The sequence below is a fragment of the Camarhynchus parvulus genome, chromosome 2, assembly GCF_901933205.1.
Source record: "Camarhynchus parvulus chromosome 2, STF_HiC, whole genome shotgun sequence".
Taxonomy (NCBI): domain Eukaryota; kingdom Metazoa; phylum Chordata; class Aves; order Passeriformes; family Thraupidae; genus Camarhynchus; species Camarhynchus parvulus.
This window is the reverse complement of record NC_044572.1, coordinates 18,281,731-18,425,909: the sequence shown is the minus strand read 5'-3', so window position 1 is coordinate 18,425,909 and position 144,179 is coordinate 18,281,731. Positions and strand designations below refer to the sequence as shown.

Below are 144,179 nucleotides of genomic sequence, written 5' to 3'. Positions count from 1 at the left end.
CTCCCTAAACAAAACCCTTCAAAAGGTCTTACATTTCTGCTTTCATTTTTTTCTTTCAATTTATGTCTTGCATATACAACTAAGAGAATAATGCCACCTTGCCTCACAGTGATGTAGTGCAAATACATTAGTATTTCTAACAAAATGAGCTGGCAAGGTGGGAAGGCCTGAGAAAGAAAGTCCCACAGAGAAACTGGTGGTAAAGTGAGAGGTTGGAGAGTCCCCACTGGAACACAGCTACAGCAGCTCCCATCTTAAGTTCTCCACATGGGAGTGAAGAACTTGTGCTTTACTCTCTGTTGTTGTCTTGAGCAGCTAAATTGCTTAAAAACAAAAAGGTCCTTTGAAAGTCACCAGACATGTTAGCTGCTCTGTAAATCTGAAAATAATGTTGCACTATATTTTTCAGTCTGTGGCCTGTTGCTTGCCTCCTCCAAAAATTTTTACTTTACAGCAGCAGAGGCGACCCTGTTCTGGCCCTGTTGAAGTCAATGGGAATTTCCCTGTGACTCATGAGTGTGAGTATTTCCCATGGGGTAAAAAAATTTGCATTCCTTTGCCTCCTTAAATTCAGCCCAAATTAGTGCAGATCTGGTGAGTCCTAAGAGTTACAGAAAGCTCTTTCCTTGAGCCTGCAGATACTGGCCCTGTTTGAGGTAAACTGAGTTGTGTTTTAAGTTCCAATTTTAGAAACAAACACAGATGTGATAATTACCACCTATGAGCAGGAAACCAAGATGGTGTAAATGGGTCAACATGCTGCCTGGGTTTGAGCCAGAGAAGTGTTTTATTTATATAACAGAAACCATAGTGTGTTTAGAAGGGAAGTTTTAGATTCAGTCATAGGCCTTTAGAAACAGTGACAGTCAGTGAAGCTTGTGTTATTGTTAGTTCTCAGGATTTCTGCAGAGTTAACATCTGCTGTATATTTTATTTGTTTTGTCTATTATTTGCAATAGTATTAATAACATTGTTTGTAATATCAATAATGCAGGATTTCTGTGAACTTGTGCTGAACCGTGTGCAGAAAATGGGGCCAGTAACATACCACCTGTGAATTTGCAGTTATTAATTAGCAGCTTTGGTGGGAAGGGCCACCATGCAGGAATTGCTGCCCGTGCCCTCTGCCTGAGCCTTGCCCTGGGGGCAGCATCCCAGCCCGAGGGGCGCCTGCAGGAGGGAGTGCTGCTGGCTCTGCCTGCCTGAAGTCGGTGTGACAGCATGGAAATGGCACTCAGAGTCTCTGGCCTGCTTGGTAACAGACGAGGATGTGAGGGTGAGCTTCTAGAGGAAAGAGGACGCTTTTCTGGAGAATGTATTTTTGCGCAGATGAAGAATTGCCGCCGAGTGCCTCCGCAGCAAAGAAAGGCGGGTAATGAGATGAGAGCTCCTCCTTGCCCACCTCTCACGGCGCGCTCCTTGCCGGGATCCAGCCCTTGCTGACAAAATCTCAACCCAGATTTTCTTTGTGCCGGAAAAGAAGCGATTTTGGGAAGCGAGCCTTGTGGCCCGCAGCTCAGGAGAGGGAGGCAGGAGAGGCACCGTATCCCATGGAAACTGCAGGGGGCACAGTGTCATTACTAGAGGGCCGGGATAATTAGATGCTGTGAACTCGCCTTCCCTAACGACGAGCTCAGAGGGGCTGGGGGTGGCAGGAGATGCAGCCCCGGCTCCGATCACCCACGGCAGTGCAGGTGCGATGCTAAGCCAGCTCAGGGCTGGGGCTGCTGCGGATCCGGGCAGCTCCTTGGCAAGAAGCCCCCGGTCACCCCGGCATGCCGCCCGTGTCTCCCTGGAGAAAAGCGCTCGCTCCTGCCCGCGGCAGCAGGGACCCGGCTCGGGAGGATGCGCTAAACGCCCTGGAAATTTAGGGGAATAGGTTTGCCTCACCTTTTCAAAAATGTTAAAAAGCACTGAATATAAAAGAATTCTCGTTAACAGCGTGCTTTCAGGTAATGCATAAATTGTTTAATCTTCAAAATATTTTCGTTTGGAAGCCGAATACATTCACTGTTACTTTTTCCCTCTCACCTGTTCTGGGTCAGCAGAATGAGGCATTTGCTTTCAATGTGAGACATAGATAGGGCCATTCAAACGGTATCTTGTGGCTTTTTATTCCCCCTACAGAAATGCTTTGTATAGTTGACATCACTGGTTCAGCAATCTACAGTGCTGAATAATCATAAACATGTTTGTCCTAGTTATTCCCCTGGAGGATTTTTCCACCTAAGATATTTAAAGGAATATATTCTTGCTGTGACACAGATCTATTTTAGAAATACTGTCAGATTGTAGTACTGTTAAAGTTCAGAGATTTAGTAATTGTTTTCCCACAATTAAAACCCAAAAGGTTTTGCCTATAGATACAGAGCTCTTTACCAGCTGAAAACATCATAGCTGTCGAAAAAAACCCATTTATTCTGTTTATATAAAACATCCTCTCATATTAAATATGTATGTGTGAAGTGACTGTTTTGTGGTCTTAGAACAAATAAAGTAGCTTTGGAAACATTTTTTTCACTGTGTGTCCTCTGTTAAATATACCTGGGTACATAAGGAGTTTGATACTGCTTGAGCACTTGCTCTTTCTATACACTTCAGATAGTGTTAGATTTTGTAAACTTCGCCCCTCTAATATTTGTCTGAAGGGATTAGACCAAAAAAATAAAGCCTTTTTTTTTTTTCAAATTATGTGTAGGAAAAAGACAGTTAAACAAGAAAAAAAACTACTAACAAATTTAAAAAACAATCCAAGGATTGCTTACTCTTATGTAAACTTAATCTTGGTGAAAACAGAGGGAAAGAAAAAATTATTGAGGAAATGGTGCTTCCTGAGCTTCCAGGAAGCACTGTTAACAGTTTATTAGAATTTGTTGTAGTAGTTAATAGAATTTCAATGAAAGTATTAATAATATTTATAGTATTCAATAATAATTATAGACAAATTAGTAATTATTGAGTTTAGTTGTTTCCTGGTTTTGTTTTTATCTGATGCCAGTGTTATTTGCAGATTACCAGTCAAGTATAGCATTAGGATTTATTCAGATACTTTATTACAGTTAAGCTGTAATCAATTAAGGAAGTTTATTAAACATTATCCAAAATACACTGTTTATAAGAGTACAATGGGTTGGACCATATATTCTCCTAGTAAAAAAAATCATCTAGTACTTCTGCATATATTTAACAGCAGAAGGATTCATTTAAGTTGGTGGAGGTTTCACCTATATTTAGGTGACTGCATTTTTAGCTAGTAAAGGAATCAAGGAGAGAAGAAGAGAAGAGAAGCAGAGAAGACCTGCCAACTACTTTCACAGGTGGAATTAGAAAAGGAGTCCAATGGAGAGGAATCTTCTGAGTACTTTTCATACACTGAGTTACTTATAATCCATTTTTCAGCTCAGCAGGTTCCCGTGATGAAAGGGAACTGATCAGAGGAGATAGGGACAGGGGATTCCTGCAGGTGAAGTGTGGCTCTGCTGCAGGGATGATGAACTTTCCCCACAGTTTTTCCCCTCTGATGTGGCAGCACCACCTTGCCCAGACCTGGCCAGCTGTGCCCTGGCTGTCCTAGAGCAGTTGTGCCAGGCACATCTCCCAGGGGCAGCTTTCTTCCCCTCCCTTGACTTCTGATCTGTCAGCACCTCCCAGCATCTGGGGCTGAGCTCTGCTATTTCTGAGGGGAACCAGAGCAAATAATTCTGCCCATCTGCCTCCACCCCTTCCAGCGCTTCCTACAGACTTGTGTTTTGTGATTGATCCTGAGTTCCTAATGGAACTTTGCTGTGAGTAAATATTCCATGGTGTCTCAGTTAGTGGCTGTTACCTTGGGGGACTGTACTTCCACTTTTCCTTGTGCAGGGTGCTTAGTCCCCCTTTTCCACCTGACCTTCTGTTCCTCTGAAGATGTATAGGAACTGGGGAGCTCAAAGCCATCTGCACCTCCCCGTTAAATTTGGTTAAAGCTGGCCAGAGGATCTGCATGAGAACAGGATCAGACACATACAGAGACACATGGTGCCTTTGCGTCTCGGTTTCCTTAGGAAACGAAGTTAAAAAGACATCCGTATTTTTCCTAAGATCAGGAGCCAAATTAATGCATCTGTGTCCATGGGGAAATCCTTCCTCTGTGACTCCTGTACTTAATAGCAAAAAGCTTAAATGCAATACTTGAAGAAAATAATAGCTGGCTTCATGGGAGGCTACAAAACATACAGGTCTGGCCAGTGTCCATAAAAGAGCTGGGTGGAAAACTAGTTCCAGGGTCAGGAAGAACAACAGCTATCCAGCCCAACCTAGGCATGCAGTTGTTCCTTGGCTCACACTTTTATGACTTGTTTTCCAAATTTTTATCACTTTTGTAGAGCTGTCTATAATGAAGCTGAGAGATTTAAAAAAGTGGGCATCAGGATTGCACATAGTAGTGGTCTTGGGAGTGAATTGTACTGCAGCAAAATCAATTCCTTTCACTCAATATTTCCATTTGCACCTTATGCCACAGGCTTGTGCTCTGGATGGCCTTTTCAGCTTCCCTCTGAGAAACTGATTTTCAAAGTAGTCTTCTGTCCTTCCAGCATCCCTTTCATTTCTGATTTCCATTAGACTTTCCTGAAATTTCCTGTGGGGCTGTGTCCATTTGTCAGAGCACATAAGAATAATGTGTTCACTTCTTTCTGCAGACCTTGGTTTTAGTGCCATGCACCAGCTCTACTGACCAAGCTCTTGAGATTGAGTAGACCATCGATGAATAGGTGAAAAGACTGAGAACTACATCAGGAGGTTCTCCCAGGAGAGGCCCTTTCAGATATTTTCTCATTAAATAACACCTTACATTTTGATATTCTTCATTAAGACAGTTTTTAATCTATATGTGCCTTTTTATCATCATATAAAGTATCGCCTGTTGTGTGGTTCCAAGTCAGACACCTGGGAGAGACCCAGCTGTGCTGGCACAGCCTCCTTCTGCTTTCTACTCACTGATGTTGGGCAAACTGGTCCTTGACTTCTGAGGCATTTTTCCATGTTTTAAAATAAGGAGGCACAATTTGGCATTTTCTGTACTTTTGAGGGAACCAGGGCTGTCCAGGCAGTGTTTGAGCTGAGGAGCTTGGTGTGGGTTCAAGGGCTGTGAGTGAAATTCAGAGTGGAGGATGGGGCAGAAAGGGATCAATCCCAAAGAGAAAGACTGGAAGACTGTGTTGATTAAAGCAAGGATGGGATCTATGCTAAAATTTCTAAATCTTGCCTTTCTTCTGCAATCACAAAATAGCTGAGACCTTTTCTGGTGAGTTGTGCCTTTTGTGCCCTTCCAGTGCTGGTCCATGCAGATGTAACCACCTGCTCCTGCTGCCAGCTGCTTCCTCACCTCAAGTGGCAGATGTGTTTGTGGTGAACCCAAGTGCTGAGCCATGTGGTTCATCATCCATCCATCCATCCATCCATCCATCCATCCATCCATCCATCCATCCATCCATCCATCCATCCATCCATCCATCCATCCATCCATCCATCCAATTGCTGCTGCCTGGGGGGGTTTGCCTTCAGTAAAATTTCATTTGCCATAGAGGTGATATCACCATTGTTTAATGATTAAGGCAGCCAAATGATGGTCTGGAGAACAGCAGCCCATCCTTACCCCTGCAGGGCTCTACATTTTTCTCATCAGATTACTATTTAAGCCAAATATTTTCCAGGCAATCACTGTTTTCATGTTTCTGAAACAAGACCTGTGGGAATACAAGACACTCAGAGATAGAGTTAGCATGATGAGACCTGTGCTTGAATCTATGAAGTCCTATATAATGTCCAGTGCTTTGAAAATAGTTTACAGGCATCACAAAATTAAATTCTTTCCCCGCCTAATCTGTCTCCAGCTCCTGCTCTGTAAAATGGGATTAATAATGGTGTCTCACATCCAGTGTAGGAGAAAAATAATACAAAATTAGAGAAATAATACATTTGATCCAGTGATTAATGTCCATAAGGAAATGAGTAATTCCTTTAGGATAGTAGAGTTTCAATGGCATGTACAAATAAAGTCTTGGATTACACCTTGGATAACAGGAAGAAAACAGAATGCTGGTTTTGTGTTTGTTAAATTAACACTGTCTTCTCTGCATGAATAACATAAAGACCTTGTGGCTGAACAGTGTGCATGTAATCAAAGATCATATATTAAAATCTGATAAACAGATATGCATTTGGAGGCAAATCAAAGTCGCACAGACCTTTAGTTCTATATTTTCCCAAATCCAGTGTCAGAAATCCACTAAAGTGTTAAATATTTTATTTCAATAGACTGCCTGAAAGATTATTTATCAGAAAACCACGATAAAGAGCATCAGGAGTGGTTTTGTGTCCGTCTCCCCACACTCCCTCCCTGCCTGTTGCCTCATCCATGTCGTAAATCCTCCACATTGTTGCTCTCTAAGGAACTGTGCAACTGGTTCATTGTTCGTTTGTCAGTTTGCATATGCAAATGGCACGGCGCCATACATTTCAGCAGCAGAAAAAGCTGTTTCTATAATCAGGAAAACTAGCAATTAATGAGGTGGGAGTAGGAGCAGATATTGCTATAGGCAGGAACAGCAGGCTTTTGTGCCGCTCCTCCGCCACTTCTCGTGTCCCTGCCTGGGTTTTTGAGCTGTTCCGTGGTGGAGACAGCCCCTGGTCATTGTCTTTCCAGTCACTTCTGCCTTCCAAGGGCTCAGCACTATGTAAACATGCAATTGAAAACTCATTTGCTCTGAGAATGAATTTGAAGGTGAGGAGACTGGATTTGAGGCAAGCAGCCTAACTGCATGGCTTTCAGAAATGTCATTTCCTCAGCACGTGTGCTGTCTCTGGGCTGCCTGAAGGTGGGAAAATAAGAAACTGCAACAACCGAGGCAGTGGCTAGAGATGTGTATGAGAGCTGGGACACCCTGCCTGAAGGGGCCATGGACAGGAGATGCTTCATTCTGGACATTTGCTCTGCCGTATTTTCTGTGTATACTTCCACACAACCCCTGTATTTATCTAGTAGCACTCTACTCTGGTATAAACTGACATATTTTACAAATGGTTTGGATTGTAGCATGGTATTTAAAAGGAAACACAGATGTTAGAGAGCAATTCAGAGAGGAAATGAAAAGAGGAAGAGCATCTGGAGACTTGAGTCTGGGCTGGAGCTCTGGTTGTTGGTTGATTTAGTAGTCTGGGCTCTTTGCAATCAGATCTGGCCTTTCTGCTTTTAAGTAGGTGCTCCAAAGTATTCCCCAGCACACCTGACTTTGTTCTGGGTATGCACTGTGCAAGTTTGAGGCTCTGGAGACAGGACAGACAGAGGAATTACTTTGATGCCAACTGCAGTTGCAATATTCACAGCCACAAGTTTTAGATCCCTTCCAGATCTTATCAACCTTCTAGTAACACTGGTGTCCTCAAACAGTTGTCTCTTTCACAAAAACATTGGCAAAGGACAGTCACCCAAAGGGAAGGGATTCTGGGGACTCTACCTAAGGGTTTTGTGTTTCAGCCACTGCTCTGAGTCCAGGTAAAGCTGGCAAACCTGCTCCTTTCACAGGTTTAATAGGGAGGTTTGTGAGCATCTGCACAGCAAACTGTTCCACCACCTGTGGCGATGATAAATATTTTATACTGTGCAGAATTTGTGACTTGGTTACAATTACCTGCATGTTTCTGTTGTGCTCATGTCTGTTTGCTGAGTTTGTGCAGATGGTATCTGTGCATCTGAACAGGCTTGACAGAAAATTCTTGTGTTATTCATCTTCTCTCAGGCTGAGGAATAGAGAGTTCAGGAGCAGTTTTATGTTGGAAATGTAGTGGTGCAATGTTATTTTCACTCCCTGGTATTTGTTGGGAGAGGTGTTTCTTTAACATCCCCACAGCCTGATACTTTCTCTCCCTCAACCTCTCTTTGTCCTCAGTGAAATGTGAAATTTAATGAATTCTAAGGCTTACAGATAGCCAGTCTCTTTTCCCAGCTAATTTTATTATTTAAACAAACATTTTTATATTCTGTACCCTTCCACTGCCTTTGTTAATGCATAGCCCTGCAAATACTGAGTGATTTATCTTTTACTATCTGGGATGCAGTTCATGTCTCCTAATAAGTAATATAGCCATTATCTGTGTTTAATGTAGAAATTTCTTTCTTTCCTTGAGGTTTGGTGCTGTATATTATATGCTATCTAAATCTAGTCAAACTTAAAAGCATCATAGAAGACATTTGATGGAAACCAACCTTAGTGTCGGTTCTTTGTTGTCTTTGGAAGTTTTTAGGAACAGTGTGAAGTAAAAAGTAGAATCAGTGAGATAAGGAGATGCAGTTTTTTTTTTTCCTGCAGACTTTTTTCCTATTTATATTTAAACTTATAAAAAAGTAAATTCTAAAGACAGAATCCCCTTTTTATTTTTTTTTTGAGGTAGTTCTTCCTTCCATTTTAATTTTTGTTGGAGGAGGAGGAGGAGGGATATTTTACTCTGCTTTGGGGTATTGACCACCTTAATCCTCTAAACACAATATTCAAGCCTCCTGGATGTTTCTGCCAGTGCAGCTAATTCAGGCTCCCAGGGCTGCAGTGAGAGAACAGCATGAGAATACAAGCAACACTTGTGGAGGCCAAGGGCATTAAAGGGAGGGGTGGGTCCACTGAGGGCTATTAAACATAATGGCCCAGATGCAACTGTGGTGTTAGTGGAGATGTGGACTCTAAATGCAAACTCATTGGTTAGATCAGAAGATTTTGTGGTATTATATATGTGGGTTTGGAGATATTTTTATTTAGTGTGTGTCTGTTTTCTAGATAACTAAATCATATATGAGCATTGCAAGTGTATCGGGGTTTTTATTTCTCAAAGATAGAAAAGAAAATGTACCCTCTATGTAGCTTCCTTTAAATAATATAACATGTAGGAGAGTATAATAGATTCAGCTCTAGGCAGGCTACACAATACTTGTTTTTGAGGGAATTGTTCTGTTCTTTTGGAAATCCAGTAGAATATTATCAACATGAATAGGATTGAACAGTAAACACTTAAAATTATCAAAGCTAAATACATGCAATTTAGCCACAAATTGCATACAGTAACAAAAATATCACTAGCAGAACTTGTAAAGGAGTCTACATATGGGTTATGGTGAGCTTCAGCATTTAGAGGAAAAATGATGAAAAGAAAGAAGAAAAGCAAGCTGCTTATGGAAATCATTTTCTGGCTATCCTGGGTCATAAATAATCTGTGCCAAAATGCACAAAAAGCACTAAAAATGTTTCTTCAATGCAAGTTTGACTGTTCTAGTATTGGACAAAGCAGCTAAGTTTGCTCAACTGCATAACTGCTGTGTGCATAAGCTAATTTTTTTGCCTTATTTTTTTTTAAATCGCTGTTATCCCTTCTGCTATAATGAAGTCTCTATAGCTAGGACATAGAAAAGTTTGCAGCTTTTAACATTTTACAGAGCTAAAAATAAAGTCCATACATTAAAAAAAATCTGAATTTCTTTATAAAACCAAATGACACCTCTGTTGACTCCATGTGAACAGGAACATGTAGGTTATTTTTACCCCACATTCATTGTCTTCTAAAGAAAATGCAAGTTTTGATGGTGCCTTTATGTGCCATGATTCTCTTCATATTGTGAAAAATGCTTTCATGTTTCTGATGGAGAAATGATAATTTGCAATCTTGAAGAGATTGTCACATAAAGGAGACTGCATGTACTGAGCTGCATATGCTGCACAGATGAGGTAATGTCTGTGGTGCACACTTGAGATTAACCTGTTTGAAGCACAGAATACCATTTTAATGATGAATTAAAAACCAAAGGGGTGTGTGTGTGTGAACATATTACTTTGGGCAAAAAGGTGAAATCCTTCTCTAAAAAGGTTAAACGTGAAAGAAAAACACTGTGCTGCAGAAATGAGCTGGAGAATTAATTCATTGTCAGAAGGAGTTTGGAGGAAAAAAGAATATCTTCCCAAGATGACATATGACTTACTGAGGGGCTGAAGAAATGTAGTGGAGGTGTAGAGGGGAAATAGATAAAAATAATTCCTGTTTCCTCCTACCATCAGACTTCCAGGTGTTACATGTTTTCTTTGCCTCCTGAGTCTAATAAAAGACTTGTGGGAGTCGATGAAAACATTTTTGCCTCTGTGTTCTATTTTCCCCCAATAACAGAAATTCTGAAGGGAAAAAAAAGAAACAACATGGCAGTCTGAAAGGCATTTCTTTACATGATGTAGATTGGAAATTATTTTCTTACAGGACTAGAAGTGCAGTCTTGGGTCATAGTTCAGCTTTTACACCAGTTTTGATCAATTTTCACAAAACCAAGGCTTTAAGAAAAGTAATTGCCAGGCAGCTTCAAAATCTACTTACCATTGCAAGTGATACATTGAAACATACCTTTTTGAAAATAATTGGGGCATCATCAGTCCATATACTGCTGAAATACACTGTTTTATATACAAAGAGGGGAAAGAGCATGTTTGATAAACTACTACACTGAAGCTTTAGAAATTGCATATCTAGATAGACTCAGTAATTGCTGTGACTTTGTAGCCTAATGATTGAGTCTTTTCATTTTCCAGATGTGAGGAATTTCAGCCCCTGTTATGCAAAGAAACTTCTTGTTTTACTTGTATTTCTTTTAAACTGAAATTGTAAGCTGCTTCACTAACATGCTCCATTTATCATGATACTCTTAAGAGTACACCTTCAAAATGGATTTTGTGTAACTGCAGAAGGGGAAAGCTGAGAGGTAGTTTTAGTAATTGAAGAAGGTTAATGGTGAACTTCTTGCATGGATAATAACAAATGTCACCAAAACTTCAATTGTTTGCTGATGTCCCATTGCCACTAGTTACAATAATAAAAGTTATATTAACAGGACAATTATATTAATATAGAAGTCCTTAGATAATTGTTTTTGTAATGGTAGTATGTAATTCTGGATAAACAAGTGCAAGAAACACCTATAATTAAACAACTGTACATAATATTGATGGTTTCATGCCAGCCAACAAGAATCTTTCCCCTGGAAAGGCAGCCAAAATACCAACAGAATCATGATGCAGGTCAGTGGGCTTTAACTCATGGATTAATGACATGAAGGTGTGTCAGGGGAAGTTTAGGCTGGATAGCAGGAAAAGCTTCTTCCACTGGAGAGTGGCTGAGCACTGGAATAGGGAAGTGGTCACAGCACCAAGCCTGACAGAGTTCAAGAAGCATTTGGACAATGCTCTCTGGAACAAGGGGTGACTCTTGGGATGGTTCTGTGCAGGGCCAGGAGCTGGACCCCATGATCCTGATGGGTCCCTTCCAGCCCAGCAGATTCTGTGATTCCTTGCTGCTTGAGGGCAAACTGCAGCTGCAAATGGTAAGTGATTTCAGTGGATGCACTTTCCTGTACAGCATCTAGAGGAGTGGAGGGAGGAGTTCTTCTTGGATTTGCTTCATATTACACTGTGGAACTGGGGGGTTGTTTTTCTATTAGTGTCCTTGTGTCTCTCAGGTCCGGCACCGTCGGTGATGCAGCGGCCGTGCCGCGTTCATTCAACACACGGAGTGAAGGCTGCTGTGCCACCCCAACCCCCTGTGTGCTGGGGTGTTCAGACAGAAACTGCTACTCTTCTACCCTGCTCAGCCTGTGCAGTGAGCCTGAACCTTCTGGGAAGTGTTGGATTCACTGTAAATGTGCAATAAATTTAGCACTCGGGAAGTATTTTGGGCTGACTGTGAATGTGTGAATCAGTTGTGCAGGCTGCTAATGGCAGATCTGGAGCTTCCAGGCAGTGTCAGACCTATGCTGTGTGGATGTGCAGCCAGAATCACAGCTGGCTTGGCTTGGGAGGGTCCTCTGAAGACCAGCCAGTCCAACCCTGCTGTCGTGGGCAGGGTCACCTTTCACCAGACCAGGCGGCTCAGAGTCCCCTCTGGCCTGGCTTTGAACATTTCCAGGGATGGGGCACCCTCAGCTTCTATAGATGGCATGTTCACCTCCCTCATTGTAAAAAAAATATTCTTTACTCCTAATCTAAATGTCCCCTCTTAAGATTAAAGCCATCACCCCTGGTTTTATCACAGTTGACCTGGACAAATATTCAGGAAATGCATTTCATTTCCAAATGACACGTAGCTGGAAAAGTGGCCTTGTTTGGAAAAGCCTGAGCTAAGGCAGTCCAGCACAAATTGCTGTAGAGCTGGTCAATGCCTTCTGACAATCAGAGAGACTCAGCATTGTCTTAGGTTTGCTGTTCCTTTAAGAGGGTTGTGTAAACCCAGAAAAAAAAAAGAAAGAAAAAAAAGTGGGGCTTCTTTCCTTATGGCTTTGCATTGTCTTCCCATAAGCTGCATATGAGGCAGTGATGGAGAGGAGAATGTGGAGTTCCTGGAAATGCAGCATTTCAAGTACAGGTATGCATCCAAGAAAGCAAAGTGTGCTTTGCCTCTTTCAATGAATCAGCTGAAGAATGATTTTTTTTTTTATCTCATTGAGAATAATTTTGCTGCCTAGTCCTGAAGATGGAGGCAATTTTTAATTTTAAGAGGATTTCTCTCTTGATGAGGTGATAACCTAAAATGGCACAGGAGGATCTAATGCAGCATGTTTTCATTCAGGGACTCTGTTTTACAGTCAAGCCTAGCAATATGAGAAGGAAGCTTGAAAAGAAATTGTTAACTTTATAGATCCAAAGTTGTTCACTTTTCTGCACACGTGTATTTATGGTTTTGAACATTACACCACAACTTACATGCCAAAGAAATACTTGGATCCCATGCAGTCTTCCAACTGCTTATGGATCTCCAGAATGTTGCTGTATATGAGGAAATACACATATTGCACAAAAAGCATCTTGGAGAAGTAGCTAGGGAAAGCTGCCCAGCACAGGACAGCAGGGGATTTGAGGATGGACTCCTAACACAAAAGTGAAAAAAAATCATCTAATCATAGAGTTGTTTAGGTTGGAAAAGACCTTTTATATCATTGAGTCCAAGCATTAACCCAGCACTCCCAAGTCCACCACTAAACCATCTCTACTAGGTGTTATTTAAATACCTGCAGGGATGGGGAGCTGTGAAAGACTGAGTTGTTAAGTGATAATGGCTCCAAACATTCCCCCATTTGCGGAGTGTGCAGGGGCCTTTGCTCAGACAGAGGTGAGCTTTTGGCGTGTAATGCCAAACCTCTGATCTGGTAAGAGAGAATGAAAGAATGAGGGGCTATGAGTGAGAGAGAAAGGAGAGGGTGCTGTGGAGATGGATTGTGCTTCTCATAACACTAAATTGTTCTCCCCAGCACAAACCGCTGGGTTGTGGGGCTACCCCTTCTCCCCACAGGGAAGCAGGGACACCGCTGTGCCCTGGGGCTGCTGGTCTCTGCTGAAGGGCCACAATCCTCTCAGCTGCTGCTGTGATGGGCAGCTGTGCTGACTTAGAAGGCATCAAGGGCTCCCAAGTGTCCCAGATCAACACTATTGCATCATCTCCCTGCCCCAGGGGAGGTCTCTGGTGTTCCTGAGTGGATATAAACCCAACAGATCATGTAGCCTAGAGACTTTCCCCCACCACTTCTTAATGGCCTCCTCCTTCACCTGATGGATCCAGTCTGTGACCAAGACTATGAGCAGCCAAATCTTGTTCCAGGGCCTGTGGGTGGTGAGATCTTCACTCTGGTCCCTTGTCTCTCTCTTTCTTTATTTTGTGCTTTGTGCTCTTGTCCTTTCTTTTCCCTTGTGCATGTCCTTGGATGATGTTGTTGTACTTTCATATTGCAATGCTTTTATGTTGTTCTGTTACTGCAGAAAATAATAACCAAAGTGGCTCCATGCCTGCTTTCCTTTGTAATCAAATTGTTCCACAATAAACCCTACATATGTGTGCTCACCAACACCGAGCCTTGCGTGTAGCTTCCCTCTAACCTGCCCCATGGGATCTAATAACAAGAACCTGGGCTGCCCTCACTTCTGCAGGGGAATGGAACAGGACTCCACCACTGGGCAGCCTGTTCCAGCGCTTGATAACCTTGGGGAAGATTCTCTTCCCATTAGCCAATACTTAAATCTCCCCAGCTGCAACTTCAGGACATTTCTTCTTGTCCTGTTACTTGGGAATAGACACCAATTCCCACATTTTAAGTAGAGGTACCCCAGGAGAACCATGGCTAGCAATTGCAGGACTTCTCCCAGCTGCTTAAGGAATTTTTCATCTGCCTCTTCATCCTGGCTGGGAGGCCTGTAACAGACTCCCATCATGGTATCTGCCAGGTTCTCAGCCATAAAGATTCAATCCCACTGGTACCCTCATTAAACTGCAGACAATCAAAGCTGCCCCAATGTACAGGGCTTCCCACCTTCTCTCCTTCCTTGCATATCCATCCTGAAGAGTTTATACCCATCCACTGCAGCTCTTCAGTTGTGTGAGCCATCCCACCAGGCTTCTGCCACAGCAAACATGTCTCAGTTTTCCTGCTGCACAACAGCTTCCAGCTGCTCCTGTGTGTTGCATTGGTGCAGACAGATTTGCACTGGTCACAAGGTTAAAGCCCAAACAAAAGGCAGAGGGCAGAAGGAATGTCACCACGTTGGGAAATATGCACTCACAGCTAATACTGTTGCTGCAGATGGATTTTCTGGGCACAATAGCTGGGAGCTCTCCCAGAACAAGCACAATTGGTGCTTCCACCCTACAAACAGCTGATTGTGGGTGGTGAAATTGCTGCCTTACAATCAAGTCAGGCCATGAACATCCTTTTTCTTTGCCCTTATTGCTTCTCTCTAGAGTGACTTCCAGGGCATCTTTAATAACCTTTCATTGGCACAAACACCAAACGACCAAAGGTATCTATTTTTTTCAGTTTTTTTACCAGAACAGCTGCATATTTCTTCCTGTTTGCAGCCTCCTCCCTTACCCTGTGGACATGATAGTAGGCTATGAACTCCTGGAGTCAAGGATCAGTCCCTTAACTGCCATAAAAAGTAAAAAAAAAAAAAAGAAAAAACAAAAAACAATCCCAATGAACCTTGGCATATTTTTCTAATTGATGTGAATGAGATGAAAGGGATAGCTGACTCCCATGACCTCTGCTGGGTAATTGTGTATCATGTGTTGCATGAATAAAGGGGTGTGCCATAGCTGCAAAAATGGGAATTGACACCATTCTGCTCTTTAACAACATCCACTGGTGTGTGACATCCAAGTACATTAGCAGCTGTCACCCTTCATTTCTCTTCTGCTCCCCTCCCACCTTCTTTGTTCATTTGCACGATGAAACTTGGTGAGCAAAACAGTTTGACGCTTACAAGTGTTGAGACTCTTGTTCCAAAATATTTTCATAAATGTAACTGTAATTATTAGTCTGGTGGTACTCTTTCCATCTTTTCCAGAGCAAGACAGAAGGAAAGTCAGCAGAACATCTGGGCAGGTTCTTCCATACTTGCAGTGTTGGAACTTGGAGGAGGAGTTCTTTAACAAAGGTCTACATTACAGATAAGACCTTTGATTCCTTTAATTACAGATAATTCCTTTGATTCCTTATCAAAGGAATAGGTTCTTCAGTGGTGCAAACTGACATGCATTGTTAGGACTTAAATTGCTCTCCAATGTTTTTTTCCAGTAAAACTACTTTGAGTTGATTTTGTGGTATTTCTTTCTCAATTGAGAATGAGTAGTATTGAAAAGGTTTTGAGAAAAATCAGTTAATATTATATATTTGTGAAAGAAATATTGCTTCCATGTTTTTATTTCATTAAAGCTTTTTTGTCTGGCTGTAAACCAAACTTCTGTCACATCTTACTCCTCCATGGAAGGTTCTGTAGCAAGAAAAGCTGAAGAGCATCATCTTACTACACCATTTCAGTCAACTTAGAGTTGAAATGGTCATGCTTGTGTTTTAAATTATGTATTTAAGTATCTTTTGGAATTGAGAGGTCTAACACAGTGCGAGCTTGCTTTCCCTTCCCTTGGTTAGGGCAGAGAGTTCTCCTGTTGCATAGAGAAGCTGCATGGTACTAATTACACTGCAGGAAAACTAGCACATACTCTGTGTGTGTGCTGGAGCTGGATTTGTTCTGCTCTCATCTGGTCTGTGGGAATTTATTTGACAGTTGAAAGGATGTTTGAGCTGGCTGTTAAGTACTACAAGAGCATTAGGCAAACGGGTCTGAAGATTCTGTTCAGAAGGTCTGCTCGAACATCTGTCTTGCTAAGTCATTGTACTTAATATAGTTATACTCAGTGAACCTTTTGGTGAGAAGTTTGACTCTCCTTTTAAAGCTGCAGTTATGCTGTAGAGCTTTTAGTACAAGAACCATCATAGATCTTATGCTGGTACAAAGCAGAATAACTCCAACAAGCATCATAAGGAAATACGGGGATATGGGCTAACAACAGAAGTACTTTTACCAAGATGTGTGTAGATCCATGGTAAGAAAGACTGGAAATACAAGTTTATGCTGGCACAGTTAAAATAGCAACACCTTTTAGTTTCACAGGGACTAATTTGTGTGAGTCATGGATGATGAAAAGGTTATGCTTGAAGAACCTGGTTCAATAACTATTGAATTTAGATGGAGTCTTTCCTGGGCTTTGGATCAAGTTATAATTTCCAACTCAAGTTATTTGTGAGTTAGAAAATATTTCAAATGCCTCTGGATTTCTTTTGATGTGTTGAACATGTTCCAAAGTGAATAATTTGAAGGAATAACATGTGCTTGACAGAGTGAACTTCAGAAATAGTACCACTTGCTTTTTACAGTGGTAAATCTTTGCTATAGGAAACTCATAGCTAAAGCCAGACCTGATTGTGACTGCACAGGGGGCAGTGCAAAGGAAGTTGATGAGACCATTTTCTATTATTCTGATTAAAAACCAGAGCAGAGCACTCCAGGCTGTGAATTAGTCTGGAAGGCAACATTTTGGTTTGTGGAATAAACAAGAAGGGGCTAAAGAAGTTTTTGTGAGCAGCTTGCTTAAAACCACATTAAGCCACATAGGAGGTCTGTTTAAAATTACTTTGTTTAGCAAAAAGCAACAATTAGAATTAGAAACAGTTTGGTTGTTAACATCTAAAACTAATTTCCTAATTGAGACTTCATGGCAATATCCGTATTATATGAAAGACCTAAACCCAAACATTGGTCAAAAAATCCTGAAAAGGTCCGGAAATATGTTAGTTCAAAGAAACCAGGCAAGGATCGCATACTATCTGAACTTTCCCACCTTTTATCTTCAGGAGAAACTGAAATGTAGCCCTCTGGTGATGCTTGGCTGTGACATTATGTTTCTAGGAGCTGGCAAGTCCCTTCACTCTCATATGCAACCTCCCTTCTTTAGCTGCCCTATGTAATGACAAAATGTGTGCTTGGAAACGTCGCAAGCTTGAGCACAGGGACTTTCTTTCCAAGCGCTCCTTTCTCCCAGACACAGCCTCTGCATTTGTGTGGGCTGGGGCTGCCTTGCAAAAGCTACACCTGCTCTGGTGCCCACGAGCTCCAGCAAGCACAATTCTCTCTGAGCAGGGCCCCAGCAGGGTTTCTGTTCTACTCACAGCTTGTGCCACTCATTTACTCCCTGACTTCGGTTCCTCTGATCCTATTATGTCCCAGCTGCATTTTTCACACTGTCTGCCTATAAAGCATGGATTAATTCAAGCTGATAATTTTGATCTATAAAGCATTTAACAGCATAAAGCTTGGCTGTTTGAAGATCATCTTCAGCCTTCACCTTCTGGGTATCTGTGGTCAGCCACGGTTCACTGTGTAATGTTTCCCAGCCTCCTGCTCTAAATTACAGATGTATGCTTGTCCTTACTAGGGTGCAACCTGCTTTGCTTCTTTGTTTGAAAAAGCTTATTTTTTTTGTTTGAGCATGTAATGGAATTTGATTAGTTCTGTAAATTCTTTCTCTTCTGTGAAGCCATGTTTGTCAAGAATCCAGCATATGCTGTTTCAGTAATTTTCTTGGTAGTGAATGTACAGCTGCTCAGTGGTCCACTGTGCCTTTGGAGAGGGTCTGGATAATGAGCCCTGTTCACCAGCACAAGAAAATATATGACAGCAGCTCTTCTCTGGATGTTTTGAAGCACAGAACCCCATTTCAGGAGAGCATTTTTTATTTAAAGCATTTGTATTCTAATTCTTCAGAATAACCATCCATCTAAAGCACGAGCCTTCAATTGCTATGTATATATCAGACCAGGTGACTTCTAGGGTATGAGCTGTGATCTGCTCTTCCACTGCAGCATCATCCAATGAATTGATGGGACACCTGATGCACCTTCCCCAAGCAGGCAAGTCAGAGCCCTGTTTGCTACCTTAAAGGCTGAACTGAAGGTTCAAAGCTAACTCCCAATACTTGAGAAGGAAGAGCTGCTTCCCAGTGGCCCTTGAGAGAATGACAGCCTTTTCAAACCCACCTTCTCATCTGAGGACACTGTCCCTCTCCTCTATCAGCTCTCCCTTGCCCAAACGTGCCCATGAAAACAATTGTGTCAGGCCAGACAAGTAGTACTCTGCAGGAAGCCACAAAGTGTTTGTGGGGCTGTGTCTGATGAAGAGGCTGAGTTAAAACGGGGGGAGTTACAGCTACACAGGGCATGAGGAAATTATTCTGTCCAAAGAACATCCCCTCCAAACAAAGCATTTCCACAGACTGGTCTGGGTCACAGAAAGAGCTTATTTTGATGATGGAAATGTTCCATGTAGCCATCTTCCTGCTCAGTCCTTTCTTTATCAGCATACTGTCATATGACCCAAGTCCAGCAGTTTAATTATGTTTTACAGGGGTATCTCCTTGAACCTTTTACTGCATTGCTTTTAAATAAGCTGTGGGTCTAAGGTTTTTTTTTAGGGTTGCTATCATTTGCTCTCTAGGCTGATCAGCTCTCTCTGATTCGCTCTACTGCTCTACTTCCAACCTTACACCATAGCACTGTTCCCATTACTTCGGGTGAGAAGGTAATTATTGTAAAATGCTTTTATGGTGTTGTCAACATAGTAATTTATGCCTTTCCTTTTGCATCATAATCTTTATGGTCTGAGATTTTTCTCTGCTCCCATAAGGGACTGTCCTCCCTGACCCCAGAGCAGAAGCAGATAATGCCAAACCCAGTGCTGCTTCTTTGTATTTTGTTTCTCATTCTCAGCTTTGTTTCTTTACTAGGGTCAGTACTGTCTCTTCCTTGCCACTTCAGAAAAGGTTTTTTGGTTTGTGCTCTCCTCTTACCCTAAACCCTTGTTACTGCAATCTGTGGAACCCCCCTAGTGACAGGTCACCAGTCTGATGTCACTCCATGCTCTGTAACCCTTTGTGCCTGAGCCATGAGCCAGCTGCTCACCCATCACAGGATGTGTTCATCCAGCTGAGAGCTGGACATCTTGTGCAGAAGGACTCTGTGACACAGAGACAGCATTGAAAGCTTTACTGAAATCCAAAAATCTCATTACATCAACTAGCTCCCCTTGATCAGCCCCATGGGTTACCTTGTCACAAAAGGAAATCAGGTTTGATGAGCAGCACTTTCATGCAGCTGTGCTGGCTGTGACCAGTGAGTGTGTTATACAGAAAATACGTTTTCCTCCCACCAGAACAAGACCTCCAAAAGCATCATTGTCCTGCTGGGTCCAGTTGCAAGGCCACAAACACACTCAGCTTTCTCTCAACTGACTCAGTGCCACCCCACTCTCCTGCATCCTGGGGTGAAAGAGCAGCCCAGCACAGAGATGCTGCAGCCTGTGGCATGTGAAACATGACTTGCAAACTTCTGCTGCAGAGCCCTTCACAGTGTAATCAGAGCAAACACTGCAATTCCTGCCACACAGATCCTGGCTGACTGAAGCTGCAGAGCAGTACTAAGCAGGTGAGCATGCCTATCACTGCTTCACTAAAAGCAGATTCTTTCCAGTCTACCCTATGAAGAGATGATCATCATTGCACAGTATAATTTGATATTTTAACATCTTAAAAACAAAGTCTTTGGTGCAGCTGATGTACAATTAAATTTCTACCTAAGACTTACTTGGTTTTGTTATGCAATTCCCAGTGTGAAAGAAAAGAGGGACCTGACCAAGAGTGTAAAGTTCAATTTAGGATAACATGCCTGGTTGAAATAGGCACTAATTAATCAGATCTATGTGGCAGAAAGGATTATTTTTGTATCACTTGAATCCAAGGTGTTGAGATAAACAGTCACATCTCAGGAACAGAGGACTTTCTCTTAAACAGAATCAAACGTGACCCTGTTATCCTCAGGCGATAGAAGACAAACCAGAATTGTCAGCCCAGCCACTAGAGCTTGCCCTTCCCTCTGCCTTGGTAGGACACATGCACTCTAAACATTAGTGACTGAGATATTCTTGTAACAAAATAGCTTTATGCATCCACTTAAAAATACATAAAACGGAAAAGAAAGTGCCTTGGCCTTGGGCAAGGTGAAATACCAGAAATGTAATGAGTTAAATTACCTTCCAGGCTTGTGTGGAAGTGCTAAACCTCTTCAAAACACAAGGTTCTTACACAAAGACCACTTATTCCAATAGGACACACATTGCTAAATAAAATGAGTCACTATGAATGAATCAGATTGAGTTGAAACAAAGTAGAAGCTTTTTATGAACTCAAAGCATATTGGGCAGTAACTAAAATGCCTAAAAATATTCAGAGTACTGGGTAAGAATGAATTTATGCCACCTAGCAAGAAGTATTTTTTGTACCATAATACTTATGGCCAAATAATTATTTGATTTGATTATCACTAATAGAGATGAGACAGGAAGCTGTGAAAAGGGAATGTGATGAGAAGAAGCTAAGATTGTGATATTGTTTAGTTTGGGAAAAGGGAAAAACAGTATTTTATTGCAGTTATAGCAACAACTACAGCCAAGGATTAGCTGTGCTCATTTTGAAACTGCACTTTGTGCACACAGCAATTATGACAATTTTTTTTTTTAGTAGACAGTAAACGAATAGCTACGAAATTCTCAAAACAGAAATTCAAGAAGCACCATTTTAACTTTTTTTTTTAATTGGTCATTATAGAAAATGGAATAGGCCATTCTGCCTTTCTCAAACCATTCTGATAATTTTGTTAAATAAGAGAGGGAATATTCAATTTAAAATGTGCAAAAGCTAATATTTACATTGTTCAGTACACAGAGGCAGGATCACATTAAGAGAAACTGGAAGAGGAAGAGAATAAACTGTTCTTAGAGTCCACTGTAGATAGAACAAATATTAATGAGCTTAAAGCATAGTAATGTAGTCAGGTAAGATTTTAGAAAAAAAAAAATCTTTGCAATGATAGAGCTAGTGAGGCATGGGAAGAGATAGCACAGGGAAGTCATGAAGTAGCTCCCTGGAAAAGATCAACCCTATTTTCACCAATGTTTATTTACAGCTGAACTGCTCTGGGACAGACTATAACTACCTCTTCAAGTCCTCTCCACACCTGTTTTTTAACAGTTTTAATAAAGCAACTGTTAATGATTTCACCTCACACACAAGGCCATTGTCACTTGGCATTGTAAGGGATATGCTGACTGCCAGAAACAGTTCCTGCCATAGAGAAATCAGGACAGATAGAGATGAAACAGATTTCTCCTGTAAGTTAACTGCTCTCTGTTTTTGTATTTTTTCCCCCATTAAATATATGAATTTGAGAGAAACCAAAAGGACAGCACATATAGAGAGCAGACACTGGATAAAGCCAGGCTTTGCATCAGAATGCAATGGTCCCACTTGATGCAGGGACTTGCTAACTGGTATTATTTTGGAAAAGAAGTATGCACAAGGGAGGGAGTGGGAAATTCAGATTATATGTTTAGGTTATATGGTTGACATAGAAAATTATTTTAAGGATTTAAAATTTAATTATTTATTTTGTTGCAGTCCTTGCATTGACAAGCTCGATCTCCTATGTGGAACATCATCACTGTCTTCAGGAAAGATAACATTTTCTTACACATTGCCATGTACACACTTCTGCTAAAGATGGGGTCCTGCAGCTGCTTGCTGCCCACCGTGGCTAATGGTCCACGTAATCTGAGCAGCATTCCTTGAGCACCATGCTCACTCCAAACTCCCAGCAGCTGCAGCAGCTGTGTGAAGTGCAACCTCAGATTACCAGAGACATCATTAAGTGAGTAATTAAGAAGCTGAATCTCTCCAGCCTCTATCATTTCACCTACTTTTAATAGAATAGCTCCTCAGCCACCTTGTCTTTGGGGTATATCTACTTTGTCATTAATTCAGTAATGTATTTTACACATAATATTGCTGAAAATATTGTTTTGCTACATCTGTGCAATAAATTGAAAAAACCAGAAACTGACAAATGTATTAAAAGAATTAAAAGTTAAGTCAGAACAAAGATAAAAAGACACTTTTCTGCCATTTGCCCACAATGTGTAGCACAGGCTGTATCATGCACTGAAAGTCCCGACAATCAAAGTCTTGAAATTGTAGAATAGAAATCCCTCCCTCCTTCCCATGAAAGTTTGGACTTATTCCCAAATATTTTTAAAATTATTGGTTTAGTATAAGATCACAGCTAAAAAAGTTCTGCCAATCCTTCTACCAATTAACTGTCGTGGATGATCTTGCTGTTTTGTTATTAATACTAGGATTTAGACCACAGATTTGCCAATTACAAACCTCAGTATTTGCTCTCAGAGCCAGTCTCAGCCCAAAACCCCAGAGACTAAATGTTTCAAGCCCCTTAAAGCAAGTGCAGAAGAAGCATGTTAAAATCTAGTGAAAAATCTCAAGTTTAAATTTTGTCTTATTTTTGTCCTTTGTGATACAGGCATTTAAGATCCAAAATTCATCTGTAAGCAATCAAAACCACAGGTGAAACACAAGAACAAAGGATTTACCTAGTGAGTCATCAAAGTGCTTTATTTTATAAAGCCTTGCTCATGTTTGGAGTGTAATCTAAGCACTAACATACACAATAATGAATCTTCCTTGCCCTGTCCAAATAAACAGTTTATCAACAAGAGTGAGTGACAAAAATGCTACACAGACAAAAAGAATGCTTTGCTGTAAATGTCTAAAATGGTCTAAAATGTACACTCGTTGGCCGCAATTAAATATGTACTCTGAGTACCTTGTTTTTACTCCAGGGTCTCCCTGTGGCCTCATACCTTCAGAAGCTTCAGAAAACGAAACTTGGGTGAGAACATAGGCAACCAGGGTGTTTAGGGAGAGGAGAAAAAAAATAAAATCAAGCCACAGTACCAACTTATTTAAATACATACAATACAAAAGTATACACATACATTACAGTGCTGCAGACATCACTAAGCCAAACGTAACAAAAATCCCTGTGGGAAAGGTTGGGGAAAGGAAGAAAAATTAGTACACAGCAACAGGGATAGTATTGCCTTTGGCCGCTGGAAGTGTAATTAAGGGGCTGCTGTTGCAGGGGCTCCTCTGAAGTGAACCACAACACAGGTTATGCAGAGTTGCAGGCTGAGCAGCACTGACACTGGTTATGGAGAAGGCATGCTGGCACTCCTGATCCCAGTTAGAAACCATGAGAGGGAGGTTTGACTTCTCTTATGTTGCCTACAAAATCTAACAATTTCAATAAAGAAATTTTAAAGGCACAGCTTTAGCACAGTGTATAAGTAGATAAACTTTTAAGCATATGTAAATTTGTCTCTTTCAAGCATGGAGTCTTTCAGGGAAAAATACAAGAGGAGAAGGAATACAATGTTGTTTAAAAATTTTAAACAAGTTAAACATGATCAGCACAGTTTCAGGCAATGTACTATACAATCAAAACTGAGTAAATGGTAGGACAGGTCATTTTGATGCTGAAAGACAACCTTGGGAAAAATCCCTCCAAAATATCCTTTCGCATTTTATTGTAAAAGAGTCTATCATGGAGGTGAGCGAGACATTCACTTCAGTACACTACTGCATATTACCTCTTGGAAGATGACAAACATTACTTCATTTGTACTGCAAAATAACTTTACATGTAAACTCAAAAGTCTTATATTGTACACGGCTCTGAAATTCAGAAATATCCCTGCTTTCCTAATAATGTAAACAGTAAAATTCAGGGTTCATTTTTCAAGGGATAATCTATAATAAAATACTGCTATTTCAACAGTACAACATAAGCATTTAAACTTCAAATTCCCAGTAAATTACAAGGGAATGGAATTTCTATCAGTGTGCACATCTTTCAGGATGGGTAGAAGATGGAGCTACTATTGCCCAAAACTATGCACTTCTTCAGATAAGCTACTTTTACACTTGTAACATTATTAGTTCCTATATTGCAAGAATATAAAACAAATGAAAACTTCAGGTAACAAAGAGAAATAAGCAAAGTTTTCCCTTAATGTAAGTTTACTATAGCAAAAATGTACACATAGCATGAATTATGTTAGCTCTTTGTAAGGTAAGAGATGCCAGCTCTCAGATGTCTGAGAAGCTGAACTTCCTGATGCAATGTGCTGAAAAAGAAGACAAAAAAGAGAGGGAGGAAAGAAAAGGACAAAACCCAACTGCTAGGAACCAAATGGGAAAAGCCTCTGGCACCAAGGGCTGTTGCAGCTGTGTTTTTAAGGAGTGCCAGTGTGCAGGGTGTAAGTGTAACATTCGCAGTAAGGTCTTCATTATTATCACCATCATCATCATGAAGAATACTGTCATGTATATTTTTTCAAAATATAAACTGATCCACAGTTTACAGTTTGATATCAATATTGTAGATTTAACATGCATTTACTCTTCCCCACCCCCACCCCACACCTCTTTGCTCATTTATTCCATTTCAGCTGGTAGCATCAGAGTATTACTGTCACAGTGCACTCTGAGTAAGCTGTTCTATTTATTTAAATTATTTTAAATTTTTTTTTGCACACACAAAAGAGTCAGAAATAGCTAGAACTATGCTGGGAATATCAGGCAGCTGTTAAAGCGAGTACTCCACCCCACTTCAGTCATCTTTGCCAGCAGATGTAAACAAAGGGGTTGCTTTCTGTAAGATGAGTGCTTCTCTGAGTTCCTTTTTTTCCCTACACTTGTAGCCACTGCTGCTGTCCCCAGGTCTCGTGTCTGTCCTATGTAACATGATAGGTTACGTCAAGATGTTGGCAATAAAGTCCAAGAAGCGCTTTGAATACTGTTCTGGATTAACAGTTGAAATTTCTGCACCAGCCTATACAGAGAATTGGGACAAGAGAACAAAGAAGGAAGAACCAGTGTTTTAGTTGATGCTTTTGTCATTGAAAATGTTAATAAATTTCATGTGCAGTTTTCAGAACCAGAGACTAGAAACACAAACTGTAAATTGTGGCCCTCAAGCAGAATCTTACTGGTGCCTTTTCAGACTTCACAGGAGGGCACTGATAATCAGTACTCCTCCCTGTGACAGCTATCTTCCATTTCTGAAAAATTTTCTTTTTACTTTCCATGCTTCTCTTTACTTTCATTGTACTTCAGTCTTCTATGTGAATTTTTACAGCACATTAGCCATGCTACCCACTGATTCACCAGCAGATTCTGGTCACTAGAGCAGCAGTGCCTTCATACAGAGAAGAGTGAATTGCCATACTTACAACTGGCATGTCAACAGTTGTGTAACATGTATTGTTACCTGAATGCTACACAGCCTGGTTTGAAATACATGGTAAGAGTAACACTTTTTCAATGTTTATGCATTTCAATCTGGACTCACTGAATAAGCCATACAATTGTTATTTCAGTGAAGTAATGATTTCATTAATATTTTTATTTGAGTTTTTCAGAGCCTTACCCATGTTTTTATTTATATTTTTCCTGTTTTAGAAAAGAGGCAAGTTGCATGCATGCAATTAATGAACTTCAGTGTCATGTGGCTCAGGATGGAGACAGAGAAATAAACAAAATGAATGTATGAAAGTAATGTTCTGCAATAAGTTCTAATCACAATCAACTTCAATAATCATAGCTGTTATTCACAATATATTTCTATCTGTTATTTAAGCCAGAAGTGTGAGTTTTTAAAGTCTACTACTTTCAAAGTTCAGTAATAATTGCCAGATAATGGCAGCATATGGTCTGCATCAACTTTCAGCTGCCCAGAAAGCAGAGAGACAAAAAAGTACCTCCTACAGGCCTTTGCAGGTCATATCATTCTCTACTGTAACAAAAAAGCCCAGAGCCCTTTGCCTAAAATTTCTCACAATGCCCTGACCCTTTAGACACGTAGACACAGGAGGGATTTAAGCCTCATGAATGAATATGCTCTTTTTAAGAAGTTTATGAAATTTGAATGTCAGATCACCACAGAAGTGGTAATAGCAGACATAAATCATAAATCTGGAAGACTGGGCTGTTTCACCACAGTTCTTTGGTGTGTGCTGCTAAGCAGCAATTTCAGTCAAAATTAAATAATGGCAGTCAAGCAGAAGCCTTCACTGAACAGTCTCTGAGTATTTAATATGTAAACGAAATTTTTATGCCTGACTTTGTAAATTGTACTTTTTTTTCTGAAGAAGTCTTCTAGAGTGAGACAGATTATATGTTGAAGAAGTAACTTCCAGCAGGCTGTACCAAACAATGAAACCATCATTAGGGCCCTGCATCTGAAATTAGATTCATGACAGCTTTCATAGAGTGGTGAACAGCTTTGTTTGCAAGAATAAGGTGCATCTCACAAATTTAGGACAAAGTCTTAAAAAGGATCTCACTAGAGTTCTTTGTGGGTGAGAAAGCCGTGCACACAGCTGAAAAAGGAGTTCCACTCTCAGTATGTAATGTAGGATTTATTTCCCTTTTCCCTAGCTTTACTGAACTGTTCCCTATCAGGGCACTAAACAAAAACACAGGAATATAAACGAGGAAGAGGAAGAAACCAACCCAGATACTTACCCCGTGCTTTACTGTCTTTGCAGCATGGGCAGCTTTCTTTTTTGCATCATAATGAGTAAGAATGTCAATAATGGCCATGAAGTACACCTCCTTCCTGGGAGCATCTGCCAACAGCAAACAGGGCAGTAAGAAGGAGTTCTGAAACATCTTAACAACGAGTTCTCCTTCTAACAAAGGAAACTTGGTACGACTCAATCAGCAGCTAAGACAGGTCAAAGTCAGTCACAATCAAGATGTGTAAAAAGCACAAGCCCAAGCTGTCCTTAATTCAGAGTTTAACTGCACTCATATACAATGCAAAATCCCCTAAATGAGTGTAAAATAAAAACTAGCATAAAGAAATAGAAATTATTGCTCAGTTAAGGTAATGTGTATTTAATCTTTGCGGAAAAACTATGAAGTTTTATATGAAAGGTAATGCTTCTGTGTCAACAAAGAGAATTACAGAATAAACTAGGCTGGAAAAGACCTTTGAGATCACCAAGTCCAACCTATGACCTAACACAAGGCAATGAGTGCCATGTCCAGTCTTTTTTTAAACACGTCCAGGGATGGTGATTCCACCATGTCACTGGGCAGACAATTCCAGTGCCCAATCACACTTTTCAGTGAAGAATTTTTTCCTGACATCTAACCTAAACTTCTCCTGGTGCAGCTAAAGATCATATTCTGAAAATCCTATTTTCTTTATGAATAAAACCATGCATTTATCCATGTCAATGCTTATAAACAAAAAGAAAAGGTAACTTTCCTGTATTGAACAGCCACAAGCACCCAGTTACACTTAACACACTAACATTAAACTCAGTTTCAAGCTTCTTATATACTCCTGATGAAGACTTTCTTAGTTGCAACACAGAAATTGGGTATGACTGCACTAATTTTCAAAAAGCAACCAAAAAAAATAAATATAACTCAGAACACTGCTTTTCTCATTCTTTTTAGACTCTGTTTAACAGTGTTATCTGCCAGAAAAGACCAATTATAGTTACTAGACTTTCTGAAAGGGATGAAAACCCCATGAATTAAATGCTGAAGAACTGGTGAACCAGAATAGCTAAGCATTATGGAAATCTTCTTTCTGCTGCTACCAAAGAGCAGATTTCCTTTTCCACACAGTCAACTTGTTTTTCAGTTTACATTTGCCTTTACATGGTTGTGAGGACTTTAGAATTCTGATGCAAGGATCAAACCACCTTAACATAGAAATATTTCTTACTGCTTACTTTCATGGGATTTTATTCCATAAACATCAATAGCTGGATCAAATTCCCCTGGAGCCAAAGGCAGTGAGCTGTTCAGTGTATTTCCTGGACTGTCTGGAGGGGTTCCAATAGGGTGGGTCCCATCACTTTCACCTTCCTCTTCTCCATCATTCTCTTCACACTCTATTTCTTCCTGTTCAGCTCTTTCAACATCATGAATTCCAACCAGCAAGCTGTAGTCCATGAGTTTTAACTGAGCAAGGAACTAGAAAGTGATAATAGGCAGTCTATCAATATTGCTGAAAAACACAAGCTCCACTTACAAAAAGGTATCACCAATTCAGGAGAACTTCTAAGGCACTTCTGAGAGAGCAAAAGGGAAGATTAAGTGATAAAGCTGGCAAATAGATACCTTATTTTACTAAAATGTATTAGCAGCACAGAAATTACTTGAAACTTATTCTGTAGCTCACTCTTCCAAAAGCCTCAGGGGAAAAAAATCTGTGAGTAGTGAAGACCAGTGTGCCTGCAAACCAACAACTTTTACTCCTGACTCATGTTTCAGTTAAATTAGATTCACTGAATAGCCTGGGTTGGAAGTGACCCCCAAGGACCATCAAGTGCAACTCTTGGCCCTGCTGTACAGAAACATCCCCAGGGGTCACACCACGTGCCTGAGAATATTGACCAAATACTTCTTGAACTCTGTCAGGCTTGGTGCTGTGGCACCATCCCCTCTGGCCTCCTTGGACAGCTTCCTTATGTTGTGGTGCCCAAAACCACACACAGCACTTGAGGTGGGGACTGATCTGTCACTGCTCAGTGTCCAGAGCAGCCTTTGTGCTATCAGGTGTAGAGCATGCTATGATCTGGTGCTGAACCCACTCTCTCAATCCCTTTAAGTCTTATTAAAGAATCATAAAAAACATTCAAATATCCTTGCAGTGGAAAGCTGTGAAGTTTCACACCGTGAAGACATGAAATGATGCTGTATTCTCTTCACAGTGACAGGCTCATCATTTACACCATGAAAGCAAAACATGTATGTGAATGAAAGCGTGGTTTTGAATAAAGAATTAGGATGGGAGATTTTAGGAAATTGAAAGATAAACACACTCTACGTACAAACAAAGAGTTGTTTTAGTTGAGGAGAACAGCACAAGGCAGAAAGAGGAGGATGGAAATAAGGAAGGTATAAAAGCAGGAAAATGGGGTAAACAGCTCAAGGGGGCAAAAGATAGGCAGGACAGAGCTGTGCTGCATCTTGAAAGCAGCAATGTGATTTCAAACTTGTGAAGCCCATGCTTGTGGTATGCAGAGAAAGTGGCTGAAAATAAAAATTGCTTCAGTTTTTATAAACTCCTAGTGGTTATAAAAAGGAAGTTAGAGCAGACCAGGGAAGAAGGTATTTGAGCTAGACTTTGGCACAGAGAGAGTGATGGGGATGAAAAAGATAAAATACTGGGTAATGAGAAACTCCAGTTTGTCAAAATCTGATTCTGAGAAAAGAGAAGAGCTGGAGATAACTGCAAATTCAAGTGCTAGAAGAAATACTGTGAGATTGAGAGGAGGTTTTAAGAAGAAGAAACTGTTTTTTAAAGATTTCAGTATCACTTATTTCAATATAATAAGACAATAGATTCTCACAAGACTGGAAGAGATGTAAGTTTGAAGAGATGATGCACAACAATATACAATACAAACAAATGAGACTGGCCAAAGGCAATGGGGTGGAAGAACTCCAGGCATATTATTCACTACTTGGTAAATGCAGGGAAAAAAAATCTACCAATAATAACACAGAACAGTATGAATGAGAATGGACTCTTGGGAAAAAACTACTGAGCTACAAATTAGAAGAGAATGGCTCTTGGAAAAAAATGTGCTGCTGCTAACAACAAAAAGACTTAGGGAGATCAGCACAAGGAAAAATAAATCTGATTTTAAATGGAAAAAGATATAGCTTTTTGCAGGACATCTGCAATAGAATAAAGATATGGGAAAACTGACAAGGGGATATCAAAACATCAGTAAGAACTTGTGTTTGAACACAGGAAGGGGACACAGGACTTGATTAGGAAATAAATATTGAAACAAAGCTTAATGAAAAACAAGAACAGATATAAAGCTACATAGCTGACAATAATACCCCATGACATGTTTAACTATAAATACAGTCTGATAAGATAAGCATAGAATAAGTGTTGTGCACTTCTTTTCATTGTAGTGAAATCTGAGCTTTTACACTCTGGTTACAAAGTGTGTCTATCAGTTATCTAATAAGGGCAAAAAGAACCAACAGAAGAAAAGCAAGGTTAAAGAATAGCTTGCCATTGTCAAAATCAGGAGCCAGATCACTTCACACTAGTGGTTTACAGGGATATTAAACATTTCTGTGTATAAACTTCAAACCCATAAAACCAACCCCTCAAGTCATAATCTGGAATCTGCCATTATATTCCCAGTCTGGTAAATGATATATATCATACACAATCTACTTTTTGGGGTAAGAAAGTATTTTCCACATTCATTCCACACACTTAAGATATTATCTGCAACCTACTTGCTGTAAAAGCAGTAGTCAGCAACAGCAGTACATGTTAAAAGAGCACAAAATTTTAACCCAAATAAACTTATCTCTAGAGCTGTGACATCAGTAGAGCACAATATTTTAAATATGAAATAAACACACACTGATATTTCACAAAGTATTTATGTTTTCATCATCCTCACCACCATAAATTTCCCATCGTTACTATGACAGGAAATTATATTTCCTCAGAAGCAAATTATTGGGTAAATTCTAAAGTAACAGTATTTTGTTTTGTGCAACTAATGAGATAAATTCTGAAGAATTTGGAAAGTCAATTCACAGAGCTCTTTTGATATAAATAGCTGAAAGTCTTATTAAGTCACAGACACATTTTGCTACCAAGTCTCTTCCAAATCTGCCTTTTTACTTGAAAACAGATTTTGGTTTTTGAGTATAAAGCAGTAAAATACTGTGTTTAGGAAAAATATTTTAAATTATGCAAACTAAAGGCAAGTGGTGTGAACAAGTTAGTCTGATATTTATTATATGAACAAAATCAGTAAAAATATTTCATTAAATTCATACATTAACACTTTTCTTTCAAGTATTTACTACATTCAGCTAAGTAAAATACAAATTTATATGAAAGACTACATTAAGATAATGAGAATCCAATTGCTGTATTTAGATTACTGAAGCACTCTACTGTTGTGATACTTAGAATGATTTAAAACTGGATTACTAACATGAAACAAAGAGGGCATGCACAGCTGTGAGCAGGGCAGATGCCCCTCCTCTGTTATGGACTACAGTCCATGTCTGGCCTTAGCTCTGGTGGATCTCCACCTGTAAAATACAACTAACAATACTCACCTCTCTCTCGGGGCACTGGGAAGCACTAGGCTTGTAAAGCATTTAAGTACTAAGCAGTACCAGCATTTTAACATCACATCATCAAGGCAGGAGCAATGTATGGCAACCAGCTATGGCAGCAAGCCATTTATCACATCAGCAAAGCAGTGATCAACTCCTGAAAGTTTAAATTGTGTTTCATTTAAAACAGTCAGTGTTTACAGTTTTATAAACAAGAGCTTTTATTAATGAATTACAGGTATGATTTCCTGGAATATCCATAATTTGCCACACATTTTAATCACATGTAACTGAACAGGCACATTCTTACCTCAACATCCTTTTTGAGTTTCTCAAGGAACATCTTTTTGTTATTCTCATCAATATGAATCTTTTGGCCATCATTAATAAAATCATTGTCTTTGAACGTCGGCAGCTCTTTGGCCTAAAACAAACCAAAATTCCTGTAAGAGCAGGATTGTAAAGAGGAGTGTGGTGAAGCTGGTGGCCCTGTGCCTGAGAAGGCACCCCCAAGGTGCCTCTCCTCCATGGCACACAGCTCTCCGTAACTGCACCCACAGAGCTCTTTGCTCACCGTACCCCTCCTGGAATGGCCTGCAAGGAATGTGTTACCTGGGCAGCAAATGCAGCCAGGACAAAAGCTCCAGTCAATACCAGATTTGCATTGAACACTGATTGGCATTGAGCTTCTTCCAAGATGTCATTTGTCACAGCAAATGGCAGTAAGTGAAGTTAAAACATCTATCCCTCATAGCAAAGGGCCTGCATCAGGTCTTACAGAGGAAGTCAGACAGGACTGCATTTTGCACAACTACTGTGAATACTCACAAGTGCCTAATACCAAATAATCATTGGAAAGCATCAAATGAATATTGAATTAAAATTCTGCTTAAAAGCAGCAAATGCCAGAGAAGACCACTGCCTCTTCAATATGTAATTAGCAATCCTGATGTTGGAGCAACTTGATTACCTTCATCTTCAACTCTCTCATGAAGTGATTTGCAACACCTCAAATGGGCTCTGTTTTTAATGGGCACTGACTGGAAGTTTACTCAAAAAGCCCCAGCAAACTGACAAACAAAAGAGCAGTTCCTTCAGGACATTTGGTCAAGCAAGCTAGAAGTAATACTAACTCCTGCAATCAGAGCTTTTAAAAAAGTTGGCCCATTAAGAGCAATGAACAGCCTTTCTCCCTGCCCCTACCTTTAATCAACAGTATGGAAGAACAGGTCTCCTTTACAAAGAAAATGTTACAGAACAACCAGTGCTGCAATTCCTATGAGCTGTCAATGGCCAAGAACTAGTGAGTACCCTGAATAAAATAATTTCCCCTTAATCTGAAAGTCCTTCTGCTAGAAATAAAAGGCAGCTAATATCAGCCTACAGGAATGTCCTCCATAAGTTTAACTAGTCAGACATTGCTTATAATCTTACTGGAGATGGTATTTTTATAAAGTTTATTTTCTTCCAATGACACAGCAAGGAAAAGAACCTGAGAGCTTCTTCTCTCTACTCCAATATGTATATCCTGGAAAGCACAGCATTAAAATGTGAGCACCACAACAGACTCTGAGAGATCCTTATAGATCTTCACAAAGGCCAAAAGCTCCTTTTGCTGTTGGGTTGCGTGCACTGAGGTGGCCAAAATACTCAGATCCCCAACGGCCCAAATTAATTTTTTGGACCTGGAATTTGTGAATTGCTTGAGATCCCATAATGCTACTTTTGTTTAGAAAAGTGATTCTTTTCTTCCAATAGCTGCTCAAAAACACTTGATAAATTAGTAACATTGTAATAGTTACAAATCCATTATTAAATCCATGGTATCCCAATACCCATGGAGTTTGAAAAAAAAAAGGTTCTACTCTGGTTGCTCTGAATTATTATTGTCTAGCATCTAGAACATTCTGATACATTAAAATACCCTCTAATAGTGATCTTTAAAAATAGTGATATTTAAAAAAACCCAACAAAACGAACACCCAATCTGCTGAGATGGAGCTTGAACCATTCATCTGTCCCAGAGTCATTCAGCAGTGCTCTCCTGCTTTACTCAAAAACAGTGCTGGACACTTTCTGAAGCTCACAATGAATTGCTTACCACAATATGACTGCACAGTACACACTGATGTTCTTTCTGGCCTAGTCACTAAGGTTTAGGTTTAGGACAAAAAGGAGCAGGAGTAACATCAGATAAGCATTCCAGGCCAACAGCTGTAGAGATTGCCATACTCCATTAAGCAGCGTGTCCCATGGACCGGGCTAATTGCACAGAGGCAGGACTGTGGATCCAGGGATGTTGCCAACACTGGAGGATGGAATCCAGTGCGTGGGATGCTTAAGAATGGAGAGGAGATTTGGATGAAATAATTTAAGATGAAGCAACAATGAAAAGAATGCAGGAAACCAAGCTTCCTTTATTTTTAGCCTAAAATCGCTTAAAAAAATCCCCAGATTATTTTTTCATCTAGTATATCCAAGTTATTGATTAAATTAGGCAGAAGTTAAAGTGAAACAAACCCATTAACACAGACCCCCCCCCCCCCACTAGTGCTGTTTAAAGCTGGAGGGTGAGCACAGAGGGAGGATGTGCTGTGGTTAAGATGCTGAGATGCTTGTTTGCCTCCAGGCAGTGCCGCAGGCTGCCCGCAGAGCACAGCCCCAGCCCCACCGCGGGGCTGTGAGGGGAAGCTGCCTCGCCACTGAGGACAGTCCTGTGGTGGCAAAAAGAAACTCAAATTACAAGCAGCGTCTTCTTTGGAAGATGCTAGAGCTGGTAAGCCAGTTGTGCAAGTGCCATACTTCACTTTAACCTTGTCTCTAACCTATTTTTAATAGAAGTGAGCTAGCAAAGCTGACACTGCTGCAGTTCTTGCCTGTCATCACAAGACCCAAGGGGCACTCCCAAGGACGTCCTGGGCACTGAGTCAGCACTCCCAAAAAGCCAGATTTCACTGCCTTGTATGCAGGTTCCTCCAGACCACAATCATCCCTCTGACAATATTTATCTGAGGTAATTTTTATTCACCCTAATACCCATAGTTATAAAGACTTGGCAAGTGTAGAACCATGTAAGTTAAAAGCCAGTTCTGGAGCAAGTGAAGAAAAAGGACAAAGTAAAAGCAGTGGCTCCCATCTAAGCAACTGAAACTAAAAAGCTCTGTGCCAGTGGTTGCCCTCACTACATTATTTGCATGATGCCTCCCAGCCTATTCTCTTCCCTCTTTTAGGTGCTACTAGACAAACCCCCCCCTTTTTTTGTGTACTAGGCAATATTATTCTCCCTATTTATTTGAAGCTTGATTAGTCTTAGGATACTGGTGCAGTCCCACATATTACTACTGACAGCCACTGGTAGAAGTGTTTCTAGTAGTACTTTAACTGAAATTTGTCTCAAAATTGATTTGTGAATTTGAGACTCAAAACCTATGAAATATTCAGCTAGGAGGGGTTCTTGTAGTTATGCTGAATTAATAACACATTCATTCATGCTGAAAAATCCCACTATGTTAATTTCTTACATGCTGAAATAAACACTAATAGAATCATATTGTAGCAGTTTAGAACATAATCTGAATGAAAAAAAAAATTGAGGCTTTGCTTTAATGAAATAATTGATATGGTTAATTTTTTATGATGCCTCAAATATTTCCAAGTAAAATCCTTGTTGGAAAATGATTTTCCTAGAATGTAATTCATTATAATGAACATATTACTGTCATTAAAGAACTAAATATTTTAAGAGCTGCACAGGAGATGAGCATCTAACTACTTCCACTAAATTAATAATAGATTTTCTTTCTGAACCACCTCCACTGTTTTTAATCTCCTACTTAAAGATGCAAGAAAGGCACAACAGATTTTACAAATATAAAATATCTATTAAAAAAGCATGTTATCGGCACACTTCAGCTTTGCATTCCAAAGTTTGCCATGGTCACAGAGAATTTTAATGGCAGCAAGATTTCACTGCCTTTGAAAGGCTGAAAAATCAATAAAGATTTCTTAGTAACTAAGATGACAGAATGTGCAAAGCCTCATTCAAAATAAAAGTATAGTGTAAGAGCTGATACTGTTTTGAGTTTAAAAACCCCCTTGGAATGTAAGAACCAGGTGAAGTTTTATTTCTAGATGAACATGGTAACAGTTTTTGTGTATTTCTTAGGACATCTCAATTCAGTGTCCTTTCCTAATGAGTTGAAATGAATATTAGCAATTTTGTTTCCCTCAAAGGGATTTTGCATGCATCATGACATCAAAAACAATGGTCACAGATAACAATAATGCTGGCATTTTGGAAGCAGCTTGCTAAAATAGCTGTAGGTCAAGTAAGTTTCCAAATAAGTGATTGAAAAAGGAAAAAAGACTAATTGTCCTCATGACTTGGCAGCAATTTCTTATCTAACAAAGACAAGGTTTAGGTTTTAGGAGAAATGTTACATAGCAGCCTTAATTTTTTCTCTGGAACTAGCCACAGGTCACATTATTCACGCAGCTAATCATGGAAAAATTTGGCTTACAACTTATAACTTCTGAAAATTGTGTAAAACATCTGCCAAGAGTGAAGGTCCACACCCTGGGCTTTTTTAACAGCAAATGACCCACATACACCTTCATTTTTTAAAGTACTGGTCTCACCAGCAGATATGGAAGGCAGTGTTTGGGAAAAAATGGCTATACTTCTAAATATAGTTTGTAATAATTTGGAACAGGTGATTTTGAATTGATTCAAAACTCTGGAGTCACTAGATTTACAAGAGTGAAGAATAACTTCCTCTAGAATTATGCACTTTCTTGCCTCCAATAGTTCTGTGAGCTGGGTCCAAATTTTTGTTGAACAAATTGCCTTGCCCTAGACAGGGGCTCTGATACAAAGGGTCTGCAGCTCAACTTGACATCACAGGTCTGTAAAGGCAATGGGAATAGAGCTGTAACCTCAAAACAGTGTTTGAGGGTAAACACTGGAATGACTTTAGCCACTACAACAAGCATTTTCTGTAGGAAAAAAAAAGAATTGTGCAGGATGCTGTAGAAGGGTTAAGTACTCAAGCATGTACCAAAATAGAAACTGTCTTTTCAATGCTCAAGGAAATGCATCCAGAATTATCCCTAGCATTAATGTCTTCCTGCTGCAAAATGAACATGTAACATATAAAATGCAACACAAAATTCCCCTGTTATTTTTAAAATTCTTTTAACATATAGAAAGCAGACTTCTAAACAAAAATGAAACAAAACACCCCCACCCCTCAGAACTAAACAAAGGCAAACTAGTGATTTATTTTGAAAAACTGTAATGGGGTTGGTGTCACAAGAAGGCTAAATGCTGAAATCAAAACCCTGAATGTCTCTCCCTATCTTTGGATCTTTGGAGTGTGATGTTTTGAAAGCTACAATCTCTGTACATTGCAATGTCTAGATGTATTTCACAGATAAGTGTCAGACATTTCACAAGTCTCTTGTGTGAGATCAGCACATGAAGCAGACTGAAATCACTAATTAGAGAAAAGTACAGAAATGTTCTGAAATTAGTAATTCTAAAACAGCAGGAAAAAACAGCTCAGATTTTGGAATTATCTACTTGAATAATGTTTTACATTGTGACACCAAAAGTAAAAAAGTAAAAAAAACCCAAAACTGAGTCAAGACTCAGTGATCTTGTTCCTGTGTTCCTCTACTAAAGCCCTTCTTCCTTAGGTTACACTTTCCTCTCAGAAATCAGTTAATTACTATATGCTGTAATATATAAAGTTAAACACAAAGCTAACGTCTAGTGACAACTTCCAATCTAATTATCACAGCTATGTACTTTGCATACAATTTAATCAAGATGTAACATAGCTGTCAACTAAGGCAATCTTTTCCCCAAAAGAAACTTGAACAGAAAATCCTTTATTCAGTTGTATTGAGTATAATTTTACTGCACTTATGAATGGTGATTGATGAAATAACACATACTACAGAGGTGGCAATGCAACCAATTTGAGATTGACTTAAAACCACATGATAATCTCTGAAATTGCTTGAGAAAGATGAAATGTGGTGGGCACCAGTTCAGTTAGGATTCATTTTCCTTCTTCAAATTTCTTTCTGAACTGCTCACTCAGAAGCAAGAGCTTACATTTTTTTTTATCAGTACAAGTAGACTCAGCTGTTACTGCTAATTTGATGTTGTACTGCAAGTATGGCATAATTGTGAGCAGCTAGACCATCAGGGGAGTTCTGCATTATCCTCATTTCACTTGAGAGGGCAAAACTGTACCAAGAATGAATAGAAAACGCCCATTATTAAAATAATAAAAATTTTAAAAAGAGTAGCAAAGCCCAAAAAGTCAAAAGGAGCAGCTGTCAGAATTTGACAACTGTTGAAACATACTGTTCTTTTAAAATCCAAGGCATCTGTAAGTGTAGGTTATGATACATGTTGCCAAGAAAGTGATGTCTTTATTATTAAAAGTATCATTTGTAACACAAATGAAAGGCATTGTGTGTTAAGGTGAAATTAAAGGGATTGGTGCTTGTTTCTGCACTGATTATCACAAAACATTGAAATGACAGTTTTGGAACTGCTCATCCATATGTTAGGATATTGAACAGCTGAAAACAGTCAAACAGGAGGTAAACTGCAAACAGGATGGAAAAGTACCACTCTCAATCAGGCAACTTTTCATCCTAAAAAGCTGATTTAAAAAAATGTTTGAATAGTAATACCTCTTTTACACTACTAAGCTAAAGAAGAATTATACTATTTTCTCTGATTTCTTATCCATTAAATCTTTTTGCATATTTGCCTCTTCTTTATTAATTGAGTAAATAACTTTTAGTTTGACAGGAAGAAAGTTTCAAGAACAGAAATTTCACCAAATTTGCCTTTACAAAGTAATTTATCTAAAATTTACAGTCTGCATTAGAATGTGTCTGAAAGACTTGCTCTTCTGTTTTCTGTCTTCTGTAGCTTTAAGAGAAGTAAACATATTATGCTTAATATTCTGAAAACAATTTGATTACTTGAATGTTGTCATTTGAAACTCGATATGAATTACTTAAAAGCCCATTTAAAAACTAGCCATTGCCAGACAATTTAGCCATACATTTTAGTACCAAAAGCCTCCTTTATTACTCTCATACGTGAATAGCCATACAGTTACAATAACTAATTATAGTGCCACTAATTGAAATTTATTAATATTAATGTCATTTCAAGATAATACTAATAAATTGATGATTTAGCGTGCATCTGGCTAAAAAGTAGCTAATAATTTACTACACCAGCTCAGGTTTTCAGATTGTCTGGTTTTGTTTAATCCCTATGGGCAATTTCTTCTATGATAGGAGATGCCAAAATCTCTTTAAAGAATTTGCTAGAACGTCTCCCCCCCTCCCCTTCAAGTCAAATCTTTTCAGTTGTTTTCAAATCTCAAGATTGATTGGAGATTCTCACAGACGACAATAAAAAGTTTGAAACACTGACATCTATTTAAGAGAAAATGAAAGTAAAACCCCACGCTACAGGGCTCCACTTGCCACTCAGAAATAATGGATCATCTACATATTCAGGTCAACAGAGTCCTCAGGCCCTGGAATCAGTGGCACATGTGCAGAGATACCTCTCATGACAGCAGCTCTTTAGCACTGCTCAGAGTTTCAGAACCAAACTTCCCTTGTCTGTTCATATAAATATACAACACCCTTTTTATTGAAACCTAAAAGCTGTGTGTTAGATTTGAGTAGTCTAAGTGAGTAAATCAGTTGTCATGCCTACTGCAGGATATTCAGATCATAGTGATGACAAATCTTCTGAACATCTCCAATGCACAGGCAAAATGTATTCTGGCCCTTTCAAATCAACCAGCAGACTCCAAAACTTAAACAAAACCCATGTAATAAGCAAAATACTAATTTTCTCTTGTTTGGATCCCTTAGAGTCTCAAAGTGTAAAATGATGTTCCCACTATGAATGTAGAAGGCTACCCAATAATTTCCTTTCTTAGCAATCTTTTTTCTGAATGCAAGCTTGTCACTTCCCTGCTGCATTGCACTGGGTTTGAGGGGAATGCTGAGTGACAGAAAGCTGCTTCCAAAGCCTCAGACTGTGTGCTTACAACATCCATAGCCTTTGTGCAGCTCCATCCCCAAGAAATCACACTATTAAAATAGTAGAATAAGAATCAGGAGGATGAGGCTTTTATACATTGTTTTCAGAGAAGTACTCAAAACCAAAGGGAAGGTTCTAGATGTGAAGTTGATAAGAATTTCTGTTAACTGCCTTATGGAAGTTATGATTTCACATTAAATTTAGAGAATAATTGTTTTATGCAGTTATATGAAACAAGATAAATTTGTATCAATTTATCTATAAGCAAGTTCAATAGCAATTCTGCCATGAACTTACACAGGACCAAAATTAAGGCATTGTGTCTTTAAGGTTCTCACTCAGGGTATTAACTACAATATATGTGTACCCTTATTAATCTATTTATTATTATGAGGCATATTCCAGAAATTGCTCAAAACTACTTTTCTAAACATCTGAATAGTATCAGCTCCTGTATAGCTGACTATATATATTTTTAAATTTTTGTTACTAATCCAAGCATTAATGTTGCAACCTGAAGCAGTCCCATCCAAATCATTTGTCCTCATCCTTTCTATCAGATTATTTTAATAGTACAGCAGAGGTCTTCAATGACTTTAGGTATTGTTTGTAAGACACTGAAGGGCTACTCCCTGCACATTTAAAACACTACAGTTGCTACTAAACAAAAACAAAAACAGATGACAAAAGAAAGAAAGGAGACCATTCAAGACATGATCTTGAGGGCCTGGTATAGCAGAAGAGAGCTATTGCTGGCAATGGTAACTGCAGCTCACAGGTGGGGCTGTGGTACTGCCTGATGCTAAGAAGAATTTTAAGCATTCCATCATGCCTTAGGAAAGGTGCAAAAACCTGCACAGAGTTTTTCATGCAGTGAGAACTGACAGCTACTGCACGTCCCTTACTCCTTTAGCGCAGCTGAGTGATCAGAAGATTCAGAGAGGCAGGTATGGCACAACTACTGCTTAGGAGAAAAATTATCTGAATGGAATTTGGGAACAACAGAAAATGAAGTCTCTTAAGTGAACTCTTGAATGAGCTCATGCTAATTCAGGAGGAATGCGCTTGGACAAATTAAGAAAACAAAGGCCATGGGTTGTTAGACCTTGCCCAAATTTGAGATCTAAGAAGTCTCAGATGATGGAGACTATGTTACATTTCCAATTATCTGTAGAATCTCCAGAGAAACCTCTCCTAAAATGCCATCTGGCTATTTTGCTAAAACCACAAAGAAAAACTGAGAACATTAAATTTTCCAAAAGAACTGAAGTTGGAGGTGAAGAAAAATACAGCAATCTATTTTGGTTTAGAGTAAAGTTTCAGCCCAGAATTTGAGGGAGACTGTCTCTCATTACAGCTACATGTACATCTAAGTCTGTCAGTCACTTGCTCATTTTTATGAACTTTACATACCCAAGGGTTCTCATAATTCAAGGTTTGGTTCCTGGCACTCAGTTGAGAGGTGGTGTCCCATCACATAATTCCATTAACTGACATGGAGTATTCATAAACCTCAATATTAAATAGGAAGAGAAAGAAGATGAAGCAGGAGAGAAGGAAACAAAGTTCTGATGTTTCCCTAGCACAGGGCAGGCCCTGAAGAAACTAAGAGAAGAGAAAAGGAAAAGGAGGAGGTAGAGGATTGGCTCACTTACCTCTGGAATTACAACACCTTTGCAAACCAATATTCAAAGGTCTGCAGGAAATAGAGGACAGATAAAGGAGGGATAAGGTAGAACTCAAGAGGGAAGAATATGGCAGAAAAAAAGGAAAGGGTCAGAACAGCACTGGTTATGTTTGTTCTGAGTCTGGCTAGAAGGTAATTAATTGAAAGAAACAAATGCACCATACCTTTTCTTTGTCACTGGCTTCTCGAGCCACAGTAGAGCCCTGAAACAGAAAAAATGGATCTAAAAATGTGCATATGTCAGAAACTAATTTGAAAATGTTATAACAGGTCAAAAAGAGGATGAACTGTATCCTTTTGAACTTGAGAAATGTTTTAAAGAAAGGCGATATGGTAGGTAGAATGTCCAGGACTGCTGAACTGCTGCAATCATGTGAAGAAGATGCATCATGAGAGAAGAAAGATGGATTAAATCCTCAAATGCTCTACTTCTATTGTCCTCCTAATTCTTGGAGCTTTTCCTCATCTCTCATCCTCATTTTGAGTGTATCATTCTGGAAGTTCAGTTTGCTTGACAGACTTCTCATCTGTTTTGTTTTTTGGTGCCAATTTAGCTGTATGGGTATGGACTAGCCTATTCTGTATAACTGTCTAGACATTTGTAACACACATTTGAAAAGGATGTCACACAATATGAACACAAAAAGTATTTAGAAGATCATAAAGTACAAACAGGAACAAAGCATGTCACAGCAACATGGAGTAAAAAGAAGAGAAGAGACCAACTGTGGATTCACAAGACTTACAGCGCTTGCCAAAGACATTTTGGATTTTCTTTTTAAATTTATGTTTTAGATTAAAACTAGTGAGCAATATGGTGCTTTCTGAATAACCTGGAGCTGACAAAAAAGAAGACTGTATATATTTCCTTAAAAATTCCTTGGAGCAGGTCCACACCTTTAAATACCCAGCATGTGTTTATCATGTAACAGCAGTGCAAGAAATAACTACAAATATGGTAACTGGGCATTGAAAGATGGGTAAATTAGCTCTGCTGGTTGTTAAAGGGTGTGTATTGTGTAAAGAAGTGCTGGAGTGGAGTCCTACTAGCTTAAAGAATGTGAGGATCCCCAACCACACCCTTCTATAGCATGTTTTATTCTGTTTATGGAAAGAAACTTAGAAAACTCAGAAGTGATGGAGAAAAAAGATATATGAGACAGGATCTCTTAGTTATTATGTATGGCCCTGAAGCAGGGATTTCATTGAATTATTCTTAACTGATAATAAAGCCTGGTAAAAGCCTAACATTTCAGTTTACTCAGGAGACACCTTTTATATTGTATTCTGTGCTCCAACAGATTATTAGGCCAGAAAAAAGATCAACTAAAAACCAAACTGAAGGAAAAGAAAAGAAGAGTCACAATAGTAAAAATTAGGGAGGATGTCAAATTTGACATTTGGTAAAAAAATGACATCAAAAGAATTTTAACAAAATGCATCCATGGCCAAAAAAATACCCTTGAAATCCTATGCTGATTTGTGGTCTTTTTTTCTTGTATCCACAGAGGTGAGACTCTTGCTACAAAGTGAGTTCTAGACTGGTCAAAAATATTCATGTACAAAAAAGGACTCTGAATCTACAACTGGAGATGACATAGCAAAGAATATCAAGAAAAAGTAATTTATAATAAATTCAGTGTCACTATAAATCTGTTCAGTGAAGGAGTTTGTTTTGAGGAACATGATATTGATGTTAAATTTGAATTTCATGAGAAGTTAAAGCAATGCTGTCCAGCTGGACAAACTGAATAGACTACAGAAGCATTCACAGAGGTAAATAACAAAGAGCTGTTGACACCAATGTTAAGAACATAGTGTAATAATTACTTTTTCTTTCTGTTGTGCTTTCATGCCCTTTTTAACGCATCTGTACATCATGATGCTCTAAATCACAGTTCTCTCAAATTAAAAAAAACAAACTTTCTCTGCTAACAACTGCTGCCAATAATACTGAATATCAGAAAGTAAATTGTTGACAATCTGGAAATCAGTTCTTATAAATCAAGTTCAGTCAACTATCTAAGCAATTGCTAAGGAGACTTGACAGTAGGAAAGGATGGTGCATCACACAGCATTACAAATCTCCTAATACAGAATGATAAATGAGCATCTTAAAGCAAGCTTGCAGATGCACTTAGTGGTTCAGCACATAAAAATTAAATGTATTAGAAAGAAGTAGGTTTCTAAGGGGATACTTTACAGAGGAAATTAAAATACCATCCCTTGGGTAGAAAGACTAAGACTACATTTTGGGTATTTGTTGTAAGACCTGTATACTAACTACTGTCAAAATTACAATGACAGATAAAACTTCTGAAACAAAACTAAAACAGATCTTATGATAAAAACAGATGCTTTGGTTTTTCAAAGACTCTTCTCCTTTTCATTTGAATTATTTTTAAAATATTGGATAAATTATTAAGCTTTTGCCATAGTGGTGTACTTTGCTAGCAGTAGTTATTGAAATGATGCTATTTAGTTGTTTTATAAATGCCCTCTGCAGAATCAACTGTGGCTTTCCATAATGGTCTTAAAAACCTATAAGAAGCAGAATTATTATTGTACTAATGTGAAGGGTTTTACCTTTAACCACTAGCAACGTTTAGCAAACATACCTGGCTAAATTGCTGCACTTAAAAATGCACTAAACAGATAAATTTCTATAATGTCTTTAGTTTTGCTAAACCTAGGTGTAGAGTGAAATAAGTTATGCTGGCTCTTGCATGACACAATTTTAAATTAATTAAAATTCTGAGCAATATTCAAGCATCAGCATAATCTAACATTTATAGTAAAGATTTTCAGCTACTCTGTCAGTTATTTAATCAGCAGTTATTTCTCACCTTTAAATCATATTTTCTATAAACAGATAAACGATGGCTGAACACATTCCTTGTAACAACCATATATACTTCAACTCCATCCACAGTAAGCCGGTACATGCCCAAAAACTGGGGAAGAAGTGTATTCCCATGACACTCCACAATAAACTGCAGAACGAAAAGAAAACAGAAATTAGGATTGACATATATTACATAAATATATATTTAGATTTTAGATATAAAATACCAAGAAACAATTTTTTTTCTGAATATTTGTGTGGTGACAAACCTTCAAAAATATGTAAAAATAAACCTCCTCATGAGGAAGTTATTCTGCTTTGAGGCCAATGTTTAAAAATTAAAATCATAAACTGCTGAACTTATAACTCTTGACTTCCACAGACAGTCTCCTAAAAATAGGAGACTCCACTGGACAGACCTTTTAACTTTTATGTTAACACAAAAAGCAAACCTAAGCAGACAGCAGATATTTGGTAGTTATGTCAAAACCCAAGTATTTTTTTGAACATCACACAGCTGTAACCTGTACTGTGTTGTCCCAGATCATATTTAAATTGTATGTTTCTCCATTCTCAGTATTTGTCTATCATGATGAACACTCATGGTGCTGTCACCAGCAAGGGGTATTATTTATTATCACCAACTTTCTGTTAGTTCCTATGTGGTGGTTGCATTTTGGGGTCAATAGAGCTGAGCAACGAAGTGCAAATTTCCTGTATTTTTTTTTATTTATGAATCCTTATATTTCCTTAAGGTCACCATATTCCATTACAAATAGGCTATTAACCTTGAAAAAATTTGCCACCTGCAACCCATCCTTTTTTTTCTAACCACTTGCCTTAAAAGTATTTGTCCTATTAGAAAGACCACTGGAGGAAGTAGAAAAAGCAGACACACACTGATGATGAGAACTATTGAAGGATGAATTTTTATTCCTAGAATAAAAATGCCCATAGTATATTAATCCTACTCAGAAACATTCACTTATATATTTTGTGGAACCAAGGAAAAGTTAAGCCAATGATGCAAACCAGAAAGGACTCACCAGCTTTCCTCTTTCTGTTAGTACCAAGTCTCAAACAGGAACTTGGAGAAAATGCAAAAACCCAAGGCCCACATAGGAAGCATGAAATCTAACCAACAGTCAGCTTTTAAACATTAATTGCATACTCAAGCTGCTGCTCCTTTGTACCAAAGTGACCCAGTTATTAGAAACACAGATTTTAGAAGAATTTAAAACAAGTTAACTTAATAAGACATTTCATTTCTTTAACAAAGGCAGGTAGTATTTGGTAACAAATAACTGCAACAAAGCTCTTGAAACCTTGGAGATTTTGCAATTTTGGGCTCCTCTGCTAATTTTAATGAATTCTTCTCACTAACTTTATACTGGAATCTGCTCATATCACAGATAGACCTTTTAATTGGCAAAATAAAAACTGACTTAAGACTCCTGAAAACAATCCTGTCCACCAAGAAACAAAGGAAATGAACAACACATATAGAAATTGTTGACTGTCAGTTGAACCCAATTTTGACTGACTCATGAGCCCTGTTAAATCTTCCTGGCACATTTTGTGCTGTAACTCTGCTTTCTGCCTGCCCTGGAGCTGTACTGGAGGTTCAAACCCTAAAGCACAAAGTCACCAATGTAGTTGTGCCACTTCACAGCAAAGTACTTTTAAGCTCCAGCTGCCTATGAATAGGCAAATTATCTTAAGGTGCTGCAGAGACTCAGTGAACACAAATCAGAATCTTAGGAAAGGAGTATGATTGTATGCCCCAAAACACAAATGGAAGTTTGGCAGTAAAAGGTCACAAAAGCAAGGTCAGTCATGAGCAGAGCACAAAGATCGATCAGTTTGCACCTGAGAGGATTTCTGTATTTAAAAAATACTGAAGTTTTAAGTTGAAGTTCTCAGTTTGGAGGATTTTCAGAGTCATAGGGCTGTTAACATCACAAAACAGTTATAACACATTACAGTATACACAACCTATTTTGACCATCCTTTCTGTTAAAGATCCAATCATAAAAGTACTAATCCATACTAGCAAAAATGCATTATTTTTAATAAATGTTAAGTACTTGGCATATATTCTAAAAGTAAATACTTTTTTAAAGCTTTCTATAAAGTAAGAAGGGTTGTTCCCATAGAAACATTTATTAACTGACTTCTACTTTAAGATGATTATGTTCTACAAGATGAAAATGAATCTAGCTTCCAACAAGAATTTAGTGTCACAGAACTTCTAGCTACTCAACTCTTTAATAGACCCAGCTATTCCTAATCTTATTGTTTTTAACTATAGAATTTGAATTAAAATAAATACCATTGTTCCAGTTTTCCATATGGGCATCTGAGATGCAGAGCCTCTACCTGAAATCATACAGAGAGTTTGTGCCATGTGAAGGAATGCCAGCTAGGCATCTTGAGTACCAGACTAGTAACCCTATGCCATTCCTCTCAGCTGTGACTGCCACAGTACTGACACTTAAACTGGCTCTTCAACCCTAGCTACTGCTAACCCTCCAATTTTAACCTTTCTGGTGCCAAGTGTACCCATCTGTAAAATGGCAATGCCATTACCAGAGCACAAGCACCATACCCACTGTAACATCATACAATAAATTACTTGGTTAGCAGTATACAACCCCCTCCAAACTGCTCTGTACTACGTAATAAGGACAAAAAGGCCACTATAGTGAGAGTTGCTTCAGTCCTGTTTGTAGGTTAGGGTTTGCCCTTTGCCAACACTGTTGTTTCATTATCTTAGGGTGCAAACAAAGACTTCTGAAAGGGCAGTGTTACAGCATGGAACACAAGATATGAGAAGCTCTGCTAGTATTGCTTCTCTTGATAAAAAGGGACATGGCCATGCTCTCACAGACTTCTAAGAGACCTGCTCAAAGCAGGCCAGGTACTGCACAGTTGTTTCCTATCTGCTGCTGACTGTGGACACTCATGCTACTGCAATTGAAAGAAAAGCCTCTAAAATTGTTTCAGTGTTTTCTATGACAGTATTTCTTATCCTGATGGGGAGACAAAAGAAAGAGGGAGGAATGCCACTTGCTTTCAGCATCTACAAGGTTGGTCTAGAACTTCCTACCTTTGCAACTATCAATCCCCCATATCTGCATCACAGAGGAGGCAAAACGTGTCATCTGTTTGGGTGGGAGTCCAGCAGGACTTGCACTGGTGACTGTGGTTGGCAGATTTTCAATTTGTCCATCTTGATATAAAGGAAGTAGCAATTTAGTCACCTCAAGGTACTTTTTAGGAATGATTTCCTGAAGTTTCCCACTCACAGCTGGAAAAAAAGTGAGCCTAGAAAATAAGCCAGTACATGCTTAACAGGACTGCTAAATTTCAGTGAAAGAAAAAGACCTTCTCTCCTTTAATTTTTTTCTAAAAAGAACATTAAAACAATTCTACTAAGCAGACTTGCTAAATAAAACTGTAATACTCAGCTAATACATTTACAAGTCTTTATATGCAGCAACAAAATAACTTTTTAAAAATGAGTGTTGTAATAAACACCCCATAATTTTTGTTAATTCAGACAATTTTCATGTTTGTGCACAGCACAAGGACAATATTATTATTAACACAGTAAAGTAACATCAGCATATTGACACGTTTTATCAGCTGTGCAGCACATTTCAAATAAGGAAATTTCTGAACTCTCTTGAACCCCATGCTTCAAGTTGAAAATTAGTAAGAAATTCTTTATGAGCCTATTTTCTCATTAATTTTTGTATAAATACAGCTTCAAGATTCTTAGTAAGAATAAAACTTTACTGACCTAACTAGCTTCTTGCTTCCCTATGGCAATGCTAAATACATAAAAGGATAACATAATGCACACTGTTTATTGGCAAAGAAGTTATACTACTTTTGGCTGTTTTTGGAAAAACACAGAATAAAATTTCTGTTTCTACCATTTCTCCTTTTCCACTTGGAGGTCATCTGTGGAATGATTTGACATCAGTACAGATTAAATCCTGAATTATATCTATCTTTGCTCTATGTGAAAAGTCAGCATTCCTATTTCTCACAGCCCTATTTGGCAAACATTAATTCAGAAATACACAACATGCTCATTCTCTGTTATCCCTTTATATATTATTTTCACGAAGTTTGGTGTCATGATTAAGACAAGCATTTGATAATTCAAGCAGAATTATGTGACAAGTCTATACGTTCACCAGGATACTTCCACTAAAGAAACTGAATAGCAAGTTATGTAATTATTTAAAATTATTTTAGACATTGTGCAGGCCTAGACATTGATAGTAATTTTTGTGCTCAACTTGTTCTTTTATATCCTCTTGTCTGCAGTCAGAAATATCCTTCACTAATTTTGTGTACAAGCATTTGTATTTTGTGCACAAGCACTGACATGTAGAATCACTCCCCCCAAAAAAGACTGAGAACTTGTTCATTTATAAATATTCAATTTATTGCCATTTTCCTGTACCCTAATAATTTCACAGAATATGCATTGGGTACTTATGTGATACATTGAAAGGATTAATTAGCCAAATTACAGCATACACCAGAAAGTTACAGATTTCCAAGGCATATAAAGCTGTTTTCTTCAAATAAGCCATGTAAGAAAGTAATTTATATTAAAAAAGTAATCAATAAATATACAGGTTTTTATATATAAGCCTTGTGATTCACAGCCTTACACTTCACATGGTTTCAGACATGGCCAGTTATTTTTACTTCTAAGTGCAGTGTAATCTCAATGTTACCACCACACGTGATTATCAAGGCTGCAGATCTGTTACCAGGAACATCATACCTCATATTGCTACAGCTGACTCACTGTGAGGATTGATCTCTTCTGAGAAGTGCTGTGCACAACATCAATAACTTATATATACAAAAAACAATAGAAAATACCTGCCTGGTGAAACTCAGGCCTCAAAAGAGCCAGTGCAGCCAAGACCATTCTGCCATTTTGTGTAGTTATTTACCTATGAAATGTCCATCAGAGAAGACTTTCAATGTGGCTTTTTTGGTTACAATTCTAGTCTGTGTGGCCCCTTTGCGTATCAGCCCTCTGCAATTCCATCTGACAACCACTCTAGTGAGTTTCCCATTTTTAGGGTCACCTATAAGCAGAGTGGGCTATTGGATGCAGAGGAAACTCAGACTGTTTGGATGAGAACACGTACATTCTCATGTCTCCTTTTTCTGCCTCTTCTGTTTTTTCAGATCAAAGCTGCTCTAAGTCAGTTATCTTAGCACAGGGCAGAAGCTGTGTTCTGTTGCTGCCTCTAGATTCTGACACAGAACTGCTGAAAGGTTTTTTTCACTGCATTTCTTTGCAAACCTCCCAGAAATCTTCACCTCTCACCATGTGTGGACATAGAGAGTCAAGGACACCATTACATCTTTCTTCATTCATGTTTGTGTTTAAATAACATTACAGTGCTTTGCCTTTTTACCTTTTTCCAGTTTTGTGACATATATGAATGAAACTCACACCAAAAGCAGAGCTGGGGGTTGGGTGGAAGCCACTGATAACCTGTACAGGTACTGATGTGGAGGGAGGATGACAAAACTTTCATGTAGCTCTGATTCAGCACCCTACCAGCTTGACAAGCCCATCTACACCAGTGCAAATTCCTAGGCACCCAGTCCCCACTTTCTTTTCTGGGTTATTCTCCAATCTATGTTGTCATCAATTTTTTGACAAAATTGTTTTTAACCTACTATAATGTTTCTCTATTTCAATATTTATCTCTTTATGATTTTAATTTTTCTCCTACATTCCACACAAAAATCTGCTGCTGTTCCTTGATTCCTGTGTAGCCCTGAACACTGTTACTGGCGCAATTTCTTCCATTTTCACCTTATTGCCTACATTTTCCTCCCTTAAATTTGCTTTCTACTTTCTTTCATATTTTTTCCTGTCCAGCAGCTAAGGTAGTATTTTCCTGCTTTTGTTCTGCCTTTTATTTCTATCTGTTAATGTCTGTCATTTCCTCTTTTTTTTGCTCAATCTATTCTTTCCTTTCTTCCCATTCACTTCCCCATGGCTGCACTGTTTGCTGTGTCTGCTAAATGGGCAGTCCCTCTCCTTCCCCACTATCCACTATTTCTGCTGGTTGCCAGGGAGACAAACAGGCAGTGCAATAGGTGTCAGTTCTGCATACAATTACCTGTGCAGGGAAGAGAACTGTGCCTTCAGCAGGGACAGCTGCCTACAGAAAACCTGAAAGTGACCAGCACTCAGGTCCCTTTTAGGAGCTTTATGCTGGAAGGTTTGTATGCTAACAACTCTCTCCTGTTCACCTGCTTTGAGACGGCTTCTCTTTTCTTTAATTAAGTTACTTGGGTGTAAGCAATGAGAAGTTATCCCTTCTGAAGTAATTTTAATGAAAAAGAAAGAAAGGGTTTAAAAGAGACACTAAAATTGCTTTATTTTATTTTTAGAAATTTCTAACCTGCCCATCATCTGTTCTCAAAGAGCAAAGGACTCCTCTTTTACACCAATTTAAGATTTAAAGCAAGTTAATGTCACTGGAAAGGGCAGAATGTCTTGATTCTGACATTTCAGATACTATAAAATCTGCCTTCAGAATTTTACTCAACTGTTACTGATTTCTGCCCTTGAAAATAACATTTGTACTTTAGAAAATATCTACAAATACAGTAATATCTACAATACATATTTTATATAAATTCATAAACTTTTTGCACAGGACAATATACCAAAAATTATATATATAAACATAACTTGAATATATGATGAAATAGAAAGTTTTCCTTTAGGAGGAAGGAGGGTATTACCCATTCCTTAAACACAGGGTGAAATTCTGACAGCACACTTATCACAGACGACTATGCTGAACTCCTTCTTAACAATGCCAAAGGTAGCAGTAGGTTTTAAATCCATTTTTCTGGTCCATGTCCTTGGGGTCAGGAGGCAAGGTTTAAAACATGATTGCACTAGATTTGGAGGTATTTTCAATGAATATTTGATTTTGCTCTCAAATACTATTTAATATAAACATGCTTTATTAACTTGCACAATTTTAAATGTCCCAACTACATCTATGAGCCCATACAGCAGTAGTTTTCCTATTACTTGAAAGTCTGACCCATTTGAGCATATCAATGGTTCTACTGCATTTGATAAGTAAATGACATTCAGCTGAGTAACACTGAAGAGTGGTGAGAGGAGTTCTAGTCATAACTGACAATATACCAATAATACAAGCAGTCCAAACTGATTGCAAATTATCAATAAATGTGACTAAAAACAGTATTTCAAACCATGTACCAAAAATTATGACAGTAGTTAGAAACTGGCTAGAATGGCTGGTCACAGCATAAGAACCCAGCAGGCCATATATTTGTATTTACCCTAACACTTCAAAACTGAGCTCTAGGCTGTTTTGTCTTTCAAACATAGATAGAAGGCTGATCCATGCATGATGGTCTTTAATAGTCTTGTCATAAAACACAAGATATTCTGCTGCTTTAAACATAGTTAAAAGTATAATTCCTCCTGTTTGCTTAATGGTTTGTTTTGTTCAGTGTTTTGTTGTTTCTTTTTTTTAACTTTGGAAAAGAAAATAATTATCTCTAGTGTTTCTACTCAATACTAAAAGTGTCAGACTCATCTGATGAGTTGACAGAATGTGTCAGTGTTTAGACTGAAGTGTTCACCATCTGTCCGACGTTGTGGGCCTGACTGCCACTTAAAAAAAGGCATCATAGGGTAAATGATTTTGGAAGCCCACAATTTTTGAAAACTCATGATTTTGAATAACAAGTATAATTTATAATTGTCAAGATTATTTACAATTCAACAATTTTAAGTTGGAATCACTATATATACACATATATGCTGTTTCTATAACTTTTCCTAACACTCCTTCAAGCCCAGTTCACTTTCAGTTATTTACACATTTCTAGCATGTAGCCCTGGGCTTGGAACTTATCTTTGATCAGATCATCTTTGACGATTTAAAAACACCACTCTAGATTTGGGATTTTTAAGCTTAAAAGCATCTACAAGCTATGACCTATTCCTGCTCCTTTTGTAAACTGCTACATATACAGACTGTGTAATTAGAACCTCAGTTCCTCCAAGCTCCAAAGAACAGACAGGTTATTACACCTTCAGACAGATGGAGAGGAAGGACTAACAGAACTGCATGGGCTTGTGAACTATACATTTCTATGATGTCCAGTCACTGACAAAATAACCTTCATTTCTGTCTGCCAATGGCAGTGTACATGTCTGTATCTAACCCGTTGGTGACTTTCCAAAAAAGTAACTGATACCTTGAATTAGATTTTGGAGGTTCATGGGAAAAGCTGCTGTGCTATATTTCTCTGCCAACCACACAAACTCCCAGATGCCTCATTGGTAGCTCTGTAGTTCAAAAAGGTGCAAGGAAAACAACAGCTTTTTTTGCAAATGCCAAGATCAAAACTGTTTCGGTGAATGAAGGACACACGGAGTCTCACACTTCTGCATTTTGAGGGCTCCCTCTCAAGCATTCTTCATTTCAAGATAGATGTCTCCTCTGGTATTTATTGTCAAGCAGTTCAAGCAGTCATGGAAAATATTTGACAAGGCTTGATTGGTCCCTAAGCAAAGACAGAGGTGCTTTCAAGGTCTAGAATGATTCTATCAGCCCTGCGCTATTAGCCCTAATAAGGAAACAGGTGAGTAAATATTATGGTTTAAATGAAACTCATTCAGAGTTTCAAACAGGGAAAGGAACCTGGAATGAATTTGCAGAGGAGAGAAAACAAAACCTGAAAGAGATAGTCTGTCATAAATGGCATCATTTCACTCATCCTTATGTCAGAAGAAACAGAAGACAATTACTGCCTTCTTGGGCACTTGAAAGAGGGTGCAAGATAAGGGTTTACAAGACACAGTTCTTAATGGACAAATAATCTAACTTCAGCTCCTTTGGCGGAACAAGGGAGAAAAAGCCTAAAATTCACACAAACCACTTCTCTGGACTTCATGCACCTGAAAAAGGCTGTCCTTTCCAGGACGATCCCTGTACTACCTAACAGGGTATGCACACTCCCTTTCTCAGGAGGCTGAATCTTTCAAATACAGCTCTGCTCTCAGGGCAGACTGGCACAGGGTTTGCTGCAGGGGCATGCCACTAGAAGCTCCAAACCATTCCCAATCCCACTCGGGCTCTGGAACACAGCTCAGCCAGGAATTTTCACATATATGGGGAGTGCTGCTGACAATCAGAGAACTGAAACTGGAGAAAAGCTAACTAGCAGACTTCTCCCTAAAAATCCCATATTTGGCACTCTACTGTACAATTATTAACAATCAAGAAAGATATTGGACAGTAAGGTATGAAAATCAATAGAGGGAACTTGACAATTCCTGTATTGGCAGAAGAGAGTATGCCAAAATAAAACTGAACTCATGAGAACTTGTTTTATTGACAGAGATTTCTACAAGAGTACCAGGACAGCATCTGAAAAGTCTTATGCTACTGCAATGGTGCCATCCTACAGAAGCATAAAGTTACATCCACACCAGTGAAACAGACAGGTCTTGGAGTGTCCTCAGGCATCAGTTCCAGCTGGAATGGAATAACTCACATCAAAGTTATTAACCACCCCTCTAAAAAAAAAGGATGCTTACATTCAAAATCCTGAGTAGGAATATTAACTCATCTTAATTAACACCTTTTATTCTTGCCCAGAATTGTTTGGGAGACAATAATCTGGCCCAAATGAAAACCACAACAGGCACCACTAATGAGCTCAAGTGCCAGTGGGTGGTATCTGGCATTGATAGCACTGCTTGCTAGCAGAAGGCCAATCTGTGTGGGACAACTTGGTCAAGGGAATACTAACACCTTTCCACGAGGACAATGGATTTGCTAGACTTTGAAAAGCAAGTGAAGATAACCTTTGCATGCCTGAAAAACATCTAGAGAAATGGGAGGACAAGCTGCTGTAACTACTGATCCCAAGCATTCAACTTCCAGCAGCAGCACAGAGGACACAGTGACAGCTGTCATTAGAGCTGTGCATTTAATTTAGATCTTGTTCAGTACATTGCTGAAGATACTGAAATGAATTTATTTAAATTAAAAAAATGCAATTATTAAACTGTCTTTAATTTACTTTCTACTTGAGTGCTTCTGTATTTAGTTTTGTACAGTGTTTTCAAGTTCTGAGACAAAAAGAAATACAAGTTGTATCTTTATGAATCTCTTGGAGGCATCAGAGAGAACTATTTTATATGAAAGATTTACTAGTATAAAGTGAAATTAGGTGCCTGGTAGAGATAAATTTCAGATCATTATTCCTTGTAACCTAGCCTAATATGAACCCTGATGTTGGAAAGCATTAATGAAACAGATTCCAAATTGTTAAATTCATTAATGTTAGCACTGTCTTCATTGATACTCTCGAAAAGCAAAATTACTGTTTGGAAAAGCAAAATGACTTTTCAGCTGGATTAACTCTCAAAATCTGTATCATTAATACTAGCTTCTAATGCCAAATGTGAAACAGACTAAAACTTTAATTCTGCTGTACAGTTTCACAGATCAAACCCTTTCACATCAAAACTAAAATAGTAACTTGGAAAACTCATAAAAATAACCCCCAAAATACAATTAGATTTAAATTAGTTTTATAATTTTTTTTAAACTGTCATTAGGAGTTAAGAAAATTTCTGATAGTAATATTTATTCATATTAAAACAAACACACGATGGTCCTACATGTTGTTTAAACAGAGGAACGTCACAGGAAGAGAGAAAAGAGCTCACATCTAACATCCTGAAGGCTTCCCAAGTTACTCTGGACTTGGAAGGCCTTCAGAGGTCTCTCTTTGAGATTTACAAAGATGGCTGGCAATCAGTTCCAAGTATCCTGAAAGAATGCTTTGGCTTCCCACCTCAGAAGTTAAAACTGGTTTTACAAAAGTAATGTATTAAAAAAAACCTACTACAAACAAGAGCATTGCACAACAAAAAATAAAGAACCTAAACAACAGTAAAGAAGCCCAACCCCAAATGTCCTTAAGTCTTTACCTGGAGTTCCAACCCACAGAAAGGAGAGGGAAGATGGAAAGAGGGACAAAACCCCTTTCCTATTGCATAGCATATTTTAGGTGATTTTTTTAGAGGCTTTTGCCTGACTTCTGTAGCTTTAGAACTTATTCAAACAGATGTAGGGCTAAGAAAACTAGCACTGATTTTATTAAAGCCTTTTGTAATTCCCAGGTGCTGCTCTCCTCTGTGCCAGCCACACAGACTATGCACCAGCACAGTATGGCAGCTATCAGCGCTGATTGGAGGGATCTCTGCTGCTCACTTTTAGCTTTACAGTTGTGTATGAAAATTCTCATTATCAAAACCAATTTTTTTAATAGTAGGACTTTTACATTAATAATATCCAATTTTTAATTTCTTATATAATACAACATTAATCTTTGAAATCTGTTGAATAAAATACCTTCAAGCCTGGGAGTCCACCAGCCAAAAGAAAGACCACCTTTTTAGTAAGGCAAAGGACCTTACAGCCTCCAAGTTACCTCTATAATGTAGACATTTCTTTTTTATGAAATGTTAATGCAGGTATTTAGAAAAGTCCATCCTTGTGAATTACAGACATACAGTAAATTGCTGATGCAAAAGGGAAGAAGTCTGAAGTGACTTTCTCCATAATTATTAATTTAAAACTTTTAAGCCTCTAAAAAAGATTGCCATTCTAATATTTAAGAAGACATCCCACACCTTGGTAGAGTTCATTTATTACCTGATGGTACTTCTTGAGTATGTTGTGCATTTCTGCTACATCTTCACTTGTTATAGTTTTGATGATATATCTTTTGTCGTAAGATGTATGAAAGCGGGCACCACTGCGTGCTTGGGAATCATTGGCAAGGGGTGCACTTCTTGTCAATGAATTCTGTCAATTGATTTAAAACAAAAAAAGCATCAAGTCAGACAGAAGTATGTAACTTTCATTTAGAGCACATATAAACAATTTATACTTATTTTAAAATGTTTTTCAATACACCTGCACCAAGCTGAATTCTGAAAAGCATGTATTCACAGACTACATTATCTCGAGAAAACACTTCAAAAATATTCTGAGAAGCATGCTTGAGGAGGATGGTATTGCTCATCAGTGGTTCAAAATCCATCCTCAACATTTAATAAGAATTTATTGGACATTGGTACACGTTATCAGCTTTGGGGAAGAAAACATGCAGTAATTAAAAATCCAGAAAGAAGATTGCATTACACCACAATAATTAAAAAGAGACAATTCATCCATAGTTATAGTTTCACTTAACATTAGCAGGATTTGCTCCTGAGCCAGTGTGCTCTGGTACATAACCAAGATCACAGTTACATTTCTGAGTTCTAGTACCAGAGCTATTCCAATGATTTAATATCTAGAGTTAGGCAAATAACATTGCACAATACCTCCATACTGTCTCAAGAGGAGAAAATTAGTTAATGACTGTACAGCATTTAGAAGAGAGATTAAGGATTGTTTTTAGAGTGAAGTTTAAAATTACTGGTGCTTCAACAGAAGAAAGACAAGCCCTCTGCTTTTTTCAGAGAATAAGTAGTATCTAGGTTAGATTTTTTTAATACTTATAAAAACAACCCCCCCAAAAATCAGACTAAGTATAACAACAACTTTTTGCCTGGAAACATCTTTCTTTACTAATAAGAAAATATGCCAATTGTTATATACTTGAATTGCACTAAAAAAAAAAAGTAGTAACAGCAGCAACACAGCCACGAGAAAACAACGATGCTTTGGACCCCTTGTGTATTTCCATAAATATGAACATACTCTGAAAAGATTAAACAAGTTAATGACTACTACTGAACGCTTCTATGTTTATGAAACAAACTTGCAGTAACCATCTGGGTTATCCCTACTTGTAGCAGAAAACCCCAGCTCCTGCTATGCTTCCTCAGTGTACCATGCTGCACAAACAGCTCTTGTTAAATTGAAATATACCTCCCTTCTTTCCACATTCACATAGCATAATGTTCTCCCTGCTAGGTGAAAAGCCATTTTACTTTCAAAGATAATTTAAATAAAATGTTATATATAAATGCAAACATTGCGGATTCCTAAACAGCAAAAGTTCAGCTCCAAGTTACAGAATGAATGTTTGTGTGGTTCTTGTTGCGACCATGAACTAAGTCACAAAACAGATTTGCACTAGAAGAACAATGATGCTCTGAGAGAGTAATTACCAATACACTCCATCTACCACATTCAGCTACCAAAACCCATACAACCTTGTTTTTGTAGGACTTATATTTTATTTGGAGGTTTTAACCATTGGTAAATCTGTTTACATGCTCTAAGGACTTCAGCAGGAGCTGGACATGCAGATTCAACCCCTGCAACAGAAGGTCAGTAATTACTATAAAGTAATAACCTCAACCAAGAAATTAGGGTAACTATAGCCCCCAGTTTAAGAAGACACTTGAACACATACAATTATGTCTCTGTATTTTGGAGATTCATCGATTTCAATAGGCCTTCAAGCATTGTTTAATTTATCCCAACTGTGGGGTGCTTTCTGAAATCAATTTAACATGAAATAAAACCATTTTCCCACAAGGTTACCTAGTTCAACAGAAATACTCACGAGTAGTGGGAATAACAGTAAATCACGTAAAAGCACACAGCTCTACAAGGGCTTATTAGAATGAAAACTTTAATTATGACATGTAGGAGAAATAAATCTTTTGCACCTCTTTCTATATATTTCTAGGCTTGTACAATGAACCAGAATAATTACTGATGTCTACGATAAAAAGTGACATATTTCTTTATTACCCTCTCTACTCAGTAATGAATGAAAGGATGTGGGTGTTTCTTTAAGGTTTATAAATCAACATTTTTTCTAGACTAATCAGAAGACAGTTTTAGGGACACCACTGCAGACATTGCAGTTCCTTCTCTACACTGGCTTTTGAACAGTCCATTTTAACAAATATATTTCCTGATACACCATCACCTCACACAGTATTGAAGATCGTAGAGAATTCAAGTATTACAGCAGTTTTCTTTGCCTGTTTTCAGATTTTTTTCTGTTGAAATTGACTTCCCACCACTCCATTACTGAAAAGTTTTAACGTAGTGAAGTCTATTCAAGGAAACAAGTATTATAAATTGATTAAATTTTCTTAATGCTACACTTGATACCAGCACTCCATTAATTTTCAAATTGAATTGTGAAGGTAGTGGTAGAAACCCTTTGTGCTCTACAGTCAGAAATTGGTTTTGTTTCCAGGCCTGTATTTAATAGTTCAAGATGAAGAGCTGATAATAGAAGTTATGATCAAAAAAGAAGTACAAATTCAGTTGCCTTCATCACAAATTGAAAATATGATATAATGTAATAATTATTTTTAATTTTAAAAAGAAGTGAACACATGGGTAACCATTAGTGTATGTAATGAATTAAACTACTGCTAAGTTATTCAGCTATAATTCAGTTAGCAATAATAAAGGCTACTGAGTAATTACTTGTTATTGTTCCCAGCAGAAAAGGGTACATTATTCTGAGGTTAACTATTGCAATAAAGCAGTAACCACAGTATTCTGAATGTATTTTTCCCACAGAACTCTAGTCTTCAGACTATAATCTATATAATATAAACCTAGAAAGCAATTAACCTGGCAGGAGACTTAAGTTGTTTAGCTATAAAAAGCTGCAAAAGAGGGTATTGGCTAGTCAGCCACTAAACATCTGAAGGAGGAAAAGAAGGAAAATGTGAAGTACATGAACTCAAGGTTTCAAGTACTCTTAGGGTGTATTTTAATATCTTTCATGAATAGATTTTCATATTTGAGTGAAATACAGGCCTGGGCTGTACTTGGTATAAAAGGGATGTTAGCTGATTGGACATTAGAAAATGTGATGCCCACCTACAAGAAGATCCAGAAGGAAGATCCAGGGAACTACAGGTCTCCCAGTCTGACCTTGGTGCCAGGGAAGGTCATGGAGCACATCCTCTGGAGTGCCACCACACAGCACGCACATGACAGCCAGGGGATCAGGCCCAGCCAGCACAGGTTGGCGAAAGGCAGGTCCTGCTTGCCTGACCTGATCTCCTTTTCTGTGATAAGATGACCACTTAGGGGATGGGTGAAAGGCTGTGGATGCGCCCACCTGCACTTCAGGAAAGCCTCTCCCACCATGTCCCACAGCATCTCCTGCAGGAACTGGCTGCTCATGGCTTGGCTGGGGCTCTGTTGGATGGGTGGGAAACTGTTGGCACGGCCGGGCCCAGAGGCTGCTGGTGAATGGAATTGCACCCAGCAGCGCTGCCCAGGGCTCAGTGCTGGCACAGCTCTGTTTCATGTCTTTGTCAATGACCCACATGAGGGGATCCAGGGCACCCTCAGGCCCTGCAGACACAGCGAGCTGGGTGGGAGTGTTGAGCTGCTGGAGGGCAGGAAGGCTCTGCAGGGGGATCTGCACAGGCTGCACTGATGGGGAGAGCCCAGAGCTCTGAGATCCAACAAGGCCAAGTGCCTGGGGCTGCTCCTGCCCTTGGCTCACAACAACCCCTGCAGCTCCAGCCTGGGGCAGGGTGGCTGCAAAGATGCCTGGAGGGAAAGGGGCTGGGGGTGCTGCTCAACAGCAGCTGAACATGAGCCACAGAGTGCCCAGGTGGCCAAGAGGCCAATGGCATCCTGGCCTGGATCAGCAATGGAGTGGCCAGCAGGGCCAGGGCAGTGATCATCCCCCTGATCATCCTCACTCAGCACTGGTGAGGCCACACCCCCTTGAATTCTGGGTTCAGTTCTGTGCTCCTCACTACAAGAAGGACATTGAGGTGCTGGAGAATGTCCAGGGAAGGGCAATGGAGCTGGGGAAGGATCTGGAGCACAAGTCTGATGAGAAGCAGCTAAGTGAGATGGGATTGTTTAGCTGGAGAAAAGGAGGCTCAGGGGTGACCTTATCATTCTCTAGAACTGCCTGAAAGGAGGGTGCAGCCAGGTGGGAGTTGGGCTCTTCTCCCAGGTAATAAGCAAAAGGACAAGAGGAAATGGCCCGAGGTTGCCTTCATCTAAACAGATCCCTGTTTTTCCAGCAGTAGCTTTTTCTTCCCCTAATGAAAATTTATTCTGCCTATTTGCTAACTATAATAAAAATCAATTTGCAAATACAGCTATCATACCAAAAATGTTGCTAACAAGAAAATACATCTCTGGATAATTATTTAGCTGCACTTTACTTTTTATTAATGCTTTAATGGGTTACAGATAGTGATGCATTTATTTTTTAGTAGGTGGTTATTTTATTAGTAGTTATCTATATCAAGATTAATTAAGAATGCACATAGCTATCATTTTACCACATGCATATTAATTTGTCAGAATAAACCAACCAACTTCATGCTAAGCAGCATCTTTCCATACATGCACAGATAACCCAAGTGCCCTCTCTACAATACTTTGACTACTAATAAATTAAGAGCAAATGTTTAAACATTAAACATGTTTAAATAAAAAACAACCTCTACTTAAACCTTTAATTAAATTAAAGTCTTTGAGGCTTTATTTTTACTAACTCCCCACTCTTGTGATAGCTCTCTGAATACAATGCACTTTTCAGGTATAGAATGTAGTTACTCTGAACTTTAAAAGCATGTAGAACATAGAAGACATTTAATATTACTATTTTCTGTGTTTTCTTTTGATACTTGCCCAAGTTTGTTAAATAAGTGTGGTTTAAAAAGCAGAAAAAATAAATCTAATTATATCATATTGTGCAGATTACTAGTAATTGCCACTTTCTTGTGTTGATAAATACAGTTAAGTTTTGTAGATGATTTTATTTGCAATGGCTAATTCTCCCTTCTGTGAATAGAGAGAAGTTCAAACTCCTCCACAAGTAAACCTTCTGGGTACCTTGCAAAATACCCCATCTCTCAACTATACTAGTTATACTTGTTTATAGATAGAAATCAGTCTTCAGTAGAACACATCTACTGTTGCCTGGTGATGATAACAATGAATCTTTAAGTAGAGCGATAACAAGAACTGGATTCACTGGCAAAGCATCATTAACAAGTAAGATCAAGAAACAGCTTCACTGAAAGGATCAAACTAGGAGATTTTAGGGTCTTCAAAGAGGAAACGATATGGATTTTTAAATCCACTATGATCCACTATGATTTTTCCCTTCTGATGTAGGTGAAACTAACTTACCTGTTGGACTCAGACTGTTCAGGCATCTCATTGAGCCAAACACTAACATTAACACTACAAACATTAACAGTACAAACATTAACTAATATTAACTAAGTTAATAGTACATGTTTTGGAATTGAAGAGATTCTTCATTAGAAAATGTTTCTTTTGTAATTTAAGACACTAAATGGCCAAGAAGGTCCTACACTTAAGCCATATTGAAGCACAGTCATTAGAAAACCTATAACTAGTAAGAAATATTAGAAACACCACATGTGGTATCAAATTTCACTTTTAAGTTAGACTTTATCCAGATAAGTTAACAAGTTTAACTTACTTTGGGGTTATCTTGTGCAAGTTTTTAAGATCTTAAGGCAGACAATAATAAGAAAGTTATGCAGTCATGCTCATTAGACAGACTAAAACCACACATTTATTTGAATTGTACTGCCCTGCTGTCCAGACAGCTATTGGTTACATTGTATAGACTCTTCTGTTACTGTTGAATGCAGTTGTGAGATACAAATGGTAGCTTCTGGGATCCAGACAGCTTTTGCCAGAACACACAGATAAATTTCAGTGATGACTTGTACGAAAAGTAAGAAAGATAAGTTGCACTGTAGACATCTGCGCACAAATTCCTTGGAAGCAAAGCTGATTGAACCTGTCTAAAGAGAGCAGCTGTAGGACTTTTCCTCTGCTGGAATCCTGGAGTAAATTCAGCTAAGAGAGACCCACTGGGGTCCCTGGCAGAAATATGTCCTTCTTAAGTGAGGCATCTCTAGTGGACTAGGGAGGAAATAAATAATGAAATGTAAGCATCTCCCTTTTCCAAAAGGAAAATATAAACGGGGTTGAGGGAGGGGGAAAGGAGAGACACAGAGAGAGAGAGATCATGGCAAATACCAGATTGAATTCCCTCTGGATCTTAATTAGGGGAAGTCTAAGTGGAATATGAACAGATGGGAAATGAGCCACTCCTCACTTAGCACAGACAGATCTATGAGCCACAAAGCCAGAACAGGGAGGATATCCTTCAAAAAATGAAGAGATACAAAAAATGCCCAACCCTTACCGCCCAAGAGCCACAGGTTTGATGTTGTAACAACCCTTGTACCATCACTTTGCTAGGACACAGCTCCTCCCTACCGTGCCAGGAGCCAGCAGAGCATGTCTCTAGCTGTACAACGTTGGAGGTATTAGCCCCATTAATTTAATAAAAATCAGCTGCTTATACAATAGCATTAGTGAGCTCAAAATTCAAAGTAGTAAGGGTCAGACTGCCCTGTACCCTTCAGATTTTCCCAGCCTTCTCCAACTCTTCCACGGTGTGCCTTGGCTCTCTGGCACAATTAAAACATCTGTCAGCCACGCATACCCTGTTCCACTTAACAGCTTCACTTAGCAACTCCCTGCAAGTCTCCTGCTCCGAGTGTGCCAATTCCCCATCCACTTCTCATTTGTGAAGTTTTAATCTTGTGCCTGCTGGTTTTTTGGTCTCAGGAGAAAGAAAAGGTTTTGTACTTTTAAAGTGTGAATACATTCATGAGGTCACTTAAAGACCTAAATTACTTGTGTAATTACTTATACAACTGAAGACACATTTAACATGCCAAACTCACAGATACCTCTGCTAGATAAATTTCTCCATACATTCCTCTCTTTCTCAAATAGTTTCCCTCTGACAAGTCACTGTCTGGAAGCTTAAGTGCCCTTACATAAATGAATATATTAAAAAAAAAATCATCCATACTGCATTGACTAGCAGGCAACTAGAAATATTCATTTCATCTTCAGTGCTGAGAAGCTACAAATCACAAAGAATTTGTCCCATACACATAATTAATTTCTGATAAAATGATAAAAGTAAAAAATAACAAAAAGCTTTAAATATAAATTACTGAACGCTACACCATTTACTAGCACTTAGCTTCCCTGAGAATTCTTGAGAAAAAAAGTTAATGAGTACACCCAAATTACATGTCATCATTTCACCCAAAACCAGGATATTCTTCAGCAAATTACCTAAAAGGTTGTTTAATTTCACTATAGACACTCTCTCTTCTTTCCCAAACCCTCAGCAATCTACACAAAGTTTTATTTCCTACAACAAATATCAAACAGGTAAGGAAAAAGGTTTTTTCCATAGGTGTTTTTAGGACCTGATCTACAATTCTTTGACATTCACAGGAGCTTCTACTGGAGATTTCAACAAAATTTCATAAATTAGAATCCAACAGAACTGCTTCCATCAGAAGCTATTTTAATTCACCCAGCACTTCCTAAATTGAACTCCAATCTCTACTTTTGGATTAGGTAGTTCCAGAAAGGCAGTCTTGATTTTTTTCTATCTTCAAAACACCAAGATCCACCACAACAGTTTTTCTAGTATTTAGCCATTTGTGTTGCTGGAAAGGTGAGTTTAATTCTGAATTTTAATTATATTCTTCTCTGGTCATTCATATTTATTCCTGAAATACCTAGTATTCTTTTTCTGCAAAGATATTCACACACTACTTACTTCTTAACTCTAATTTTTGCAAGTGCAGCAGGTCAGACTCACTCCCAACCAAATGGCATTTTCTATGTCCTTAAATTCCTTTGACACTTTTCTGGTATTTCTTGTACAACCAAATTTCAACTTCCTTTTTTAAAGACTACTAGCATGAAAACTATATATAGTATTAGCTTCAGCTATAAAATAAACAGATGTCAAAAAGAAGCTAGAACTCTTCTGGATCTTCTTTTTATGCCTTCTAATTTATCCACCCTAGGGTGCAGTCACTCCTAATCTGAAGGTCCCCCTAGTGCTAAATTCCCATCCTCTTTGACCTCTTGTTCCTTCTCAGAGCTACCACCTCCCTGAACAAAGCCCTCACCTCTGTAGTTCTGCACCGCTTTTTTAATCATGTAAGTATTCATCTCACCATATTAACAGGATCTCATTTGGACAGGCTCAGAATGTCAGGTGATCAAAGTAGGTTTTGTACAAAATCTTTGACTTTATTCTGCTTCTGGATTTCACTACATGAAATGTCAATTGCTTGTTGACAATTAAATTTTGACTGTTATTTAATTATCCATTATTTATATAATTTTTTTGTTTTTTATTATAAAGCTCTGCAATAATTAGCATTTTAAAAGTCCAAGACACAAAATATCACGGCAAATAGTTCGTAAGAAGAATCCTCAAGAGTCCTTAGACGCCAACTAAAACACTAATGCTTTATCCATTGGAAGTTTATTTTTACTTTACACATTGTTCAATAAAAATAGCAACCTCTTGTAATTAAATAACAATAATGATCTGACACAATGTCAGATATCAACAAAACTAAGCTAATTTCCAGAGAGGCTTTGATTGTTTCTAAGAGTAACAAGTTAAGCTTGTTTGGAGCTATTTTATCTAATTGAAACTATTTTTGTGAAGAAAACACACGGAGCAAAGCCACTGAAGTACAGGAAGAACTTGTCCCCCATCTCACATCATAACTGCAAGCTATATTTATAACTGGCAAAGCATTGCTCCCCTCTTCAAAGACAAACTGCTGGTGAGGCTCTTCTTCTCTGCCCACTTTGCTTAAAATGTTCACAGCATGAATTTTTATCTCCACAGTGGGAGGCCAAGGATTAGCCCCAGTCTCCAAGAGGGTGGAGAGATTTAAAGGTCAATTTAATTAGCTCGTTCTAATCTCTCGCACGTCTAATGTAAATGTCATTGTTTTCTAACTGCTACTTTAGCAAATAAGATTGTATTTTAGAAACTTTGAACACATGAACCGTGTGTTGGATGTAATACAAACACTGTGTAACTAATTTAAAAAGGGATCCTAATAAAAATTGCCATTGAGTCAGACCTTTTCCTAAGAAAGAGAAAAAGGGCAATAGGAAAATTCTGGTGGTAAAGCATAGAGAGCTTTAGAAGAACAGTAATCTTTCAAACTGACTGGCTTAACAGCTTCTCATTGATTTAAATCTTCCCTGTTTCAAGACATCTGGACAAAGGCAAACAACAGTTTCTGGTGCTGTGATCTCATCCAAAAGCTGTGGAAAACTAAAATGAGCTTTACAAGCTCAACGTACCCTAAAGACAAATCAGATCACATCCCAGACTATTTAAGAGTGCCTCTGGGCAAGCTTTGCATGAACAAATAGGCAAAAACAAGTGCACAGATGATGCTCTGTGATGACTGAAATCATAGGTCAGTGGAAAAGCCTGACAGTGGCTCATGGCTGTTGGAGGATGATGCACACACGGTCTGGCTGCTCCCCTGCAGCAGAAGTCACAGTGCTGCTCTCTGGCCCAGGCACAGCTTCCCGACAAGACAAACCTGGAGCTTCCCCCCAACCTTTTTCCTTTTTTACAAGACTTCAGGAATTACAGATATGGAAATTAGACCAGGATTACTGATTAAGAATGACATCAGAAAGATAGTGTCATACAACTGACATAGATGCTCCAAGGTTATGTGCTGTAATTTGATACAAGTAGCCCACTTCTGAGATTATTTTCAGGACAATGTTTTGTCAGTAGCTTGTAGAGGGAAGAAAGGCAAAGCACTGGGCTTTTTTTAAAAACAGAAGCACCAAACCCAGAGATATCTGGGTGGTCATACTGGAACAGGTAGGGATGACTTTTGGGTCTATTTTGTATGGTGACACTGTTCTTGCCCTTAAGCAGGGGTTTATCTGGAAACCCTGCTGCTGAAGCATGATGAGGCAGCACTGATCTGACACTGGAAGGTCTATAAGGAATCTGACATGGAGAGAAGCCTACCTGACCTACCAGTAACATGCTACAAGTATATTCAGGGGGGTAACCTCCCGAGGCTTTGCCAGATATACGGACAATTTTGCGCAATGATTTCTTGTCAGCTCATAAGCATGGCGCTCAAAAGGCCTATGGTGAATGTCATGGGATCCCCAAGATGGAAACAGGACACCATGGGTCCTGTGCTGCACCCATCAAAAATATGGAGATCCTTCTATGATCTTGTTAAGATGTGGATGCACACACTCCAAACACGTATGAATGTTTATTAAAAAATTGTATTCAGGGAGTGATTACTATGGAGAAAGATGTGAAAAACTTTGACGGAGAAACACAAACAACTTATTTTTTACATTGAGCAATCCTTCTAGGAGAAAGGTTATGGGTTCCTTGACTTCCTTGAATAAGAGTTAATGAATAAAACATGAGGGTCTTCCCTAAATCAAGCTATCCTATTGAGACCATAGATCTGGATTTGGAGCTGTCAGCTTAAGGCATGCACTTGCTTTGGAAAGAGTTGTGGCTCTTTTTCTGGAAGCCTTTTCCCTTTAGCCCTGCAAAGCTTGGCTTAATGCCTTCCTTTCAATATCTGTAAGAACTCAGGAGTAGCTATCAGTTTGTCCTTTTGATGTTGCCAGCACATGCTAAATTACTATTTTCCAGTTTGAATGCCCAGTCGTGAATGATACTCAGTTTAGCAAGGAACAGCCAAAAGCAAGCAAATTAAATGTTTTCTAGGGAAAACTGAGAGAAACCACAAGTTAAAATTTCTGTTGCCATATGTACCAAGGTTAACTCCCACCATCACTAAATTATTATTTGGGCTGACACTTAAGGCACTAAATCTTAGAACATTAGATTTAAATCGAAAACTTCATTTTTTACATGCTGGAAAGACTACAAACAGCAGAGGTTTTGTTACTACAGCTGGTTCAACACTTTACTACCACCACGGCCTATACTCACATCAAACAAGATGTCAGCAGACCTGAATGTCTTGGTGTCATGTCCCTTTGGGATCCACAAACTGTACACTCTGCTATAGGAATCTCATCTGACAGGCAAACCCAGGAACTTTTCAGGTACTGACAGACTTACTGTGCTAAAATAAAATGACTAGCACTGGTATTTTCTTTACAAGACAGTTCTTGCTTTGATGCTTTTTAATGCACTTTATGGAATTAATTGAAGAGTACAATCTCTTAGAATCTCTCTCTTCCTATCTCTTAGGAATAAGCTCCAACTTCTAACATAGTTACTGCTGACGTTGCTGTCTGTAGTTTGATGCTGGAGGTGGCTTGTTCTTTCCCAAACCACGGGCTAAGAAATAAAAGCATGAATTTTAGTGCAGAAGCACCAGCTGAGAGTACTGATTTGTATTTGTTTGTCTGAAGAAACATATCTTGGATTGCAAAGTACTTTAAGTTCTTAAGATGCTGTCTTAGGATTGGATAAGTCATGTAAAATGAACAGAAATATTTAGAGATTGATAAGAATTTTGATGATATGAAGTTTAGATACCTCAAAATAAAATTATATTGAAAGCTGACATCTGAAAAACAAGCCTAGAATTTGCATTGTTTTCCTGATGCCTTACTATGAGCCTAGACTACAAATGTTTCTGCACACGAAGTTCTGGGAGATATAGAAAAGTATCCTTAACAGCCTTATCAGAAAAAGTTGGACACGAGTTCATATGGTTTGTTATTAGAGAAATTGCTTAAAAGCAGGAATTCTCATTAATTTGGATTTCAAGCTGTTATATGGAAAAATGTTTAGAGAAATATCAAGCATAGGTAAATGAAAAAGAACTTAAAGAACTTCTAGCAGATGGTTCTGTATGTATTCTTTGTCCTGTACAGAGAATCTCTACAAACTGGTCCTGCAGATGGGAAAAGTCAGATCTGAGCCTGTCTCCTACTACACTGAGTACCAGAACCTGAAGGGCAGTGAGCTGGGCTCTGCCTCATCCCCAGCAGAAGGTTCATCAGGTACCCTGGGACACTGCTGCCCTCTGGTATGAGCCATCGGACTTTACTGGGCAAGAATCCAGTCTTCCTCTGCTGCCTGGCAGAACCCAGATGTAGGATTCAGCAACAACTTTAAGCAAGAACAGATGTGTTGGAGCACAGTAAAAGAAGTTTCCCTTCCCAGAGCAACAGCAGCAGAAGCATTTGTAACAGTAGTAGATCCTATTTTTTAAAGATTATTGGGGGTTGTTAGGTGAGCTGTCTGCCTGTTAATCTCTCATAATTTTGCAGTTTACAGAAGCTAACCCTGTAATTCTTCTAACAGAACTCTGCTCTTGGATTTTCTAAGGTAACAAAGTATCTCAAATGACTTGAGAAGCAATCCCAAAGAAAAACAGCTATCCCATTAACTGGGCAGGGAGGGAATGGGGTGGGGGGGTTGGTAGAGGGGATAAAAATCTTTCTGTAGAATAACCTTTACAGTGTCTAAAGCTGAGGGGCAATGCAGAAATTAAAATTTAGTGCTTAGTGAGGGACTTTACAATATCTGTTTTCTAATCACTTTTTTTCTGTTCTAATAGAAACAGTTAATGCTCTCAAGTATTCTCTTCTCTTTTTCAATTAAACAAGAAAACACTAACAAAAATACATCATTTACCCTATCAAGGCAAAATCTGTCATTACTTAATAATCTGGCTTTTGAAATTGACACTTTAAAAAGTAATCTTCAATCAGAGATCCATATGTGCTTGTAACATCCAACAGTACAAAACAAAACAATAGTCTCTTTCCCTTTGATAATTTATAGTCTTTGTAAGTGGTTAAAATGGTTTTGAAGTTTTTCATCATTCAAATGCAATTTTGATTCATACTGACTGATCGTCAGTTGTGTTCCCCCTTTTAAGACAAAACAGCCAGACCAGTTTTTAATTTAATGTAGTAACTGTTTTAGAATTTTTTAATATAAGAACAAAGTTTCTTAACCTAGATTAAGGACCTCATTTATCATAACAAGTTTGTATAGGCAATCTTTGAATGAAACTCAATGTTTCACTAACTTCATACTATATTTTCTATGCTGCTGTCCATTATAAAGCATGAAGCATAAGAAAGTCCACACTGTATCAGCAGCTGAACATGTATCTTCACGAAACTTCAAACCCAGTTCAGCGCTAAATGTCTCCTGGAGATGCCCAACTAGCTATGAAATACAGACAGATGCAGGACAGATTACCAAAAACATCTCAAAAAAGGGAGTTGGTTTGTGTCATGTCAAGGAAGGCAGTTCATTCCAGGAACTGTCATTGCCATTACCAGAAATGGCTTCCTGTAAGGCATGAACTGCACACAATTTAAGGAATTCCCTGACTCCTGAGTCAAGACTACTTGTAGGAAAAAGCCATGTACTTCGTGAGATTTAAATCTCTCTTCAGAGACATAAGGAGATCTCTGTAAGACAAGTTCCATACATTAATTATTCCACATGTGAACTAAGTCTATGTGTTAAACAGTCCACAAAATTGCTACAAAATGAGAAACACAATGCAAAGAATTAAAATTAGTATAGCCCACTACTTAGAGCATATGCTACCAATTTTTTTCATGAGGTAGGTTTGGTTTTTTAGTGCTTACTCATAAGGAAAGACTATTTGCCCTCTGGAACAACTCATCAAGGATATCAGCAGAACATTCTGAAAACAAAGGCATTTAAAATGAATGTTCTTTGAGACTGTGACTGATGTCTGACTAATGAACAAGGTAATTGGTTTATTTATCTAAACCAATCCTTTCTGGCTCAATAATGGGAATGACATTGTTCACAGTTGACTAGGACTCCCTTCCTGAAAACCACTACATAAGAAAAACTACCAGAGAAAGTAACTCGATATTTCTTTCATAAGCTTTCCCTTACTTTTACACTGCAAACAATTTTTCAATTTCAGGTCTGATTCTGAGTATAAGACAATCATTTTAACCAGCAATAATTGGAATAACTTCCTTGAAGACAAAGGTTATCTGTAAAAAAGTATATATATTAGATTCCCTTTTTAAATCACAGAGACTAACACTGAATTGAAAGCAATTTCTACTTTTAATAGGGATAATCCTTGTCTTACACGTGAGGAGACAAATTTTCTTTATGTTTAGTTCTGTAAAAATAATTTAATTTTGAAAATGAATTCAAAATACATTAATATTTTAAGCATTTAATTTATTTTCTTTTTAATCAGATTAGTTCAGTAGAAAAAGAATTCAGAGTGATAAATTGCTTAGGTGGAGGAAAAAAGCAATAGTGAAGGCAGACGTCTTCTCTTCGGTTAAAATTAACTATCTTCTGTTTTTCACTAAATATGCTTTAAATACTAAAAACCATGAGATTCTTTTTGTAATACATAATTAAGTTGTATCAAAAACCAGGATGTAGTTACATGTTCTTATTTTGGGTTGTTGATTGGTTACATTACCACAACACATAGCTACAATGAAGTATTTTGGGGTTTAATCTGAAAATATGGACAGTTTATCCAGTGACAGTTACTTAATGCTGTTTTATCACTGTTATCATTAATAAATCCAAACAGTAGTATAACATAGTTACAACAGGAATTTCTGCTGCAGAACAGCAGTGCATTTCACAGTGGTGTAGAAAACAGCATTTTTGATCATGCCAAGTTTGCCAGTTTTAACTCACTATAGCATCTCAAGTCTTCTAACATTTACTGAACTCTACCTTCCACTGTCTAGTAATGTCAAAAGCCCATGCTCTAAAGACAGCAAGCATGAACTGACATCACAATTTTAAGAGCAATCACATGTCTTCCTTCTTTGTCAAGGAAAATGAAATCTTCATATAAAGGGATCAAGTAACTTCTCAAGCAATAGGATCCTCCTTGGTCCAGCAGCAGAACTGAACCAGGAATGCCATTTGATACATCTATTTAAACTGCTGGCCTCAGCATCAGTGCATTTCCTTTTAAACAGTTCTTCATAAACAGGATAATGAAAAATCATGGAACATGATCATGACAGTTCCAAAATAAACCAACAATCCTCCACTGACTGGCAAAGTGTCTTAGCAAGGCTACAGTGCCTGTAAACTGAGATTCATAACCTAATCTCTATCTACACCTCTGCACATTTTAACTCACCTACACATTTCTCCTAAAATGTACACATTTGATCCTGAAAAGGAGCAAATTGGTAAAAAGAATTGTTGAAGGACTCTGATATAGATTTTGGTTGCAACATTCAGTTTACTCCATGGTCAAGAATGGGAGTGTTATCGTACAAATGCATTTTGTACCATTTGTTTAGCTACTTAAAACCATTTCTTAAAAATTCTCTTAATATATCTTAGTGACATTATAAATATAACTGCAGCTCACATCAAAATAGTTTAAAAAAGCAAAAAAGTGTCAGAGGAAGCAGTACTGGGTTACACAGCAAGCATTCTTTAGTTCAGGACATCTTGCAGTGTGACTGCAGAAGGAATTATCCCTGTGACTGAAATGCTGTGCATTAGGAACTGTTAATGGAAAAGGGAACTGTCAGTGAGAACCGGCAAATCAGGCTGAAGCAGAGTTCAGGGACTTTTGCAAAGGCAGAAAAAAACTCTGACTGCATGGAACAACCCTGACAAATCTAGAGCAATTTCTTGGTTTGCTGCATCTACTTTACACAAGCAATTTGTTTCCAGATCCTCTTAACATCAGGAAAATGAGACATGATGAAGTAGGATGAAGCTGGCAGGCCATAGGTCACTCTCCTGTAACCAAAAAAAGCATGAGGGGAAAAAAGAAAAAAAAAGGCTGTGGTCATTTCAGAAACCACATCTCATACAGACAGAACACTGAAGCAACTGCTATCTAAGCCACTGGGCTGAATACAGAATCTCTTGCCAGAAGTGTCCAGACATTATTTTTCCTCCTTATTGCAAGAAGTCTTACCCTGCAGCTTCAATAAATGCAGTTTATATGGAGGCACTCTAATGAGAAACACAGAGGACTAAAGATGGCAGAAGGGCAGGAACCAGAGGAAAGGTGGGGCAGGCTGAAAGGTTAAACAGAAATGTGCATTTCACCAGTCTAGGCTTTTTCAAAGTGAACTTACCTGAAAGTCTTGATCATCAATTCCAAATCTTTCCCTTAGATTGCGGAAAACCATTGGACAATATTCTTTAAATTTGAAATGACTTGGCATGTTTTCTCTGAAAGAAGATAAAACCAATTCAACTTCATTACTATGCATCTATAATAAGCAACTTGAGAATTTTGTCTCAAAGCTGTTCACAAAAAGCTCAGGGTAACAATCCTCTTACAATTTCTCTTCTAATGCTTTCTTTTTTTCACTGAGATTGGGTTATCTGGTTTTTCTTCACAATGTTTAATGAATCTTTATTAGCTTACTATAACATCATTATGTCCTAGCTAAGGAACTACAACAATGATGAAATGAACACAAACTGTATTTTGACAATTCTGAAACATGGACTCAAAAGAAGAAAAGGATGCTTTCCCACTGCCCTAAACTTACTACAAGGGGGAAATCTTAGATTGGATTATACAAGTACCATCTGTGACATCAAAAAATACTAACAAAACTTCAAGAAAATTTGACTCATTCAATAGCAAACTAGTTTTAATATCCTAGTGTTCATTTTAGACTTATACAATAGGAAAGTTACTTTCACCTTTGTCAGTGAGCTGAAGACCCAAAGTAGCAGAATTTTTCTTTTCTACCTATATTCTTGAATAAAATTCAGGTTATGCACACAGCAATATTAACAGTTTCGTATGTCTGTACGTACTGCTCATGAGGCATTTTATTTTTAAGAGAAGATGGATACTACATGAAATTTCCATAATGCTTTTGAAACTTCTATATGATAGGTATGATTTTGTATTATGGAAAATAAAAAGCTGAACATTATTCACATTTGATACAGGCTTTAGATTTTCATTCTTATTCAAATACAACACTTAATAAAGAGCATATGAAGTTATACATTTAGAATAATGTATAAATTCTTATACAGCCATAAATAATCATACCAAGAAAAGATCACCTTCAGTATCTAATATACTCATAAGGCAATAATAAACCATATGGAGGAAAAAATTCTACCCAGCAGCCTTTGCTGTTGCTTTTTAGAACAGCACAGACGGTTATGTTTATCTCAGGATTAACTTAATCATCAAAACTTCAGTTCCATGCACTGAAAAATAACAGAGGTCATAGTACTTCATAAAAATATCACTACCACTATCCACTTCTACACAAAGTTGTTACTTGTACTTACTTGTTGAAAAGGTGATTGTCCACCTTTATCTTTGAGTATGCTTTGAAATCATCTGGCATCAACATAACAGGGATTTGAACATGGCTCAGTTCATTGATCTAGAGAAAACAGAATACATTTAGTTGCTGCTCTCTTTGGAAAGATGCTACATATATGTCTTAATCCTGAAAGTCTACTATTTCTTGTGTATATATCCCAGGAGTGAATGCAGGTAATGGAAGAATGTAAAAGCAGTGTTATTCTTTCCAGATCAAACACAATCTCAAGAGTGACACTTTGGAAGAGAAGAAACAGCATTCCATATTTAGACTTGTTTCAGAAATAAAAAAGTGCCTTAAAGCACAGCTGGAGTGTACTTTTTATGAAAGGTCAATGACAATGTCAGCAAAATGCTTTCCTGTACCAACACATTGTTCTTGTTTTGCCAGTCAAGCTATGCCTTCCAAAGATAATTCAACTTCTTTATTTCCAATGACTATTTACCCCTGCAGCTTATGAAGAAATCTTACATGCCTGTATCTTGAACTGCTTGTAGAAAGCAAAGTGAAATTTTGCATGCACGTGAATGTACATATTTTCAGTTCAATAAACACAAGTTTTGTTTCTTACAGTAGTGCAAAATTCAGATGAGTTTTTGTAAGTCGCAGTATTCGGGCATTGCTTTGATTGTTCACATTGGACAAACCATTTAATTAGATATGTTTTGTTTAGAAATAGAGGTGCATGTAAGTCCTAAGGTTTTCCTTATTTTCTTATATTGATGTGGACCACCTACTCTTTCTAGTTTTGAAATTAACATTGTCAGTATTCTCCAGATTAGGATTTTTCCACTTACATTTGTAATTTACTTCTGAGCACATCTCTATTATAAAATGTAGAGAACTTTACCATGACCTAGTTTGTAGGCATGTTTTTAGTATTGCATGTATTAATCTACCCTTACTTAAGTTTAACTAGAACATGATAAATACAAGACAGGATTGTTAAGCTTGCAATGGTCCTTCCAAAGCAGGAACGAGATACCCGTTACAACAGTCACCAAATACCCATGACTTATGTTTTATCCATGTTGTTATGGCACTCTACACCCTGGTCATGCATCTCAATTTACCCAGTAAAATCTTGTTGCTCATACAGAGCACATTTTTCTCAGCAGTTTTCTACAGGGTTTAGAGGGAAGTCCCACTATATAAGAATGGGAATGTACACTGGGGCAGGATGTAGCAACACAGGTGTGCTCCTCTGCTCCCCAGCACTGCTTATTCACCAGTGTTTTCCAACCAGAAAGATGTTAATTGCTTGGAAATGCTACCCCTGCTTAAGAGAGGCTTCTGGAGAAACCTTCACTGAAGCAGCTATAGGTTAAAAATACTGGAGGAAAAAAAAATGTACTCCCTGCAAGCATGACCTTTAGAAGAGCTGAAGATAAAGAAAACAGGAGAAGAGTCCTCTAGCTCTTAAGCAGAAGAAAGAAACCTTCCTTCTGGCAGGAAAGTCAGGTGGTCTCCTTACCTTTCAATACTTTAAAGCCCCAGTAATGTTCCCTGCTATGTCTCATTTTTGTCATTCTGATCTTGCAGCCCACGTGAAAAGTGCAAAGAAAGCTTCTTTGTAAAGACCTGAAAAGTTTTTGATAGAAGCATGGCAGCTCGCAGCAGAGCAGAGAAAGGAAAGAGAAAGATGTTGGGGATGAGCTCAAAGTGCTTCACTCCTTGGTGTTGTAGGGAGAATGCTCTTTTCCCACTCCAAAGGGAGAGAAAGAAGAAACTCGAATAAATTTTTGAAAACACAGCTGTACAAGCCTAATAAATCATGATGACACCTCATTAAATACAACATAAAATAACAAAATGCTGATTGAAAAATCACTACACCCAACATACAGGCTCTTTACTGAAGCTGATACTGCTGTACATCAATCTCACCCTGAAGCCACAAGGCAGCTCATGAGTCTGCAGAACCAGTCCAGCTGCTGTACAAATAAAACTAGGGACACATAGACATATTACACAGAGATAGGAAATTTTGAATTTGTTTTACAGAATTACCATCTCTTTCAGATTGCCAGATCACACAACAAATTTCACACTTGAACAAAGAGTAGCAGAAATGTACATGCATATACATTACAGACAAAAATGATCCCAAGACCACCTTCTGCTGAATACTGTAAAAAATCCTCAACTACCTACAACAAAGTTTGCTTGTAAAATTGCATTTTAGGTTATCAAAACTGCATTGATCAAATTTTTAGGTGTACTTGCTTCCTTAATTTGCTGATATGAAGTTTCTCTGCATGCATCTACAGATTAGCTTTCATGCTGTGGATATTTAAATTTGTGCTATGTAATGGCACAGTTTTACATGTGCCTGTAGGCCTTGCAAGCATCACCTACACAGTGGAATGAAAAAGCCTTTCTATGTGCATGCTTTGGGGATTCTTTGATTTTAAGAAAAATATTCCAAAATACTTCTCCTGAGAAGTTCTCTACAAGATATAAATGTACACTATCCCCATTCCCCAATCAGCAGGTTTGACGGTTTTGTTCTTTTCAGGAGGGATGAATTTTTCAAGGTGCTTTTTGTTTTGTCCTTTTTTTTTTGTTGGCTTTTTTGGTTGGTTGCTTTTTTTAAGATTCATCCAAATATGAGGAAAGTAAAAGTAATTTCTCTAATATTTTTGGGAATTCCTCTCTAGAAGAGTAGGAAAATAAAAAAGCAGGTGATGAACACACAGTAGAAGTGACCTTTGGTATAGCACACCAGCTGAGTAATGGCATATCCCAGCAGCACAGACCATTAATTAATTTAAACCTTTTGAAGTGTAAGGTCTGGTTCTCTCTGCAATAGGACATTTTTGGATGGATTTGATGAGGCCAGACTGGAAAATGTGCACAAGAGAGAATGGAACACCCATGTCATTAGATCTTGGTGGAAACTGGAACCACGTTGTGGGGGGGAGGGAGAAGAAACAATATCCAAAACACCCCCCCCAAACAGCTCTTGAAAGGCTAAAAGAAAAGGGAAAGGTCAGAGGGATCAATTCTCTACTTTACTGTGTGAAGAAACAGTCACATCTGAAAGACACTAAATATGAAATGCAAAGAAAACATTTTGAGTCTTCCAACTTATCTCAAACAAATATTTTGCTTTTTTTTTGCTGTGTTTGAAAGTTAGGCACAACAGAAAATGTGTTACAATGCATGTGATACTTTTGACAAGTATCATGTCCGTCTCTTCATGTTACCCATTAAATACAGTGAGCTCCCATAGCAATAGCAAATGAGATGTGTGTGTGAGGATGAAAGTTCAGTATTCCAAATTGCAACAGAAACTGTTACAATAGCTGTAATAATTACATAAGAAATATTCATTTTCCTCTAAGGAGTGCTTTTGAATGTAATAAAATCATAACCAAGAAACAATTGCCCAAGAAATTGAGGTAAACAAGAGATAATTGCAAAGCATAAATGAAACAAAAAGAGCTCACTGGACAGAGGACTGAGGGTTCAGGATCAAACATTCATTTAACTGCAATTACTTCTGAGAATTCACATGCACAGCATCTCCACAATAAAGCATGTATGTATTATGCATGTACATCATATTAGGAAAATTCTTTTAATCCTGCAACCTACATCCTTTAATTGCCTTGAATTATTGTTGCCAATGCAAAATTTTGCTGCAGTTTGTCTTGTTTGAAAAGGACAATGCTTGCAATCTTTGAGGAATTCAAATCCCATAAAACAGTCTTAGAGAATGTATTGCTTTAAATATGAATGACTAAAATTTTAGTTGCACAGTAACCATTTCTATTATGTATAAATACCTCATGTGTATTAATAACATTTGTAAACTCATGCACACATGATATTAACAAGTGACCCAGAAACCTCCCTTGAAGTAATTCATTCAGTATCTTTTGTGATATTAGTGTAAACACAGGTGGTTATGTGACACTTGGAAACATCTCTAGACAACTTACAAGCTTTAGGACAGAAGAATGCTAAAAGCCTTAGACTGGCATTGCCCCTTTAAACATGCATGCGAAAAATTGTGGCTCAGAGTGGTGGCTTGGCCATGGGAGGAGAGAGAGGGCCAAAGCAAAAAGAAGTTTTCAGGCAAAAAACGACTGATTGCAACTAATTTTGCTCCTGCAGGTTTAGCATTGAATTCACACTGTCAGGATAACAGAGGTTGTAATTAAACTGCAAATAAGGGAACAATAAAAGCCTACTGGACATTGAATAAATAGTAAGACTCAGCTGGTAATGATTTTGAAATTAGCACACAGAGAGGTGTTCCCACAAAGCCATCTTATATTGGTGACATTTCAAATAAGCTTCTCTAATTTATATGATTTGAAATCAAGCAATGACTATATCATAAATTGTTAGGCATTATTAATGGCCCTTATTTAATTCAGATACATTCACCTTAAACACCACATTACTAGGGCAATGCATAATTAAGCATTAGTTTTCATTCTGTCAGAACATAAGCAGCAATAAATTGCTTGTATGCAAAGCAGACGATGAGATATTTAAACTGCATATAATAAAGGCAATTTACAGCATATATTGCATGTTTAGATAGAAGAGTCAGAACAATAATCCTGTTTTCCAACAGATACAAGCTGATGTCTATTGCTACAATGTTACAGCAAGAAACCCGTGAAACACATTACAGCTGGTATTACTCATTTAAAAATCCAAATCAAGCAATCGACCAACAAACCAAAAAAAAAAAACATAAAAAAACCCAATAAAGCCATGTACAACATCCAAAATTTAATCCCAAGAAGATCACAAATCATACTCAGACTACTTAGCAATGCCTGGTTTCTTTTGAAACTCTTTTCCTATTTAAAGCCTTCATACTCTATGGGGTTTTTTTTTATTATTTAATGTTGCAGCTTTGGTATACAGCATATATACTGTTTCCTTTTATTTTAACATCTCAGCCCACCAGACTCGCTGAAACTATGGAGGGATGAGGTGTTTTCACACTGAACAGCCTGATAAAACATCTCAATTGCAGTTACAGCTCTTGGCAGTTTCACACACAGGAAAATCCCCGCTGCTCCTGATGCTGGATGTGGTAGAATTTGTGGAAGTGCTACTTCTTTTCAGCTGTTTATCTCCCAGCTCTCCTTCTGTACTGAAAGCTAATTCACAGCAGCCTGATCTGTCGAGACAAACAAGCTACAACTGGTTTGTTACTCTAGGAGAAAGTCAAGCTCATTTTTCACAAATTTGTGTATTTTTAAACACTGATTTTGGAAGAAGTGGGAGTGATAGAGACTTCAGAAGAAAGAAATTATTGGGATGTAAAAATAGAACTGAACTTTTAACACCATCAGCAGTACTGAGATTTTTATGTTCAGGGTTTTACTTTCTGCATCACAGCTTCTACTTTGGCAAAGAAACTTGCACAGAAATCTGAAGAGAAAAAATATAAAACCATTTTTTTGGTTCAGACACAAAGTCACCGTTTTGAACAGGCCACAGACTTCCTCAACAGCACAGTTAACTCATTTACTGGTAGGTTATGCTTATGAAAGCAAGCCTATGGGCTTCTGGTGGATCGGTCTTACAAAACGGTGCTGTAGAACAAGAACACAACAGAGGAAACTCTTTGGAGTATTAAATTCCACATTTTGGTCTTCCAGCTTCTTCTTTATACTGAACACCCTGCAGGTCTCACCAAACAGAGCATTTTCCTGCTCACTAGAGCAGGCACCTGCAAGAGAAAGTTACTTCAACCTATTCATTCTATTGTCCTGCAAAAAGCCCTTTCCAAAGCTGCTCCTATTTTGCAAGGAGCAGAGGTTTAGGTTAAAGCAGCAGGCCGAGTGGTGACAGGCAGAGCTATAGGCAGCGTTTACATCCTCTCCTTCCCAGATGTGGAACACACTGGGGTATTGCTACCAGGACAGTAAACGCCTTGTGCTGAAGTATAAACTGAAAGTGAAGTGATTATTTTACAACTCTTTGAAATCTACCTTGAAGGGTCTGAAAAGGGTGGATGAGGTCAGCAGCTAATCAATTTTGTGGAAGACATTTGCCTGTTATGGGGCAAAGCCATCATTTGATAAATGTCATTTGACAGTTTAAATTACACTCAAACCCATTCTTGCAAGAGAAATAAAAGGTTAAGTTCTCCTGTAGAGAAATAAATCAGCTCAGCAAAATACTCCTTAATATGTTTTAAATGAGGTTTTCATCATTTCAATCGCACAAAAATTCATCTCTTTCCCCTACCTCTCCCCACTGCCCTGCAAGGTAAAAACTATCCAGGCTTTTTTTTTTTTTTTTTTTTTAATTTTGCAATGTGTTAGACTTTAAAGGGCATAGAAGACTTCTACAAAAGGAATATCCAGTTACCTATTCAGAATCAAGTCCCAAAATTAATGCAATTATATGACTAAGAAAAACAGAGGGTAACACATTTAACTTTTTCTGAGTCTTTGGAATCATTGCAATTTAAAGTATATGAACAGAAAAAAACCTTAAGAAAAAAGTAAAAAAAAAAAACAAAATCAAACAAACTTAAACCACCCTGCTACCAGGTAACAGGCAGCTACATAGAAGAATCTAAATTTTACATGTCTCAAAACATCTACCAGTAATTACCAGAGCAGCTTTGTGTTTTGTACAGTTCAGGTGATGCCTATCATTAAATTTCTGGTTTTCAATAAAATTCAGTAATTTAATACTGGAAAAGTAGGCCAAACTGAACCAAGAGTATTCCAAACTGCCTTAACATATACTTTTCCTGAAGTACTAACCACAGAATATCTGGAAGACTCTGCAAGAGTGTTAAATATGTATCATATTTAGCAATACTAAAAAATGAACAGCTCAATAACAGCAATCACATTTTATCAAAAAGAGTAGCAAGACCTTTGTGAAGTCTTATGATCTGCCTTTGAATTAAAAAAAAAACAAACCAAAAGAAAAAATTTCACAGCAGACCCCAGATATTTTCATGAGACTTCTTGGCTGCTGTTTTCCACAGGAAAAGGATCTGTTTGGGCAGGGTATGTCTGTAGTACATGCATCCATGTGGAAAACAGGATATTGTGACATACTCAAGAAAGCTCTGGACAGGATATTGTCCAAACACAGTCCTAAAACAGAGCAAAGAAATGGTTTCCAAAAAGCATTCATGTTTGCTTTTAAATTTGGAGTATCAGGGTCCAAAAATCTAGACAAAGGGTTTTATAGCTTGGTTATCATTCCTGATCAGAGAGTTTGGAATGACAGGGTTTAAAGAACCTATAACAAAAGCACTTAAATTGCATTTCCTTCCCAACTATTTTGATTGCAAGCTTTTAAGTCTTTCAAGTCTCTTGGACACTTGCACAGTCTAGAATATCCAGAACAGCTGCTGTACACTGTCAGACAAGCATTAAGTCACATTTCTACAGATTTGGTTAAAGTTCCCATGACTCTCCTAACACATTTCAATGAGTGCAAAAATTGACACTTCATAATGTGCCAAATAATCAAAGGCCAAAAATAAATTAAGCAGCTCAAATATGTCTGTCATGATAATCCCTCATTCTCCTAAAAGCTAGGTCAAATGCCATAATATGTACAAATACATTAATGCCCATTAATGAACGGGGAAATAGAATAATAGAAATATGACTTGTTTGTAGTGGAGATTTTTGACAAGCTAAACACTTCTAGTAGCAAATGGCACACAAAAAGAAAGTCCTATCTCAGTCCAAAAGAAAATGGTAAAGGACTGTAAGCTCTTTGTACTTGGATGAGATGTGAGGCACACTTTAGACATGAGCTCATCCTTGTTTGCAAATGCAATTGTTAAGAAGACAACAAGACAAGGGACATGGCTCAGACAACAATTTGCAAGCTATTAGCTTGCCACAAATCTGATAAAGGAACATTTTATTTTTTGAGCAAAAATATCAAGTCATCGTCTTGAAACTTAAATTTGTGCTGGGAGGTCGATGTACTTTGACAATCTTTCATATCAATGGGCATCCTCAATTATTGTTCGGAATAGTGATTCAAAATACACACGCTTGTCACAAGGTCTGATAGCCATCTGGTCTGTATTTTTCTAATTAAAAAACAAAATGCTTACCTGGCAACAGATAAACTTTTAGCTCACTTGGCTTTGTCCTAAAAGCTTCACAAAAGAATGACTAAAAAGAGGAAGATGATAGGAGGCACCAGGTATTTATTATGACACAGAGAAAGGCTTGAAGAAGACAAGGTCAATTCTATACACAAAGTAAAATAACTCACAGACAGATGTTCTGCTAAGTCTCTAAATTATCTATTTATTCTGGATTCTAGAAGAATTCAACAAGAACACAATGAAATAAAATTATACTTATATTCCATGAATCATGTTACTAAGATTTGGAGAAAAACCAAACTTGCCAACCAACCAGAAAACAAACCTAAAGGAGTCTATTAAATAATGCTCATCTCATAACAGCTTTTAAGATTATATTTTTCAAGTATAATATTTCTGAATAGGAAAAATGAGGTAATGAAATTAAACATAAAATTCCAGTATGCAGTTGATCAAACAAGGAGATGCTGTAGCCCTACCTGAATGCTATAACTGAAAAATGAAAATCAATAGGAAAAACTTCTCTTCAATACAGAAAGGCAAAGTAAAATCAGAATAGAAACCTGAGGAACCATTTTGCCTATAACACTCGGCTGCTTAATGAAGAGAAAGGCTTTAAGAGCATCCTACCTAAGAAAAATAACCTGGGAAGTATGCAGAACAAATGCCACGAAGCAACAATTCAAGGCATCAGATGGGCCTCATTAATTTTCACAAGTTATAACAAATGTAGAAAAGCCAATTTTTTGCCTATTTTTACACTGGTATAATGAAGGTAATGCATTTCACATTATTATTAGTAGTAGTAGTAGTAGCAACAGTATTAAAGAAGACCAGTTGTCAAGGAGGTTTAATGTGCTCTCATATATTCCAACCTCACAAATATGTTATTATTTAGAAAACTGTTGACTTGTGAAAAGATGACATTAAAGCATGATTCCTTCTGGCCATTTCTGACTATGCATTAGGTGAAGGCTGGAGCTGTGAGGCAAATTTTCTGCAAACAGCAGCAATGCTATTTGCATTATATAAATCTAATTTTAAAAGTTCATTAACTGACCAAGAGCGACCCTGGAAGTACACGAAGGTCACACCACCCGTATTTCCGTGCTCTGTAAGGTGATGCAGCAGTTGCTCTCAGTAACATGGACCAACAGAATAACTGGAGAGCACAAGGGACAGACCTTGCTCTGCCAGCATGTCTTAGCCTGCAGCTAAATAAACCTTTTTTAGCCTCAACCTAAATCTCCTATCCTTCAGGAGAAGTAATAATTTTATATGTAAGCACCATGCAAAATATTGTCCTAGAGGTCCAATGGGTAAGAATTGCATTTCCTCGGTTTAGAGAAACCCCTCCATTCACCTCTCTGATACATCTTGATTGTGGCACTGCATTTCTCTTGCATTTACCACACAGTCTTTCACTTCAAAGCAGTGTAATGCCTGATGCTGGGCTAACAGGTCTGTAGTCAGCTATGAGGGTTATCAGCTTTCCAGGTTTTATCAGTATTTGAGGTGATGCATTCCCCTCCATAGCCTTTTTAGGCTGCACTGTGATCTGAGAAATGCTCATTAGGCCTCAGCCTCGAAAAGAAAACCTGGGCTCAGCTCCTCTTGAGCTTATCAGAAAGGCTATCTGTTCCCAGGAATGGCTAATGAGCTCCTGTTTCCCTTATGAACAACCTTGGAAAATTTTTGTTGCCTGAATGGCATAACATTCCTGTTCTTACACTTTCAAAGAAAGCACTAACCCAAACTGTGGCCAGGATGAAATGGAAACAAATTATGACTTAAAAAAAAAATTGTTTCAAAACAAATGAATTTGTTTTGAAAACAAATTATGAGTAAAGCCCACTCTCTTGCGACCCTATAAACTAGCGGTCCAAAATGAGCTCTTCTGGGCTGTGACCAGTGACCTCCCTCTGACTGGGGCCTCTCAGAGCCACAGAACCCTCATGGTTTGCCAGACTTGGAGGAGTGCTGAACCAGGAGTCCTGGACTTACACCTCCACTCCTCGAGGCTCGGCCTTTCACCCAACAGGAGATGCAGGGCATTCAAAGCGAGTCTTTCACTGCCCTCCAATGGGAATTTTTCACAGGTGCCTTGCCTGCACTGCCTCTTTATGTCTGTGTGCATATGCTACAGCAAATCTGAGAGGAATGCTGCTTTCTTAGATGTGATATTGAAGCAAGATAGGCCTGTAAGTAAGCTTGTGACATATGACTTAACCTTACTTAAATACTGCTAAGTCTTGTTCTTTCGCTGAGTTGCTAAGTGTAACTTCAAAGTTATAAAGTTAGGTTAAATGCTAGTAAGTGTTATTCCTTTGTTAAATTGTCATGATTAAGTCATTACTTGGTTTAAGGTAAAAGTAAAGTACTGTTAAGTTTGAGTGCTGTTAAATGCTGTTTTAGGCCATGTTCCTTTTTATCTCGCTCTCACTGCAATAATACACACATCCCTAGACAGTTCACAGTTCATTTCTGTTTTGTCTGGATTTTGTTTGGTTTTGTTGTTGCTTGTTTTTCCTTGCTGTCCCTTCTGTCCTGTAAGTAGTAGACTGAATCTTGCCAATGAACTTTGTCATGCTGTCACTTAATATTAAATCTGGCTTTTGCTGATACCCTTGCCAATGATTTTTTTAAGCAATCTCAAACACTCCTTCATAACAGGATGCCATCCAGACAGTTTTTGCTGCATGAAGCCACTGTATGGGCTTCATTTAAGAAAATGCTCTCAGAGCAATATCAGAAGCTCTTGCTGGTCAAGACACCAGGATATCTGGAAGAAGACATGAAAGGCCTTTAAGTCCCAAGGAAACCCAAAGAGAGCCCAAGCTGAGTAGCAAGCTCAGAACAGACATCTGGGATTGTTTAAAGGTTGTTTTAGCACTTTCCTGTCCACCTCGTGGTCACTGACTTCTCCTGTATATAATTTCTAAATATGCATTAATCTCCCCTTCTCACAGACAGTGAAATACACTTGTTTGAATGTAAACTCTGCAGCTTCTGGCTACTGAAGCAATGAGTTTATGTGACACTCCTTCAGGGTTTGGGAAAGACCAGTATCCAGGTATGGTTATAAGGAGTTGGGTTTTGCTATTGCTCAGAATAGCAAAATCAGAATCTCAATTTATTTTGCCAGTAATACCATATATAAAATTTAATTAATTTGTTATCATTACTTATGAGATATTAGCTGCCCAGATATAACAACTGTATTGTTCATTTTGCTGAAGGCCAAGTATTCAAATTACTGCACATTATTTCAAAACCCCAGAAAGCCTTCCCAGCCCTGCAGAAGAAGAGGAGTGTAAGGGGAGGGTGCAGCAGAGCCACCAGGGGCTCATTGTCTCCCAAGTCCTGTCATCCTCCTAGTTCAACTATATTGTGAGTTGAGATAATTCTACGACTCAAGACAAGCATCTTCTTTATCCCTTGATATAAAATAAAATAAAATTTCTTAAAAGCAATGTAATATAATTGTGCAACCTTTTCCCTCTGTTTACAGGTCAGAATTCTGCTATCAGAGGATTTCCATAAGCTTAGGGGGACAATAGGATACATTCAATGGGCGAAGATGACATAAATCCGCTTTCTATTTATACTTTTTATAGCCCATAAATAAAAAGCAACCCCAGTGGTTTTAGCGCTGTTAATCTGAACACGTACCAGTGCCACAGTGCCTCTGAAAGGAGATCAAATAGAAATGACCAAACTTTGTCATTCAGTAAGCACGACAACAACAAAACATCACTTCAACTGTAAAAACAAAACCAAACTGTAATGACACAAAGTTTTCTGCAGCAGTTTCTGTTATGCTAGCCATGGTAACACTGCTCCAAATCCAGTCAAAAAGCATTTCCCATGATGAGGTGGTTGGTGACAGTATTTGATCAGCTGCCACTCATTTCCTCTCCTGAACCTAGGAATCACATTTCCACGACTCAGAGAGCAGAACCACCCCACAGAAACTCTCTCTCTCATCACTGACATTTGACTCAGGTTATGTATTGCTAATGAACAGTATGAGAAAGAAAATCTAGCTTTTTGATTATTTCCATATGTGAAAATCCAAATTAAAAACATTTAATGATTTAATTTATCCCTTAAGCTAGAATTTCATATACATACATACATATTTTATATATACACACAAATAATTTAACAAAAAAAGCCCTGAGCTGACAACACACATTTTCAACCATTAATGCTAATCTGAACACAGCAAATTCTCCAATGCAAATTAAAAAACAAAAAAAAGCAAAATGAAGAGTTCTGAATAATGCACCCACAGTGAGCACAACATTGCATTTTTGAAGAGCTGAAGCCACATTGTATCAAACCAAGCAATGTTTTTGGGAGCAGAGGCAGGAGCAGGCTGCCTGCACAGCACAAGGGCTGCTTAACTCGACTCACAGCTGCTTTGCATCACTGCACCAGCACAGGCGATCTGGAATGTGCACCCTCCTGCCCTCCACGTTCCTCTCTGCACACAGACTCATTTTCCCATTTTCAGGCTAAGAAATATTTTCTGAAAAACAGCGTTAAAAAGGAAATACTGCCCTTAGTTTTCATTTAAATATAAAGATCTGAAAAACATACTTGATTTTTTTTTTTGAAAGAGAAACTCACAGTAAGAGCCACTGCCATTTTTCTCAAGAAGACTGAGACCACAAGCTGCCATACTTTGAAAAATACATCATAAAATGAGAAGTAACAGTAATCTGCACTAATGACAACACAGACACTGATTTCTACAGCAGCAGAAAAGTGAAGGGGCTGCAGGGTCAGGTGTGATGTGTTGGCCCTCCAAGACATAAGGAGTCAGAGGGAAGTTCACATGCATCAAGTTAAGGATCCTGCTTGTCACTTTCAATTCATCATGTAACATACAAAACCCAGAATGGATTTAAAGCATCTACTTCAAGCTTGTAAGCTCAGGCTTTTATTTCTGGTATTTGATGCCCCACCATTATTTAAGGAAACATTTATGATTTTGTACAAATTTGACTGAAAAATGCTCAGTTAATACTGGGGCACTTTACAGGAAATCTAGAAGAAACACCTCTGTCTAGTTACAAGAAACCTTTTGAGAAGAAAACAGGCTCAGTGAGCCACAGGTGTTCTCAGAAAAACACACAAAGGCCTATGCTTCAAACAAGTCAGTGTTGCCACCATCGCTGCAAAAGTAACATTTCAAATCTGACCCATTTTTTTCTGCTGTTGCACCAAGATTTTTCCCCTTCTGACATGCCTGGGTGTGTTCTCAGTTGTGTGACAAACCAGAGCTAGAACCCAAACTAAACCTACCAAAAAAGGATTTTTGTTCATTTGGAAGACTTGCCAAACCTGCTCACTGCGAGGTTGCAGGGAAGTGGAGGCAGCAGAGAAATATTTCCTTCTGCAATTCCTTACCCAAAAGTGTTTGGACTATGAGCTAAAGCCCCTCAAGCTGGGAGCACAGCTTGCAGTCTGAGATGTGATTATTACAAAATGAGGAAAAATTAATCCAAAAGTGTACTTTAAAAGTTAAATGAAATTTTTAACTTCAATACCTTGTACAACATATGACAAAATGAAAAATAACAGTAACCAAAACTAATGACTGAATCTCCTGCACATAAACCTATTCTGACATCTGATTTTGCTGCCAGCATTTAAGTACTTAAAAACTCCAAGTTTGCTGAAATGCAAAAAAAACTTTGGGTAACAAGCTTTTTTTTCAGGTGAAGACAGAATATTTTCTTCATTTCTGCTAACAAAGTTGAACAGATAGGTCACTCAGAGTTGAGAAACCAATTGGGACTCAAAAAAATACTTGTTTTCCTTTTCTGGTCTCCTAATTAAAAAATGTTATGGAAGATGAGATCTAGTTTTGAAATCTTAAAGCATGTTTGTGAGTTGAACTGATTATAGTCTTCAGATAATACTTCCTTTGTTTAAAAAAAATATTACGATGTCAAGTATAAAACTTGGTTTGATTAACTTATTTTCCAGTTTGTGTATCCAGGACATTTAAGGCTGCTTTATTTAACTTAGGAAAAAGAATGCTGGTTTAGTGCATTGCTTTGCAATTTATCAGATGGAGCTTGACAAAGGGGATTTAAAAAAGGATCTCTCTTAAAAAACAAATTCTTGCCTGCCAGCCCACTGTCAAGAATCTTCAGAGGAGACTGGCATTCTGTGGACCTTCCTATTTAGATAGTACTGACTTCATTAAATACAAATACAAAACTGAATTAAAATCAGTTACATATCAATACCAATCAGTTGCTTATCAATTTAAGCTTCATTTAAACTTCTGCTTTAGAATTCACTACAGTCTGCTGTCTCAGAGTCACTTAAGCAGAGCCTTGTTTGACATGTTTTTTGTCTCACAGTACCTTTTGGAACCCAAGTGGATGAGATTTCTCTAATGGCCAAGTAAACAGAATTTCATCTACTCACAGCAAGAAAATGCAAAGCAGTCGTCAAGAAAATAGAATAATCCTCAGTTCTTGGCTAAGAACTGCCATGCCTAAGCATCAACAAGACTCAAAAAGTATACATTATTTGAAAGAAAAACATTAGGTTTCTTTTTGTCTTAAAATATTATTCTTCTTTAATTCAAGTCTGTATGACAAATTTTCAATATTTATACATCTTTCCCAGGTAAACTTACTGTCTCAGTATAAAAAGGCTTGTAAAAACTTTGCATATTTGTCAAATGCAAGAAAAACATATCCTTTTTTGGACAGCCAGATATTAGAAAAAACTCATTTACTCTAATATTTCTGAAGTTCTACAAACTTAGTGTTAAATTTTTCTTTTTAAAGTTTGAAGTAACAAATAGTGACACACACTATCTCTGCCTAGGCTTGTAGAAGCAGTTATGTCAATAAAATCTTTATGAGCCAACCAACTTTATACCACGAACTCCAGAACTTGAATTCAAACAGCAGTGAAGCCAAAAGCTCTGCTGAACTTTTGGCTAGGAAGATTATCTTTCCAATTCTCGTCTCTGTTTCCCTTAGACTGAAGACATCTTTGCAGGCTTCAAACACAGGAAGGCTGCCAGCACTGTAAGGACACCTTCCTGTCTTCAGGCTCCCTGTATTGTCTCCCTCCCACCTCTACTGTCTAGCAGTAGATAAGCCCAGAAGGCAAGACAGATCAAGTAAAGCCAATTTTCAGAGCTGCACTTGGCACAACATGAGGAATATGTTGTTTTTATAAGGTCATAATCCAGGGGAAAAAAAACACCAGAAGAAAGAAAAAAAAAAGAAGAGGTAAAAAAAGAATGTTTTGGACTACAACGTGTAAAATCAGTTGGATAAAAATGACTCATACAGCCTGGCTAGCTCAAGTGACCTCAAATACTAACACAGATACCATTAAAGAAAATACTAAATAAATACACATTCTAAAATAACATACCATCTATCTGCCAGTGCTAAGAATAGCCTTGTACTAATCTTTTCAAATACTGAATGATGGATAAACAGATGCTGTCGTACTGTGATCTCTCTAACCACAGCAGTGGCTGTGCTTACCCGACCCAGGACTGAAAGATCCAAAAGCAAGCACAAGTGTTTTGTGCATGCCTGCCCACTGCCTAAGAGAAAAGGTCCTCCATTTCCTCCAACACAAGGGCTCCGAGAATCACCTGCAGTGCAAATGGGCTCTAGAGGAACCACTGTACAGGTATTCACAAACAATCTAGGTAATTTATCTCTCTCTGAAGAAGCAGAGGTTTTGTTTTTCAGTGTTGTCTTCATGAAATAAAACATGTCAAAGAATATAACTAGCTCAGATGAATCCCACAAGGAAAGCAGCCCAATTTCCTCAACAGTAAGGTAGAATTAAGGACTAGTACCAACCAGGAAGGCAGGAGTTACTTTTGAAGTGTTAGTCCACATGAAGCATATATACAGAATACTGTATTCTCATATTTCATTTTGGTTTACCATCTGGAAATTAGTTTTATTCAGGTTGTAATGCAGTTATAGCTATCTCTGCACTTGACAGAGTCACCAGAAAACCACAAAGTAGGCCTAATTTATGCTAGCAGAAAATTGCACCTCTGCCAGCACAGCTTACTTCATCTCACGTGAGCTGGAGACATCGGTACGAGCTGTTTCAGAAGGAGCGCAGTTTCACAAACAAATCAAAACCACAAAACAGCTCTTGTCTATCAGCTGTGCTTGTCAGAAACCAATTCCCTTTGAAAGCATGGCTGATGCACCTGGGTCTTTTGCATCCAACCTTCCATGGATTTTTGGGTGCCCACTTGTGAGTACTTCTCACCTGGTTTTCAGGAGAGCACAACAGAAACTGCTCCCACTGACTCATGTTTAATTTTGGAAAGTCTGGGCTTCCAAGAATTGGTTTGACAATGTTTCTAATTAAGCTTTGAACACGAAAAATTAATCTCTGCAGATAAGGTTTAAGTCAAAGCTTTCAAACTGAGGTAGCATTAATTGCTGTTGAAATGTCTCTAAATTACAGTCAAAATAAAAATCCACTATGGACATAAGTTAGCATTAAATGATGAGTTTACTACTATAGGCTATTGGTACTATACAAGCCATGTTTTCTGTAAAATATACAGCTCTTACAGCCTAAAAGTAATAAAAGGTCAGTGACATAAAACAGGAACAACTTTAACTTCAGAAAGTATGATTTTTGCTATTTAAAGAATCTCCTGATAAAGCAAATGCTGGAGAGAGTGTGATATGAAAACAGCTATTGTCCTATTTCCCTTTCAGAAGTGCTAACTCACAAACTGTCACCAGCTACACGTTTTCTTTGTTTTTGAAAAAACAGGAACAATTTTTAAAACCAGTATCACTGTAAGAACCTCTCCTTCAGCTCCTGACACCATCTCACACACCAGACATTTCAGCTCTATTTTAATGAGTGCTCTGGAGGAAGCAAAACATCCACAGGACTTAAGGCTCCACTCAGAGATAAGAAATGCATTTGCAGTAAAATTATTGAAATGCTTATGTGGCTCTTTAATAGCATGCATCCCATCTTTATACAATTAGTCACTTTAGTTTTTTTTATAGTAAATTCTTTGAGAAGAGGGTGTTTAAAGGAAAGATGTTCCTGAGGTCACAAATTACTGCAAATTTGTTGTTTTATAGAACCTAGGGGAAAATTCAAGTATAATTTATCCTTAAAACATGCACTTCATTGTTAACACTTTAAAAGTATATGGAAAGCATTTTGAGCAATAAAGAGGAAAACAATATTCAAAACATTAAATAAATTGTTTCAACAAAGAAATTTATGCAACTTGCTTTTTACCTTAATAAGAATTACAGATTGCCTTCTTTCCTTGTGCTACTAATATATTTGAATAGCAGGCTGAATTTGGCCACAAAGTGCTTTTTAACAGTATGCTTAAGTGTTCTGCTTACATTAATGCCTTCGGGCAAGCAGTAAAGCCAAAAGCAAATCTGGCTTTCACTAGCTGAGGTGTAGGCACTTCCAAAGCAGTTTAGTTGTGTGCTTTTACTAAAAAAAGCCCAAACAAACATTCTGCTCCCAAAACAACCCCCACAACACTTCACTAGCATCTACTTACCTGTCAGATGGTTGCTGTTTCAGTTGCTATGACACACTTCCCATTCACGAGTGTAAATCACATCCAAGATCCAGCCTGCCAGAGCCTGTTACCAGCTCACAGCTATACAGTGACCAAGAGCACCTCAAGTGTTCATATCAAATTGTTAACAGCCTCTTAACCTCCTCTCTTCTTCATCCCATCCAACCAAAATCATCTTTTAACAACTCCTGATGTACAGGAAATACAGCAAACACCTACATAATTTCTCACTTGCTTCACTTTCCTTCCTCTATCCTCCTTCAACAAACTTTGGTCTTCCCCAGATAGAAATTACATTGGTTGAAGGATTTAACTGTAGGCTGCTTAAAGATTCAATGCACTCATTTAAGTTGTAAGTAATTAATTCTGCAACTATTAATTAAGCAGAATTCAACTGACAATGGAAATAGCAAGAGATGAAGCACAAGCTGGTAAGTGCAGCTGGGTCTTATCATGATGGTGACCTAGACAACAACAAACTGGGTCCAAATGATCTTGCTATGGTCAAGTATTTAAAACAGGAAATAAGATCTAACGACCTTAGTGCAGAGAAAGAGGCGCTTTAATTCCCAGTGGAGTTGAGAGTGACTAGTTCAGCTCTAGACATCTGCTGCTGTAGAGGCATGGAGGATTGATTTCATTTATCATTCCTTTGCTGCTCTACTATTCAAATATTTGCAAAGCACCTACTTACTGGGAACTATGATGTAGTATGAACAACTTTTGGAGACCAAGGATAAAGACTGTTGACTCTCACGCAAAATACATTTTACTTCGCAGAGAATACAAATACACACAAGCAAACAGCCAGGGGGACATGCAAAGGTGCTAGGAGAAAAAACCCAAACCAGACACACAGCAAGCAGAAGGCCTGTGAGCAGCTGCTCTTTTTGCAAGAACTAGACCTCTGCAAGTGCTCTGAACTATCAGCAGTGCTCACTGAAGGCTGAGGAGGGGAAGAGAAAGAAGGAAGAAAAATACAAAGCCTTACTTTTGGTTTCTTAAATTTGATTTGATGAGACTTATAAATAAGCATGTGTCTTGTCAACACATTTCAACATGAAATATGCAGTGTTATTGACAGAAAATATTTTCCTGGCTCCACGTCTGAATTATCCGTCATTTACATGAAACTAGTTTGAGATCTGTTCTCTTTTTAAATAAGTATATTATGCTTCCTGAATATTTTCCTGATGTTTTAAAGTTGTATTTTGCAATTAGCCACAGATTATTAACTGTTCTTTTAGTAAAAGTACAGGTAGGGAAAAGAGAGGAAAAAAAAAAGGAAGTCATTAGTTAAAATAGAAAAGAGCAAGTAGCAAACACATATCACCAAAAATTATTTACTCTTTTCTGAAGTCTTAACCAGGCCAGACTTTCCACCTCATGTGGAGTGAGTCTAATTTTTTTATTAGTATGTAACCATTAGCATACGTAATTTCCATGTGGAATCTTTCTATTTCATGAACTAATTTGCCCATACTTTCAACAGTAGAAAGACTCCTAAACACTTTAAATATAAAATCCTGGGTGCACTATTTAACCTATTATCACATCAACTTGGATTTTGTGAGATTTTTAGTTAGGAAATCTAAGTTACTAAAAACCAAGAGTGCTGCAACTCAAGGACAAACTATGCTCTTCTTACCAGTCATTGCCCAAATGACAACATTTAGTTATAGCCAAAGCATCGAGAAATAGTTAATGAAGTGGAGGTGCTTAACTATACTTCAGGGAAGAGCTGACAGGCTTTAGATCAGCTCTTACAAAATGCAACACACCTTTATCCCAAGAGCACAGAGGGAAAAACCTGCGGCCACATTGGTGAGGAGCCATTTAGCAGTGTGGTGACGTACAGCACCCTGGAAAGCTTGTGCTAAAAATATCCAGTTTTTCTTTTTCTGGAAAAACCAAAACACACTCAACCTCCAGAAACAGTAATCTGCCTTATCAGAAAAGGAAGACCACAACAACAATAGAAGTCATAAATACAGTTTCTACATGCAATACAAGTAATTAACTGATTATACGATGGATTTGATTTGAGAGGACCAGAACAATCCCCGGAGGATGCTCTGTTCACAGTAGCCATTTACCTCCCAGTGTTACAGCTAAAGAGAAGATCTCTGCCTTTGATGAAATCCAAGCATCTTCACTTCCTTCTTCCCCTCCCTCAAACTGTGCTCTACAAGGAGCCCTAGATCAGGTGTGACAAATCTGCAGCTGCAGACATAGTCAAGTCAAGTTACTATGAGAAGTGCATAAAAGTTCACAGTCACAAGAAAGATTCCTTGCAAATACTTTCAGCAGTCAGGAACAAGGACTCATCTCAATGGTGTCTTTGATAAATGCACGTCAGGGTTTCTTCCAAAATAATCTCTGTTTTCTGCTGAATCATCAGTAATAAATAAACCCCAACCCATAACAGATTAAACTAGTTTCACAGCAGGTTTTTTGTGGGTAGCTTTCCTCTCTCTCTGAAATGCCACACCAAGACATTGAATTCATGACAAAACAAGCCAGAGCCTTTAAAACAGAAAGAACAAAAACAATTCTTCTGTCTAGAAGAGGAAAAAAAAAGCCACCATTGTTTGCACAACAGAATGAATGCTGATGGCAATATTCAGTTTCAAGACCAACTAATGCTGTATGGAACCTCCAAGGTAGGACAGATACCTTAAAGACAAGACATTTGAAGTGCCTTTGACAGGAGTCTTAAGTGTTCAGACAGATAAGCAGTGCTAAAGAGACCTTCAGTGTTTCTGCCTTTGACATAACCACTGCCATGAGTGTCTCAGCCAGTATGCAGCAGCCTGGTGTCCCCTGACACCAGACATTATGCACAGACATCATGTTATAAGCTGCTGCTTGACTTTGTATCCCAAAGGCTGTGGATAAAAATAATTTAGGATGATGTCTGTGGAGTGGCCTCCTAAAACCACTGAAATAAAAAGGTGAATTACACACTGTGTCTTCCCTATATCCAAGAGAATGAGGGCTAGGCTGCAGAATTGGAACTACAGTAACTTAATGGAAATATCCACTGATACTGACAGGTTAAGAGGAAGAAAAGCCAAGAGCTGTGTAGAAGGAATCTCTCTCCTAAATGAAGGAGAGAGAAACTCAGTGGTAGGAAGGAAGAAACAAAAAGAGAATCCAGGCAACTCCCAAGGTATCAGCATTACGCTCATCCTAAACCAGCTATTTTTGGAATTACAAGTTGTTCTGGGCACATCACCTGCCCAAGCATCTTTGTAGTTGTGCATGTTTCTAAAATAAACAAACCAACAGAAGGTTACCTGGCCTTTCATACACAGTGATTTGGAAGGGAAACAAAAGACTGAATAATAATATGGGTAAAACGGCAATTCTGCATTGTAAGCAAAGCACTGCAAGTTCATCAGTGTTATTCTTGTTCCAGTCTTTTCTGACCTAGATCTTGTTATTGCAAGGCAGAGCTAAGTCGAAGAGCTAAGTCAGCTGCTTCCTGAATTAAATTTAACTGCTTTTCTATAAGCTGAACAACAAAAATTGTAAAGCCTCAGTAAGAAAAAATGGCAAAAAGCCCTCAAAATGGTATTTCCTTTTTTCCTGAAAACCACTTTTCATATGAATCCTAATGTCAAAGCAGTTTTTTGGTGGGGAGCTACAAAGAGCTTGACATCTCAGTGCATCCTATCCCACACCTCTCCCCTTGCTGAGCCACAGGAACAGCTACTGAGATTCCTCCTTCTCCCTTCAGTGGTTAACCTGCTGAGATGGCTCATCACTGCACCACATCAATGGCAAGCACCATGGCAAGCAGCAAATTAAGTAAAATATTATTACTGTACTGTTGTACAGTATTTCATCCTGAGCAGTGCCCAGCATGACCCCATGACAGTCCTTCTGTCCATATCAAGGCTTTCCATTCATTTGTGTCAAGTTATCAACTGGATCTAAACAACTGGTGTCTTGCCACAGACCGAAGGAGACATTGCCAGGAGATCAATGGGACATGACTGTGGCAGTCTAAATTGCTAGACCACAGATATAAATAAGCAAATGACAGAGCATGTATTCAGAAGCTCCAGCAGTCTTCTGAGCTTTCCAAGCTGTCAAAGACAGAATTAATAAAACTAATTCTCATATTAGCCTATATTGCTATGCTAGCAGTAGGTTCTAGCATCTGATTATTCCAAGGTATCTTCAATTAACCAAGAAATCCAGAGATGCTTTTCTCCAATGTTAAAAAAAATACCAAAAAATTCAAGCCCCAAATAAAAAACAATGTTTGTAGTAAATCCACTTCATAGCCTGCTTAAACAGGGGCATTTAGTGCTGACATGGAGTCTACAGTTCACCCAATTTTTTTCTTTACCTCTTTAGATAATTTCTGTTTACTTGAATGACAAAAATCCTTATGAACCACCATATTTATTGGTTGATATTAACTCATGTAGTAACTCCCATTGTACTACATACATACAGTCATAATAAATTATTAGTATTAAGAAAATCACATTTTTTAAACTGTTATGTCTCACTGCCTGTTTGGAGACAGCTTTAGCACCTAACAGTGTGAAACTGCACTCCCCAGTAGTACGCTACCGCTACCTCTCTGAAAAAAAAACAATTAAATCAGGGATTCTCATGAGAAATTATGTATTTGATTACAGCACTCACCTTTCTGGAAGTTTAAAAATTAGTTTAAAAATACCATGCCCCAACTTGAAAACATAAACGTGCATTGAAAGCCCCAAAGGTGGCTCAGATCCAATAGACCAATCCAAAGCATGTCTTCAAGATTTGGAAACACAAGGCAATTTTTTCAAGTTTCCTCCAGCACTTAAGGAAGCAAGCAGTAAAGCTGAGAACACACATACAAGTAATTTCAGCCTTATCAGACCTGCAGTTTTACCTAGGCATACACAAGGGCAATAGGAACTCTCACAGATATATATTTAAATAGGCCCCACCTGCACAACAGTGAAACCCTGCCCACTTAGAGCCTCACCCAGGGCACAAACCCCATCCCTGAAGCTATAAAGCTTGCAACTCTGGGAAGCATAGAACTCTGTGTTGCTCCTGCAGTAGCAACAGGTGAGTCCAAGTAACACCACTCTGAGTATCTGTAACAGCATTAGATGTCCCTAACCAAGCAAGGAGAGGTCTTGGAGCTGGATGCTATTTGCACTGATGGTTAAACCTCAAAGCAAAAAGAGCTGGGACAGAAATAGAACAGTTGAGTCTGCCTTCAACTACTGTTATTTCATTATTTTAGCACATTATAAAAAACAAAACAGTAACACTCCCTCCAACTCAAGAACTTGAAACTACAGCACAATTTTGTTCTCGTGATAAATATTTATCAGTACAGATCTAAGAACTTTAGAGTGGACTATTCTAACAAGTCCTTCTAGTCTCACTTAATTCAGTCTTGTTTTGATTTTTTAAAAGGAGTTTCTTATCTATACAAATCATATTACATTATCTGAAGATCAATGAATAAGCTAGCATGAACTCAAGACCAGCATTTTTTCCCCAGAATTGCCAGAGAAGATAACAAACTCACTTGTGCAAGTCTACTGGAGCACACTGGCACACACACTGCCAACTCCTGACTTTTACACATCCCTACTGTGCTTTTGAGAACTACAGGGTGCTGCAGCAAAACATGTACTCTGATTGAACTAAAGGTTTAAGGACTTATTCATAAAAAAGAACAAATGCCAAGCCTTGCTAATTATCCCAAAGACTTCAAAGTAACAAAGATATATCTGAAATAGGAATAGTAAAGTCACACCACAAAATACTCTTCCTCTGTCCTTGCAGAGGTTAGGATTAGAGAAGAAGTGCAGATCTGTACTCTGGCTATATTTTACTCAGTGCACACTTTCAAACCAGTGCCTGATAAACAGGAAACCAAACATCTAGAAAATCTGTATCTTACAGATTTTAATACATTGATTTTGAAGTGCAGTTGATGAAATTTTGAGCAGGCAATATAACAAAATACTGCAGACCTGTTTTTTGTCCTGTCTTACCAAATAAGTGTTAAATATAATGAAGAGAGCTTCTGTAGCTCCCTCACACATTTTCTCTTTGGTAAGGAAACTAGACACATCAAACATAAGAAGCTGACTGTTCATTACATTAATCATTTCTTCTACAGGGAGAAAATCACTTTATTCCTTCCTGAAGCCCATCACCACTGCAGTTTGGTGTCTCAGGCTTTGCAGGGCTCCCCCCAGTCCCACCTCTTTGGCTGAGTTCCCTGCAAGCACAACAGCTCAGGGCAGCAGTCACCACTCCAGTTATGGGCTATTGGTCTGACTGATCTGTTTTTATTTCAGAGAAAGCACTGCTGTCCAAACTGCTGGGCTGACTACAGACAAGATTCCCTTTCCTCCTGCAGCAGTGATGACACAGAAAATGCAGGGCCTGTGCAGCTCCTGTGAGGCTGAGGGCAGTTTTGGGAGACAACTCCCACACCACTGAGCGCTGCAAGCTGCTGGGATTGTTTTGGAACACTCAGGACCACTGCCACCTGCCTTGCCACTGTCTTACAGCTTGCCTCAGTACAAGGAGAAAGTGAATCATGACAAGGACAGTGACAGTACCCAGAAATTACCTTAAGGATGCGGTGACTTTTTTTAAAAGCATCAGAGATGAGCGTGGGCTAAGAGAAGCAGACTATGCCACTCTGATCAGCTACTGTATGATGCCAGAATGAAAAGGAGCATTTTTCTTCCCTTCTGCACAATCCTGAGCTGTAAGAGATCACATAGTACCACAAGAATCTCTGTTCTGTTTCAAGCCAGCTATCATCAGCTGACAGCACGGCAGAAATCAAAGGATCCATTTAATTGCTAACCACTTGTTGTCAGATCAGCTGTAGATGCTTCTCTGACAAGGGTGCATGTAATTTAAAAGAGAGATACCACAACAGGAATGAGACTTGATATTTCATAGTAAGATGATGGTGCTTGTGTAGAATTTTTTCATTGATACTACCGAATTTGTTATTTTTGATACATCCTTCAACCCACAAAAACAGAGGTCTATTTTGTTTGCTCTGGTGCTTGATCAAACCATCACGTTCCAAACACATCCATGGGAAAACGCAGAATGTTACAGAAGCCTTGTCTATTTCTCTTTGAAAGTTTACAGCTCAATAGCAGCTTACAGCAGCGTGCACACACTCCAGCATTTCACCTTTTGTCCTTAGAATCTCCACTTATGTTCTGCAACCAGGTAACTAAAATTTCTTTACTGGTTATTTGTATCACATGAAGAAACCACCTTTTACAGTGATACAAGTGTGTGGAAGAGCAGCAGTAGCAACAAAAAACCCAAGAGGCTTGAAACTCCTGAGGTCTAGCTGCAGTGAATTATAAACACCATGTTATCCCAGCTGTATCTCAAAATGTGAGGAAGGTGTAAGTAATCAAGTCTCAAGCAATGAACACCTCCTACTGAAACAGAGACTACCACTACTGAGTGAGGCCCTTCTCCAGAAAGCAAATTCCTAAAACATCTACTGCTGCTAAGGGGAACAATATCCTTTGTCATTTACACCCTCTTTTTCAACATGCATTATTTTTTGTCAGCAAAACATCAGAAAAACAGATTAACATACTGTTTTTCCCCCCTGATTTCACACAAAAAGAAAAGCTATTGTACACTTCACTGATAAAACTTCATAAGTAAGGAGAAAGCAGCACAAATAACATCATTACTGAGACATACCACTTAGTTAACTAATGTTTTTAAACCCTAAGGAAACAGTAAAAGTGGAAATTGAGTGCTGTTTCCAGCACCAAGAGAGCTAGGCCCCAAGCTTTCCTTAGGTGCTCACTAACCAATCTCTATCTCCAAGATGCTTAAAAAATCCAATTAAAAACACCTTATCATTTGACTAATTCAGAAGTAGTCAAAACCAGATACCAGAACAATTAACATTCCCCTTATTCCTTTTTTAAATTATAACAGATATTTAGGATAGAGAGCATAAATGCAACCCATTACTCAGACAGCAAACTGACCTGCTCTCTAGGGTACATCACACGAGTACAGACTATTTGATTAAGGAAAGTCTCAGCACCAAGTTTCTTGGCTGGTAACAGCTCATTCTTTCTGTCTGGAGGTGTTTGAAGGAGTAAGGAGGGAGTGAGATCCCCTGTAGCACAAACCTGGAATCTTCCACTTAAATCCCCTGCACATTGTCACAGCTGCATCAACTCCTACTGCAGGAGCCTGTGTTATTTACTTCAGAAACATGTTATCCTGAAGACAGTATCCATTTCTCTGAGCAAGCAGCAACTGATATTCCATTCCATTTCCATTACACTTCAAGTCTCTACAAGTTATTTAACTCTGAATTTCATATTCCCTATGTTTTTAAGTTTCCACAGATACTTGTGAACAAAGCACTATATTCTACAAACCAAATAACTTACTGATAAAGGTTATGCTACAGCTGGCTCACTATTGTTTCCTCTGGGGCCTCAATATTTAGGGTTTAAAATGAGATTTCAGTAGAAACTGTCAGTTTGATTTCTTTCATTAAATCATCAATTGCCTCTTTATACAAGGATGTTTTTCATTGTTGGAGGATCTGTACTAGCCATTCCCATCTCGGGAGGAACATGGTGTCATTAATTGTCACGCAGTGCTCTGAGGCTGCATAAACACTGCCAGGCTTGGCCAGTTTTTGCTTTTCTCAGTCAATATAGAGGCAACTGAAAGATCTAGACTAATTTATGTGTAGAAATATTTAAGTGTTGGTCTGTAAGCTGTATTTCTTCTAATTTTCCTGTCACAAAAAAGATGTTTTTCTAAACATTCATCACTTGCAAAAAGCATGATAAGGTTGCTACAGCTGCTACTTATGATGCATTTAAAAGTCTACCAATAGTATTTTAATTGAAATAGTAAGAAAAATGTGAAGATCAAATTCCTTTTAATAGCTCAAAGGCATGCATTATGAGCAGTCAGTTACAAAAGTAGATTGAAATGTTTTAATGGCAACCATACAGAAGTGTAATCCTCCAGTCCAAAATGGCAAATTCCAGAGTAAAGTGATTATAATCCTTAGTAGAACCATGGTACAGTCTGACTTTTTCTACTGACAGAGAATACCCCCAGCCCCACAATCCAGTATTGTCAGTTTGGAGTCAGATGCCATCATAAGAATTACCCCGCACAGACAAGAATTTGCAGTAAAACTGGGCTAAAAAGGTAAGAGACTATGCTGCTGGTGTCAGGATGCAAAATTTCTATTCAGAAACACATTTGTGTGTTCTAATGCTTGTGGATTAAGATGTACAGTTGATGGCAAGTGAAGATACCAGACCCACCCCAGACTAAGCAGTTTGTACCAGATCCTCCCCTGAGATTAAGAGGTTAAACTCTGGCTTGAGCAGCAGCATGAGGACCTGAGCGCAGTGCTCCTGCAGCACAAGCACAAACCCTGCTTCACCTGCACACCAAACACCTGCAACTGGTAACCATTGCAAGAGTGGGAATTCTCCTTCAACTGAGGGAGCAGTTTGAGCCTGATGCAGGTTGATAAACCAACCTTTCAGACTTTTTACTAAAAATGCACTATTAGCATGAGGAAATGAAAAGTAAAACTTTCACTGGGTTGTAGAGAACAATGGCTGACGGTCTTGTTGGAGAATTTTTGATTACCTTTTTCTTCTCATTGCTTGATCATGGTGGTGATAAGCAAGTAAGAATTATCTATGTTCATCAACCATGAATAATTACTTCACTCATAAACACACACAGTAATATGAATATCTTTGGTTGCACAGAAGTATTAAATACCATTAAGTTTTTGCTTGCAGCAAGAAAAAAAGGTTATTTCCTAGAATGAGGGGCAGCTTTCCTTTCTCCCTGTCCTTACATTTGGCCATAGTGTCTTGCAAATGCAGATCCACAGACAGTGTTTGCTCACTGTCTATCAAGAACCACCTCTTCTCTGCAAGTCAGAGCATTTTTTTTCCTCTGGATTTGGAGGTTTTGCAAGTTCCTGTATCCACTTTAATTAGTTCACAGATTAATGTGGTAGCTTCACATGCCAGTACATCTGGCATATCTCTGTGATGCCCCTTGGCATTCCTCACTGCTTTCAGCAGCCTCATGTAATGCTGTAACTATGAGGGCAGAAGGACACCACCCCAAGAACTCACAGAGCCCTCCAATGTTTTACTGCAAATTGTTCCCCAGAAATCTTTTAGAGCCAACATATTCAGGCAGCAACTTAGGTGCTCTTATCCTCAGTTTTTCATCAGAAGTGCTGTCAAGACGAATGTTGAAGATTCACCAGGAGCACTAGGATAGCCCATTCCTAGACAATGATGGCAGAGCAGGTGCTACTTCCCCATGGTAAATACCATCAGCATGACAAGGAATCTCAAATTTAAGATTATTTCCTTTTTTATGTATAATAAACACTACAGAGTTCTTAGCTAACCTCCTGTATTATCTACCTACCTACCTGCAGAAAGCTGGATTATAGGTAAAGATATCTGATACTGTATAGCTTCTTCAAGTCCAGGAATCTTTCAACCCATTTTTAGCAAACTTAAAGTTCCCTAACAACCTCAAAGGTCAAAAATAGTAAAGTAAAATAGCAGCAAGTTAAATATTTATCTTACAGAAAGCTATTGCAGGGGAATTCACACCATGCAGCCCAGTACAGGACTACAGGAAGGATAAAATAAAGGGAAAAAAGCAAGTTGATTTTACACCTTCACACTTTCAGATTTCACTCACTCCCACATAATCCAAAGTACCAAGATGCTGTTTCCACCACAAGCTTTGACAGAAAGAAAACAACTAGTCTTAAATTTTTTGGGGTCCCCAACTGGTAATAAAAAAAATGAATTTTAGGCCTTTTTTACCCCTGCATTCTTTAAGAGTCACTGATTAATATCAGGTAGTTCTTTGTCTCAAAATCACAAACTTCAGTCTCAGTGAGCATTAGGTCAGATTGTCTGCCATTATCAGGTTTTTCTTCCCAGTTAAGAGGAATGGGGAGCACATGGGGCATGCTGCTCCTTCATAATGCTCTCCTGGTGCTAGGATGCAGCATCCTCAGGGCCTTCTTTCGAGCCTTTTGGTCTTGACAAGAACAGCACACCCCTCACATTTTACAGCTAGGAATGGTGACCTTGGTTATCAACACAGGCCACATTCTGAACCCTTTTTTCTGCAGTTTTCTAAGACCCTCACTATGCGCATTTCTATTCATATTGCATCTGGATCAATCTTAATGGTTCTTTTACAAAACTTCAGTTCCACAATTTTTTTCAAATGACCACAGAGTTCATGCCTATGGATGCTTAAAGGATTAAGTTTCTAAGAGATCTTCAGGTTTTTCTGTGGTCTAGTTTTGCTACAGAAAAGACACAGAAAACGCAACACATCTTGTTCTTTCTCCTTTTGACTCTGCACATAAATGCCCAATAGATTATTAGCACTATTTCAAGCTGAAAAACATGGTTGGGATGTCACAACTAACCACTTATAGCCTTGAAGCCTGTTGTTCAGCAATAAAACAGTAAGAGGTCAAAGGAAAAGCTTGTTTCAGAACAGAAGACTACTGTTGCATGAAACAGAATGGGTATAACATGAAGGGATGCATCACCCATGTCAAAACCCCCTTGATTTATATAATACATATTAATCTTAATGCTTGAGCTTTAACTATTATTTTAATTTACAGTGACTACATATACTTTCCACTGTATTAATTCTATTTTTATGTTTTGCTGAGTTGTAAGGTATGTAGCAAGCACACATGTAAACTTGTAGAACACAGAAAAAACTAAAGACTTCCTTGGCTTTACAGAATATTAGAAAACAGCAATTGTTTATCATAAAATAGCTTTTTAATTCAGAATTTTTATAGCTTACTGGAAAATAGCTTTAAAATGGAAACCAGTCCATGATAACTGCCTGAACAGTCTTGACTAGTGACTATAGCAAAGCTGCTTTTCACAAGTTATCTGTGCTTTTCTACTCAACCTGGTTACTTTTAATCATTTTCAAGACTTTGGAGGCAGCATATTTCACTCTCTTATACCTCAGTTTTATTCACACATAGAGCAAGAAAAGAAAAATCTTCAAATTTTAAATTACCAAGCTAAGTAAGTTTAAATAAAAAAAACCCTTTTAACACCTACAAATAGACCTCTGCCAGACAAAGCTAATTTTGGCAGTCTGAAGTTTGAATCAAGATACTTGCTGTACGTGAGCTTTTATTCCAGTTTAGCATTCTGATCTTTAAAATCTGAAAAAAAAATACTTGAAAATTTCAACTACTGTAGCACTACTGGCACTACCACCTTCAGCTTTAGAAAATGACTGACATTGTTGCCTATTGAACCAATTAAACACAAAAACCCCAATTTAAAATGCAGTTTTGACCATAATGTGTAAGAGATTACTGCTTGCCTGAGTAACTTATTGGTGCAAAGACACTAAGATGATGCCTTCATTGGCACCTCCTTGTAAATTATTTTCAAAACCCTACACAAAAGCTCTTGTTTTATTATTGTTATGGTTCAATCATACCTTTCACCTCCTGAAGTACTAGGACAAATTCCTGTGCCTAGGTGAGGAGATCTGGTGAACACTAGGCTTGAGGAGGAGAGCCCACCTTCCCAAGGGAGATGGGAGCCACAGGGGATGTACCTTCACATCTCTGCTTTAATTAAAGCCAACATACATCCAAACCACACTTTGCTTTTCAGTCCAAACTCTGTGTCCAGACAAAGCTGCTGACAGTCCATTTGGCAGCAGAGTAGATCTGGGATGAGAAGGCAGTGCCAGAAATAATTTTTACATTGAGTTGGGAGGAGAATCAAGTCCCTTGTGTCCCCAAAGCCATCAGCAAATGGACAGAGTGAGAATCAGAACTCCATTAGGATCAGTTAGTCTTATTGATTAAACTGGAAACTAGATAAAGCCTTAGATATCTGATTTTATAACAATGCTTTTCTACTGTGCTTCAGTCAAACCATGGGCTGTCCCACTGGGAAGCCATGGTACACCTTTGCAGAGGAATCACTTTTTCTGTAATTTCAGTTCTTACTGTATTTATCTCCAGTAATGGCCAATGCATGTCAAATGACACTATAAATGCATTAGAGAAAATAAGCCATATTTGTGCTCTTACCACATACTTCATTCTCCTACTCAAAAATTATTTTATGAGATTATTTACATGTTCAAGAACTTTTCTTTAATATTAAGAGCTCAGACTCTACTGCTACACTCTAAAGGTGATGGTAACCATTGCTAGGAAGAAGAGCCAGGAGAGCCAGCAATTAAGTGACCATACACCTTCTGCCAAAACACACCCCAGGCAAACAAAAAACCATTGCTGGTGCAGTTTATTCCACTGTTGTTTTGCCATGAGCACTTACCCCTACCATCTGTTTTGTGAATTCATCTCTTGATAGGTATCTAAAATGGTATAGTTACAAGACGTTAAAAGGGTTACCATCTTCAAAAAGTAAGATGGTCTTTTCTTTCCCAGCAAGAAAAAAAAAGCATCTACTATCCGAAGATCTAAAGAAAAAAACATAGTAGCTTCATATACTATAAATAAAATCCTTACTTACTCCAGTTACATACAGAAATCCATTACTACTGAATGTTATAGTGCAACAACATTGGTTTGAGGTGAGTAACTCCTGCTGAGTTATAAAAAGAATTATCAGAAAGTTGCAGTTTCTAGGATCATTGCTGGCTGTTTCTATATAAGAGCAAAGTTAAAATGTCTAGTCCACATGCTTGCAGAAAGAAGCCCACGTATATAACCCACAGAAGTGTGAAGCTAAAAACAATCACTGAACGAGTTTTAGTTTTTGTAATTTCTTCCCATTTCACATTTTCTAGACAGAGCTAGCCAGTTGACACTGCTTTGTAGGTAGTGGAGACATTAACTCAATGTACACCCTGGGGCAATCTCCCTTTAAGTTTTAAAGGAGCACTTATTTAAAAACCAGCCTCCTTTATCTTTTACAACTCAGTCTCTCCACCAGGAAAAAGCCTGAGCTTCTGCCCATCTTGGTCTGGTGCATTCAATAATCAGCTGGATATAGCAGGATTAATTCTGACCCTCAAAACACTACTGTGTTGTAGTTTTAGAGAAAAGGATGTCAGGAAGAAAAAAAAAAAGTCCCATCTTATCCCCTTTCCAGCTTCATCTGCTATCAGTCAGATTTCTCCAAATCACGCTTTAGAAATATGGTATTGGGGGCAGTTGGGTTTTTTTTGTAAAAAGAGGGAGGAGGAAATAAAAGGCAGGAGAAAGGCAGCAGTGAGTGGTTTGTTGCTTGTTTCCTTTAAAAAGAGCTGCCCAACCATTCCGCTGGATGGATTAGATGAGACCTTTGAATCTATTTTCTCATGACACATGTTTAAAATCCCTACATTACGAACACCGGAATCTAGGTGTTTATAAATATATTTAATGCACTCTCTAAAAACTGAAAGAAGCCATTCATCCATCTGGAAAATGGAATGGGCACAGTGCTGACAGGTCTGTAGCATGGAGGGCAAAGCCCACCCTTGGAGAGAAGAGTTTCTCCTTTATATCAGCACCTCAGCTCACCTGGTTCTGACTCTGTGCACTTTAAAAAGTTTCAAGATATCACAAATCTCTTAAATTTCCTTTTATTTTTGATGTTTCTATTATTTGCTTTTCCCCTCCTAGACAAGGCAGAGTTATTTTTCATTCTGGGGGGGCATTGACAGCTGTTACTGATGAATTCAGGCTGCAAAACATTACAGGAAATTTTAATTCAACAAAATCTCAATTTTGATATGTATCAAAAAATTTCTGAGAGTATTTGCAGACATAACATCAGGCTTAAACCTTGTAATTGCACATGTCTTTGTACTTGTGTCGGGGACACAAAAGACAAGAACATAACTTGCTTCAGTATCAGGAACTTAGTTTTGAAGTTTTTTTCTAAAAATTTTTTGGTGTGATTAAATTTAGGACTAATTTGATCTCTCTCATCCACTGCAACAGATGTTTTCAACACACAACAGTTTGAAGCAGGTGTACTTCTCCACATCTCCTCTGGCCCCTGCACACCGTTATCAGTAACTAATAGCTGAACACATACATGAAACCCCGAAGAATGCAAGAACAGTCTTCATTTTCCTTAAACTAAAACACATTTACGCTCAACATTTTTTTCCTTAGTACAGAAATACTTGCTCCTTATTGAGGTCAGTTCTGCTGGGGAATCAGTCTTGCGGTATCTTCTCCCATGTGCTTCAGCCACCACCCAGTGAGTGCATTCTACTCAATCCAGCACTGTTAAATAAAATTCAGCTCGTGCTCCTTCTTCCTTCTAGAGAAGTCATCAGACGAGACCTTACACACAAATTACTCCCTTCTCTTGATTATGATAAATAAACCTGCACCAGCTTGTTCTTCCTTCAAAGCAGCAGAATTAAGTCAAGCACAGAAGTTCAATACACTTTTCAAGGATGATAGTAACGACTGGACCAACTTTGACAAGATAGGAGCCCCTAACCAGAAAAACAGAGCTGGTATCACTTCTACCAGATATTGGTAACCTTATGGATTTTTAAGAGTTTAGCACCTTCTAAAGGTATTGCTACAATTTGAGACCAGACATCTATTTTTAAAGATTACTCTGCTTTCTTGTTCTTTCTCTCTGCACAGATGCAAGAGAGAGAGAGGCAAACAGAAAATAAAACAACCTTCTATGTGTGGAAATTATTATAAAGACTTAATGTTACTGGATCTAACAAGATGCATCAGCATACGAGTAAACTACAGGAGTTAGAACTGTAGTCCAAGTTCTTTTATATGCTTTGAAGCCTTACAGCAATTTAGATCAAAGAGCAGAAACATTATCAGTTAACAGCATAACACATCAGACCTGTGTGAGGCAAAGGTGTTGTACAACCAAAACTGTCTTGGAATATTCTTTAAGGTCCAAGACAAAAGGATGAGACTTTAATGACCCTAAAACACACTAAATATCCTCAAATGACTCTAAAACACACTCTAAATACCCTTTAAATCAAATTACAGATTACAAGTCAACAATGCAGACAGTATTTTTTCAGGACCATGAAATGGAACAGTTTTGCATGTTCCAGTAACACATTGTGATGCTGCTTCATCAAGGAGCAGAACCAGTGCTGTCCACATCCCCGAAGCCTGATGCTGAGGAGCTTGCAGAGTCAACTGTTTAAATTCCAAATAAAACAAGTGAGAAACACAAATAAGGGAGAAACTATCACATAGAGAAAAACTTAGGTACATTTTTATTCTCTATGAGGCATGACAATTAGATTGACAGATTAGTGAGAATACATGGAAGCTTATTTATAACCCAGACTGCATATAGTCATATCAACAGGATTTAAGACCATTTACATCAAATTATGTCTAACTTTCAGTTATATTAATTACTAGTTTTTACAAATCATCTTTTCCTGTAAGCTCAGTCTAAGCAATTTAAATTATAATCTTACAGAGCATGAGATCTGCTTGATAAGCGGGCAAGTGAATCTGATCACAAACTATCCAGAAACTGCAAGTCCACCAGAACATAATGAACACAAGGCATTTAAATTTCATGTTGTCATTTTTTATTACAATATTCATCTGAATAATAAAATACCCCTTTCACATTAACAAGAGGACATTGAACAGAAAGTCTTTAACTACACATCATGTAGAGAAGTAGGTAAGTAGTCATTAATTGATTTCCTTTAATGCTTTGATGTTTTGTCATAAAGTCATGTTAGTAACTGCTTAGATCCTGTTAAAGTCAAAGTAAAAGCATCAAAGCAATTTTACTGTTCTTGTTAGACACTGTAAAGAGATTGCACAGTTTTCACCTCTGACCACGCATTGTAGTTCCTCTCTTTCACTTCATCATTACATTTTTTTCATTAAGACTCAAACAGAACAAGCAGCAACCTCAGACTTTGATGAAAGGTCACTTCTCAAAATTTTGTATTTTATTCATCTCCTAAAAGTTGTATGAAAAATTAAAATTACAGCTCATTCTTATATTTCAACAAAAAGTAAATAATGATATTACTCCATGCAAGACCAGATTTTAGTTATGCTTACAAAAAATGGTACCTGGTGAAACTAACACAGCACAAATACACATATGCCAAAGGAAGCCAGTGGTCATGGAAGCAGGCACTGCTGCTCCTGGATGATGCAGCAGAGAGGTGAAGTTTTGAAACTCATCAACTGTAAAAAACCTGTATTTAAAAAAGCTACTTAACCAAGCTGCCAGTTACATGATTTAAATAAAGAAAGCAATCTTTCATGAAGTAATCTTTCATCTTAGCTGACATGGTGTGTTGAGGACAAGGGCAAGATTTAGTTCTTATAATCAACTCTTCAGCAGAATTTTCCTCCATCTGTCCCTTTAGAAGGGTCATCTGTTCAATTATTCAGATGTGCAACTGAAAGCATCAGAGTAGAGGGTGAAGCAAAGACTAAACACAGGTCATGATAATCAGCTACCTTGCTCCCAGTGATGAGCTTTTTGTATAGTGTCTAACAAAATTCATTCAACTCCTACAGCTTAAACTGAGGAAGAGAACATTAGGCTTGATTAGAAGAGCATTCCAATGTAAAATTGTACAAGCAGCTACAAATCACAACACTCGTCAAACAGCAGTATTTTTCTTTGGATTTTAAAAACAAATATGAAACATATAACCGAACTTCAACTAATCAGCTAAGAAAGAATTTACAGTAAGCAAAAGAAACATTAAAAACAAAGGTAGCATTATTTTGGATTGGTTTCAAATTTGCTACAGTAAAATCATTAGAATCCAGTTAAGTTTCTACTGTGCTATGTTTAAGAATAAATATAGAAAATATACATTTTTGAACTGGAGGAGCAGCAATAGCTTGTCATTGACAAAGCAGAAGTCTGTGACCTTGATAGTTTAAAATTCAGTCCTTTTCTTCCAATGTAGACAGCAAGTCTATTGTACATCACAACAATTTGTGCTCAAAGATGAAATAAAGATTGTTTTTATCTTCTAAAGCCTCAATTTGCTGCATGAAGAACCACTTGGTGGTTTTGAACACAACTTCTTACATCTTTCATGGAAAAAGGTAGAAATTACTTCCTGCTCAGTCGTCACTTTAACTCATAACTTTTAATACTTCACATCTCCTTCCTGACAACTCCTGATGCTTAGTCAAGTATCTACAGCAAAGTTTTTCTGTATTTTTCATCATCCTTCATGCCATAAACTGAGCTTTAAGCTCTACTATACCTTTTAGCAGGAGGAGACCATACAAAGTATTCAAAATGCTGATTTACAAACTGGATCTATACAGTAACACAGAAACCTTTTCTACTTTACTCAATATTCCTCTTCTGGTAACTGACAATTGCTTGTTTGACACCTACTAAATAATAACAGTACTAAGACCTTGCTCCTGCACAGTTATGGCCAGTTTAGCATCCACCACTGTATGTAAAACTGGGGCTGCTCTCCTCAATGCAGCTACCTGTTCTCCTGACAAACGACAGCACTGGAAATTCAGTCATATTACTTTCTCTGTGGTTCTTTTCAGCTGTACCTCACCCTTACTATCCCCATTAATTTGATATCAGCAGTAAGCTTTCTTCCCCACTGATCACCAGGGCTTTTAAGTAATTTAGCAAAGTCTTATATTCCTACAGCAATTTGCTGATACAGCCAAGCATTTATTTTTACATTATTTTCTTTACAAATTAAGGAATTATTTATCAGCACAAAGACCATCCCTTCTTAAGCTATGGCCTATTAACTCCCTTTAAAGCTAGTGAGGGACCCTCTCAAAATTCACTTAGAAACTAGAGACACCTAAATCACTTTTATCCACATGCTTAATGACCCTCCATCAGCCTCCATAAAGTTAGAAGACAGGTTTCCTTACAAAAGGCACATTGATTGTAAGAGAGAAGGCAGAGACTACAAGGACAGAAGTAGTGGATAGCTGCATAAATAACGCAATTAACTGAACTGTGGCAGACATTTGCACCAGAGCCTTACAAGAGCTACAGTCTCCCTTACCTAAATTTTGGCACCCCACTTGCCATTCTCTACAGCACTAGCCACACAGCAGATTTATACAAGAATTTACACATCAGCAGCATTCTGCTATTTCACCTCTGAGTATTTAGAACCAGAGCGAATACCACCCTGTCCTTGTGCTGCACTGCTGATAGTGCTATCAGCTACATAATTAACTCTTCTCCTGCCTCCACCATGTCAGATCCACCAGCTGAGGAATCCCTCACAAAGAGAAGTTCCAAAATTGAAACCTTCCATTTCCTCCCCACTGAACTAAGACACAAGTAATTTATTTCCCTGCAAAAGCTGTATCTACTACATATGCTTCATTTACATCCTCATCCTCAATTCCTACAGGCAGTGGAACCCTTCTGATCTGTAAGAAGAAATTATCATTATCAATTTTGATGTATTTTGTTAACCACATACTTCTCAGTACATTTCTAGATTAGATTACTAGACTCATGATTTTAAGACATTTGAACATTCCTTCAGCTCTTATGTTTGTTTTGAAGGCAGTTGTCTCCATGCTACCCAAGTTTCTTCTGCTCTCTTGTAATTCTGCTAGATGGCACACACTGGCACTCTGCTTCACAGTCCATCTCCATACTGCACCCACACCTGCATCACTGTGCTCTAGGTAACCTTGAGAGATCTAGATTCTAAGAGCTGTCTGGTTACTTTCTTTTTAAGAAGGCTTTTTTCTATTTTTATACCATCTCTTTGAATGAGATGGACTTTGATACATGTATTTGATGGTGTACAAAAGACTAGAATGACTTAAATCTTCCTTTAAAAATGCAAATTAGTCTGTTCTCACCTACCATTTGTTTGAAATATGCTGTGTGGTGATAAGTGTGTAATAAGAACACCTGGGCCACATCACATGTGGTGTGCAGTTAAAAAAGCAGACACTTCCATTGACTAAAGTTAGGCTCCAACACCCTTAAAAAACCAAAACCAAACCAGGGCAGGAAAGACAATACAAAAAAAATAGCAAACCCACAGAAGCATGGATTTGATAAAGTTAGATTTATGGCTCTCCTAAATGTCTGCCAGATTGTTTTTTGTTTTGTTTAAAACACAGAGTGGTGACTGAACTTTATTTGTTCACCGACTCTCTTATTCCAAGATATTAGCGCTGGAATAAATCCAGTTCCCACGTAAGTAATTCATATGCACCTATAACATTACATTCAAATTATAAAACAAAATTAACAACAACAGTTACAAGTCTGTAAGATCTACAAAGACTGAACAGTACTATTCTGACTTAATTTTGTTCATTTTCCCACCCACAGACTGCAGACTGTGCATCACTTCTTATAGAAAAGAGATATGAATAGCTATAATTTACACCACAACATTAAATTTGCATTAGCTATAGAATTAGTTCTCATCAGTTTCCAGAATAATGGTGTTCACAATGAGACTAATGCATTTCAAAACAGTTTACCTTATAGCTCCAGACAGCAAAGGCAGGACCTTGATCTGCCCACAAGACAAGGTGAAGGTTCAGAAATATTATTTCTCAGTGTTTAAAACAACATTTTAGTACTTGCCATTTTTAACATCCAACTAACAGTCACATTTCACCTCTCAATATTCAGTATTCCTTCAGAGCAGAACACTTGCTTTAGAACACACTGAAATAGGTGTATCTAATGCTCACCACATCGTAGCTACATTTTTTCAGTGAGGGACAGAACATAGCTCCCTAGTTCCAACCTTAGATTTAGCCTTAGTCTCAAAATAATTTTTTTCTAGCTCCTCTACACAATCAACATTCCCATTTTCGTAAGAATCAAGGTACTACTCTGCACATAATGCCTCCCCTCACTACAGAGTCTTGGCTCACCTCTTCTGCATGAAAAAAATGTATAGTGAAGACAAAGGAGTGTTGCTTAAAGATTTAACACAGTTAAGTACTGCTGGAGTCTCATCAGATTCTGGGAAGTAGAGAAGGAGCTTTGAAGCCTTGCTACACAGACTTTCATCTTTCACTTCCAACAATTTCCAAGCTAACGAGCATAAGTAACAAAAGTAAGACTGGGAAAAGAAATGCATCAATAAATCAGATTTTTTTCATAACGAGAAAGTAACTATTTAAAATTCGTAGGCCTCTATATCACATGTAATGGCACCCTAAAACATTGCAAATATTACAGAATTTAACAAAACTGAAGGCATGAAAAGGCATTTCTAATATACTAAAACCTATTCTACATCACTGCAGTTACATCACAGTAGTATGATATATTATTAATTGGGAAGAAAAATAATTTAATTAAGAACCCAAAACATTTCTCAAGTAATTCACATGGGTGACTTCTCTTACAGATACAGTCTTCCTTGAAGGTTTCTCATCAACAATTCTTTAAAATAATTTCATTGAAACACAGTCATTCATTTCTGTAGACTCTAATGCAGTTATGTTCTTGCATTAAGATATTTTCCATGAAAAGTATTACTTCACCTTTTACTGTTGACTTCAATTAGATTGATGCCTTGACCTGAAAAATTCATAAGGTAAAAAAAATTCTAACATACTTCTATGTAGAGAGCTGATCTAATCCAATATACAGCCACCTACTCTGTAGGATCATACCAGCCCTCACACAAATGCTACAGTAATCTACTTTCCCCTTGTCTCAAACTATTGGTGGTATTCATGTAAAAAGCATCTGTAGCCTTTTAGCAGGAGAGCTCTTGCAGAACTGAACTTGCCTTTAGGATGAGCCTGGCAATTCCTATGAATTTACTCTTTGGGGTTTAAGATACTTCCCATTTCTTCCAAATTAAAAGAATAACCTCATCCTAAAGCCATCTTACTTTAATATATTTTTCCTTTCACTGACGTATTTGGAAGTACAAGGGACTGCCCTACAAGTCCATTTCTTTGCAACATTTTCAGCTACAGTAAAATGGAAAAGCAGCCAATCCAGCAGGCTCATGTCCAAACTACCCCCCTGAAGTCTTGTCAAAGACCCCATTGACCATGCCACAATTCTACTATATTAGATTTTATTTTTTGTAATCAGTTAATTATGTCAACTATAGAATGGATTTCACATAACTAATGCAGCGGTGTTCCTTGGGAGGCTGCAAGGCTGCCAGCACAAGTATTTCAAGGCTTTTACAGCAGCTAGTTTTTATGGTAGGGCTTCTCTCATGCTGCTAGAGTTTCAGTCTTCATTGTGCTTAACATAAAGGAGAGATCTATGTCGTGAGGATACTGTAAAGCTGCTTTTGAGTATTAAAACAGATTTTAAAATTAAATATTAATTGTTAGAAAAGCGTACATTAACACATACAGAGACAAGCAGACCAAGATTCAGTGGCCACAGTAAATTTAATCAGAACCCACACTCCATTAACAGCTGGAAGAGTTCCAGAAGCCGCTTGTGCCCTTGGCCATCTGCCAAGACCACTGATTGTGTTTTAAGTCCCCTGAAATTACAAGGATTTACTCGAATATGTCATTCTCCACTCTTGGTGCAGTATTTACAATTTTCTTTTGTGGCACATATAAAAAGTAGCTGCCTACCTCACCACCAGTACACTTGCATGCTACAGATGTACACAGTCAGACATACTTAATGCCACCTAAATTGCAACTCTGGTACATTCTGCAAATGAACTGTAGAAAAGGCACTAGAGACACCTAACATCAACAAACCATAAGGAGCATCTAAGATTTGAATTCAAGTATGAAATTTAATCTATTGAGACAAAAAATGAAAGCTTTCGAGCATTTACCAGAGCTGTCTACAAGCATGTTAGAGACAGGCATCAAAATGCTTGGCCTCCAAAGCTTCATTCAAGTCCACTGCTCATTAGTCATGGCATGCACTAATACATAGCTCTCACAATAGTGCTGTGCAGAGAATCCTGAAAGGAGGAGGAAGTGTTAAAACTAATCACAATACCTGAAAGACTTTAATATCAAAATGAGAAGTCAGTTTGGCCACAATCCAAGAAATATGGTGAGTATTATCTCCCAAGAACATCTGCCACGCAGTCACAAATCTCTTTAGTGACCTTCATATAATACAGTATTTTACTTAGGTAAGATACCAGAACATCCAGGTTATTAAAAGAAATAAAAAACAAGGCAGGTAGTGACGACTAAAAGCTCTTGCAAAAATAGTGATAGAAAGGGAAGCAGAAATCACGCCACAAAGCACAATGGTGTTTGTTCAGTTGCAGCTCCAGAATACTCTGGAAGTATTTGAGGCACATGTCATATATGGAGTCAACTCAACTCTGAATTCCTCAAGCCCACACCAAGGTCTGCCATCATTAGAGGAAGAGCTAGAATATTTGCACAAAGGGTGTGCATTACAGCTCACACAGACTAGAAGCTGCTCTTGAAAGCACATCAGTGCAAGTACCTAAGTACTGCCAGGTATCAGGTTTGATGGATGGAAGCCTAACAGCATAAGGGAAAATAGTCATTGTCAGAACAACTCTTTCAAATTCAGAAGCCCACTGTACAATACAATGCAGCCCCAGAGTGCTAACTGTGCTCACTGCCTTCTCCAGTGTAGTTCCACAGCAGAGTGACCCAGCTTGTCAGCCAGATCCAGCCTCCCACCCCCTGGCATTCAACATGCCTTTTGTTGAGCTCAGCTGGTGACCTACCCAGACAGTAGCCAGCAGCAAGACCAGCTCAGGCTGTGGTTTTTCCAGCCTTTTGCTTCCCAGCTAAACTGAATTACATTATTTGCCACTTGGCAACTGAGAACAGTCTTGCCTCCTTTTCCCCTTTTTACCAACAACCCCTTCGACCAGAAAGCAAGTTGACTCAGCCTATGAACCCAGCAAAAATGAGAACAAAATAAAAGCCCAAAATACAGACTTTTTGCCAGATTAGTCTCTGGTCTTTTAGCAAGCTGAATTGATTTACTGGATCATCAGACAAATACTAGAGCCAGCATAAACTAAGCAGTAGGAACTCAGCCTCCTTTTATTGAAGCCACAGACACAGCTGAGAAGGGCTTGATCAGAGTTATTTATCCCTGTACCTTAAGCCACAGGTAGCACTGCTGCTCTGCTGCAATTCACACTGCTGGGACACAGCCTAATAGAAAGACCACAGGAGAAAATACAAATAGGTCACTCAGGAGAGAAAGCACTTGAATCTGAAGCATGTCTCTCATTGAAGCAGCAGAGAGAGGAGATGGCAGCCTCTGAACAAAGGGAAATTAAAATGGTATTTTGGACCAACAGTAGATGTTGAAGGTCTTTTTTAGTAAGCCAGTTAACTGTTAGATGTATCATGTAAAACATATGGCAGTGCACAGTGGCTGCACGAACATGTAATTTCAATTAGAGTTCTCTTACTTTTTCACCCATGTAGATATTATAGCTGCTTGTCAAAGCACCTATAGAGTAGCGCTGCTGTGAGAGTCTACAAGTGCCCCCAGTAGGTGAAGTTAAAACTGGGATGCAGGACACCAAAGCCAACAGTTTGCTCCTATCACAAGGGGACAGACTCATTGCTCCTGCACCCCACCAGGCAGCTCTGCCTGTCCCTTTTCCAGTGAATGCAGTACTTGTCAGATCCCACCAGAAACTAAGTACTCAATTTCCTAAAAGTATTTCCTCCTCTCTATAAAACAGTTTGGCCAAAGCTGTAATATTGGGGTGGGGGGGGAGAACAGGGCCAAAAACCAACAGCAACTGTTGCTGAAAGAAAGTAAAAGCAAAGCAACACCTGAAAATGAACCACAAGCTATCACTTCCAAGACTCCTACCAGGAGCATACAGTCAGAGTCCCTAAAGAAATATAAATGCAAGCAAGCTAATATAGCTTTACCTATCTGGCAAATTGTTTTTCACAGTAAGCATAAATTGTTTCTCAGGGGAAAGATTTACTAGAGACACAACCCTAAACTGGAAGGGGACACAGCAATGGAGGTGAAAGTGATGTACATTCAAAGATATAAGCAAAGAGACTCTAGGCATGGAAAAAAGGATATCACTTCTGTGAAGATTTCCAATAGTCTCATATAATGCCAGGAAGGAGTCTCATCAGAGAACTAACTGAAAGAAGTAGAATGACTTTTCCATTTCTTGGCAAAGAGGCAGGAGAACGGTTTGTCCAGGTTGCCTTATCACTTACTCCAAAGCCCACAACATTAAAGACAGAATACTGTCTTTATGATGGACTAAGTCCAACACATTCATTTTTAGGTTCAGCTGCACACTAAAACTGGTGTCAGTGTCTCCCACTGGGACAAGCAGAAGCACTTCCAAGTTACCAAAAGCTACCATGGATATGGACTATCTGTATTCCAAAGGGATTTTTACAAAATCACATACCAGAGACTACACTTTCATTTCCTTTGCATTTTAGTTGCCTAGCATTTCTTGTATATACATCCAAAAACATCTCCCCTAAAAGGCTGATATTGAAACTGGCAATATCAAAGTTGTCAGATTTTACTGCTTCTTTTCTGACACAGGAAGCACAAAATTGATTAAGTGTTAAGAGACTTGATATCTGTTGTTAGAGGACAACAAGCTCAAGAATAAAGAGACTTATTAGAATAAGGCTGCTGGTAAAACCTATAGAAGCAGTAACTTCAAGGAGCAGCTGACAGATTTCACTTTTTCGTCTATTGCTCCTCTCTTGAGGATCACCATTACAACCTTCCAAGTTTCAAAATCACTAACCTCCATGCAGTGAAAAAAACCAACAGAGTCCCAAAAAGGAACTATGTGAACTATGCCAGTTCACAGCTGGCACAGATCAAGGCTCAGCCTTATCTCTGCAGCAAGGCATCACACAGCTCAACTCCCAGTGTGCTCTCCTGCCCACTGTTCCCAGCAGCGCTTGCATCCCATTCCTGTCCCTTCTGCTCTCCCCTGCCTGCCTTCACACAGCGTTAGCTTTCAGCAGGCAGGCAGCTGACCCAGCTGACCAGACACACACACTGCTGGCAGCTGAGCTCAGCCCTGGAAAGGACAGGTTTTAGGAAAGCCCACACTCACGATGAAGCCATGCTTTTATATAACAACTTGGCCAGAAATCAGAGAAAGGCAACTGAAAGCCATGTAAATCCCCAAACAAAATTCCCCTCTAGTCTGCAAAACACCCTTCCTCTTCCACACATGGTGAGTGAAAGTACAATGCCAGCTTTAGAGCTTTGGAAATCTTCAGGAGTGAAGGTATTACACTGAAGTATTACTGGTGTGTCAGGTTAAGTTATTTCATACTTACTGACCTTAAGTACACCTTGGAAGCGGGTGGGGGGGCAGCCAATAAATAATTTAAATAGTTCATTAGTAAATCACCATGGAAAATTAACAAGATTAAATGTCTTCAGTTTCATACTGCTGGAGCTAAGCGACAAGGAAAGTGTCACTTAGGCAGAAGATGTTTATACTAACACAGGATATATTTCATATTTACAATAGAGAGTCGTGCAACAATTTTGCAGTCATGGCCTGGATAATTGAAGATGACTAACAATGTTGTGGAGTTTTCATTGGTGGTGAGCTTAAAAAATTGTGCATGATTATTTCAAAACCAAGTTATTTCATTCTAATTTTTGGTGGCAATTACCATTCCAAAACTTAACCACAGCATGGGCACCTCTCTCTGATCAGTCACCCTGGATGCTTTAAGAGCAGATTTCAGTGTCCATGACCTGTGCCAGCTTGACTGGCCCAAAGGCAGAGCTGCAGGCTGGATTTGTTTGACTGCACTTCTATCACTGTTCCATTCACCATGCCCCTCCAAGGTGGCTGCAAAGCTGTCTGCTCACTGGGGGAGCTGTGAAACAGGCACCTTGTGCAACAGTGAGCGCTGCCAACTCCACCAGAAGCCCCAGTCAGATTCTCCTGAGCACTTTCCTTTGCGCATTACTTATGCAAATACATGTAAATGCACAGGATCTCAAAGCTTTAGGAAACACTTCAGAAAGCAATAAGTTAATTAGGCAGGAAATCAGCTTATCTGTCCTGGAAGATACAGTAAAATTCAACAATACCAGTCCTTTGGACAGTCCATTTAAAAAAATTTAAAATTTGCAAGCTCCTCTCAATTATTTAGCGGCAATGCTGTGACTCACTGCACACTGTTTATTTTATGTTCAAAGAGTGCAAAAGCTGAGCATTTTCACTCCTGATTTGTCTGGTCCCTTTTTTCCACCCTACCTCAAGCGCTGAGACATTGGATATATGTGAAAACTCAAATAAAACTGCATGTTTTTTAAAGAGTGGTCACGAAGTCTATCACAAATTGTAGAGATTGCTGTATGGCATAACTACATCAGCAACTATGCTGTAACAAAGTTTAGCATTCCTGGGCAAAACAAACTTCAACAACTGAGAGATCATTTCCACAAACTAAGTACCCTACGTGGTTACAGCCCACAGAATTGTATTTCAAATAGTTGACATACTTGAGGAGTATTTCTCACTTGAGGAGAGAGACAAACACTATTACCTAAACAACTACTATTAGTCCATATTGCATGGTGTGGAAAAGCAGGATGCATCAAAAGCGTGCATACATTCCACAGTACCCCGAAAGATGAGTCTTTGTATCCCTCAGCAGAGCTGCCTAGCATGGGAGGTTACACAGCAACTTCTGTGAATATCTTATATTCAAGTAAGGGGAAAAACATAGCTAGCAGGAATCTGACAAACCAATTCTGAGCTCAGGCTTGCTAGCTAGTGAAGCAAAGGTAAGCAAGTAGTAGAGAAAATGTAGCTCAAGGATCATGCTTTACTATCTTGGCTCTCAATTGCTTCTTCCACCTACTTGAAGCCATAGTATTAGATTTCATCATCCAAATGATCCATGCCAGTTCACACCACTATTTGAGCCTGTTTGCAATAGCAGGTGACAAAAATCAGGGAAACCTTTGCAGTAAAACTACTTGTCTTTATATATATACATATATATATATATAGGTAGGTATACAACTTGGTCTAGAGAGCTCCACACAACCAAATCTGTGTTCTTCCTTTAATGAAGGCCTAGGTTTTTATTATTTAAATACAGTGCTTTCCATGTCAGAAATCAGTGTGTCCCAAATTATCTCATTCCAAAGCCTTTCACCAGCAAGTCAAATGTTCACAGAAGATTTCAAACTCCCCCACTTTTTTATTCCTTTTTGGTTTTTTTGATGAATAGGCTAGATATATTTCAAGATTATTAGCAAGACACAGAGGATCCAAGTTCCTTTCCATTTTGCTTATCAAAAGGCCACTATTGGTCAAAACACAAGTCTGACTGAAAAACAGGCAATCCTGAAATCTCAGTTATGTGCTTATATGTGACACAGATCTCCTGGATGAGGTCTTCAATTCAAAAGGGGTCCCATGGCAACACAAATAAAACCAAGCCAGTTACTTCAGTTGTTACTTTCCACCACCTGAGTATGCTGATGCCTATGCCCTTGTGTCCAGGTTCCACCTGACATCTTGGCCAACTCAACTACATAAAGTTACACCCATTAAAATATGATGGTTTAAATCAATTTCACCTTGTAAATAAAAAACCCCACAGAATCTCTTAAGCTGTGGATGCAGTTTTAAAGTGAATTTTAGTCTTGCTATTGAGATAATCATATGCACACAGTAACAGCATGAATTACTGTCTGCCAGCTAGACATATTTCTATATCTCTTATCTGTTTTTCATTTCTGAACTTTTCAGCATTGTGCTGCCACAAGAACAGTATTCTATCTTGTGACAAAAATCAAACAAGAATGCTTTCATGACACTAGAAAGTCTTAAGGCACATGGATGAAACAAGCATTTTTACATGTCAAATACTATAAGGATGGCTTAGCAACTTCAGCAATACAAAGACACCCCCCAAAGACCAATCATTACACACATTCTCCTGTACAACAGTAAGACACATGGCTTTTCAGGAAAGAGCCTCTAGATTTTGAAGGGCATTTATAATGCGGTGAAGAAGACTTCAGGCACATTGCTCCAGAGTAGTGAGCAAGAAGCAGCGCATTGTAAAACAGTCACCAACCATCAGAACCCAATCAATCTTCATCTTTCAGGTGATCAGCACATCATGCAGGAGCAACCACTACTTTCAGTCTTTTCCAGTAACTTCTTAGGTGCTTAACCCTTTATTGTGAGGCAAGTCACATTCAGCCAGGAACCTCAGCAAGTCGTTCACCGGAAAATGAAAAACTTGACTTTAATATTAAAGTCTGGGAGATTTCCTCAACAAGACAGGAATATTAAGAATACCCTATAAAATGGCATCTTCCAAGGAGAAACTTGCAATATACTACTTTGATAGAGTCATTGAGTACAAAGATAATGTCTGAAGAGTAAAGTGAACTAAAAGCATCAATACCAACACCAGGTAACTGTTGTAACATGGGGAAAAAACCTCAACAGGTGGGAGAGATTGTGGAGAAGAGGAGAAATCCACCACACTCACAGCAAGAAAAAGGCATACTGCAATAGCAATAGTCAAAATACTCAATATTTCAATACTGTTTTGCTTTGATGTTCTGCAACAGAACAAGCAGAAGAGTGACAGGGGGTGCAGGATTCTGTGAGCTCACAGACACCTGAACCCTATTAACATCCCTGAGCCAACACAGCCTGAAGGACATTGCTCACTCAAATGAAATAACCAGCCACAACTGCCTGCAGCTATAGGTAGAAAGAGAAAGCAGCCTTGTTGAATCAGCTGAAGCCCAAAATAACAGCTGGAAAAGCTGCTATATTAGGAACAGAATGGGCAAGAGGTTCCAAAATCAGTGGTTGCAGTGCTTTTTGCCTGCAAGCAGGTACACAGGTTTGTTAACAAGCACTATGGTTTTGTTTCTGTAAATGACTTTTACCACTTGTCTTCTAAAAGCCTGAGGAATATCCAGAAAGCTTTTCTTGTTTGGTCCTGTCCACTGTGTCATCACAGGAAAAGGCTGGTTAACATACCACACACTGCAAAGCAAATCATGAGTCAGACTGAAAGCACATTAATCTGACAATTCTGCTTAAGACCTAAAAGAAATATTAAACGAGAAAATTTCTTTCCAGTTCTCCTCTGCTACTAAGGGCAGGGGGAACACACACTGAGAGCAGCAGGGACACCATAATTAGCATCAACCCCAAGGCACTGCACAGGAAGCTGGTGTCAAGCATCTGACACCACATTTCAGTTTGAGTGAGTCATTTCTAAGCCCTCTACCTGCAAGCTTGCAGTGACTGAGGAGGTCTGGAATGGACTTTGCAGTAAAGTCAGCTTGTCTGAGACTGCTGTCTTTCCCAAGAGAAAACCAGCTCTTTTGAACAGCCAGCTGAGATAGCACGTATTGGTAAGTCCTTCCTCTTCCAGAAATAAAAATAGATATCCCATTCCTCAACTCGACTGTTTTCTCAACTTTTGGTATTTTGCAACTTGGTCTCCCAAAACCAACTTAGTGCTCAGCTCAAAACACCAAGTCAGAAAGACCAAAGCGGGAGCTCAGAGATTAGCAACCTTGCTTTTGTTATGTCAGCCTTCCAACTTTTGCTCAGCTCCAGGAAACCATAATACATGAGATTTGCACATTGTAAAGGGCCCCAACAACCACAAACTTTAACAACTATTTCTCTCTAAACTCCTCTAGAAAGTTTTGTTATAATCACCCAGAACCCAACCCACAAGGGTCACACCACACCACACCACCAATAAACACTAACTACAGAAAACTTACATTTCTGAGAGAGAAAAGCATACTGAACAAATAAAAAGCACAGCCAGCAACACTGACATCATAACCTGGTGTACCAAAATTGCTTTTGTTACCCACATCATCTAGCAAGGGTCTACAAAACACTGAACAACATGCTTATTGAGGCTTGGCACCAGAAGCTAATCAGATATTTCTCAATTTCAGTTCAGTACAGTTAAACTATTAATAAGCCACTTTCTTTTAACTGGTCTTTGGCTAACCAAGTTGGATATTTTCATCCCTCCCCCCCCAAAAAAAGTCAGTGACTGCTACAGTCACATACTTGACATGCTGCAGGAGACTATTTAAAGGTAGGATTCTCAAGAATTATTACTGTTTAGAAGCTCTTCCAAATGTTGGCAGTTACCTCTAAAAGCAACCTCAAAAACTCCAGCCCCTAGGAAACCATCACAACTTTTCTGAAGACATTCAGTCTCTGGATATGCAAGTTATGAAGTTAGAGGGTTTACCATGCTCTAAAAATGAAGACTGTAGAGATGACCAGAAACCAATGGGTGCCATACAGACAGTTTTGTCTTTTTCAAAATACACTATTTCAAGAGACGAAAAGAATTGAGAAACGTCTCCTCATTACAAGTGCAGAATCCAGTGAGAGTTTTCCTCTACTCAAGTGGGGTTTTGTTTTTTTAACTGTGGACAACAGTTAAACTTGAGATTATTACACATGAAACTGAGCTATAGAGAGGAGACAAGTGGTCAGTCAAAAAGCCCATTCTAGAGATATACAAGTCCCTCCAACTGTCCTTAAGCTGCTATAAAAACTCACCTCTCAGTATATATACATCAAACTCTTCCCTTTATGCTCCCTGCAGTGCAATTTCTCTTTTAAGCTGGGACTGACACTTACAAATATGGCCTTATGGCCTTTTGTGGTACATGACTCCTACCCCATTCACTTTTCTGCCTTTGTTTTTCTGTTAGTGTATCTCCCCAAATGAACCTGCCATAGGATCAGACCAGTATCAGAGACAATGGAAACCAGTCCAGCTGCCCCAGCTTTAGCAGCCTTCAGTATTATGGAGGCTGTAGTTTGCCTAACCTTACACTAGCTTAAACTGGCACTTCCTTACAAGGAAGTTATTTTCCTCCATCTCTTCTGTTTTTGCATCAGCTCCACATTCTTTGTGCTGGCACAGCTGTTTGCATAGCTGGACCATGAACTTCAATGAATTATGGTCCATCTAAAAAACTCCTCAAAATGTATTATTTTTGCTGGATTATCACTTTGGAGCTGAGTAATAACTAATCAGGAAAGCAGATATGGCTGAACTTGTTAACCAGGAAGATGGTAATGGCAGAGATTGATAAAATGCAAACACAGGTATGGCTGAGTTGTGAGACAGCATATGACTGAGACAACAGGAGGGAGATGGGGAAAGGTGAGACTAACCCAGTTAGCTCAAGCAGCTGAAAGGTGGTTCTTCAAGTCTCAATCTCATCAAGGAGCTCCACAGGCTTTCTAATAATGGCACATAAGGGAATGTGATTTTTTTTCAGTTTGGTCTTACAATCTAAAAGGATCATGCATATACTCACAGTTGTGTTAAGAATGTTAGGATTGCCTTGGGAATTTACAATGCACGCAAAAGAGCTGGATTAGACTAATTGCCTTGCTTCAGTACACAAGGTAGCTGTTCAGCAAGCCAGATGAAAATCAAGTACTCTAAAAGGTGTATGGCCATTAAGTACTTCTACTGCAAACTATTCAACCCCATCCTTTGAAGATAAAGTTAACATTTTCTTTTCAGTTTGAGATCCATCACTACAGCATTCAGTTACTTCAAACAATTTTCACAACACCCTTATTAAGCAATCTCTCAACACAAAACGAATTAACTTATTATAGAGGCTCAACAGGAAGATCATAAGACAGATGATCACGTAGCAAACCACATGCAAGGAGTCACTATCTCAACAATTCAATGCTAACCCATTTCACTATGCACCAGGATGCAGACTATGAAAACTAACAAGGTTTGTCATTCATTACCATCCATAGCAAAGCAGCCATTTCTTACACTGCTTCAACTATTTTGCTAAGTGCAAACACAGGAGTTACCAATAGTGAAAAAGAGGAAGGGAAATGGGTACTAACTATGCAATATCTAACACAAGTTCTAAGTAAAAGAAATGGAAACACATGGAAATATGCCTTGGAAGTAAAGATAAAATAATGAATTCATACAGGAGTATGGAGATGAACAGGTACTCACTCCCATTTCAAAACTTTAAAACCTCATAGTTAACAACCAAGATGACTAACCTCTCAACAAGTCAAGATATCCATAAGCCAAAATGACTACAACTCCCAAGTTCTTAGTTTTGGCAAGATTACATTGAAGACCTCTAAATAATGGGTAGTTTCACCTTACTCTAAAGTTGTCGTAAGGTTGCACTATGTACAACCACTATACAGATCCCTAAGGCACAAGATGTTTTCAAGGAAGAACAGAAAACAGGACTGTAGAACAGGAACTGAATAATGGGGTGAGTCAGTTATTGTAAACAAAGTTTGCCACCCTGAAACTACAGGAGGAAAACAAACATCTACCAGGCCCTGGCAATGGGCATAATGCAAGTGTCTGCTTTAATGAGCAGGGAATTAAAAAATAATACCCTAGAGACTCTTAAAGGCATCTGGTGCAGGATACTCAAGTAAGACAACTAAGTTGTGCCAACAAAACCAATTCATGCTGCCTATTTGCTTCATGGAACATTGTCCAGCCCTTTCTGCAGGGGTTAATGAAATTCAGTTTCAAAAACCCCAGGGAAAAAGACATGACCCTAGCCTTTGCAGCACCTTATCTTGTAGATTGGAAGAAACTACAGAAAGTAGTTTTGAAACTGCTGTCAGAGCTCTTTCGTAGCTCTCCCACTCTCAGCCCTAACAGAAGCTATTGTACGCGTCCCTTCCAATAGTTTACAGAAGGACATGAAATATCACTCCCATTTGTATCTCATGGAGGCATGTTTACTACCCTTAACCTAACCATAATATTTACAATTTATTTTTATTAGTCTATCCACTCAGTTGCAAAAGCAGTATCAAATTAATTTCTTCAGTACACAGAGCTTGACACCCAAAAAAGAACCAAGTTTTCAATAAATAGCTCTTCCTGCTCTGCTTCCTTCTATATGCAAACATCTGGGCTGAGTGCCCAACTGACTAGTTTAAAATAGTTTTAATTGCTTTGTTATCTGCTCTGATGTAATCAATGCTTTTTAATACATTGTTTCTTCCGGCTTCTTAGAAAGAGCCTTTTCCCATAGTCTAACACCACCTTCATTAAACAATTCAAAAGATGTTTTTCCAAGCTCACTGTTGAAAATCTTGATTAATACCTTTAGTTTTACTTTGTCTTAGCTTTTAAAAGCCACTTATAACACAGCTGTAGCAGTGATGTTTTGCATTAAACACAACTAGTAAGAACACACCTGACAAGTGATGAGTAGCCCTCCCCACCCCAAGAGAGTTTCCAACCAACCTGCTGTTGGTTTCCAGCCAGTGCCATGAGTCAATATTATGGTTCCATATCCTCAGGGTGCCACCAGTCACATCATCATTTATGACTATATTAAAAATATGAACAAAGAAATTATCAATTCCTGTAACTTTTGAACGCACACCACTAAGTGCTGTGGGCTTGTTTAGGTCAACCAATCTCACCCTTTCTTTAATGAAAACGAGTCATAAACATGGAGTTTGTATTCCAGAGGGCATCACCTAGTTTTCAATTACTTAGCTTTCATCTTCCTACAGATCAACTCAATAACACTTTTTCAATGTCATTTTCCTACATGCACCATGTGTCACGATAGAAAATTCCTAGGAGAGATGCTAGATAAGTCAGGACTAAGAAAATGGATTTATGCCACAATCAAGAGGTTCCACTTAACCTAGCAAGCTCTCCAGTGGCATGTTAAAATATAAGGACAAGTATTAATTAGTAAGTGAGCTATCTGTGTATTTGTCTGGATAGAAGTTTGTAGCAGGAAAGACCAGTATACTAGCTAAGTAAATCCCCAAACTGAAAACTGACTAGAACAGATATTTTATAGCTTTCTGCAGATACAGAAACACCCTTAAAATGGTCAGATATATCTTACTACATGAGAGGGGAAGAAAGAAGCATTTACTTGTCATGCTTTTTTCCTCCCCTCCCAGTTTCTAACTCCAAGGTGAAGGAGTCCAAGAGGTACACTGACAGACTGGAGTCCCACAGCTCTCCTTTCATTATTCTATCCTGGTGTTGTTGCACTTCTGTTAAAAATATCAAGCAAGAATACAAGGAACAGTGCAACAGTAGCATGAAGCTCACAGAGCCTCATGTGAGCCGCTGAAGAAGGTCATGGAGTTCACTGTGCGTTGAATTCTTTAGCCACAGAAAGTACACTCCTTCTGATGTACTCCACAAAGTGCTGGGGGGGAAGTAATTTTATCCATGTATTCTTGTTTCTCCACACTTGCTTATTAGGCAGCAAGTGCCATTGAGAAGTCAGGCACTGTTAAATTTTTGGATCAGCTTGTAATCATCCAAGAAACAGATGGTGATTACAGATTCCAGGGGCTGGGGGGGGGGGTGTTTGTTTTTGGTTGTTTTTTTTTTAACTTGTACAGTATGTCAATAACTTCATTAGGCATTCATGCTCTCCTCCTAAATACATTTAATTTAATGGTTGACACAGTAGGCAAGCTCTCCAGCAGTCTGTTCTTTACCTCAAAATTAGTTACAAAAATCCCACTTGTATTAGTTTTCTGACATCTTTCAGGCTGATGTTTTGAAGGGCCTAAGCCTACAAATTCCCAGCTTTCCTAAAAAGCTCCTATCAGAAGCAGGCAACCAATTCTAGTGAGAGCACACCATCATTGTGCCTGGGATGATTGTCATAGGATGCAGAAAACATAGAATCTGTGGCTTTCATTTTTAGGCACAGAAAACAAGTTACATGCCACCTTCCTTCCCTCTCCTCCTTCCTACCGTTATTGGAAATCCAGCAGCACTGACAATATAGAGGTAAGAATGTTTTTTACCACATCAGTTGTAAATGAAATACAATTACGGTGCTAGCTAAAAATACCGCTGTAAGTCATACTAACCACTGAGTTTAAATATTTATTTCAGTAGCACAGCCAGATTATCTTTGACACAGGGTAAAAGACCAAGATAAAATCAACTGTTAATGATGCAGATGCCTGCAAGATCCAAGCACTGACAATTAGTCTTTGCTGCTACAAGTCATCAGAATTATAATCAGATCTACAAAATGGGACACAGTTGCTTTCCCTTTCACTTAGCAGCAAGCTTCATTCTACAGCATATGTCAGAACACTGAGAAATGAATTTACAGCTCTGAATGTGAACACATTTTTTCTTGCTTCATAAGACATTGGGTAATGTTCGTGTGTTCTCCTCTCACATGCCCTTTGAAGTTTACCGAATTTGACTGTAATACCAAGTAGGATTTTACATTAGGTATCTCTCTACTTCTACCTAAACAGCAACAGCAAGTTGCTTACCGTTTCTTGAATGTGTGGGTAATTGATAAGAACCTTGGGTAACAGATATGCCTCTGCAAATTTTTCCCCCATTAAGAATTCACACCTCTGCTGTCAGCCCTCAGCTTTGCGACACCAATGCTTAGGTTTTCCCTTTAGAGTCATGTTTCCTTCTAGGACAGGAGAGTTAAGAAAAAAAAAACCAACAAACTGTTGTCTTAACTTCACATTCAATTTCAAACTCTGAAAATCCTCCAAAACTCAACAATCAAGTGTAGTCCTAAGATTTAAAAGCTAATAAACCTGCAGAAAAATAAGTTTTCCTTTTTTATCTTCACTGAGTGTTTCCTTCCAAAACACGCAGCGATGTCAGAAACATAGTAACTGCATCTCAGCTTCACTGTTTCAATATAATACTCATTCCCCAAGACAGTTAGTAAGACTGAGACTTCTACTGTCTCATTAATTGATAGGCATTACAGGCAGTCTTAAATATAATTTTTCAGATGATTACTGGGTTCTACGTTTAATTACTCCCATAATGAACTATGATGTATGCTCTGTTCTTAGTCTAGCCTTTGCTTATGGATTTCTGTTTATTCTGCTAAGAAACCTAAGGATTCCTAATTCCTGTTCTTAATTAATCCACACACATTGTTTGTATTTCTCCCATGAGAAACTCTTATTTGTGATAACAGAGTTAAACCATGCTGCACACTTATTTTCAGTTGCTGGACATTGCCACATGAAGCATCACAAAATGACAGGAAAAGCATCTAACGGAGGAGCCTGCAACACTTCAATGCTGCATTCTTGGCTAAGAAGAGATGTTTAATTTGGACGTATCAAATTAACTTTTTTTCCATGCTCTCTAATTCAGCAGGATTTCACTTCCACAGGGTTTCCAAGCATTACTCATGACTACATTTTGCAGTGGGGTAAGGAAATGGAATGCCATCTGCAGAACACAACAGATATTCACACCTACAACCATCACCTTCGTGCAAATGCGAAGCCACTTTTCTCTGAGCCCGTAGTGTTGCCGGTGTTGTTTTTTTTGATCCTCTCCAATGAGAGGATTTCAGTTCACAATTTTGCATCTTCTGTGCATGAACCAATACACTTTTTATTACATTTTCTACTGGGAACAGCTATGCACACTACAGCACATGACTGCAGGATGGTGAGGATCGCATATGGTGTTGCATTTGTCACTGTATAATTGGTTATTACTTGTAGTGAAGAGATCTTTCCTCTAAAAGTAGTGGTATTTCCACTGTGAACTGACATAGCAACGAGCTGTTGCAACAGGAAGATCTCTGCTTTCATCAGTGATCCCCCTCTCTACTCAGGGAGACAGAGAACAGCTAGCACATGCTGCCATTCAGTACAAGTCTCTCACCCTGTAATTACCAGCTTGCTTTCTTTCATTAAAGAGGCCTGTTTGGGAATTTTCTATAACACTAGCCACTACAAAAGGAGCAAATGAAATGTGTGTATTTAAGCCCAAATCAGGCAAACAGAGTATCACACACTTCCACAATTAAAGACATTTCTGCTTTGTAGATAAATTACTGTCTTATCAGTTCATGACACAGAACGTCACTGCTCACAGCCGACCTACAGAAAACTTGAAATCCTTTGTCACCATTTCCTACTGACTCACAGTGCTACCTTAAGCAGACTCTTCAACTTCACTGAAGCTTCTCCTCGGTCTGGTACATACAGCCAAAGCACTTCCCCATGATCCTCACTTCAGGCACTGTGCTGTTTAACACAGCTCTGACAGAGCTCAGTCTTGATGCACGTACTCCAGGCTTTGGGCAAAAACCACTGAAACATCCACAGAGGTAAAAAACTCATGGGATATGGATGTGTAGGAAACAAAAGGAATAGTGAGTAATACTACAGGCTGCTCTGTCGGTTTTATGTGGCCGTTTCAAAATTTGTAGTCTGATCTCAAATTGCACACTGACATTCTTACAGGCTCGTTACTCAGCAGCAGATGTAACCCATGCAAACCCGACACAGGCGTACAGGCTCCGCTCCGCCTGCAGAAGGGAATACGCTCTTTGCTCAACTGCCCTGATACCCGATTTTTGGCGATCTTTGGGCTCTACACTTTTAATCTGCCATGGTGGCTATTTAAAGATGCAAAGCTGCGACCCGAACCTCGTAATGCCCAAACCATGTGACATCTTTGCCAGGCTCCTAATTTTAACGCAGACCAGCGCCCGGCCGGGGGTTCTCCGGGAGCCCGGCCGGCCGTCCCCGCAGGGTGATGGAGCACTTCGCAAATGGTGCAGTTCTGCCGCCTTGCCACACCAAGCCCTTCCTCTTCCCCTCCCCCGCGCACACCGGCAGCGGACACTTGCCGAAGCGAACTGCACGGACACGGGACTAAGTTGGCCGGTTCCCACCGATAACCGGGATTTTTCCCAACTGCAGCACATCCATGCGACGCCCGCGCGCGGCCGGCGGCAGGAGCGGAGCTCCCTGGGCTGCGCTCATAGCACCGTCCCCTCCCGGGCACCTCCCGCCCGCCGCCGCCGAGCGGAACCGCGGGGCCAAAGGGCGGGCACGGGCTACCGCGGGCACCCCGCGCATCACCCGCGCCCGGGCAGGGCACCGCAGCCGCTCCGCGCCGCGCAGCCCACGCTCAGTACCGCGCTCCCGGCCCCGCCGGGTGAGGGGCGGCAGCCGGCGGCGGCTCCCGGCGGGACGTGCCCGCCCCGGTCCTGCCCGCGCCCCCGCAGCCCCCGGGTGCGATGCCCCAGCGAGGCGGGCGGGCTCGTGTGGGTCGAACGGCGGCGCTTACCGAGTGGTTGACCCCCCACATGAGGACGCTGAGCAGCGGGTCGCTAGCCCGGAACAACTTCACTTTTTGCGCCACGAAGTGCTTTTTCTTGGTCTTGGTTTTACTCGCCATGACGGGCACGATGCTGCTGGGGGCCGCCATAGCGCTGCCGGCGGCAGAGGTGGCAGGGGCTGGTGTGGGGTAGAGCGGTGGGCGGGCAGGAGAGAAGGGCAGGGGCGATCAGCGCCGCAGCCCCGCGGGCGAGCGGGCGGCGGGCGGGCAGCCGCGGGACGCCGGGCACATCCCGGCCTGGCGGCTGAAATGGCCCCGCTCGGCGCGGCGGCCCCGCCCCGCCCCCCGCGGGGAGCGGCCGCCGCCCGCCCGCCACGCACCGCGCGCCCGCCCCGCCCCCGCGGGAACGGCGGAGCGCCGGCTCTGCCGCCCCACTGCGCATGTTCCCCGCGCGCGGCGCCTGCGCGGCCGCGGGCAGCGGGGCCGCCCGCGCCTCCCGCCCCTCAGGGAGCGCGGGGAAAAGGTGGTGCTCGTTCGCTACCCTCCGGCCCTCACGCCCATCGCCAGTCCTCTGAGAAACCAAACCTCCCTTCGCCTTACTCTTTAGCTAGCTAGTCGCTCGCACCGTAACTTCGTACAGTTTGTGTGCTAGTTACTCCGGTTCCAGTTCCCTCTCTGTGAAGGGATCTGTAGGAATGAGAGGGATCTCTGCGGCAGGGCTTTGCCTGCGGCTCCCGCCCCAGCTCAGCTCCCTGAGCAGAGCGGTTCTTTACAGCCGCCGTGCAGCAAATACAGAAAGCTCGGTCCCCTGCTAGGGTATTGCACCCCTGTAACCTCACTGTGCTGTTTCTCCCCCAGCTGAATGTTTCTTGATTGCCTCCATGGCCACCGAGGATGTGGTCAGTGACAGGAGACATCCTGCAAAGGCACATCTGCCCAGCTCAGAAATACCAAACACCACACACGCTTTGCTCCGCTGTATGATGAGGAACTCAATGACATCTGCCGTCACTGTTCGGGGTCAGTACCCTGGGGTAACACAGAGCACACATCTCCTGTGCCTTTACAAGAAGTCATACATCTGCTTCTGAATAATACAAACTGACCTGCCTCCTGTAGATCGTGCTGTTCATTGCTTCAGCAAGGTGACCAGGTCCCTAGGGAGAAGCAAGAGCAGGGCAGCTCCATGAGGTGGACAAACCACAAGTGAGGTTCATCCCGCTGCACCGAGTGCTCTCAGTGGCAAGGCACGGGCCCACACTCAGTGGGCAGGGTGCTGGCAAGAGCACATATCACATCAGCAGTCCCAGAGAAGCTGAGGAGATGAACCAGGTCCATCCAAGAAGGTACAATGTAGGCACAGGTTCTATCCAGTGCCAGAAACAGAGGTACAGGCAAGCTGCCTACGAGAGGCCCAAGGTATAACCAGAACATGGAGCTGGAGACAGGTATACCTACAATGTAGCTCAGGCAAAAACCTAAACTGTGCCCTACCTGAGCTTAAGTGGAGGTCCTGGGCAGAATGTGTTGCCAGGTGTGGCTGTTCAGGGCAACTAAGGTCAATACATGAGTCTGGAACCCCAACACAGGCTTGCATAAATTTAAAAATGTGTTGCACATCTCCATTTCTCTTTTGCCATTATGATCTCAACAGCAAAGTTATCTGTCATGCTGGAATCCAAAGCAGTAATGTTTAATCTCCCTCCTGCATAGAAACAGTTACTGGGATTTATTTTATGATCCCTTGCCTTCATCTTATGGAGAGCAGGACAAAACAGAGATGTATTTAATTTTCTGTCCTTTTTTTCTTCCCCCCAGCAGAATTACTTAGGAGTTACAAAGATCTAAACTGTAATTTTTGTTCTTGAAAATAGATTCAACAACAAAAAAATCCCTTATATTCTGCTGCAGTCAATGGAAGCAGCTGAGTAGTCAGCACCTTTGAATAAAAGCAGGTCACTTATATGCCTAAATATAGATTTGAAGTCAGACTTTTGGAAGAGTTCAGTACCCATTTTATCCCTTACATTAGACTTAGAACATGACATCTGAGCATTGTGCAATGCTGCACACATCAACGTGACTAACATCTGCCACATATGTGTCTTTCTTCATCTTTCCAGAGTAAATCCATATAGTGAAGAATTTTGGTTTATAAATAATAAAAGTAGCAAACATTTTAGTAGGTTTTTTATAGGGAAGTCTGAAGAAGGAAGTTGCTCTTTTTTCCAGGAGACTTTCTTGTCATCTTGGCATAGATTCTAAAGAGCTCTTCCCTGCAAATATGAGCTCTCACTAAAGAAAGTTATTTTATCAGAAGAACAGAAGATCTTGACCATAACAATTACAGCAAAATTTTCAAAAAATTCAAGGGCCTGGGCTATCTACACAACAAGGTCCGAGGCAAATATTTGTCCTCTTCAATTTTAAGTACCACAAACAAAGATGGTTGCCTGTACTTGCCTTTCCTGTAGGAACCACTGTGGGCACAGGTCTTCCACTGAATCCACGATACAGGGGCCACTTGAAGAGACAAAACTTGATTACATTTGCAGCCTACCCTCCTCTTGGGATGTCTTTCCCTCAGTTGTAATCCTATCCCTTAAAACAGAACAAAGGCTGAGGCCCTCTGGCCAGTGCCCACAGTAAAAATTTTCCCAGTCCACTTCTTGCAGCCTAGATCTCCCTTTCAAACCTCATTTAACTCACCTTCAGCTGGAGCTCCAGGGCCCTCTCTTCTCCAGTTCTAGCACTAACCCTGAGGGAAAATGTAATTTTATGCTGAGTCACAATGCAGGGTCCCCAGCCATTGCCCACACCAAAATGTTGTCACAGGCACATTCTTCTCACAATCTACCCTTTCCTTTGACATGTTCCATTTTTAAGCTTCCTCCGTCTGCAATTCTAGGGTGTCTCTGTCCAAATGGCCACATTAACACTAACACAGATCTTTAGACCAGGACCCCCAGCCAATGCCCTCAAAAAAGTATTCTCCCTGCCACATTTGCTCTACCCCACACCTTTTTTAAAAAATATCTCCTTTCTAGCTCCACTCCAGCTGCAGCTCCAGGTCCTCTGTGTCTCATAGCTCTAACCTTAAGCCTCAAACAAACCATATGCTGAGCTTTGGATGAGGTGCCAGTGCCCACACCAGGAAGTTCTTGCTGCCAAGTTCTTCTGGCAGCCTACACTTCCCTGGGACAGTCACTTTCTAGCCCTGAGCCAGCTGCAGCTGTTGTCTCTTTCCTTCTGTCAAAGATAACCTCAAACCTCACCCTACACCTAGAAGTTATGTTGAGCCTTAGACCAGGCCCCTCAGCCATTGCTTCCACCACCAAGTTTTTGCAGGCAAGCTATCCCTGTGGCCCAACCTTTTCACTATCAGCTGCTCTCAAGCTTCCCTTCATCTGCAGCTCTAGGCTCTCTTTGGCTCCCAGCACCAGCCCTAGCCCTCACACAAGCTATATAGTGGACTTCAGACCAGGATTGGTCTGAAGTCCACCAAAGTCACAACAAAAAGTTCTTGTGACAAAATTCTTCCTGCACCCCAGGTATGCTAGGCCTGTTCTAACTGCAGCAGTACACTCCGTTGTCAAAAATAACCTCAGCTGTAACTCCAACCATAAGAGTAGGCTGGGGCTCAGACCAGGCAGCCCTGCCAAGTTCCTTGAACTTAGACTTCCCCTTAAAAGCCCTTCTCTAACTCTCCTCCCACTGGAATTCTAGGCTGTCTCTTTCTCTCAGCCTTAACTCTAATCCTGATATAAACATAATCAAATGCTGTCACCCCCCTTTTAATTCCCAAGCCAAAACAGTCTCCCAGCCAAGTTCTCTTAGCAGCCCACCTCCTTTCTAACTCAACTCTCAGTGCAGCTCTGGGCTCTCTTTCTTTCAACCCTAATTTTAACCCTAGCCTCTATTGGATTTGCATGGCAAGGTTTTGGTTGTGCAGGGGTCTATAGGGGTGGCTTCTGTGAGAAGATACCAACCCACGCTGGAGCAGTCTGCTCCTGAAGGACTTGCATCCTGCGGAAATGGCCCATGCTAAAGCAGTTTGTCAACTACAGCTTATGGGAGTGTCTCATGTTGGAGAAGTTCATGGAGAACTGTCTCCTGTAGGAGGGACCTCACATTGGAGCAAGGGAGGAAGAAGGAGAATGGAGCAGTAAAGACAGTGTGAGATGACCTGACCACAGGCACCCATTCCCCCACTGGGAGAAGAAGATAGATAAAATTGGCAGTGAAGTTGAACCTGGCTAGGAGGCTCCCCCTGTCCAGTTGAGGAGGGAAGTGAGAGCATAACGTGATGGGCACCTGATATCCAGCCAAGGTCAACCCATCTCAGCCATATTAATAAACCCAACCCAAGGCTGAGTCTTGGGCTAAAATTTACCTTGGGCTAGGTCAAACAGAAAACTTTTGGGAACAAAATTCTTCTTGCAGCTAACACTTCCAGTTATCCATTCTGTCACAGTCCCACTACAGCAGAAGCTTGTGGCTCCTCCTCTCAAGCCTAATCCTGACTTTAACCTCAGAGGCTGAGCTTCAGACATGACCCTCAGCTACTGCCCAGAACAAGAGGTTCTTGAAGCCAATTTCTCTTTGCATCCCACCCTTCACTTTGAGACCACTCTTCCAGCCTCTTCCAAATGTCTAGCTGTCCTCTAGGCTTTGTCTTTTTCTCAGCCCTATGACCACAGGGTGAGCCTTAGACTAGGACACCCCAACAATGCCCACACCAAAACACTTTCCCTTCCAAATTCTCTCTACAGTGTTTTTCTCTGAAGCTCCTTTGTAAACTCATTCCAAACTGAAGCAGCAGGCTGTCCTTCCCTCAACCCTAATTCTAACTGTACCCTAATCCTTGCTGTAAGCTAAGCCTTGGAGACAGGCTCTCTACAGAGAGAACAAACACACAATCCAGGTCTTTTCCTTGTTCCCTTACGCCTTAGGGACAGTTTTGTGCAGGTGTGAGGGAAGCTCTATTCATACAGCCTGTCATGACATGGAAGTTGTATTTCAGTCCATTAACAGATTTTTTTATAGCATGACACTGTGAGTATATGTTGCAGTCAGCATTCATGGTGCCTATACAGCAATGGGAGATGAAAGATCTTCAGGGTCAGTATTTAAACACTTCAGAGCTAACACTGAACCTGGTACCATGTTGCCTGTTATGCCCATGGAGAGACACCTCCATTAGGAACCTGGTTTCGTGATGGACTTGGGAGTGCTAGGTTAATAGTTAGACTAGTTCTTAGAGGTATTTTTCAACCTAAATGACTCCAGAATTCTATCTCTTGGATCACATATCTCCACAACTGCATTCATGCTGCATTGCAGGCAACGCTGCTTGTTTCACTTCACAGATAACTGGTCAACAAACTAACTTAAACGTTGTGATGATGGTCCAGACACTAACAAAAAAATGAAGGGCCGAGATGTGGCAGTAAAACCTCTTTTGAAGTTTCCGTGAGTCCTTAGCTGCATCTTAGAAATCTAGTCAGGATCTGGTTCCCATGTAAAGCACTTAGGAAAATGGAGGAGGAGATTAATTCTCTGGGTTACTGTGCATTTCAAATCCTGACTGGAAGCTCCTACTCAACTTGAAAGAAATCCACCCCTCAATATATACTAGTGTTTGAGATTTTGAATATCCAGTTTTTTGATAACTGAATGTAAAGCTTTTGCACTCCACGAGGACTGGATAAAAGAGCACAACCAGAACAAACTCACATTGCTTGGAAACCTTATTAGAGAGGTGTGATGCCACCAGTGGACTAAGCTGATCTTTTTGCAAGCACAGAATGTACTCTGCCTCTCATGAAGTAGTTTACTATCTTGAATAGAACAGTGTGTATGTACGAGCATCAATGGAGACCAAAAGGAAGAGCCTCTAGGCTTGTAAAATGTAACAAAGTAGGCTTGGGGTAAACTATTTATTTTGCATTGTCCAGTCTGCTCCATTTGTTCTGCCATTAGTACTAAAATTCCTGCTTTGTCCCGTTTTTTGGTGCAAGATACTCCCAACTGGAAGCTGGTAGACAAGCGAGAGAGAAGAATCATAAACAATCTAGCAATGCTGTGCTAATGAATGGCTGTTCTTGACTGACTTCATCAATGGTTAGAATAAACTAGAGCAGGAGTGTGAGCTCTCACCTTCCATTTTAAGAAAGGCCTGGGATTAACCATGATTTAGCAAGCTTGCTTCTAAAACCTATGTGCTCTTTTTGGTGCTTGCCACAGAGTTTTGTTTAGCATGGTTGTTTAAACATAAAACTCATTTGTTACTTTATTTCAGTATGAAAAAGTATATGAATCACTTGCTTTTTCTTTCAGTGGTCACCCAGAGCATTTCTGCTGGTGAGTTAGGGTCTCCACTTTGAAGGACAGGGATATCACACAGTTTGTGGGGCTTTGCCTAACTACTGGAAGGTAATATTCCCCTTTACAATTATTTTCTGCAGCTGCAAAGAACAGAAGGCTCACAGAGTTTCCCTGGGCCAACTGCCATAGAAACTAATTTCAGCTAAGGCAGACTCATAAATTGTTCCATTACTCCATAAATTGGTCTGGGCACATGTCACTTCAAGCCAAGCTGGGTTACTTTAAATCTACCCTGTAGTTCTGAAATGCTGCTGCTTTTTTAAAAGAACATGTCTTAAAGACATGATGAAAATAAATAATGTCTGAAATCAGTTAATATGCTACAAGAGCACAAAACCTACAAGGATGTCAAATTATTAACCATTACCATTTTTTTTTGGAAATACAAAAAGACCAGACCAAATATTTTTAAGACAAATACTTTCCTTCATTTGTAAAACAGAAAAGGATAAATAAAAATGCAGACTCCTTAATTGCTCCATATTCAGAAGAACAAGTCAATCTGCATGGGGGAATGATTACTGGATACCTATGTTTACAGGCAGAAAGCATTGCCTGCACTTTTCACATGTGCCATTAAGAGCTATAGGATTCACAGAATTTCACAGTATTACAGAAGATTCCAAGTGGTCTGTGGAACAAAATTTAAAATACAAATTCAAATTTGTTAAATTTAATTTGCAAAGATAAATGTAATAGTTTCTTAAGCCAAAAAGATTCAGACATTTCATTTTAAGCAGTACCAGTTTATTTTTGTTCCTCAACAGGAAGCACAGTACAAAACCAAAGCCCTGCAAAGAGATTATCAGCTCCAATTTGAGATCAGGCAACTAACATAAGTGATGCTTTCTTTTTTTTGTTTGGTTGGTTTTTTTTAAGGGTGAAAAAATAGCATCCAACTTCAGTCTAGGCTTGGGAAATTAGTACAGCCAGGTGCAGCTCCTGTAGTCACAATCCTAAAAACAGTGGAAGTCAGGACAGCTGATTTTCACCTCGTTTGGCTCTCCATGAACAAACCAACTAAGTGTCCCTACGATCAGCATCCAGCAGTAGCAGTGTCCATTTTCATTCAAACAAAGTCAATTCTCCAAGGCAGAGAAATGCAAAACCCAACTGTCCTGCTCCCTCTGGGGCCCTCTGCTTCCCTTTTATGACTTCCCCACTTCGGCAGCACAGCTGCCAGTTCCACCTCCCAGCAGTTTAACAAGCCACAACTGCCAGGTTTTGCAGCTTATATGGTCTTTAAGGGCTAACCTCTTCCTTTTTCTGTAGAAAAGGCTTTTAACCCTTTTTAGGTTCACAGGGCCTACAGTTCAACCTCGTGAGTTGTTTGTGTGCAGCTTTCTAGAGTAACTGAGATTTTCCAGTGTCTCTCTGGAGATTCAACTCCTGCTTTATCAGGTCTTATCAGGTGGGAAATTGCAGAACTGTTCCTGTACATTGTTACTCCAGCTGGGGGGTTAGAGGGCAGTATATACAATATATAAACCTTTTATTTCCCCAGCAAATTCCTCAAACTTATAAGATTGCACTATTAAAATAATGATATTTTACAAAAGGCATAAAATATTAGCTTAATAAGGACATTCTGTATATACATTCTCTTGTTTACTCTTCAACTTGAAAGGTGTTTTGCTCAACAACAGGTAATAAATGTAATTTTGAATAATCTATTAATTGCTCTCATGGCCAGTATAAGAGGTTTATTTTTTTTTTCAAAATATGCTCTTTATCATATTGAAAAGATTTTAAGCTTCCTCTGTCTGCTTTTAATAACCCTTAAAACATAATGGATTGAGAAATAAGATGTAGTATTTAATTCTTTAAATGCACATCCTTTAATAAAAAATGCTTGGTGCAGATTTTATCTAATTTTGTAGAAAACCCCAAATACTGTAGGTTCCATTTTCCTCTAGCTGTTATATTTATAATTTTCAAAATTTCAGAAGAATTTTCAATTCAGAGCCCAGAAATACAGGTTCCTTAGCATCTGCCATTTTAGCATTTTGTGCTTACTGTGGTTAATCACAGGAACTGCAATAGCTGAAGAGCTGTCACAGAATTACAGTTCTAATATGTTCAAATTAGAAACAAATTAGAACATGTTCCCACATGTTCTAATTTGGACAGTTGTCCCTGGAACTGCAGGTTTTGTTTTGAGAAAAGGCTATGCTTTTGCCTTCTTTCAGTGTTGCCTTAGGACTTTTTAGCATTCTTCTGCTGGAGACCTTGAAACGCTCCACTGATAACAATTAGGTTAGCTCTGGAAATTCTCCTGAAAGTTATAGAAAAGTAAGATACAGAATATTCAAAGCTCAATTTAAAGAAACATTCTTTTATTTTGAATGCCTCTATTCAAAACCTCAGATACCAAGACCCTGAGTACTGACAACAATAAATGAGCTCTGAAGCTCTTGCAAAAATCAGGTCTCCCATGTATCTAAACAGTATCTATACAGTATCTAAACAAAGTAACAGGTAACATCTGCCCAACTTACATTGAAAGAATTCCCATGGTCACCATTGCACCACCTCTCAGTTTGATCCATTCCAGTTTTGAAATCTCCAACCTTTCCAGTATTTGGCCACCTGCACAGGGGAAACATTTTTCAGTATATCTAATAAGAATTCTAAATGATCCAACTTGTGGCTGCTGCTGCTTGTCCTGTCACTGGGCTCTTCTGCAAACAGCCTGGATCTGTCTTCTCTGTGCTCCTCTCCCATTAGGTGTTTGGAACCAGCAGTAGGACCTTCTCTTTGCCTTAATTTCTCACAGCTGAACACACCCAGGTGTCTCAGTGTGCTCTCACAAGCATGTGAAGCAGCTTCATAGCTCCAGGCGGCTCTCCGCTGCACCTGTCAATGCCTTCCTTGTCCTGTGTACCCTCAAAGAGATACCTCAGATACAGTCTCAGAAGTGCTGAACAGAGGGCCATAAATGCTTTCCAGACAAGTGGCTACACTGTTGTTATAGCAACCTATTTAATCTGTCCCAGATGCAAGATCCCAGACCTCATTTGCCCTTGAACTTCATGAGTTTCTGTCAGATCATTCTCCAGTCTGCCCAGATTCTTTGAACCACAGCTGCTCCTTCCAGTGTCATATTGCCTACAAACTTGCTGAGAGTGCACTCCATCCCACCACCAAGGTCATGAATAAAGATATTGAACAGTGTTATGCCCACTATGAGTGTGGCCCTCCCTGAGGGAGGCCACTTGTACAACCAGTCCCCAGTTCTGCTTCATGTTGTTGATTGCAACACTTCCAGCATGGTGGTCCAGCTGATTTTCTACCCCTGCTATCATCCACTTACAGAATCCATACACCACTAATTTGGCTGTAAGGAGATAATGGGAAACCAAATCAAAGGCCTTGCTAGAATCAAAGTACACAACACTGACTGCTCCTCCCTTCATCCCAGAGCGAGTCAACTCATCACAGAAGGCAATCAGGTTGTTCAGGTATAATTTACCCCTGATAATTCTGTGCTGCCTGTTCTCAATCACCTTCTTATCTTTCCTGTGCTTGGAAGTGCTTGTAGGAGATTCAGTATGTGACATTTTCAGGGAGTGCAGCTCAGCTGAGTGGCCTGTACAGCCTCAAATTCTCCTTGTGCTTCTCGAAGATGGATGTGTGTTTGCCTTCTTTCTTTCTGGCTTCTTTGTAATATATTATTATTTTAGTCAATTAAAAAAATCTACAATGGACCCATATATGCTATTAGAAGGTTAAAATCTATCAGGTCTCTCTTTTATGGAAATTTTTTATTCTAATGTAAGAAACTTGCAATATTTAGATTTCAGGAAATTGTGATGTGGTTCTGCTAGAGAAACTTTTACCCTAGATAACAATCTTGTCTCAAATTCCTTTGATTTACATGAAAAATACACATTTTCCAATAAGTATTCTGTAAGAAAATGAAAACTACACATAGTAATCTCCTTAAATCACTTTCCATTACTTAAAAATGTTCCATGGTGCCAAAATATATTTAAAATATTCCTTTTTAATAAAATAAATGCAAACAATCAGCTTTGTAAATACCAGAATACAAAAGGAAAGAAAACAAATTATGTGCTTGTCCATCTAACTGCTTTGTAATTACTCCATAAAACCAAAGGATTTCAGAGAAGAACAAAGTGATTTCTCATGAGACCAGAAGGAATATTGGTGTAAGAGCTGCTTAGGCACAAGACCAAAAGAGATTCTAGTGACATCTCCAAGAAACTGCACAAAATGCTGTATACCAGAAAAGAAGGGTGTTTGTGCATGGCAATGTGCTGCAAACTTGTGTTTGGTCTCATCTTTGAAAGGCCTTTGCAGCTGCAAGCCACAAGGCCACCACTGCTCTACGTGAGGCCATGGTAATGGTTTTGTTCAGTTTATTAAAACTCTTTGTACATGTTTGAAAGCACACATATATGAGGCCTGATCTACACATTTCTTTTTTGCTAATGTTTTGTCATTAGATGGGTAGTGTAATGTTTAATGTAAATAGTTATCCAGGTGCAGAGATAACTGCAACTGTTTACAGTAAACAATCTTACTAGCAGAGGTATGTTATTTCCTGTTCTTAGGAAAAGTTGCTACACTGTAAGAGCACCTGTATGTGCTACATTGTAAGAGCACACGTGTGACATCTTCTACCCTCAGATACTGTAGTGCTTTGCCTGTTGTGCTTTAAAAGAGTACATGGAACAGAATCATTACAGCTGTTCTAGAGCTGAGGAGGTGCCTCTTTGCCCAAGGTTTCTTCCTTGGTAAGCTTTAGCAGCGGAGGTGGCACTTCCTGGCGATCATGGGGATGATAAGACACTGCTCAGTCTGCATGTGTGGCTTGGTGTCAGTAACCAGAGTCCTGGTGTGAGATTAATGAGCAGGGATTATCAGTGTTGTTGAAGCATTGTGACCTGTGTGCAGATGAAGCTTTGATCATTATACATCATAGAAAACTTCATAGCAGTCTTCAGCAGCACATCTCCCAGGTTTGTTATCAGAGCTAACAGGTTTTAGGTTCTCTGAGTTTCACTAGGGAAGCATGACAATTTCCAGAAATTCAGCTTTGGAGAAAGCCAGTGGTCCCATGAGGAAAAAGGAGCCATGTAGGTAGAAGCTGGATCAGTTTGTTTGCTCCAAATTGATTATGTTACATCACTACCAATCTGTAGTAGAGGACATTGGAAGCTAGATGTGGCCAGGGCTAGGACCAGCACCATTTACATTGCAGATACTGTTTTGACAAGTAAATGAAAGTAGACTTGCCCCATTTTTCATTGGGGGCAAGATTTAAAAATTGTAAAAATATGGCCAAATAATATGAGTTGTGTTTCATTTTAAAGTGACACAATATAAGCGTGAGATAAATAATAGTTTAAAATTGGTTATTAGTGTATTCTTTGTTGTTTTTAACTACCTTCCTTATTTTTTTTTCCTTTTGACATCCAAGAATCGAGTTTGTATTTATTTTGCATGAGAGCAAAATCAAGCAGAGTGGGATGACAATTGACATAGCACAGAGGAAGTGAGGGTATAGAATTATCTATGTGAGTTACTACAAGCAAAAAATAATGTCTTTTCTAAGCACAGAACATACTTTAACCCCAGCTAGTTCCTTTTCTCATGAAAAAAAAAAAGAGCATCTCTCCTTTAAAATCAAAGAAGCTACAATGATTAGTACCAGGAGAGCATCTTATCTGTGATTAAAGTAGACTTGGTGACTGATTCATTGTGGGGGTGGGGGGTATTGAGGGGGGGGGGGGAGAACTGAAATCACAGGTGAACAAATATATATGCCCAAAGCTCGCTCTCTAAAGTAAATGGGTTTACATGTGTGAGGTGGGTAGGATTAGAGGGCAGAAAATGAAAGCAGAAGAAGAAATACCACAAACCACAGCTAATTTGGCCCTCTGCTTTCTTATGCTGTCACTGTTTCTGCACTTGGAGATGAAGCTGCAGCCACATTTCCTCTGCAAGGCAAGCAGAAAGGGCAGCTGAGACACTTGCAAACTGCAGAGTTAAGTGCAGCGCTGCAGGAGCTTTCATACTGATGAAAATGGCAGCTCTTTGATGTCAGGTACTGCACAGTCCTGCAGAAAGTAAGGCAGAGTTCCTATCCTGTGTTGAAGAAGACAACAAGGAAACCAAGAGGCTTTGTTTTTGCTTTGAAGCAAAGATAAACAGAGGCTGTCTACAAATGAAATATTCACGTGTTCCAGTGTGTTTTTCAGTTCCTTGAATAGCTATAGTTTAGTTTGAGCTCAAGTGTAAGAAATGTTTTAAACTCCCACTCCATGGAAGGGAAAGGCTCCAAGGCCTAAAGGCTGTGCTGAGTACAGAATCAGGATATTGGTGACACTGGACCAGCACTACACTTACTGTTGCAGACATTTATAGAACCAATATTTACTAACAGAAAATTGTCCAAAAAATAATAATCAGACATGCTTAAATATTTGTAATGGGGCTAGAAACCTTTTCCATCCTACTCACTGTTTGCAGACCACATGGTTTCTGTTCAGGTCCTGCTGGGAAAGAAAGGGGAAGAAAGAAAACCTGGGGCAGATTGTAAAGTCTCCTCTATTTCCAAAGCAGAGAAAACACCAGTAAATATAATTATGTAATCTAATATTTTTGCATCCTTTTCTGTATTATTTTGGCTGCTGAATATTGCAAAGGAGAGGCTTTAGCCATCCTTATACATGGCAAACAGTTCAGCTCTTCACTAATTGTTGGGCAGAATCTATTTTTCAAGATCATTATCTGAGTGCCAAAGAATAGTGTTAAGAGACCATTAAAAATTACAAGAAAATATTATTTCTTGTCATTTAGTGCTTGCATAACTAGGCAGAAACACACAAATACATAAGTCAGAAACACTGTTACAGTGAAGAGCTCAAAAAAAGGGAAATGGAGGAGAGACAAGTACATAATACAATGAAGAGGGAGGGAGAAAGCAGTGGGTGTTTTCTTTCCTCTTCTGCACATTCTTTGTGACAAGAAGATTACTTTGGAGGTTTAGGCATCAAATATTTTTTTAAAAAGTAGCAGAGAAACCATGAATGAGACTGTTCTTTTGAAACAAGAATTACCTTATAAATGAAATGAAATATCTTCTACTGGGACAGCCGGTGTCATGAAGCATGTCATCAAAATGACCCACTGTCAGATAGCAAGTTGTGTTTCCCCTTTTGCTCAGAGAAAATAAACAATTTGTATGGCTTATCATGTCAGTATTTTTAAAATTTGCTTTCTTATCCATTACTGGGATGTTTTCTATCAGTTACTAGGTTCCTCTTGGCTCTCTTCTTCATTATGTTCACCTGCAGAAAGTAGTATTAGCTTGAAACAAATCTCTCAAGGAGAAAGATGTATTTCTCTAAGCATTCCAATTAGCCTGAAATATTGTTGCTTCCAACAGTTTCTAAGGAAAAGTAGGAAAAAAGCCAAGTCAGAGTATCTTTTGGATGAGAAACTATTTAAAAATATATTTAATCTTTTGTATGTTAATTTGGTTTCTATGAAGAGAGCAGAGTATGCATGTCAGGGAGCAGAGTGAATGGTAGAGGAGTGGTCTGTGCTGTGGTTAACCCT

At 39.0% G+C, this 144,179-nt stretch overlaps 1 protein-coding gene across 1 annotated transcript; it reads right to left on the bottom strand.

The window, feature by feature from the left end:
* Positions 1 to 22,869: 22,869 nt before the first annotated feature.
* Positions 22,870 to 130,525, bottom strand: PIP4K2A (phosphatidylinositol-5-phosphate 4-kinase type 2 alpha). Its single transcript, XM_030943844.1, has 10 exons — positions 130,212 to 130,525; positions 73,366 to 73,463; positions 72,177 to 72,273; positions 55,896 to 56,048; positions 44,111 to 44,257; positions 41,429 to 41,467; positions 31,793 to 31,906; positions 28,098 to 28,341; positions 26,872 to 26,975; positions 22,870 to 25,177 (listed from the first exon to the last, which is right to left on the bottom strand). The coding sequence occupies exons 1-10, from the start codon at positions 130,350 to 130,352 to the stop codon at positions 25,097 to 25,099; spliced, it is 1,218 nt and encodes a 405-aa protein (XP_030799704.1). The 5' UTR covers positions 130,353 to 130,525; the 3' UTR covers positions 22,870 to 25,096.
* Between the last annotated feature and the right edge of the window lie 13,654 nt (positions 130,526 to 144,179).

Coding starts and splice junctions, on each gene's coding strand:
- PIP4K2A (XM_030943844.1), bottom strand. CDS start 130,352: ATGGCGGCCCCCAGCAGCATCGTGCCCGTCATGGCGAGTAAAACCAAG. Junction 56,049..72,176: donor TTGATGATCAAGACTTTCAG/GTAAGTTCACTT, acceptor ATCAATTGACAG/AATTCATTGACAAGAAGTGC. Junction 28,342..31,792: donor AACTCAAAAAGGATGTTGAG/GTAAGAATGTGC, acceptor ATCACTTTCTAG/TTCCTTGCTCAGTTAAAACT.